Source organism: Dromiciops gliroides, chromosome X (genome assembly GCF_019393635.1).
Source record: "Dromiciops gliroides isolate mDroGli1 chromosome X, mDroGli1.pri, whole genome shotgun sequence".
NCBI classification, from domain to species: domain Eukaryota; kingdom Metazoa; phylum Chordata; class Mammalia; order Microbiotheria; family Microbiotheriidae; genus Dromiciops; species Dromiciops gliroides.
The window spans coordinates 80,777,252-80,921,430 of NC_057867.1; the positions used below are offsets into that span (position 1 = coordinate 80,777,252).

The 144,179-nt window shown below is 39.0% G+C and overlaps 1 protein-coding gene and 1 long non-coding RNA gene across 2 annotated transcripts; both read right to left on the reverse strand.

Annotated features, from left to right (window-relative positions):
* Nucleotides 1-5,590: 5,590 nt before the first annotated feature.
* Nucleotides 5,591-16,159, reverse strand: LOC122733563. The gene is made up of 3 exons (XR_006353898.1): nt 15,986-16,159; nt 12,703-12,802; nt 5,591-8,916 (listed from the first exon to the last, which is right to left on the reverse strand). It is a non-coding gene; the product is annotated as an uncharacterized LOC122733563 (long non-coding RNA).
* A 4,593-nt stretch (nt 16,160-20,752) lies between these two features.
* On the reverse strand, nt 20,753-118,496 carry LOC122734101 (transcriptional regulator ATRX-like). Its single transcript, XM_043974792.1, has 21 exons — nt 118,319-118,496; nt 116,798-116,888; nt 110,426-110,539; nt 107,801-107,910; nt 105,916-105,983; nt 98,045-99,810; nt 96,487-96,642; nt 93,385-93,472; nt 82,523-82,628; nt 73,015-73,132; nt 67,472-67,590; nt 64,123-64,211; nt 63,182-63,336; nt 56,161-56,305; nt 54,693-54,799; nt 48,700-48,808; nt 39,612-39,789; nt 35,696-35,890; nt 30,940-31,086; nt 28,657-28,752; nt 20,753-23,464 (listed from the first exon to the last, which is right to left on the reverse strand). Exons 1-21 carry the CDS (start codon nt 118,469-118,471, stop codon nt 23,453-23,455), a joined length of 4,122 nt encoding a protein of 1,373 aa, XP_043830727.1. The 5' UTR covers nt 118,472-118,496; the 3' UTR covers nt 20,753-23,452.
* Between the last annotated feature and the right edge of the window lie 25,683 nt (nt 118,497-144,179).

Below are 144,179 nucleotides of genomic sequence, written 5' to 3' on the forward strand. Positions count from 1 at the left end.
AGGTCCCTTCCAACTCTATATCTCTGATCCTACGTGTGATTTGGGGCGAGTCCCTATACCTCGCTGGTCTTTATTTTCCTCTGTAGCAGGAGGAGATTGGACTAGGTGCACTCTGAGGGTGCTTTGAGCTGGAGACATCAGTCTATGATCCTGTGGACCCATTTGGTGGCTTAAGGTAAGGACTGGGTGAAGAGGGCATGGAGGCAGCAGATAGAGAGCACATGGAAGAGACTTGAGGCTTTGGACAAGAATAGTGGGATATGGAGTCAGAGGGTCCGGACTGGAGTCCCAGCTCTACTGCTGCTACAAAGACCACATCTAGTCTCTCTCAGTGGCTGTTCTTTGTGTACTCCAGGGTGAGCTTTTCTTTGACACTCTGCTTGGGCTTCCCTGATTTGGCACTGGTCAAGGCTTGGCCCAAACTGGCTAGTTATTTAAGAACACTCCTTCAAAGCTAAGGGCAGCCATTTTCTGGTACATGTTTCCTCCAGGTTTTGTCCTGGTCAGTGGGTTACGTGAACACGTTGCCTGGTGCATAGCCTCTGGACTTAGCTGCTTGCCCATTTCCCTGGACTCACCTGCTTAGTGAGGCTCTGAATTGGCTGCCTCTCCTTCACACAAGTAGAAGAGCTTGGTCATTGGTCTCCCAGCATCTCAGGGCAGGGGACACCTGGGAGACTGTCTTTGGGCTGACCCTCAACCTTCTGCCATGTATTGCCTGTATTTACTGAGGAGGCTGAGTCACCTAAGGTCTCCATGTTCTGGGCAAGTCTCTAAGAGTACAAATTGCAGGCAGAGTAGGAATCAGTGGAGAGATTTTTCTATTCTGGGAGTCCCCCACACTTGTCACATGTCCCGTCCCTATCCCTGCAGCTGTCTGATCAGGATGCCTTCTTCTCAGCCTCCAGGGGCTCCTGGCTCCATGCATGGGCCCCCTCAGGGTGCCCTGTGGCCCCCTATGGGTGCCCTGGGTGAGGCTCTTTGTGGATAGTGCAGCATGCTGGAGCCTTCGTGGGATCCCAGCCCATTGCCTCAACACTCCTTCATTCAGGGGTGGGGGGAAGGAAGTTGCCCAGGAGCAATTGCCCTCAGTTTCCTACAGCCCAGGTGTGCTCAGGGTCAGACATGCCTGGGTGCCCACATGTCCCTCCCAGCCCCTGGTCTGATTTTGTCTCCTCATGCCTGGATGAAGGAGGCTGAGTCCAGCCTCTTCCCCAGATCACCCCTTTCCTCCACTGCTCTGGGGGTTGTCAGGAATCCAAATCCCATTCAGGGGATGGTGGCCTTGGCTTTAGCTGTATGGCAAGAAAGGAAATCTGACCTCCAGTTCACCCCATTAGGGCACCTGGCCTCCCATTCACCCCATTACAAAAGGGGAGGTTATGTGCACAGGGGCATCCTCCAGGCACACTGTTTTGTCCTTAGTCCATCCTTGACAGCTTTGGGGATTTATTTATCAATACTGTCCCAGGGAAGCATGTGTGTACACCTGGTCTCTCATGTCTGCTTGGTTTGCCCCTCCCTATAAAAGGGGGCCCTAAGATCAGGATGGCAGGAAATCCACTTTGTCAGCCAGCCACCAAGGACTACTACCCACCCATGGGCAAGTGCCTCATCACAAACTTCTCCCTATGATTCACAATACTGGCTGGTCCGGGCTCCTTCTTCAGTATCTCCTTTTCTTGTTTTTGGTGCTGTTGTTTTTCTTTTTAGAGGTTTTTCCTTTTTGCTCTGATTCTTCTCTTATAACATGATTAATGCAGAAATATGTTTAATTTTATATATATATATATATATATATATATATATATATATATATATATATATATATATATATATATATATATATATATATATATATATATATATATATAAAACCTATATCAGATTACCTGCTGTCTAGGGGAGGGGTGGAGGGAGGGGAGGGAAGGAGAAAAATTAAAAATTGGAAATCTTATAAAAACAAATGTTGAAAACTATCTCTACATGTAACTGGAAAATAATTAAACACTTTTATTTTTTCAAAAAAAAACTATTACAAAAACAAGCACAACTGCCTAGTATGTATCAGACAGTGTGACAACTGATGGGAGTATAAGGAAAGGTCAAAAAACCAAAACCATTCCTGCCTTCGGGGAGCTCTCAATCTAAATAAGGGAGATAACATGTCTGTTAATGACTACAAATAAGACACATAAGAGAGTAATTTGGAGATGGCTTTTTGGGGGGAGGAGGTACTAGCTATGGGGAGCCAGGAAATTAGAGTGGAGGATATTTTAAGCCTGTAGACTGGAAATTTCTTACCCAAGGTCCCACAAGTAGAGATGGCAGTCTGTGCATGGGGGGACATAGGTATATTTGCCAATAATTATGGCTAACATTCATAAAGCACTTGAATAAGGCTTATTTCTTAAAGTAGTAAACATTTTTATTTATTGTTTGGGGTTCAAATTTTTATCCCTCCTTCCCTCCCTCCACTCCCCCCTGCCTGAGGTGGTAAGCAATCAGCTATAGGTTACATATGTACAATAATGGAAAACATTACCACATTAGTAATTTCATATATGAATAAAAAATGAAAGAAAGTGAAAAATAGCATGCTTCAGTCTGTGTTCCATCAATATCAGTTCTTTCTCTGGAGGAGGATAGTATGTTTCATCAATAACCCTTTGGGATTTTCTTGGATCATTGTATTGTTGAGAATAGTTAAGTCTTTCATCGTTCTTCATCAAACAATATTGGCGTCTCTGTGTACAATGTTCTCTTGGTTCTGCTCACTTCACCATACGTCAGTTTATGTCTGTCTTTCTGGGTTTTTCTGAAATCATCCTGCTTGTCATTTCATAGGTCACAATAATATCCCATCACCATGATATACCACAGCTTGTTTAGCCATTCCCCAATTGATGGGCGTTCCTTTGATTTCCAATTGAATAAGGCTAGTTGAGTTCTTTATATAACCTCATTTAAATCGAACAGCAGAGGAGGAGGTAACAACAATATTATCCCCATTTTACAGATGAGAAAACAAAGGCTCAGGTCTGTGAAGGGAATCCTCATGTCCAGAAAGGCTGAGCCAGGGCACACCCACCACCCAAGTTCTAGTAAGTACTCCGCACTACAGAGAGAATAAAGGGGGAAACAGTGGAAAGAACTGGATTTAGAATCACGGGACCTGACTTTGAAACTTGCCTGCTAGTTTTACCACCTGTGATCTTGGGGAAGTCCCTTGCCCTCTCTGTGCCTTGGTTTCCTCATCTGTAAAATGGGTCAATCTTGAAATTAATGAAAAGCCAATCCATAAGACAAAATTAAGATCTTTAATCAGGGCCAAGGAGTTACACCTGATGGTACCCCATGGCAAGTGCTAGGAGTACCCAAAGAGTGGGATTGGGAACACAGTTTATATAGAATACTATGACAGAGTAACTGAAGAGTTTACCTTTAGGAGGGGAGAGTTTGAGATTTACAAAATAACAAGAAGCCAGAATGGTAATTCTGGGTCAGCAACAGGCAATTCACTGGCTTGGGAATAGAGAACAGGGCAGGATCGATCAGTTCTCAGTCAAATGTGGTTGTCATTTCATCCTCTTGGCCAAGAGGAAGTCTGGAATTCTGCTGATGACTGAAAAGATGTGACAAGGGTCCAATGTTTCACGGGAACAGTTATCCTGCTAAAGATTTGATTCATAAACGGGGTTGGTTTTTTTACATATTTATCAATATTGAAAAATAATTAGCTAATGGGAACAGATAATAGGGAAAGAGTAACAAGTAGGGTACATTCAGTAGCTGGTACAGGGACATAGGTTGCAAAAGTTCTAAATTAATATAAGCTGGAACATGGTACATAGGATTGTCAGGCCACACCCCATGTCTTGGGAAAGGGGTCTACCCCTGCTCTTGTCTGCTCCTTTTTCCAGGTTAGATGGAGTTTGGTATCACTGGTAGTGGACTTGACTGTCCGTTGGGGGATTGGAGCCTTCTTCAGATGTCATAGGTGTATGCAGCTGTCAATTCCCTTCAGTGCTGCAGCAGGGGGTTGGTCAGCAGGACTCGGTAGGGCCTTTCCTTTGGGTTCCAACTGCAAGGCAGACTGATTCAAGATTGAGGCCCTAGAAAATGACTGAGAAACAAGATAGTTAAGGCCTCAAAAACTTCTGAGTGAATCCCAGCAGTACGACAGAAGGGAAACCTTGGTGGTGAGGGAGTCACTGTGGGGGAGCGGGGGGGAAGGAGGGGCATAAGATGCCCACTGAGGATTTCAGAAGGTAAAAGAATATTTACCAAAAGTGGTCACCCTACCTTTCAGAAGAACTAGGACTTTTGGCCATGGCAGACCCCAATCATCCATACATTTGCTAACTGATTCTAAATTCCATTGATAAGTTCTACCAGACTAGAAGACTAGGGGTCTGATGCAGGGGCTTGCTTGCATGAAAAAGCCTCACCCACCAGGGAAGACATGCAGACCATGACAAATACAAACATTAACTAGAGGAGGGGAGAAACGAAATAGAATCATTCTGCCAAACCATAAAGGGAGAATTTCTGTGGTGGAAATCTTAGGGGCTTGTTAACATAATATTTGGGACGGATTTCATATTGTAGATAAATGTCAAATGCAGTTGGTCTCATTTTACCCCACCAATATTTTCAGCCCAGACTAAGCAGCCTGTCAGGGGTCCAGTGCCTTATAGAGTACAGGTATTCCATCACAAGTAGACACAGAGAGAGTCAGGGAGGACTGGGCATCCATTTGGCCCATGCTAGAACCAATGGTTTTTCTACTTTTTGCACCCTTCTCATCTTACCATGTCTTGGGATGGGACAAGACATGGCCTCTTAGACAACAGTAGGCTCTGCTGGGGTGAATGTTAATTTGAGAGCAGGCACAGCAGATGTAAAGGAAGACAGATCTATAGGGATTGGGGGCTTCTGAGCAGTTTACTTAGCATGCAGGTCAGCAAGGACATTACCCAGGCATAGAGAGAGTGTTCATGGGAGGGTCCTGGAACTTTAATAACAGCCACTGTTGCTGGCAACAAGAGAGATCTTTAATGGGAGTGCCAGTGGAAGTCAGGAACCCTCAACATTTTCACAACATCCTGAAATCATGTGCCACCCCAAAAGCATACCTGCTATCCGTGTAAATGTCCACTCATTTCCCTTTCGGTAATTCACAAGATGGTATCAGAGCTTCAAGTTCAGCTTGCTGAGCTGAAGAGGCCTTCTCAGTGGTGGTGAAAACATCCAGAAGTTAATTTACCAGAATCATTTGGAGGCAAGAAACATCAGTGTACCAGGAATAATATGACCTAAGAGCCACCATTTCATTAACACCATTGACCAGACTGAGGAATAGCCATAGAATAGGCAGTGAAGAAAAAAAAAACTCATTCTTGCAGATAACATGATGATATGCTTACTGAAAACCTAGAGAATCCACTAAAAAAGTTGCTGAAATAATTAAGAAATTCAGCAAAGTTGCAGATGTAAAATAAACTCAGATAAATCATCAGCATTGCTCTACACTCCCAACAAAGTCCAGCAGGAAGAGACAGAAAGAGAAATTCCATTTGAAATAACCACAGACAATAGAAAATACTTGGGAGGCTACCTGCTAAGACAAAACTTAGGAATTATATGAACACAACTACAAAACATTTTTCATAGAAATAAAGTTAAATATAAACAAGTAGAAAAATATTAACTGCTCCTGGGGAAGCCAGGCCAGCATAATACAATGACAATTCTACACAAATTGATTTATTAATTAAATATTATTAAATTATTATTCAGTGCCAGACCAATTAAATTTAAAAAGAAGCTTTAAAGCGCTCAGAAAAAAAACTAAAAACATTCATCTGGAAGAACAAAAGGTGAAGAATAGCAAGGGAATCAATGAGAAAAAAAGTGAAGGAAGGTGACTTACCACTACCAGATCTCTCACCAAAAACGTTGGTACTGGTGAAGAAAGAGTGTGGAGGATGAGTGGAATAGATGAGGAACACAATAGATAGCACTAAATGATCACTCTGATCTTGTCTTTGACCAACCAAAACAGTCAAGATATGGGGACAAGAAATCAGTATCTGCCAATTGTTGGTAAAACTGGAAAACCGCTTGGGAGAAATTAGGCACAGATACACATCTGACTGTATAGTGAAATTAGTTCTAAATCGGTACCTGATTTAATCATAAAGGGTGATGAATTAGGGAAGCATGGAATGATTTACCTGTCACATGTTATGGTGACTATATGGACCACCTTTTTATCCAAAAGGATGTTATGAAACTCTGGATTAATAAGATCAAAATGCCCTCCATCTGAACTCCAACTTGAACCTAGCTAGCTAGCAGATAAGTTCCCATCTACTGGCTTCTTTCCCCAGGATAGTAAGTCCCTATCTTGTAAAAACATCTGGGCATCCTTGTTCTTACCAAACACTTTTTGGAATCATATAATCTTATCATAGGGTTTTCTTTTTTTTGTGGGGTAGTGAGGGTTAAGTGACACAGTTAGTAAGTATCAAGTGTCTGAGGCTGGATTTGAACTCAGGTCCTCCTGAATCCAGAACTGGTGCTTTACCCACTGCACCACCTAGCTGCCCTATCATAGGATTTTCTTTAAGTCAAACTATCAAATTGTTAAACTGATTTCTATTTTATACATTCTTCTTATAGTTTTGCTTTTAAGTTGAATCGTTTCATACTGATGAAACTGATACCACCTCGTTTATATATACCTGCCCCAAAAAAGGCATCTTCAAACTCCTTCTTCGGAAGAAGTCTCCACATGATTCATGCTGATTGTTTTTCAGACAAATAAACTATTACTTTGTTTATCTTGTATGTGTCTAATCAGGTTTTTTTTCATAGGAGGCCAGATACTAAAAAAGCAAAAACAAACTGATGACGCAGATTTTTGGAAAAGGGAAGAATTTGTGACCAAACAAGAGATAGAGAAGAATGAGATGCAAACTGAAGAATTGCTTACATCAAGTTTAAAAGGTTTTGCACAAAAAACACAAGGCAGAGAAAATTAGAAATAAAGCAGAAAGGTGGGGAAAATTATATAGTGCATAATACATTCTTACATAACGTGAATTGGTTCCCTGAGGTAAAGAAGGAAGTAAGGGTTGGATCCAGGAAGGGGATCCTGTGGCCATGAAGGGAGGGGGCTGGCATATGGTTTAAGGACACATGAGGGACAGAGAAAAAAAGATCTGGAGAAATCCAGAAACCCATGAGTGCCAGGACCAGTCACTTGGGGGCCTGGATATAACTGACAGGAAGAACAGATAAGTGGGGCCAGAGATGGATACAGAGAGGTGAAGGTGGGCGCCTGTGGAGGTCAGCAATAGGCATGCAGTAACTGAGCACAGCTGGATGGAAGAGAGACCCTTGGGGCTGGACATGCTGGTGGGTGGAGCTGGGCAAGTCTCTCTCAGCACTGGAGGTCTCAAGCCAAGTCCTGATCCAACGGTGGTGGTGGTGGTGGTGGTCTCTCTGCTTCTCTCTTCTGCTTTTCTTGGAGACACTCTCTCTCTCACTTCTTTTCTCTCTCTGGCTTTTTATCCTTTCCCTCCATCAATGTTTTGCTTCTGAACTCTGCCATTTTTATCTGCCCCCCGAGTTCTGACTCCCCTTTCTCTTACCCCTTTACTCTCCCCTACTTCCCTAGCTGGTAAGAGAGACTTGTATTGCCAATTGAGTATGTATATGTATTTTTCCTTTCTGAAACACTTTACATGTGACTGAGGTTCAAATGTTGCCCAACCCACCCTCCATTTTTCCTTCCATTGTAAAAGTTCTTCCTGGGGCATCTCTTTTACTTAAGACAATTCTCCCCCCCACCCCCAATCTTTCACTCTCTTTCCCCTTCTCCCACTGCATCCCTCTTTCTCACCTATCCATTTTGATCATCTCAACCTAATCAACTCCCTCCCAGACCCTTCTGCTCTGTAGAGCCATTCTAACTTCCTAATAATAATGAAATTCTGAAAAATGCATAAATTATTTTCCCTTATAGAAGGCTACACAAGTTAACCTTCTTGAGTCCATCATGATTTCTATTTCATGTTTACCTTTTTTGGGTCCTCTTGAGTCTTGTGTGTGATTTTCTATTCAGCTCGGGTCTTTTCATCAGGAATGTTTGAAAGTCTTCGATTTCATTAAAGATTGCGTCTTGTCTTGAAGGACTATACTCCATTGGGAGTAAGCCTGTGGTCGCCGATTTGTTTTCAGAGACAGTGTCTCCAGCCCCCGGATGTGTTGTCTACAAAATGTTTTAATACTAGATGTGTGTCAGCAGAAAGCAATTTTATAGTTACCGGCATGTTCTCAGAGACAGTGTCTCCAGCCCCAAAAGTCTTGTCTAGTGTATGTTTTACGATTAGATAGATGTATTTCCCCTGAAAGTAATTTTGTAGTAACTGTTAAGTTCTCAGAGACAGTGTCTCCTGTCACAAGTATTTTTTCCTCAGTGTTCAGAGACTAGATGTACTTCCCCAGAAAGCAAGCCTATAGTAAGTGGAATGTTCTCAGAGACAGTGTCTTCAACCCCAAATGTCTTGTCTAGTGAATGTTTTAAGATTAGATGTGATTCCCCTGAAAGTAATTTTGTAGTAACTGTTAAGTTCTCAGAGACAGTGTCTCCTGCAACAAGGATCTTTTCCTCTGAGTGCTTGGACACTCGATGCATTTCCCCAGAAAGTAATTGTGTAGTAACAGCCATGTTTTCAGAAACAGTGTTTTCAGGCACAAGTATCTTTTCCTCTGAGTGTTCGGAGACTAGATGTGCTTCCCCAGAAAGCAAGCCTGTAGTAAGTGGAATGTTCTCAGAGATGGTATCTTCATCCACAAGTATTTTTCTTCTGAATGTTATAGTTGTCCTGACTTTGGTTTTCTTTTCTAAAAAAAATATGATATGTCATAAGGGACGGCTCTCAGGGAGGGGGAGAGGGAGAGGTAGGTATGGAATACTGTGTTTTAAGAAAAAGAGAAAACATTGATAATTTTTTTAAACCAAGTCAAATCTCAAGGATATTAATGGAGGCAGGGGGGAAGAGGATAAAACAGGGTTTTGAATACATGGAGAGACCACCACCATCGCTGGATCCAGGGATAGGCTTGGGACCTCCAGTACAGGGAGAAGAGATCTTTGCTGTGCTCTGGCCACCTGCTGGAGTGCCCAGCCCCTGTGTGCCAGTCTTCTGTCCATCCATGCTCAGTTATCTTATGCTTGTCACCAGGCCCCACATGTCACCTGTTCTCTCCTGTCTGGGGCTGTATCCAGGCCCAAAGTGTCTATAACTCATCCTTTGTGTTCTTTTTTTGGTTCCAGCCAGGACCCCATGTGAATGGCACCGGCCCCGCATCTTCCTCTTGTTCTCACTTCTCTGTCCCTAGCCCCTTGGTGTCCTTGAATCTTGTGCTGATCCCCTCCTTCCATGGGCATATGAATACCTTCCAGCTTCCAACTAATAAAGAAAATTATGGGCTGGTTTTATAAAGAATAAAAACTACTGGTGAATTTCATTGAAAAAAGAACAAAATGAATTTATGCGTTTCAGAAATGAAAAGGTTGAATTCATCGCCAATGAAGACACAATTTAAGTAATTATTAGGAGCTATTTTGCCCAATTATATCCCAATGAATCTGACCACTTAAGTAAAATAGATTACTATTTCCAATAATATAAATTTCTTTGATTAACAGCAGGGGAAATAGAGTGCTTAAATCATGCTATTTTAGAAAAAGAAATTGAACAAGCTATAAATGAGCTCCCTAAGACAAAGTCCCCAGGAACAGATGGATTCAGAAATGAATTCTATGAAACAGTGAAAGAACAATTTCTTTTCCAATACTATAGAAAATTTATGGAAAAAGAGGCAAAGAAAGAATCCTACCAAATTCCTTTTATGCCACAAATATGGTACTGATACATAAACCAAAAAGAAAAAAGAAAATTCGAGAACCAATTTCCCTAATAAATATTGATGCAAATTTTTGAAGTAAAATCTTAGCATGGGAATTACAGCAATATATGTCAAAGATCATACATAAACTATGAGCAGGTAGGATTTATACCAGGGAATGCAGGGCTGCTTCGGAGTAAGAAAACCATCAGCAAAACTGACCATATCAGTAATAACAACCAAAAATATGATTTCATCAGTAGATGAAGAAAAACCTTTTTACCAAATGCAACTCCCATTCCTACAGAAAGCTTAGTAATCAATAGAACCTTTAAAAATAGGATAAGCATTATCTATCTAAAAGAGCAAGAATGATTTATAAGAAATTGATATATCCTTTACTATCTATCATGTTTTTATTTTTAAATATTTTATATATAATGAAAATGATCTATAATGTAACCATCTATAATTATCAATATTGGAGATAAACTTGAAGCCTTCCGAATAAGACCAAAGGTGGGGCACTGATGTCCTTTATCACCACTATTATTCAATGACATATTAGAAATGCTTGCCAGAGCAATAAGTCAAGAAAAGGAAATGAAGGAAATTAGAGTAGGCAATGAGGAATATGATGGTATACTTACAGCATCCTAAAGAATTAATTCAAAACCTAATTGAGGGGAAGTGCTAGGTGGCCCTGGATCAGGAGGACCCGAGTTCAAATCCAGCCTCAGACACCTGACACTTACTAGCTGTGTGACCCTGGGGAACTCACTTAACCCTTGCTGCCCCACCCTACCCCCTAAACAAAACCTAACCAGCAGGTGGCATCATTCCAATCATTACATAGAGCAGTAGATCTCTGGAAAAGATGAGCTACACAATTCATTGTAGTGAATGACCACAGCAATCTAGTATATGATAAACTCAATGATTCAAGCTTTGGGGACAAAATCTCATTGTTTTACTAAAAATGCTAGGAAAATGGAAAAACAGGATGGCAGAAATTAGGTACAGACCAACATCTCATATTGTACACAAAAATAAGCTCAAAATGGGTTCTTGATTTAGACATGAAAGCTGATACCATAAGTAAATTAAGAGAGCAAGGAGGGGATGATTGACTACAATGTCAAAATGTATGGTACCTACTCTGCTGGGCTATTGCGAAGAAAATTCATTGTCAAGTTTAAGGAACTATATAAAAGTTATGATAAACAGGATGCTATCAGAAAAACCTGGAAAGACCCACATGAACTGAAGCAGAGAAAAATGTACTGTATATAAAATAACAGCATTAGTGTAAGATGATATGCTGGGAAGCATGTGGTTATTTTCAGCAAGGCAATGATTCAACATAACTCTGAAGAACTTATGAAAATTTCAATCCATCTACAGAGAAAGAACTGATAGTATCTGAAAACAGATGGCAACACATTTTTTGACAATTCCTTAATCTGAAGTTTTGTTTTTATCTGTTTTCTCTCACAACCTAGCTAATGTAGAGTTGTTTCCCATGACTACTCATGTATAATTTATTTTGAATTGCTTGAGTTCTTGGGGTGGGGGTGGGAAGGAAGGGAGGAAGAGAAGTTGGAACACAAAGTTTAAAAAAAAATTGATGTCAAAATTTGCTTTTACATGTAATTTGGAAAATATAATTCTAAAAAGAAAAAAAGAGCATGGAGGGGCAGCTAGGTGGCACAGTGGATAAAGCATCAGTCCTGGATTCAGGATTCAAATTTGGCCTGAAACACTTGACAGGTACTAGATGTTTGATCCTGGGCAAGTCACTCAACTCTCATTGCCCTGAGGGAAAAAAGAATCATTTACCTGTCAGATCTATGGAGAAAGATAAAATTTAGGACCAAACAAGATACAGAAAGCATTACAAAATATAAAATGGATCATTCTGACTATATAATATTTAAAAGTTTTTGTAAAAAAAACCAATGCAACCTAAATTAGAAGGAAAGCAGAAAACTGGAGAAGGGGGCAATTTAAAAGTATCTCTGATAAATTCCTCATTTCTTAGAAAGCACTGAGTCAAATTTAAAAGAATATGAGTCATGCTCTAATTGATAACTGGTCAAAGGATAAGAAAAGGCAGTTTTCAAACAAAGAAATCAAGGCTGTATGCATATGGAAAAATGTCTAAACTAATATTGATTAGAGAAATGCATAGCAAAACAATTCTAAGATGCCCCCTCAAACCTATCACATTGATGACATGTGTGACAGGGACAAGAACACATGCTGCAGAGGGTGGGAAAAACTGAGATGTTAATGCACCATTGGTGGAATTATAAATTAATCTAAGCATTGTTGAGGAAATTTTGAAAATATAGCCAAAGGGCCCTAAAACAGTGCTTAGCCTTTGAGACGACAATGTATGTGAAACCATGAGGAAAAAAATGCTCCAAATCAGCAATAATACATGAAATACAAAAGAGCCCTGAAATTTTACCTGCAACTCTATGAAATGACAAAAAGGACAAAGAAAGTAGATGTGCATTCACTGGGGAATGGCTAAACAAAGCAGGGGAGCATCATGGAATATCACTACTACAGTCGGAGAAATGATGTATGTGATAAAGACAAAGAAACACAGAAAGAGCTTTGAGAACGGATGGTGAGAGAAGTAAGCAGAGGCGAGAAAAGAGTAGACATGGTGAGCACAACAACTGAAAGGAAAGAGGGACGCACCAAAAATTAGAAGTACGTGGAACAAAATGTTAAAGATTAATTAGGAATCAAAACAAGATATGACACCATCAACTTAGCCCTTCCTGGAGGGAAGACGTCCGCAGCTGGTACAGTGCTCATGTTTTCCAAATGTATCCATTACTCAGGCCGACTTTTTTCTTCTTCCCTACAACAAAAGAAATACTCTTTGTCACACTGGGGTGGCTCTGAGAGGAAGGGAGATACATGGGATACCTCAGTGATGCAAGAAAACATCAAAAACATTTTTAAATAGGTCAAAAAATCTCAAGGATAGAAATGGAAGGAGGAGGGGGCAGCTGGGTGGCTCAGTGGATAAAGCACCGGCCCTGGATTCAGGAATACTTGAGTTCAAATCCAGCCTCAGACACTTGACACTTACTAGCTGTGTGACCCTGGGCAAGTCACTTAACCCCAATTGCCCCGCAAAAAAAAAAAAAAAAAAAAAGGGCAGCTGGATGGCGCAGTGGATAGAGCACGGGCCCTGGAGTCAGGAGTACCTGAGTTCAAATCCAGCCTCAGACACTTAACATTTACTAGCTGTGTGACTCTGAGCAAGTCACGTAACCCCAATTGCCTCACTAAAAAAAAAAAAAAAAAAGAAAGAAAAAAAAAAGAAATGGAAGGAGGAAAGAAAGGGGTCTGGGTTGATGTTAATCAGCAGCAGCTCTCAAATCATACCACAAGTCAGTGATTAAGAAACCAACTGCTACTTCTTTAAGATGAGGAATGCTGTAAACAGAAGCAAACACTGTCTTGACTAAATCCAAAGAAAGCAGTTGGGGGACAGAGAGAACAGGGGAGGACCCACTATGTGATAAAAAACAGAAAGGATAAATCAAAAGCAGTTTGGGAGATATCTGAGACGAGATCAACACCTCACACCACATATCAAATTCAACTACAGAGAGATACAGGAATTTGATCTAAAGGTGGAATCATGAGCCAATTGGAGGAGGAAATAGCTTTCCCCCACCTGTGGACAGGGAAGAGGTCGGGACAGGGGGGAATCACAGAAGATGGACAATTCTGCTTCTAAAAATCTGAGATGTTCTGACAGAAATAAATCGAATGCAGTGAAATTAGAGGGGTAAGAGTTAAGTGAGGAAAACCATCTTTTTGCTTATGCAAGCTGTAAGGAACAGATTTAAATTTCAAACACCAAGGAGCCATTCTCCAAGAGGTCAAAGGATACAAACAAGAAGCTTTCAAAGGAAGAAATCCAAGCTATCAATAAACATATGACCAAATGCTCCAAACCCCTCCTCATTAGAGACCCGCAAATCAAAACAACTCTGCTCTTTCAGGCTGTAAATCCTAGAGATCCGCAGGTTCACAGACAGTCCCCTCTTTCTGCCCGATAATAATGTACAGGGAAATGTTCCCTTCACCAAGTGCTGGTTGAAACCAGAACAAAACTAAATATAACATTAAGTTCCACGTGGTCAAACAGAAGAGATGATGGGGAGAAGGGGAGGGAAAGAGTTCATCAACTGTGTCCTCTCTTCCCAAGTCCAAGGTCAAGCAGGTGCAGGCCTGGAGGGAGAGAGGAAGGAAGAGAGAAAGCCAGCCTTCACTGCAGATGGGGAGGGAGTGTCCCCAAAGGCTTTACCCAGCTGGCCTCCACCCCACCCCATTAGCCTCCAAGCCCTGAGCCCTCAAGGCAAAGGACTAAGAAGGGAGGCGGCCCAAGGCAAACTGGAAGTCTGGGCAACCCTGGAGAAGCAAGCATACACAGGTAGAAATAGATGTATATACACACACATACATATTTACACCCCCCACCTACACACACACACACACACACACACACACACACACACAAGATCCCAATGACACAGGCAGCACAAGCATAACAATGGTATCAATACTCCCCCAACACTCCACCCACATGCCCCAATGCACTGAGACAAGGTTACAGTGCCAGGAAAGTTCTAGAAAAGTTGGGAGGCAGGGTTATCTAAGAGAAGATTAAGGAGGGGAAAGGTAGGGGGGAAAAGAGGAGGGCTAGTGGCAGGAGACGATGGGGAAGGATGGCAGGGACAGCAGAAAGGGCAGGGGCAGCAGGAGGGGCAGGGCCAAGGCCAGTAGAACAAAGAGAGAAAGATCTTACCGCCCATACCCCAAATCATGCACATGCAGGATCCTTGGGAATTGGGGGCTGGTAAAGAGGGGAGGAGAAGACAGTGAAGGGCAGAGAGACCTCCAGGGGCCCAAGGCCCCCCGCCCAGGCTCCAGAGAACAGGGGACCCAAACCACCTCTTTGTCCAAAGACACAAAGGACTGATAGGCAGAGAGGATCAGGAGACAGTGACATCACAGGAGGGGCGGGGTAGTGGTGGTGCTGGCCAATGGGAGACAGCAGAGCCTGGACCACTGAGGGAGCAGGGCTGGCCTCCTCCCTGAGCAGAGGGACAAAGGATGTCTGAAGGACATAGGGAGGGGAGGAAGTTCTATGACATCATTCCAGAGGAATGGAGAGTACCAACCCCCCTTCTGCCCTTTCTTTGTTCTGAGAAATCTTTGTCTCAGCTTTTACCTTTTGCCAAACCAATATTCAAGAACTGACACAACAACTTAGTTATCATGAGATTTCAAGAGATAAAAACCATCACATCTTCACCGAAGACAATGGAATGCTCTATCAGTAAGACCCCTAATCTAGTCATAGACACACATGCATGCAACAGAGGAAGCCATGATGATGGAGAGAATGGGGAGGGGAAGAGGTACAGCACTATCTCCTCTCTTCCTAAATCCAAGGTCAAGCAGGTGCAGGACATGAGGGGGAAGGAAGGAAGGAAGGAAGGAAGGAAGGAAGGAAGGAAGGAAGGAAGGAAGGAAGGAAGGAAGGAAGGAAGGAAGGAAATAGGAAGAAAAGAAGCCATTCTACACTTGAAGAGGGGAGGGTGCATCCCCAAAGGCTTTACCCAGCTGGCCAACACCCCACCCCATTACCTCCCAAGGACTGAGTCCTCAAGACAAAGACCTGGGCAGGAAGGTAGCCCTAGGCAAACAGGAAGTCTGGACAACCCTGGAGAAGCAGGCACACACAGGTACACACATGTATAGATACACACATACACCCCCGACCTAAACATACAAGATCCCACTTACACACCTAGGACAAGCATAAACAATGGTATCAATACTCCTGCAACACACCATCCACATCCCCCAGGGCACAGAGACAAGGTGATGGGGGCAGGAAGGTTCTGGAGAACTTTGGAGGGGAGGGCATCTAAGAGAAGAATAAGGAGGGGACAGGTAGGGGAAATAAGAAGAGAGGAAGGGGCAGTAGGGCAGGGGCAGAAGGAGAGGGAGAGCTTACCTCACACAACCATGATCAAGCACATGCAGCACCCTTGGGCACTGGTCAGGGAGGCGGGTTGGAGGTAAAGGAGGGCTGGGGAGCACAGGACAAAGCACAGGCAGACCTGCAGCCTTCCAGGGCCCCATGCCCAGCCTCCATGGAACTGGGGACCCAAACCTCCTTCTCCTCCTCCAAAGACACAAAGGACTGATGCTGGGGGAGGACCAGAATAAATGCGGTGGTGCTGCCTGACCTCAGCCAATGGGAGACAGGAGAGGCGGGACCACTGAGCGAGCAGGGATGATCTCATCCTAGAGCAGAGGGAGGAAGGATGCAGGAGGGAGGGAGCTCCGGGAGGGGGCTCTGTGACATCCTTCCAGAGGAGTGCGGAGCCCACCCTTCTGCCCTTTCTTTGTTCTGAGAAAGCCTGATCCCAGCTTTTACCAAATGAGTTTTGAAGACTTGACACAACAGCTTAGTTAACATGAGATATCAACAGATAAAAAACCATCACTTCAGCACCAAAGATAGTGGATAGCTCTTCCAGGTATCCTCTCTGTAAACCCCCTAATCTAGTCCTAGTCATACATGCATGCCTCAGAGGAAGCCCAAGGGCACATGGCAGCACAACCACCCTGTGACTCTTCAAACACATGATGGATGCCACAGGCTGATGCACACAGACCCACACTGGTCATCTGCCACCCCCACCAAGCTGTGTGAGTCCAAAGTAAACATGCTGTTGTTAAATTCAGTGACTTGAGAGTGCTCCACCTCATGCCAACAGTGATTTTGAACTGAGCATAATTGGCCATTGGGATGAGAGTCAAAGGCCTCATGACTCACACTGAGGGTGAAGGAAGCACCAAGCCCAGAATTCCCTGGTTGGTGTTGACTGCCACAGTAATAAGACCAAAAGTTAGGTCAGCCCATTCAGCAGCCAGAGACAGAGTTCTTAGCCTCCAGGGACTGCAATGAGCACCTCAGGTCATCTAATGGTACTGGTGGCTCTGCATGTGAAGGGATCTCTCTCGATGGGAATGGGGATGGATGGGCTACAGCCAAGGCCAAACCCTATGGTCTCATACCCAGAGGCTCAACTACCTGCTGAGACTGGAGCCCTGAGATGGGAGAAGAGAAGACATAGTGTAGAGATTGGGGAATTCCTGCCCACTTGGGCTCCTCGTGCCAGGCAGAGCTCCCACCCAATGGAAGTGGTCCTCAAGCTGTCCTCATCAGCCAGAATGGTAATCTCCCATTACAGGGAATATGTTTGCCTCAATAAGCATCTGCAGCTACATCTCCCAGGTACTCCCAGGACATGTGCCCAACCTCCCAGAAGTCATGGCAGTAACAGATCAATGCCACCCTGGGAAGGCCAGGGAACTCTTGGGCCCTGTTCTTGGGAGTTGAGTCTCCAGGACAAATTGCCTGATAAGAAAAGGCTGTTTCTAAAAATAGTTCTGGCTGATCTTCTCCAGTCCTTCCTTTTTCTGTTTCCAGTTCAGAGATGTCTTGGTCTCAGTCTTTCTTCCATCAGAGGGTTTTATACATTTTGCAAAAACATCTCAGGTGCTCCTCTAAAGCCAGGCTTGCATTCCTCTGGGATAGTTAAGTCAACTCACTCCCCAAAATGGCTTGGTGGACCAAGGGATGGAATTATTGGGACCTTCCTTCTTTGTAACAGAACGAAGGAGGGGAAGCTGACACTATATTACCATGGTAGGGATGCATTTGCTTGGAAGAAATGGTGGGTAAAGTGATCTTCCCAACACAGGTCTTGCCATGTCACTCCCCTATTCAAGAAACTCCTCATGGCTCAAATATGAGCTCCTTTGTTTGGCAGTCAAAGCCCACCATAAACCTTGCCCTAGATTTGTGCTCTTTCTACACCCTATCCTCTCCCCACAGGTAGTCTGTGACCCAGTGAAACTGACCTCCTTGCTGGTCTTTGCACAAGACTCTTCATTTCCCAGCTCTGGCCCTTTTCAGGGGCTGTCCCCTTTCCCTCCTCATCTCCACATCCTGGTTTCCCTGACTTCTTTCAAGTCAAAGTTATCATCCCAGCTTTTGTGAGAAGCCTTTCCCGAGCCCTCCCAAGTTCTGGGGCCTTCATCCTCTTGCTTATTTCCAAATCATCCTGTATAGAGCTTGTTTATACTTTCCTGTTTGCATATTGTCTCCCCTATGAGTCTGTGAGGTCCTTAAGGAAAGGGACTGTCTTTTAGTTTTCTTTGTGTCTTAAGTGCTTAGCAAAACATCTTGCACTTAGCGGGAACTTAAAAATCTTTATGGACTGAATCCCTGACCGCTAGATCATAAGTTCCTGCATTAGGTTGTAAGCTCCCCCATTAGATTGTAAGCTCCCCCATTAGAATGGAAGCTCTCCCATTAGACAATTCTCCTCTAGTTGACAGTAAGCCCTGGGGCAGCTAGGTGGTGCAGTGGTTAGAGCACTGGCCCTGGATTCAGGAGGACCTGAGTTCAAATCCGGCCTCAGACACTTGACACTTACTATCTGTGTGACCCTGAGCAAGTCACTTTACCCCCATTGCCCTGCAAAAAAAAAACCAAAACAACCAAAAAAAGTTATTACTTTTCCCTTCCTTGACTATAAACACAGTTCTATGTTCCTTCAGTTGCTTTAGGTTATTCTTTTTCACATGGACCTATACCCAGTGGCTCTCTTCTCACCCTAATCACCTCCTCCTGTTAGCCCTTTCTCTTAGAGGATCAGGGCATTGCTGGTAGAATGCCTTATGACCTACCATAGCCTTTATAGCTAATAAAGCTGAGAAGGCCATAGGTGCCCAGGAGAGAGATCTTGCCTTCCTGGCACTGGTGGTTTTAGCCTACACGCTACCCTAGGTTTCCTGCTAGTTAGTGTAAGAGGCATCTGGGCCATGGCCAATCCTTCATGTTGCTTTGGGGTGACTCTCTGTGGGGAAGTGGCCACATCCACAGAGAAGATTAGGGAGCAGCTCACTTGGTTCTCCAAGTTCAAGCAGAAAGAACCAAGGCAAAGGTAGGGGGAATAACAGGAGGGTAGGAGCAGGAGCACAGAGACAACAGGAGGAGAGGGAGAGCTTACCTCACACAGCCCCCATCACGTACAGCAGAATCCTATGCAATTGGAGGAGTATAGGAGATGAGGGGAGGGGAAGACAGTGAAGGGCAGACAGACCTCCCAAGGCCCCCTGCCCAGGCTCCCAAGGAACAGGGGACCCAAATCACCTCCTCCAAAGACAGGAAGGACTGATGGGGTGGAGGACCAGGAGAGAGAGTGACATCACAGTAGGTATCAATGGTATCAATGTTCCTACAACACACCACCCACATCCCCCAGGGCACTGAGACAAGGTTATAGGGGCTGGAAGGTTCTGGAGGACTTTGGAGGGGAGGGCATCTAAGAGAAGACTAAGGAGGGGACAGGTAGGGGAAATAAAATGAGGAGTGGTAGGGGCAAGAGAGGAGGCAGGAGGAGGGCAGGGGCAGTGGGAGAGGGAGAGCTTACCAGGATAACATATAAGAATATCTGCCGCTTCAATGAAGAGTTTCTGGCATAGCCAATAATAGAATAACCAAAGACAGTTCCAAAACCAGCACCAGAATCACCCACTCCTACTGAGCCAGTACATGCACCAATAAATCTGGCAGCAGTGAGTCTGCTCATAGTACTGTTCTGGAACTCCCTGGTGCTAGCTGAAAAGCTCTGTTCTGTGCCCTATCAGATACTGTGTTGCCTTCTCCAGTCCTCTCTGGTCAAGATAACATTGGGCAGACTGGGTATAGCACAGACCAGAGCAGGGGCACAGGCAAACTTGGCACAGGTGAACATCTTAAAAAGCAGTGGCAAGGGTCAGCTAGGTGGCTCAGTGGATAGAGCACTGGCCCTGGAGTCAGGAGTACCTGAGTTCAAATGCGACCTCAGACACTTAACACTTAATAGCTGTGTAACCCTGGGCAAGTCACTTAACCCCAATTGCCTCACTGAAAAAAAAAAGAAAAAAAAAAGCAGTGGCAAGGGAAGAAGGGATCCAGTGGTGGGAGGGGAAGGTGTGGCTCACTGCAGCATTCTCTCCTGTCTTTCTTGGGCAGCTGTTGCAGAGGTCAAATGGAGTGGGGGAAAAACATTAGTTTTGACTTCCTTGGAGCCAAAAGGAAATAGGATTGGGAAGTGAAAGTTGCAAAGCTGGATTAGTTTTTATGAGAGAAAATATTCCATAAAAATTAAAATTGCCAAAAGATGAGTTCCTTTGTGAGATAGTTTCTCATTGGGAGTTTGCAAGTGGTGGGAGAATAATTGTCAAGAATATTATTGAGGGAGCAGCTAGGTGGTACAGTGCATAAAGCACTGGCCCTGGATTCAGGAGGACCTGAGTTCAAATCTGGTCTCAGGCACTTGACACTAGCTATGTGACCCTGGGCAAGTCACTTAACTCTCTTTGCCCCCCCTCCCCAAAAGAATATTATTGAAGGAAACTGCTATTTAGTCAGGGCTTGTTTGTGATGACCCTTTCAACTCTGATCTTCAGTTAGTGGCTAAAACAGATTTAAAAATAAACTTTAATGTGTAAAAGAGTTCTGAAAAAGTAAACGTGGGAATTGGTATCATTATCTTCCAGAAGAACAAACTAAGAGGAAAAAAAGTTTCAATTATTTTGTCAGAGGATAAAATGTAGCCTTTAGCTAACCCAAAGGACTAGTACCAGTATTGGGAGTATTTGACATGACATATGGATTGGTTTAGGTCACCAAAATTTTAAGTAATAAAAACACTATATATTTTAGTCACTTTTTATTTAATCATGTTTAAAGATTAACAACTACAACAATTAAACAACATTTTTGCAAGACAAAAGTGAATATATTGCTATATTTGAATGTTTAACTCCCCCCTCCACACACACAAATTCTAGTCTTTATGTATAGTTGAAACAACTAAAGAGAGGTAAAGGGATTTCAAAAGCACTTAAAATACTTCCTAGGGAAATAAAAAGCCATCTAACAGAAACAAAGCTTAATTTTTCATAGCTATGAGTTTTTGTAGGACAGAATGAAATGATTACTAGATAATTGGATGAAAACACATAAAACAACAAAATATTAAATTAAAATAATTTATGTTTTACAAATCAACAAATCATAAAGTATGGAGAACCTAGCAAGCAAAATTGTTTTAACCAATAATCAGTACTTTAAGGGCACCAAAACCAGATTACATAGAAAACACATAAAAAATGATAGCTCAAACAAATAGAATAGGTATTACTACAAGTTTTCAGTCAAGCTTGAAGTTTTATTCAAAGCATGTTTCCTAACATTTTGGGAAGGGTAAAGTGAATATGCAAAGTTTTCAATTCTTACTTCATTTGCTCATATTTCCAATTAAATTTCTCATGTGTTATACTTCTTATATCCATAATACAAAGGCATTTTAGATACTCCCACCATCAATAATGCATAACATCTATGTGATGTACCCTGAATATCTATAACAGATTTCACCACTTACTTCCAAGTTATCTTGAAATGCTGACATCTGATAGGTTGAAAGAGGTCTATAGAAGGTTTGGTGTGCTCTCTGATAATACCCTTGAAAGAATCAGGATTGGGGCAGCTAGGTGGCACAGTGGATAGAGCACAGGGCCCGGATTGAGGAGGACCTGAGTTCAAATTCGGCTTCAGATACTTGACACTTACTAGCTATGTGACCTTGGGCAAGTCACTTAACCCTCATTGCCCAACAACAAACAAACAAACAAACAAACAAATAAATAAATAAATAAATAAGAATCAGGAAATATCCTCAAACATCCTGACTCCCATGAATAACTATCATTACTTTAAAAAAAATACCTATCAACCTAAACCTTAAAAAAGCTAAAACTGTGAAAACTCATTTCAATAGGACCTTCTAATTGTTCCAAATTTATTTTCTTTTCTGTTGAGTCTATTTATATATACTAATAATCTTAAGTTCATTAACCAAAAAAAGCAAAAAGAAAATTAAAAAATTTAAGAGGTCTTTATGAAAAATATTCCAAAGAACAAATTTTAGTACTAATATTCTAAATTAAATATTTTGGAGGGGAGTAGTAGAAGATGAGAAATAGTAACCAACCAACGAACTAACCAACCAACCAAAAAACCTTGTTTAAAATACTTTATCATCAACTTTCAAATCCTACAACACAGGATCAGAAATTTCAACCTTTGAGACCAGAGTGCAATCCCCCCCATTTTAGAGATAAGAAAGGTTAGGTTTTTTGCCAGCATCACCCAGATTATTTGACTTCCATTTTCCAATATACAATCCTTCCTTCGTAAAACTGCAAACTAATCCATATCTGCTCAAACTTTTCTGTTTTCTGTAAGGGCCAAATTTAACATGGGGAGAGTTAATTGGGCGGCTTGCCATAATATTGGGGCTCAGAAAATAATGAGAGATCTCTGTGTCCAATCTTCTCTTAGGCTTTTCAAGATTACATCTTTTCAGTCTGACCATAATGAAGCAAAGATATATACAAATAAACCCCAAATCACAATGAATTCCTCAGACTACCAAACAGTCCATGACCTGTATTTTACTCTGAATCCCAAATGTGCTCTGCATATATATGGTCCTGATTCCTTGAATACCCTAAGAGTTGTATTTGGTACGGTGCCAGCAATAAGATTTAAAATATAAGGAATAAAAGAATAAATTAACATAGAGGAAACTATTAAAATCTAAGTTAAATGTGTTTATGAAAGAAAACTGCAAAATATCTCAAGAAGATTACTCATTCCTAAATTTCTCATCTATGTATGTAACATAGCAAAGCACAAAGCTATAATTTGGGGTAAATCAGTATGAGATTATTTCTTTCTTTTTAATTTCAAGAAATATTAGAAAACAAAATTATCTCCTAACAAAGGACCAACTCTGACACCTTATATTAGAATGTGACAAACAGAAATAGAGAAGCATAATTTTTTACTAATTTGATTATTTTCAGGTTGATTTTATAGCAGATATAAACAAGTAATGAAATTTTAGAGAAAAATTATATGAATCCTATGTTGTTATTCTTGAATAAGTTTTCAATGAAAGTATTTTGAAATCTCTTCTGGATTTAGTGTATATAATAAAAATGTGGTCAATATTAATCAAATCTCAAAATAAAATTAATTAAGGAAAATCTAATAAGGAAGGAAGTATTCATATATCTGATTTCTCTTAAGCTAGTGATTCTTAAAACAAATGGTCCATTTTCCAATGCATTCAATATTTTAGGGCAAAATCATACTCATTTCCTTTGGGAAGGTCTTGGATTCTTGCTTCTTATGAATGGTGGTTTCACAACACTAGCGCCTGGCTGATATCAATATCCTGGCAAGTGGAGGGATTTTTGACTAGATATGGAGGCTCTGGCGTCACAAGGTGGTGATGAAGCTTCTTGTTGATTTAACATTTCTTGAATCAATTATTGCTGAGGCCTTCTATTCATGTGTCTGCGAAGAGAAAATTCAAGTTACTGACTCTGTAGATAAAAACAAGACTTCAGATTAAGGAGTTGTCAAAAAAATGTATTTCAGTCTGTTTTCAGATACCATCAGTTCTTTCTCTGTAAGTGTACTGCAATTTTCCTAAGTCCTTCAGCAGATCATCTTACACAGTACATTTCTCTCTGCCTCAGTTCATGTGGGTCTTTCCAGGTTTTTCTGATAGTATCCTGTTCATCATAACTTTTATACAGTACCTTAAACTTGACAAAGAATTTTCTTCATAATAGCCCAGCTGAATAGGTACCATTGCCATTGTAGTCAATCGGCATAACTATTTCCCTTCATCCTATTCCCTTGCAATGATATTTACTCTATTGTCTATCTTATTTTGCCCTATTCCTCCTCAAAAGTGTTTTGCTACTGACTGCCCCCTCCCCTGCTCTACCCTCCTTTCATTCATCCTTCCCTCCTTATCCTCTTCCCCTCCTACTTTCCTGTAGGGCTAAATAGATTACCCCTCCCAATTGGGTGTGTATGTTATTCCCGCCTTGAGCCCACTCTGATGAGGTTAAGGTCTTTGAGCTAATTCTGTGTTCTTAAATTTTTCTTCCTCCCTCCCTCCTCAACTCTCCCTATGAAATAAAGCAATATATGTCATACATGTGCTGTTATGCAGAACATCTTCGCCTTCCTCTAAAGTGTTTTGCTTTTTACAGCTCCCTCCCCCAAACTTCCCTTCCCTCCTTCCCCTCTTCTCCCACCCCCCATCTCCTTCCCCACCCACTTTCCCACAGGGTAAAAATATATTACTATACCCACTTGAGTATGTTATTCCCTCTTTGAGCCAATTCTGATGATAGTAAGGTTCACTCACTGCCCTATTCCTTCCCCCTCTTCCCCTCCCCTCCCCTCCATAAGCTTTTTACTTGTTTCCTTCATGCGATCTACCTCTCCCCAGCCCATCTCTCCCCTTCCCCCTCCCCCAGTCTATTCCTCCTACCCTTCAACTCTATTTTAAAGATGTCATCATGGGTTAGCTAGGTGGCACAGTAGACAAAGCACCAGCCCTGGACTCCATCAGGAGACCCTGAGCCCAAATCTGGCCCCAGACATAAGACACCCCACCCTGTTTGCCTCACAAAGAACAAGAATAAACAAAAAATAAATGCTTTACAGATATCGTCCCTTCATATTCAGTTCAGACCTGTGTCCTCTGTATATTCCTTACTGAGAAAGTTCTTATGAGTTGGAAGTATTATCTTCTCATGTAAGAATGTAAACAGTTTAACCTTTTAAATGTCCTTCGTGATTTCTTTTTCCTGTTTACCTTTTTATGCTTCTCCAGGGTCTTGTATTCAAAAGTCAAATTTTCTATTCAGTTCAGGCCTTTTCATCACAAATGCCTGAAAGTCCTCTTTTTCATTGAAATCCCATTTTTTTCTTCTGAAAGATTACACACTCAGTTTTGCTGGGTACGTGATTTTTGGCTGTAGTCCCAGTTCCTTTCCCCTCTGGAATATCATATTCCATTCCCTCTGGTCCTTTAATGTAGATGCTCCTAGATCTTGTTTTATCCTTACTGGAGCTCCACAGTATTTGAATTCCTTTTTTCTAGCTGCTTGCAATATTTTCTTCTTGACCTGGGAGGTCTGGAATTTGGCTATAATATTCCTGGATGTTTTCCTTTTGGGATCTCTTTCAGGAGGTGATCGGTGGATTCTTTCGATTTCTATTTTACTTTCTGCTTCAAGAATATTAGGGCAATTTTCCTTTACAATTTCTTGGAAGATGATGTCTAGGCTCTTATTTTGGTCATGGATTTCAGGTAGTCCAAAGATTTTCAAATTATCTCTCCTGGATTTATTTTCCAGGTCAGCTGTTTTTCCAAGAAGATATTTCACATTGCCCTAAATTTTTTCATTCAATTGTTCAATCCTAATTCTCGGGCAATTATTATCTTCAGGCAGCTTTTTTATCTCCTTTTCCATTTGACTTTTCAAGCTGTTGACTTTTTTTTCATGACTTTTCTATATCGCTCTCATTTCTCTTTCCATTCTTTCCTCGCTCTTTCAAAATCTTCCTTCTATGTCTCCTACTTTCTCTTCAAAGTCCCTTTTGAGAGCTTCCATGGCCTGAGACCAGTTCATATTTTTCTTGGAAGCTTTAGATGTAGGGGCCCTGAGATTATTATCCTCTTCTGAGGGTGCACCTTGATCTTCCTTGTGGCTGAAGAAACTTTCTATAGTTCTCAACTTTCTTTGCTTACTCATCTTGCCATCTTTTACTTGACTTTCAACTCCCCACTGGGGGGCCCTGCTTCTAGGCTACACTACTGTCCCCAGCTTCAGAGGGTCCCAGGTGTTTTGGGTTTGAGGGAGAGCAGGTTTTTCTCTCCCCTGGCCTGTTCTTTGGTCCAAAGATAACCTCAAGCCAACTTACTAAATAACCAACCTCTCTTCTGTGATTTTTCTGTGGTTCTTAGCTTTGATGAGCCTGCACCCCTCCCCCACCTGGGCCTCCCACTGCTCAGGATTTCTTCCTGGTTCCCAGCTAGGGTGGGACACCCGAATTCCTCCCTATGTCACGCTGACACCCCTGCACTTCACCCCCCCCCCCGCCAGCTGTTCAGTGCTCTCACCCAACTGCAAGTTCAGATACAGAAGATGCTGGTGCTGCAGCTGATTCAGCGGCTTGGGGGTTAAGCTCCTCTGGTGAGGAGTGCCTGGGGTTGGACTTCACCAGCAGCCCAGCATGGCCCCCTTTAATAATCTCAGCCCATATTTTTGTGGGTTTTTCTGATCCAGGGGTTCTTTTTTTTTTTTTTTGGTGAGGCAATTGGGGTTAAGTGACTTGCCCAGGGTCACACAGCTAGTAGGTGTTAAATGTCTGAGGCCAGATTTGAACTCAGGTCCTCTTGACTCCAGGCCCGGTTCTCTATCCGCAGTGCCACCTAGCTGCCTCAGGGGTTCTTTTATTGCTTTTTTTGGGATAACTGTATCAGGGGCTCTGTGGGTTTAATGTCTTTCTTCCACCATCTTGGCTCCACTCCTCCTGGATTGTCTTAAAGTTACCTATAAAAGATGGCACCACCTTGAAGCCATTGATCATCTTCAGTGATCAACATGTAAATGTGTCACTACCTTAACATACTGACAAAAAAATCCTTTTAATTCTCTGTCCTGAGTTTAGCATCATTAATTTGGGTGAAAGCCCAAATGAAGAATTTTCCTTTCAACAAAAGAGCAAGTTCAAGGTTTTAAAAAAATGCAATAGGCACTTGAAAGCCAAAAAAAAAATCTCATTAAAAGCTACTCTAGGGCAGCTAGGTAACACAGTTGATAGAGCACTGGCCCTGGAGTCAGGAGGACCTGAGTTCAAATCCGGGCTCAGACACTTAACACTTACTAGCTGTGTGACCCTGGGCAAGTCACTTAACCCCAATTGCCTCACCAAAAAAAAGGAAAGAAAAGCTACTCTAATTAAATGCATACAATCCAAGAACATAAAAAACCATTAAAATATAAGTACCCTTGTATAATCACCAGATCAAGAATCTCAACAAACCCTAGAGCCTAAGAGTACTAGAAATTATGTGCTCTACCATTTCTTAGCAACACTACAAAGGATTCTTGAATTCAATTCAATCTTTTTTTGTTCATATTTTATACAGAGGTATTAACCAAGAATAACTGCTCAAGATTACTTCTGAAAGCAAATAAAAATGGTTTGATTTTGTCTGTTTCTCAGTAGCATTAAGATCTCATGGCTTAACAAAAACTCTCCCTGCAGATGAACGAAAAGAAAACATGATGAACAATTTAAGACTCTTTTTTTTGTTATGGTACCTGAATACTAGTTAATTGTCTCTAATCCTTGTAATCAGATCACTCTTGCATTCATTCAAGAGGAACATCTTCTATTTATATCATCATCACCCTGGTTCAGGCCATCATCAGCGCTTCACTGCATTCAGTACCCTTTCTCTATTCCCTCTTCCACATACCAAATGCATATTTCTAAAGTCCAGTTCTGACAATGTTAATTCCCTACTCAAGCCTTTACTCAATAACAATTTTTATTTTGATGGAGGGCAGGGAGAAGGGGAGTGGTATCATTTATGGCCCTTTAAAATCTTGGTTAAGTCTATGTTTCTAAACTGACTCTTTAGCCCAACTGGGCCTCTTATGTTACCTATTTACAGGAGAGTACTAGAGCTAACTCAAACCAAACTCGGGAAAGCCAGTTGTAAACACTCAAACCTTAGAAATTGGCAAATACTACAAATTGGGGCTTGATTTATTGGTCTGTTGATTATCTAGACTTAAGAAATGATGAAAAAAAGTTAATAATGCAGATTAAACTTCCGAGTGTGTTGTGTGTCCCTTTTTCCCACAAGCCAGTTGTTCTCTCTCTCTCCAAAGCTTTTCCTGCTCTCCCTTAATTCTAATGCCTTCCAATAATCAAATGCTTTTGGGGGCAGCTAGGTGGCGCAGTGGATAAAGCACCGGCCCTGGATTCAGGAGGACCTGAGTTCAAATTCAACCTCAGACACTTGACACTTACTAGCTGTGTGAACCTGGGCAAGTCACTTAACCCCCATTGCCCCACCAAAAAACAAACAAACAAACAATAATCAAATGCTTTTTGTCCCTGGTTCTTTGCATGATGGCTTCTAAATGAGCCTATGAGCTCCAAGGAGCAGTCTTGTATCACTGACACTTATAAAGCACAGTACAGACCAGCTACATTGGCTCTTGTCTGGTCATTTCAGTCGTGCTGGACTCTTCAGCACACTGGATAGAGTTGGCCCAATTTTAGATACTTCATTCCAGTCTGGACTCCTGCAGCCTGCCCTCAGTTCATTTACCTTTAGTCCCTCTTTCTCTGCCTGCTCCCATCTTGTGCCTTTCCTTCAAGAGGCCTTTTGAATCCTGAACATTATTACTGAGCCAGTATTAAGAAATGATCCTAATCACTCTGTATGTATTTTCTATATATTCTCTTCCTACTTATCTGGGAATACGTCAGCTCCTTGAGGGCAGTGACTCTTTTTTCATCTGCTTTCCCAGTCCACCTAGAAAAAGGCTTAAAATTCATGTTCATTGTCTGACTGATTGAGAGACAGAGAGAGAGACTGACTGCCTCTGAACTTCAGCAATTCAGATTCAGTTTTAGCTGTTTCTTTTTTCAAAACTTACTTCCAACTGTTGACAGCCATCTGATGATGACGTTACTACCATATCAGCAGGAAAAAATAGAGGCTCAGAGGGCAAAGTGATATGCATGGTCAGGTCCTACAAAACAAGAAAAGACAAAAACATCAAATATTAGGACTTGGAACTAGAAATCTAATAGCACTTATTGACATTGATGAATTTTTGATATTTATACCTAGAAAATGATTAGCACACAAAACTACTTATATTTTCACATATGTAAATTAAGAAATATGTGACAACTACAGTTTACTAAGCACAAGGCAAATCTAAATCAATCAAAGAAAGAAAAAGAGAACCCATGTATGCAAAGCTAGTCATAGCTGTCCCTTTTGTGGTGGCAAAGAATTGGAAACTGCCCATTAATTAGGGAATGACTAAACAGATCATGATATATGAATGTGTTGTAAAAAATGATGCATGGGATAGTTTCAGAGAAACCTGGGAAGATGTTTATGAACTGATGCAGAGTGAAATGACCTGAACCAGGAGAACCATTTATACAGTAACAACAATAATGCAAAGAGAAAAAACCCCCGACAGTTTTAAGAACTCTGATCAACACAGTGACCAACCACAATTCCAAATGACTCGTGATAAAACATGCTACCCATTTCCAAAAAATAGTTTAATAGATTAAGATGGAATTTATTTTGCTTAACTACATATATTTGTGATTTGGGGAGTGGAGGCTTCTTTACTGGATAGGGAAGAGGAAATTAAGAGAGAATTCAGAGCTGAAAATAAAATAAAATAAAAATGAAAGTGATCTCTCATTCATGAAAAAAAATCACCTCTCCACACTTGGATAATGAAATGTTCATTTAAGAAAATAAGCAAACAAACAAGATAAATGAGGTTTTAAAAAGGAGGAAATAAAAATAAAAAAGGTATGAATTAGAAGAGAAGCATTTGACTCCTCTCAGAGTAAAATAATGTCACTTAGGGAAAATGGAAAGTGTACACTGAGAATTTTTTTTTTTTACACATGGTTATTCCTGAAAAGGAAGAAATAGTCACTTGTCCTCAAAGGAATGAAGATGGGCAACCATAATTGTTATGAGGTGTGGGGATCACCAAAAATAGCCAGGGGAAGAAATGAAGAGTAGTGATACTTGGCTATTTTTTTCTCAAAAATCCGGAGACAGGCATTTTTCAACTTGATAATATTAAATTGTGCATATTCTGACCTAGAAATACCACTACTAGGCTCACACACCAAAGCATTTCCAATCAATCAAAACCAGTATTTATAGTAGTAACTTTTTGTGTCAGCAAAAGCTGGGAAATAAAGTGGTATTTAGCAATTGGGAAGTGGCTGAACAATTAACAGGATTGTTATAAGGATCAAATAAGTTAATATATATAAAACACTTTGCAAACTGGAAAGCACCATATGAATGCTAGTTATTACTAGATGATGTTCACAATTATATAGATACCATAAAAATGACTAGAGAAACATGGGAAGATGTGTATGAATTGATGCAAAGAAAAAAATTTAGATAAGGATAGAAAAACACCCAATTGCTCTGAGTCATGAACAGAAGGTTAAGAAGGAGTACTTGAGAATGTTTTCTACAGTTTTATATCACAGGTTTAAGATACAAAGTTGATGTATTTATATTTAAAAATAGTGAAAAACCCAACAAAGGCTGAAAAGTATGCATTTGCCACTAGAGAGGATAGTTCTACAATAATGAAAATATTTAAGATGAGGTCACAGGAGAAAAACTACAAGAAAGATAAATAGAGCAGAACCTGTTCCTTTAATACACAGAGTTGAGAAGGTAATCAATGAATAAGTATTTATTAAGAGCTAACTGTCTGATTTTTATAATTTATCCTGGCTAACTATGCCCTTGAGGCATGGACTGTGAAGAGTCTTCTTCTGTCATCCTTCCCTGTGTTAAAGACAGCGCCAGACACAAATATAAAATGTAAGATGTACTGTAGTGGAAAAAATATTTGAGGTACAGAGACCAATTAGGACGGCATTGCAATAAGCTAGACCAGAAATGATGAGGAATGCAATGAAGATAGTAATGGTAAGATTTAATAACAGATATATAGAGTGCGGGAGAGTGACTTTGCCTACGGTTACATAGCCAGAATGGGACAGAAGTATGAACCCAAGTCTTTCTGGCTCCAAGGCCAGCTTCCCAGGGTGCCTCTCATTCTAAGGGTCTGAGTATTACAAATAGGTAAACTCTACTACAAATGCTTTGAACTGGAATATACTATAAAGGAATCAAATAACTCGACCTTTTTTTCTGCTTCAAATTTTCTCCATGCTGCTTCTCTCTCCTCCACACTCAGTTCTTCTTCTTCATGGTCCAAAAGAGAATCATGTTCATGATATCCTACAATGTATTCTTTATGTACTTGAAGCAATTCTGCAAGAATTGTGTCCTGTTTAAAGGTGATAAAGTGATCAATTAGCATGAAATCTAAGCACAAAATATGCTTTGTTGACTACATTAAACATCTCATTTTAAATTCAACTTTATTCTGAGACAGTCAGCATAAGAAAAAGAGCAACAGAAGCATGAGTAATGGCTTTGTATTCTAGCTTTGGTACTATGGGGTTTATTACCCTGAATTACTTATTCTCTCTCACTCTCAATTTCCTCATTTGAAAAATACCTTCATCCTTCTCATCTGTAAAAGAGAATAATAGCCATAATATTCAACTCCAGTGTGCATTTCAACTAACAATTCACTAGAAGTTTACTGAATATCTTATAAGTGCAAAGTACTGAGCATACAAGTTTTTTAAAAAAGAAACAGTCCATGCTCTAAAAGAGCTTACATCCAGAAAAAATGTTTATTCATTCTTTTCAGTTTTGTACCAGAGATTTCTTAATATACTTTAGCCTCATGGAATCCTCTCACAACAAAGAAAATCAACAAGACATGGGACCACATTTCCACCTTTCTACACAAAGAAGGCAACTATATCTATTCCCTATGATCAAGACTGGTCATTATAATGAATCTGAGTTTAAATGCCTTTCCATGTCATTTTCTTTAGCAAGCACTGTGTTAAGCACTAGAGGACAAGCAGGTTTTATTTGGAGACAACAGGCAAATCACAGGGTCAGTGTGAGAGATGCCACGTAAATGGAAAATGATCTCAAAGGGAAGACAGCACTAGGTGGAAGAACAGAGAAAGGCCTCCTGCAGAAGGTGGGATTTAAGTGGAGTCTATAAAGAAGCCACAAAAACTAAGACTTAGAGAGGAAGAGCAAAACATTCCAAAGAAGTGTCTATCAGCCAGTTAGCAACTGACATAATTGAGGCATGTAAATATAATGGAATAGTCTCTTCACAAAAAACAAACAGCAATTGTGATGAATATAAAGAAATATGGAAAAAATAAGAGAACACAGAATAGATAGATAGAGCATGGAATTGATAGATGGCTCTTCTTTTTCTTTTCTTTTTTTTTTTTTTTGTGAGGCAATTGGGGTTAAGTGACTTGCCCAGGGTCACACAGCTAGTAAGTGGTGTCTGAGGCCGGATTTGAACTCAGGTACTCCTGAATCCAGGGCCAGTGCTCTAACCACTGTGCAATCTAGCTGCCCCGACGGCTCTTCTTGATGGCAAGAAGACCTGGATTCAAGTTTTGCCTTTCAAAAATCCTAGTTGGGTGACCCTGGGCAAATTACTGAAATTCTAATGTGTTTGGTATTTGCTACAAACATTTTACTTTCCTTTTTTTTCTCATTTTGGGGATCTGCCCAACGGAAAGCACTATGTACTGAGGAATAAGATTTTAGATAAAGAAGAAAGAAAAAGAGAAGACCAGAAAGTGATTGAAATTTGTGCTCATTTTAACATGTTTGTTGAAGTGTTTAGAAGGGGTAGAGTTAATGTGAATCTCAGAAGATGTAACTACATCACACAAAAAAGGGTTAAATGTGCACAAATGCTTAGAGTTTGGTGGAGAAATACTGGAAGTTAAACAAGGAAAAAGGTAGAAACAGGGAAAGGGTTAGAGGATCCAAGAGAAAACAGGTGGGGAGAGTGGAGTTTAAAAATCAGGGGAGAGTGGGACAGCTAGATGGCGCAGTGGATAGAGCACTGGCCCTAGATTCAGGAGGACCCGAGTTCAAATCCAGCCTCAGACACTTAACACTTACTAGCTGTGTGACCCTGGGCAAGTCACTTAACCCCGACTGCCTCACCAAAAAAAAAGTCAGGGGAGAATAGGGAATGGGGGAAGTCATGGGCAAAAGAAAAGTCAAATTTGAAGGTTAGATTATTATAAAGGAGGAATTAAACAGAGAGACAAAAGGTATAGGAACCAGGATATCATGATCTGGTCTAAAAACAATTAGAAAAACAACAAATAAAAAAACTCATTAAATACAAAATAAACATTCTAAGAGTCATAGATACACAAATATCATTGATTTTATATTTAAAACTAGTATCAGAGTTTTATTTGGTTTTTTTTAGAAAAAAACTAACAAAAATCAGCCATTGGCTATTTTGATTTTTTAAAAGAAAAAACAAAACTGTCAATATGAGATATCAAAAAGGTCAATTCACTACAATGGAATACTATTGTGCTGTAAGAAACGATGAGCAGGAGGAGTTCAGAGAAACCTGGAGGGTCTTGCGTGGGCTGATGATGAGTGAGATGAGCAGAACCAGAAGAACACTGTACACAGTATCATCAACATTGAGTGATATTCCTCTCACCAGTGCAATGGTACAGAAGAGTTCCAGGGAACTCATGATAGAAGAGGATCTCCAAATCCAGGAAAAAAAAAAAAAGAACTGCGGAGTATAGATGCTAAATGAACCATACTATTTCTTTTGTTTTTGATGCTGTTTTTTTTTTTCTATTTTGAGGTTTTCCGTCATTGCTCTGATTTTTTTTCTCTTATAACATGACTAACGCAGAAATAGGATTAATGTTATTATGTGTGTATGTGTATATATAACCTATATCAGATTACCTGCTGTCTAGGGGAGGGGGGAGGGAGAAAAATCTGAAATTGTAAAGCTTGTATAAACAAAGGTTGAGAACTATCTTAACATGTAACAGAAAAAAATAAAATACTTTATTAATTTAACAACAAAAAAAAAGGTCAATTCACAATCAGTAAAAGAGGAAAAGGAAAATTTTCACCTATATCAAATTTCTTGCCATCTTTTTTTTTGGGGGGGGAGGGAAGGGAAGCAGAGGAATTAGAGACTAAATTGCTAACATTCTCTGAATTATGGAGAAAGCAAGGTTGTTCCAGAAATACAGCTACTTCTGGTTCACTGACTACATAAAGCCTTTGAGTGTATAGATCTCAGGAAAATGGGGCAAGTCTTGAAAGGAATAGGAATACCAGATCATCTTACTTGTCTCCCGAGGAATCTGCATGTGGACCAAGAAGCAACACTGAGAACAGAAGAGGTGACAACTTATTGTTTTAAAATTGGGAAAGGAGTATATTGACTGTAATTTAATTTAACTTATATGCTGAGTACTTCATGCAAAATGCCAGGCTGGATGAATCAAAAGCTGAAATTAAAGTTGCCAAGGAGAAATATATCAGATATGCAGATGATACCACTCTGATGGCAGAAAGTGAGGAGGAATGAAGAAGTCTATTGATGAGGATGACAAAGGAGAATGTAAAAGCTGGCTTGAAGCTTAACATCAAAAATACTAAGATCTTGGCAACTGGTCCCATCCCTTCCTGGCAAATAGAGGGAGAAGAAATGGAAGCAGTGTCAGATTGTATATTCTTGGGCTCAAAGATCATTGCAGATGGTGACTGCTCCTTGGAAGGAAAGCTATGGCACACCTGGACAGCATATTAAAACACAGAGACATCACCTTGCCAACAAAGGCCCATATAATTGCAGCTACAGTTTTCCAGTAGCAATGTACAGCTGTGTGAAGTGAACTATAAGGAAAATTGAGTGCCACAGAATTGATGCTTTCTAACTGTGCTGCTGGAGAAGACTTTGAAGAGTCCCTTGGACTGCAAAGGGATGATATCAGTCAATACTTAAGGAAATTAATTCAGGCTCTTCACTGGAAGGTCAAGAACCACAGCTGAAGCTGAAATACTTTGGCCACATAATGAGAAGATGGGACTCACTGGAAAAGACCCTGCTGTTGGAAAAATTGAAGGTGAAAGGAGAAAGGCATGGAAGAGAATGAGATGGATAGTGTCATGGAAACAATGAATATGAGCTTGGACAGACTGCTAGAGATAGTGGAAGATAGAAGAGTCTGGTGTGCTATAGTCCATGAGGTCACAAAGAATCAGACATGACTGAACAACAACAAAAATTCTATTTATTTCATTCTTAGCCATCCCCTTCTCTTTTTGCCTTCAATCTTTCCTAAGAACAGGGTCCTCCCCAAGGAGTTCTGTCTTCACATGATTTGCTCAGGGTCATACAGCTAGTGTCTAAGGTTGGATTTGAACTTAGGACTTCCAAACCCCTTTACTGTATAATGTAATACTGGGTATAATAATAATAGCTTATGTTTCTATTATATTTTACAATTTACAAACTTCTTTCTGTACATAGTGGATAGGTAACAGGTGTTAAAGCTAAGACAGAGTACAAGTCCCGCTTGTGACACATTTTGGTTGTGTGACCCTAGGTCTCAAATTTGGCCAAGCAACTCTTCTAGTGGTAAGCTACAGAGAAGGTGCTAATGGTTTCTTTATTTACAACAACCCTATAGGTTTGATGATATAAATGCTAACATGTAACATTTTGCTGATGAGGAAATTCAGACTCTATTTAAAATCCACAACTAAATGACTATGATTAAGTTTTAAAATGTCATCAAAATGGGACAGCTAAGTAGCACAGTGGATAAAGGACTGGCCCTGGATTCAGGAGGACCTGAGTTCAAATCCAGCCTCAGACACTCGACAATTACTAGCTGTGTGACTCTGGGCAAGTCATTTAACCCTCATTGCCCCACCTTAAAAAAAGTCATCAAAACTCTCTCTTCTAGACTTAATAATAATCAAACTATCACACATACCTTTGGAAGCATAGAAGTGTCCCTCTTTTCTTCCTTTTCTGAATTAGGATCATCTAGTAAGTCTGGCTCAAATGTATAAAGCTCAGTCAGTTCCTTCACAGTAAAATGGCGTTCAATTTGCTGTTGATCAAAGACTGGGAAAAAGAGTGATTGCTTTCTGACTTGATATTCATAGAGCTTATCTTCCATGGTTCCCTGGAGGAGAATTAGAACCTCTAATTACATAATGGATGCACATTTCACCACCATGAAACTTTTCTTCATAGATTTTAGTTATAACCAGTGCTCAATACCTGGATACATAAAATTCAGGTGTCATTCTTTTCAGTTACTGTGAAGATTTTTGTTTTACAATAATTTCCATACAAAGCATTCTCATATTTTTCACTTTAAGATACTCTGAAACACATAATACTACTGTTGTTCCCTTTTCAAAAGGCTTTTCTTTGGTTTGTTGCTAAAGAAAACCCAGCAACTTAAACAATAAAAATTACTATGAGTAAGAAAATCGTGGCTTCATTAAGGTAGGTAGCTAATGAGTTGAGATTTGGACAAACAAATCCAAAAAATGCATCTTATTTTGCATCCTCAGTTCAGAAACTATGACATTTCTCTATCAGGCGGTAGACAGCATACTTTATTATTGATTCTTGGAATCATGGAAGAACATACCAAAATTTAAAATCCTTAAGGCTTTTAAAGTTGTTTTCTTATTGTAAAATTTGCTACCATGGTTCTATCGACTTTATTCAGCACTGAGTTCATGCAAGTCTTCCCAGGTTTCTTACAAATATTCCCTTTCATCACATTCACATACCATAACTTTTCTAACCATTCCCTAATATACTGCATACTGGTTACAAGAACTTTCTGTGTCATTTTTTCCCTCCTTAATTTAGGGGTTAGAGATATTGAAATACAGAAACAAATGCTTGTAAATTGAATAAATAAAATCAAAGTTAATAAGAGATTACTGATTAAATATTTCACTATACTTTTTTAACAATATTTTGATGTGTTATTGATACGTGAAATGCTCAATCTGCCTAGATTAGTTGGCTACATACTTCTCTTTCCAGTTTTCTCTTCTCTTTCTTTTATATGGACAAATTGGGTTTGAGGTGACTTGGAACACAGGTAGAAGGTTGAGACATAAATGAAAATGTTTATCAGGCAGTCATAGAAATGGAATATTTTACAGGGCTTTCAGTACTAAGGGGGCAGCTAGGTGATGCAGTTGATAGAGCACCTAACTTGAAGTCAGGAAGACTCATCTTTCTAAATTCAAATCTGGCCTCAGACACTACCTGTGTGACAAGTCACTTCAACCCATTTGCCTCAGTTTTCTCATCTGTAAAAACAAGCTGGAAAAGGAAATGGAAAACTACTCCAGCATCTTTGCTTTGCCAAGAAAACTCCAAATGGAGTCACGAAGAGCCAGACATGAATGAAAATAACTAAACAAACAACAGAAGAGTAATAGTAATCATGTTATTTCTTTGAAAAAAGTGATCATCCATTGATTTTACACCTGATCCTCTCACTTGCTCCTTAGTCTTTTTTTTTTTTTTTTTGCAGGGCAATGAGGGTTAAATGACCTGCCCAGGGTCACACAGCTAGTAAGTGTCAAGTGTCTGGGGTTGCATTTGGACTCAGGTCTTCCTGAATCCAGGACCAGTGCTTTATCCCCGGTACCACCTAGCTGCCCCCTCCTTAGTCTTTTGCAATTTAGTTTCTAACTTCATTACTCAATTGAAACTGCTCCCTCCAAAATTACCAACAACATTTATCTTTTTTGTTTTGTTGTTGTTGGTTTTTTTTTGGTGGAGCAATGAGGTTAGTTAAGTGACTTGCCTAGGGTCACACAGCTAGTAAGTGTCAAGTGTCTGAGGTCAGATTTGAACTCAGGTCCTCCAGGGCCAGTGCTTTATCCACTGTGCCACCTAGCTGTCCAACCTTTATCTTTTTTAAACTATTATCTTCTCTCCCTTCCACTTCTTCCCCTACCAAAAAAAAAGAAAAGAAAAGAAAAGAAAAGAAAAGAAAAGAAAAAGAAAGGGGGCAGCTAGGTGGCGCAATGGATAAAACACTGGCTCTGGAGTTAGGAGTACCTGAGTTCAAATCCGACCTCAGACACTTGATACTTACTAGCTGTGTGACTCTGGGCAGGTCACTTAACCCCCATTGCCCTGGAAAAAAAAAAGAAAAACCAAATCCTTATAATCAACATGCAGTCAAGCAAAACAAATCCCTACTGGCCATGTTCATAAATGTAGGCTTAATTCTGCATCTCAAGTCTATCACCTCTCTTTCAGGAGATGAGTCACATGTATGACATGTACCATCAATGGTCCTTTGGCATCACAGTTTGGAATTTCATTGATCCAAGTCTTTCAAAGTTATTTATATTTATGTTGTTGCATAAATTGTTCTCCTTTTTCTGCTCCCTTCACTTTGTATCAGTTCATACAAGTCTTCCCAAGTCCCTCTGAAACTATCCCTATCATTTCTTAAACGGCAATAGGATTCTGTTATAATCACATGCCACGAATTTATCTAATTATCAAATCTTTTATTTTCTCAATCTGAATCTTTTTTTCACCTTTCTGATGCATCTGACAATGTGGACCATTTGTCCTCCAGGTCTCTTCTCTGGGTTGACATGACATTACTTTTTTTCTGGTGGTCATCCTACATATATGAATATTCCTTTTCAGTAAGAGTCCTTTGTGGACTCTTAGCATTAATTTCATGCCACTTAACTACAAGTATTCTTAAGGTTTGGATCTAAGAACTTGTAATTTTTCCCTCCCTACTCCTCCTCTTGGTAATCACTTTTGTTACCATCATTTCTATGCTGATGACTTCCAGAGTTTCAAACTAAATGTCCTGTAGAAATCCTATGCTAAACATATACAAAACTGAACTCACCGTCTTTCCCCTTAAACCATCTGTTCTTCACTTCTCTATTATTGGGTTTTGTTTTTTTTTGGTGGGGCAATGGGGGTTAAGTGACTTGCCCAAGGTCACACAGCTAGTAAGTGTCAAGTGTCTGAGGCCAGATTTGAACTCAGGTCCTCCTGAATCCAGGGCCGGTGCTTTATCCACTTCGCCACCTAGCCGCCCCCTCTATTATTGTTAAGGATGCTACGCTACCATCTTCCAACCTCCCAAGTTTGGGACTTCAGCATTATGCTTAATCTTCCTGCCCCTACATACACAAATCTTGCCAGAGACTTGTTATGAAATCTCTCACATTTAACTCTTTCTTTCTAGGCACACAAATAACCCCTTAATTTAGGCCTTCACTCCCTCTTTTCTGGATGACTGCAATGGTCTTCTAATTGGTCTCCCTGGATTGCATCCTATTCCATTATTCCACTTACTTCTTTTTTTTTTTTAATTTTTTTTTTGATGGGGCAATGGGGGTTAAGTGACTTGCCCAGGGTCACACAGCTAGTAAGTGTCAAGTGTCTGAGGCTGGATTTGAACTCAGGAACTCCTGAATCCAGGGCCAGTGCTTTATCCACTGAGCCACCTAGCTGCCCACCACTTACTTCTATCAAAGTGATTTTCCACTTTCTTTTTCAAACATTTGCACATACATATAATGAGTGTCTGAATTTCAAAAGGTTGGAGAATCCACCAGAGATCCAGCAACTGGAGGCCATGTCAGAGCCTTAGCTGCGAGAAGATACCATACATATCATATGTACACATATACATGTGATATTGATTAGGGAAGGGGAATTACAGTGACCAATTTTTTTGTGAGATGGCCTTGTATACTTAAGGAAAATATTAAAGTCGACTGTATGCAAAAAATGGAATGTCCCTTTACTTACCAGTAATTATTCACCAACTTTAACTTTTTGCTTGTATTTTCAAATTTTTTATATGAGAGATTGAAACCTACCTGAGCTAAAAACCTGTATACATAGACAGGTTTATTTTGACCAAAGCAATAAACCCTGGATATACTTTGAATAGCATAGGACGGATTCCAAGAGCCATCAAAGATGATGATTCGATTAGCAGCTACCAGTTTTATTCCAAGAGACTCTGTTTTGGTAGAAATAATAAATAGTCGGCCCCTAGAAATTTAAAAAGAAAAAGAAAAAAGTAATTAGTCTCATAAAAGATCATTCTTATAAAATTGATAAATATGTCATGAAAAATTGCCTTTATGGGTTAGAAAATATGTAAGTTAATTTCCCATATAAAAGAAAGAGAAGAGAAAACTGGAAAGAGAAGCATGTAGCCAATTAATCTAGGCAGATTGAGCGTTTCAGGTATCAAAAACACATCAAAATATTGTTAAAAAGTATAGTGGGGGGCAGCTAGATGGCGCAGTGGATAGAGCACCGGCCCTGGATTCAGGAGTGCCTGGGTTTGGATCCGGCCTCAGACACTTAGCACTTACTGGCTGTGTGACCTTGGGCAAGTCACTTAACCCCAATTGCCTCAAAAAAAAAAAAAAAGAAAAAAAAGTATAGTGAAAGATTTAATCAGTAATCTCTTATTAACTTTTATTTTATTTATTCAATTTACAAGCATTTGCTTTCTTTTTTTCATTATCTCCAATCCCTAAATTAAGGAGGGAACAAATGAAAGAAAAACAAAAGTTCTTGTAACCAATATGCAGACAAACAAATCCAAAAAAATGCATATCTCATTTTGCATCTTCAGTCCAGAGACTACGACATTTCTCTATCAGGAGGAAGACAGCATACTTTATTATTGGTCCTTGGAATCATGGAAAAACATGCCAAAATTTAAAGTCCTTAAGGCTTTTAAAGTTGTTTTTCTTATTGTAAAAATTGCTACCACAGTTCTATCAACTTTATTCAGCACTGAGTTCATGCAAGTCTTCCCAGGTTTCTTACAAACATTCCCTTTCATCACATTCACATACCATAACTTTTCCAACCATTCCCTAATATACTGACACCCTCTTGGTTTCCAGTTCTCTGTCACTACAAGTATTTTTAGACCCAGAGATCCTTTCCGTTTCTTTCATCAGCATAGTGGTAGCTTTGCTGAATCAGAGGGTTTGTACAATTTTGTCACTTTTTCCATGACATGCTCTATTCTGTCTTTTAGCTACTAATTTCTTATTGATTTCAAGAATGGCTAGATTGATGACAGCTCTAGCAGCAGTGCTATAATGTTCCTGTTTCTGCACAGTACTTTCAATGTCTGTCATTTCCCTTTTTTATTATTTGTAAATCCAATGGCTATAGGGTAGACGTTCACAACTGCTTTATTTTGCATTTCTTTAACTGTTACTGAAGTAGGATGTTGATAACCTGGAGTTATTCCCTTGAGAACTGCATGTTTATATTCTCTGACCATTTAGCTACTGCACTAAGACTTTTTTAAAAAATAAATGTTAATCAGTTATTAGCTACATTGGCTTTGAACAAAACCTTTTTAATTTTATGTACTCAAAATTGGTAGTGTTATCTTTGGTAATCCTCTCTATCCCCTGTTTAGTCATGAATTCTTCCCTCATCAATAGATCTGAAAGGTTTTTTTTTCCTTATTCCTCTAATATATCATAAAGTGTTTCATATTTATACTACATGTCCATTTGCAATTTATCTTGGTATATGAGGTATTGATAATATATTAATTTCTGCCAAACTTCTATGCAGTTTTTCTAGCAGTTTTTGTTGAATAGTAAGGCCCTTCCCCAGTAGTGAGGGTTCACTGCTTCTACATTTGATGTATCTAATCTGTTCTACCCATTTGCCACTGTGGAAGTTAAGGGTCACAGTGGATAGGGTGCTCTAGTTAAGACCCAGGAAACAGAGTTCAAACCCTGCTTCCTACACTTATTAGCTGTGTGACCCTGGACAAATCTCTTAATCTGTCTGTTTACTCATCTGTAATATGGTTATAATAAAAATCAAATTAGATTACAACTGAAAAAGCACTTTGCAAACTTATAGAGAAGCACGTTACACACATGTGAGCTTTTATTATTACTATCATTTTCTACTATCAGCCTCTCATTTTTTTAACTACCACCAAATATGTTTGAGGAATACTGACTAGTTTAAGATCTGTTGCTGCCAGGTCCCCTTCCTTCCCATTCTTTTTTTTCTTTCATTAATTCCACTGAGATTCCTGACCTTTTGTTTTTTATCTCCAGATGAATTTCATTATTTCTTTCTAGCTCTACAAAATAGCTCTTTGATAATTTAATCAATATGACAACAAATAGGTACATAAAATAGGCATTAGTAATTTTTATCATTTGAGCAATTAATATTTTTCTAATTACTTCGGTTTGTCTTTATTTCTATAATGAATGTTTTATACTTGGGTCATATAGAACTTGCATATGTTTGTAGGAATACTACCAAGTATTTTGTACCATCTGTAGTTATTCTGAATGGAATTTATCTTTCAACGACATCCTATTGAGTTCTCATGTTAATAGATATAAATACTAATAATATGTGAATTTATTTTATGCTCTGCTACTTTGTTGAAACTACTGTTTAAATGAATTGACTGGGTTTCACTAAATAAACCATAATATCACGTGCAAAAAGCATTTTTCCCCCCAATTTCTTTCTCTTCTCTTATTCCGACAATTAGCATTCCTTGCATTATATCTAATAGGAGGGGTGTGGTGACAATGCACATCCTTGTTTCCCTTAATCTTATTGGAAGGGCTGCGATTTTATTCTCACTACAGATCTTAGCATGTTAATGAAAGGTCCGTTTATTCCTATGATTTGGGGATTTGTTTTTAAACAAGGAAGACTCAAAGACAGTATTGATGGGATGATGTTAGTATAGATGACTAATAATAATATACAATGGAGAAAAGGAGAATTACCTAATTTTTTCTTTTAAAATCTGTTTTCTCCCTGGAGGGTATTACGTGAGCTGATGATGAGTGAGATGAGCAGAACCAGAAGAACATTGTACACAGTATCATCAACATTGAGTGTTGACCTACTGTGATGGACTATATTCTTCTCACCAATGCAATGGTACAGAAGAGTTCCAGGGAACTCATGATAGAAGAGGATCTCCAAATCCAAGAAAAAAAAAGAAAGAAAGAACTGTGGAGTATAGATTCTGATTGAACCATATTATTTCTTTTGTTTTGGGTGCTGTTGTTTTTTTTTTCTCTATTTTGAGGTTTTGCATCACTGCTCTGATTCTTTCTCTTGTAACAAGATTAATGCAGAAATAGGATTAATGTTATTATGTGTATATATATATATATGTGTGTGTATATATATATCTATATGTATACATATAGAGATATATAGATATAACCTATATCAGATTACCTGCTGTCTAGGGGAGGGGGGAGGGAGAGGTGGGAGGGAGAAAAATCTGAAATTGTAAAGCATGTATAAACAAAAGTTGAGAACTATCTTTACATGTAATGGAAAAAATAAAATAGCTCATTAAAATCTGTTTTCTCTGCCAAGGAAAATGTCTTTGAAATGGAAAGCAGATTGCAATCCATGAAAATGAGGCGATAAGAGGACAAGTAGTTACCTTTACTAAGTACCAGTTGTTATGACTAAGGTGTCAGATTTGTTTATTAATTTTTGAACAATAGTGGTTAAGTAAAACACGCATGCCTTTTGACTCAGAGATCCCACTACTAGGTGTGTACCCTAAGGGCAAAGATAGAAGGAAGGCTCTACAAAAACCAAAATATGTATCATGGCACTTTCTGTAGTAGAAAGCACAGTCTGTTCTGCTATAATGCTTGTTATGAATAAGCAAAATTGTTCCAATGTGACTGATAGAGTAGGAAAGGAATTCAGCATGAATTTTGTGTTTACTCATGAGCAATTTTCATCATGAGAAAGAGAGAACTGCACCATTTTAAGAGCTGCAACCTTTCTGAAGATTACTTCCAAAAGGAAGTTTCACGTATTTTTCAAGGGAAAGTACTATATTTACTGTATGTCTTCTGATGCAGTAAGAGCTGTGTGTTAAGAATGGCTAATTCAACTATTGTGCTGTAAGAAACAATGAGCAGGAGGAGTTCAGAGAAACCTGGAGGGTCTTGCGTGGGCTGATGATGAGTGAGATGAGCAGAACCAGAAGAACAATGTACACAGTATCATCAACATTGAGTGTTGACCTACTGTGATGGACTATATTCTTCTCACCAATGCAACAGTACAGAAGAGTTCCAGGGAACTCATGATAGAAGAGGATCTCCAAATCCAAGAAAAAAAAAAAAGAACTGTGGAGTATAGATGCTGAATGAACCATACTATTTCTTTTGTTTTGGGTGCTGTTGTTTTTTCTATTTTGAGGTCTTTCATCATTGCTCTGATTTTTCTCTTATAACATGACTAATGCAGAAATAGGATTACCTGCTGTCTAGGGGAGGGGGAAGGGAGGGGAGGGAGGGAGAAAAATCTGAAATTGGAAAGCTTGTATAAACAAAAGTTGAGAACTATCTTTACATGTAACGGAAAATAAATTAATTAATTAAAAAAAAAAAGAATGGCTAATTCATTCCTACACTTTCCCTCACCTTTCACCATGGTCCAGGTCTGAACTGTGGCCCACTGAGGCTCTGCTCTATCATTCATCAGGACTCTCAAATTTTCCAGGCTGGATCCTATAGGAACCCAGCTCAAACCCAGGAGCAACCTTGGCCACACAAACTGCCAATATTTATTGAAGTATTCATGTATTATTTAACCATTTAACATGTATAAAACTGTTTTTAACATGTATAAAACTGTATAGTACTGTTTTTACAAACTTCATATCTTTTTTTTTAATGTCATTAATGAAATTTTTGAGAGGTGTGCTCCTAACCCAATTTTCCCCATAGGCACTAGTTTTTATTTGTACAAATTAGAATTCTTGTTAAAAACTCCCTTATTTTCCAGAGGAACTGTATGAAAACCTGACCTAACATATGAAAAATCCTGAGGCCAATAAAAATCACATACCAAGTAGACCAAGAGACATTTAGGAATTTATGGTCCTTCTAGGGATTGTCCTTATCTGCAGAGACTTCCCTCCCTCAGCCTTTTGTGGGGTTTTTTTTGTTTTTTTTTTTTTTAGTGAGGCAATTGGGGTTAAGTGACTTGCCCAAGGTCACACAGCTAGTAAGTGTTAAGTGTTTGAGGCCAGATTTGAACTCAGGTACTCCTGACTCCAGGGCTGGTGCTCTATCCACTGCGCCACCTAGCTGCCCCCTCCCTCAGCCTTTTGACAGTTAATGGAGACACTCTTATGTGCAAAGATTCCCAAAGACTTCTTGCTTCACATTCTCTATCCCATTGCTTGAGCTCAAAGAGGAAGCTATCAGTCTGATTTGTACTGTGCAAGTGGAATTAAGAGCATCCTTCCGCAAACCAAGAAGCAGAGAGTTAATCAATCTGGATCTAACTGATATATCAATAAACTTCATTGTCCAGGGACTGCAGAATTCCCCCCAACCATTAATGTGGCTTAAAGGCTTAATTACTTAATTACTCTTCTTCCCCAAGTCTGAGCTGAATTTGTCTTCGGAAGTTCCCATGTACTACATGCCAGTTTTACTGAGAAGAATAAATGGGTGCTTATCTTGACAAGTGTGCTTCACTCTGTATCTGTTTTTGTGGGGGACAGCTGTCTGTTTTGGACATATCATACAAATTTACACAGGAGGTGATATTTAATGATGTATATGCCATATTACAGGAGAACTGACTAACTAGAAATAAAATATATGTGTTCATTCATGAGGGAATTGGCTAAATTAACTGTGTCACATTATTGTAAAAGGATATTAATCATAATAAGAAATGGTGAATATAATGAATATGGAAAAATCTGGGAAGACCTACATGAAATCATACCAGGTGAATAAGATAGAGCCAGAAAAACAATATAAACAAAGATTGACAGCAATGAAAATGGAAAGAGTGAAAAAACAGAACATAAAACTAAGTAACTATAATCTCTAAGTTGGCTCAGAAGAATTTGAAAACACATATCTCTTCACCTCCTTTGCAGAAGCAGAGGAAGATGAGTGTAGAAAAAAGAAATATACTGTCAGATTTGTTTGGTGTATTGATTAGTTTTATTAATTGATATTTCCTCACCTTTAAAAAAATCCTTTTGTTGCTATAAAAACAAAAACTAACAATATAAAAGTAGGGAAAGGAAGAAGTATTCCAACACTGCATAAAGTACAGTTTTATTATGTTGTTAATTCAAAATAAACTCCTCTGCCTAGCACTAAAAACCCATCAAAACCTGGCCCCAACCTATGTTTTCAGTCTTTATATTATTCCCTTCAATCAGAATTGGCTTTCTTGTTCTTTATATTCCAATGGCTCCCTCTGCCTTAACATGGACTGGACCCTCATGTTTTCAAGGTACTCTGTTCTACCTCTTAAAATCCTTTGTTGTTTTGTTGTTCAGTTGTTTTCAGTTGCGTCCAACTCTCTGTGACCCCATATGGAGTTTTCTTGGCAAAGATACTGGACTGGTTTGCCATTTCCTTTGCCAGCTCATTTTAAGATGAGGAAACTGAGGCAAATAGGGTGAAATGACATGTCCACGGTCACACAGCTAATAAGTGTCTGAAGTCAAATTTGAATTCAGGTCCTCCTGACACCAGACATGGTGCTCTATCTACTATACCTGCTGACTGCCCTGAAAATCCTTAGCATACTTCAAATGATCAAACTGGAAAGAGGAGGTCTCTAGGAAAGTATGCTGTGAATCATGGGTTACTCCTTTTTAAAGCTCATTACTATCTATTTCCCTCTCTCAGCCTTGCTGAGTCCCAATCCAAAGTGAAAGTTGTTGCTGTTGAGTTATTCAATCCTGTCTGACTCTTTGTGACCCCATGGACCGAAGCACGCTGGGCTTCCATTCCCCTACCATCTCTAGAAGTCTGTCCAAGTTCATGTTCATTGTTTTCATGACACTATCTATCTCATCCTCTGCTGTCCTCTTTTTCTTTTGCCCTCAATCTTTTCCAACATCAAGGTCTTTTATAATGAGTCCCATCTTCTCATTATGTGGTCAAAGTATTTCGGCTTCAGTATTCAATCTTCTAATGCATGGCTTGAATTAATGTCTTTAAGTATCAACTGATTTCACCTCCTTGCTGTCCAAGGGACTCTCAAAAGTCTTTTCCAGGGAGCAGCTAGGTGGCGCAGTGGATAAAGCACTGGTTCTGGATTCAGGAGGACCTGAGTTCAAATCCGGTCTCAGACACCTGACACTTGCTAGCTGTGTGACCCTGGGCAAGTCACTTAACCCTCATGGCCCAGCCAAAAAAACCCAAAAAACCAAACCAAAAAACAATAACAAAAAAGTCTTCTCCAGCACAATTCTAAAACATCGATTGTGTGGCTCTGAGCTTTCCTCATAATCCAACTTGCCCAATGATACACTGATACTGGAAAAACCAGAGCTGAGGGTATATGGGCGTTTGGTGGCAAGTTGATGCCTCTGCTTTTTTAGTCTGGGGTCCAGACTTGCCATAACTTTCCTTCCAAGGAACAAGAGTCTTTTCATTTCATGGCTGTAATCACCAGTTGGAAGTGATCTTTGGGCCCTTTGTGTATTTCCACTTCTTTTAATTGTCCTAATGAAAAATGTTATCATTTTCCAAATAGAAAGCTGACAAACTCAGAAGGTATAATTGAAACATTTCTTTTTGACATGGCTATTCTGGGATTTTGTTTTGCCTGACTATTCACATTTGGAACAAGTTTTGTTCATGCCTTCTCTAATGGATAAATGAAGGGAAGATGGGAGAATAAGAATTTGGAACTGAAAATAAAACCCAATTTCAAAAATAATTTCAACAATGGTGGAAATGAAAATTTTACTTTAAAAAAATAAACTGAGGGGGAAAATCAACCAATCAGAGATAACATATGCATATGTATACACACACAGACCTATAAAGAAGTATACTTATATGTGTACATATATACATAGATACATACACAGTATATGGTGGTTTTTTTTTTTGGTGGGGCAATGGGGGTTAAGTGACTTGCCCAGGGTCATACAGCTAGTTAAGTGTCAAGTGTCTGAGGCCGGATTTGAACTCAGGTACTCCTGAATCCAGGGCCGGTGTTTATCCACTGCGCCACCTAGCCTCCCCCCACAGTATATGTTTTAAAGATGGAGTAACTTACTAAAATATGTAAAAGACCTAAATGTTCAAATGAGGAGCCATAATAAAATGTAAAATAGGAAACAACAATATGCTCCTTTTTTTTTTTTTTAAAGTGAGGCAATTGAGGTTAAGTGACTTGCCCAGGGTCACACAGCTAGTAAGTGTTAAGTGTCTGAGGCCGGATTTGAACTCAGGTACTCCTGACTCCAGGGCCGGTGCTCTATCCACTGTGCTACCTAGCTGCCCCAACAATATGCTTTTTTTTTTTTTTTTTTTGCAGGCAATGGGGGTTAAGTGACTTGCCCAGGGTCACACAGCAAGTAAGTGTCAAGTGTCTAAGGCCGGATTTGAACTCAGGTACTCCTGAATCCAGGGCCGGTGCTTTAACCACTGTGCCATCTAGCTGCCCCAACAATATGCTTTTAAGTACAAAATTTGCTATCTGAAACTTAAGAAGTGTGATGCATTACTGATATATCAAAAAAGTCAGAGAGATTTGCAATTTACTATGTGAAATGATTGGGAGTTGAGAATAGTATTGTGAGAAAATAATAAAATCAGGTGACCAGAGAATTAGAAAATAGAATTTGAAGAGAAAATGCTGGATTACAGGGATCTGCAAGTGAAATCAACAAAAAACGAAAAGAGGCAAAATAAAAGGAATGAGGAATGGTTTGCTATCTGGACGAACTATCTGTGTTCTAACTAACTAACTGAAAAATTTTTAAGAACTATGCATTGGATGCCAGATGTAGCAAAGACACCTTGAAGATAACAAAGAAAGAAAGTAGCCCATAGCCCATTGAAGGCACTGGCAATGATCTGCAACATAGATGAGAGAGGAAAAAATTTTAAAACTACTCACCTCAGATTAGTTTTATCATTAAACTCTCTGGCCCATTTCTTTCTTGACTTTACAGTTGTAGAACCATCCAAACGATAATAATCAATGTTTCGAAACCACTTTCCTTCACCTACATATAAAACAATAAAAATGGAACTATTACATTGGAATATGGCACATTCACATATCAGAATATTTAGTTTATTAATAAACATATCTTACACACAGAGAAAATCAAGCTTCATGAAATATTAATCCTCCTTAAAAATCAGTTTTCCAATTTGAAAGTTACTCAAATGAATGCTACATAGCAAAAATGCCTAGAAATAGATGTGTGAAATAAATAAAACTTGGAATAAATATGCTCAATTGAATACTTAATTGATGGTCATTTGACTGCTAACCAAATACAATGACAGTAATATGAAGACTTCATAAGATGTCATTTGATTATTTAATAGTTAAAACTATTCAAAATTGCTTTCTTATTCATATATTTGAATAATCTCTTGAAAGTTACACAAAATTCAATAAACTCAATCTGATAGCTATTTTAAAATGTTTCCTTTGTGAGGATAACATATTAGGACGTAGAATAACAAAAAGGAAACATAGGAGATTACCTTCCAAGATGAGGTTAAGGCAACTCTAATTCCAATGGGCAGTAAGAATTTTTGTGTTATTTTTGGAGACTGACTCCTTTTGAATTCTGTCTGTCCCACTCTGGGAGGTATGTTTTTAACCATACCTAGCTAACTTTTCCTGTATTTTTTTTTTTTGGAGGGGGGGTGGTTCTTCCATTTACATGCATGGAATATTCTTTTTCTGTTACTGATCACTCCAATTTCTCTTCACTAAACACTCTGAACTTTTGTGGTTCTACCACAGTTTGTGAATAGAGTATTACATTAGTGGAGAACAAACCAACCATAATGAGCCAAGACAGAACGAATCAAATTTAATTCTTAAGACAGGGTGACTCAAAAATAAGCTTAAGACTCCTAAGATAATTGTACTAGGTACTTTTCCAATCGATGCCATTTCCAAAGTCATGTAGTTTCCTCTCCTCCGCAGGTCCTATATTCCCTGGAAAGTGAATCTTAAAATATTTCTTACCTCCATATCTTAGTTCTGCTTCTATCTTTTTCCTCAGATACACTATTCTCCTAACTTTTACTATCTCCTACTCAAAACTAAATAGAAGAATGTTAGTACTGAAATCCCTGCAAAATACTACATATCTATAAGTTAGAATTTTTACTTTGTATTTGGTATTGTTAATATGAATATATGGATCACCTGGATTTGATGGAAGTGCATTCTTATCCAAAAGTATTTTTTTATGAAACCCTGGATTAATAGGAACCAAAATGTCCTAGATGGACTAGATGCCCAAGGGATATAAAGTTTAAGTGGTTGGCACAAGATTGAAAATTCAGGAAGTATCAAAGGAAAGGTTTGAATTTGTCTATATTCCAGCCTAGTGAAATATAATATTTCTTCCATGAGGTTAGAACAAACCACCACCAGTGATTGTGGTACAGAGAGGTAAGAGTCCTGAACTTGGAATTTGGTTATGAATCCTGACTTCCACTTGCTATCTTTATGACCTTGGGCAATTCCCTCATCTCTACTGGCCTTGGTTTCTTCACCTGAAAATGAGGAAATTGGACTAGATGATTTCTTCTTTGTGGTCTTATGAATTGCTTCTTCAAAGGAAGCCTCACCAAGTTTAAAGAAGCAAACAAATAAACAAAGCCTGATCTTGAGGGCAGGCTTGGCTTGGGGGTGAAGAAGGAAAGGGCTATTTGAAGGGTGAGGGGACAACAATATAAGGAGGACAGGTATTATGTAAAAACTGGCACAATACAAATATACTTATTATTAAACAAAGATTTCCTAGCAAAGCTAATTTTAGTTGTTTAATAATTTTTAATAGATCAGGATTATCATGCATAGGACCCTAGGGAGATAGATGTAGAGTTATAGGGATACTTAGAGAATGAATATATGGACCACCTGGATTTGATGGAGGTCCCTTATTATCCAAAAGTAGTTTTTATGAAACCCTGGGATAATAGGCACAAAGTGTCCTTCAACTGAACTCCAAACTGAACCCAGATAGCTAGCAGATAAAAGACCCTACCTAGTGACTTCTTTTCCCTCAGGATAGTAAGTCCCTGTCTTATGGTGACATCTGGGTGTCCTCATACTTGCCAAACCCTTTTTCTGGAATTTGTAATCTTATCCTGATGCTTCGGTATTTCCTGCAGACTTGTTACAACTGAAATTGTTAAACTGCCTTAGCTTCTGTATCATACTACTGAAACTGATAACACTCTGTAACCCATGGACAAAAAACCCCCAAATACCTTATATACCCTCATATGGGGGGAGTCCCCAAGCTCCCTTATGAGGAGGGGAGTCTACACATAATCATGGTTCTTTCTTCTTGGGACAAAATAAATTATTATGTTTTTCCTATCCATTCTCTGATCTGGGTTCTGTGATCTGAAAGGAGAGGTAGAAATAGCCTTCTCTGATCTGGGTGAACAAATTGTAGGAGATATTATTGATGTCTGTGACCTGTTTATTATCTTGTAGGAGAATGGGTATGAAAACTATATTTAATATTCAACAGTATTTAGAGTGTTTTGATTTGTTTCTTTTCTAATTGTTTTTTTAAGACCCGATCCTGGTATTTTCTTTCTATACCTTTTGTCTCTCTGTTTAATTCCTCCTTTATAATAAACTAACCTTCAAATTTGACTTTTCTTTTGTCCATGACCTCGCCCATTTCCTATTCTCTCCTGACTTTTAAATTCCACTTTTGGGGCAGCTAGATGGCGCAGTGGATAGAGCACTGGCCCTGGAGTCAGGAGGACCTGAGTTCAAATCTGACCTCAGACACTTAACACTTACTAGCTATGTGACCCTGGGCAAGTCACTTAACCCCAATTGCCTCACCAAAAAATAAAAATAAATAAATAAATAAATAAATAAGATGATAAATTCCACTTTCCCCACATGTTTTCTGTTGGATCCTCTAACCCTCTCCCTGTTTCTACCTTTTTCCTTGTTTAACTTAAAAGTATTTCTCCACTAAACTCTTAATGTTTGTGCACATTTAACCCTTTTTTGTGTGATGCAGATACATCTTCTGAGATTCCCATAAACTCTACCCCTCCTAACACTTAATCAAACATGTTGAAATGAGCGCAAATTTCAATCACTTTCTGGCTTTTCTTTTTCTTTCTTGTTTATCCAAAATCTTATTCCTCAGTCTCTAATCCCTTCCCATTGGGCTGATCCCCAAAATGAGAAAAAAAGGAAAGCAAAAGGTTTGTAATAAATACCAGATTTCCAAATAAGCCATGTGCAAAATCATACTTCTTATTCTAAATCTGGAACCTATCACTTTTTCTGCTAGAAGTTGGGGAGAATATTTCATCTCTAGTTCTTGTGGAATCCTGGTTAGTCAAGATTCAACAATAATCAGAGTTCTTAAATTTTCAAAGTCATTTGTTTTTACAACATTGTTATAAATTGTGATCTCAAATAAATCTGAATTCTTCAGATACAAAATTTCTTACTGCACTAGAATATCACATTACATTTCACTTTTTTTCCTCTTAGCCATTCAATGGCTACCCACTTTGTTTCCAGTTCTTTAAAACCACAAAGAACAAAACCTATAACCATTCTGGCATATATTGGATCTTCTTATCACTTTGGTAAACGAAATGAGAATGGATAGGAGAGATGGGAATCCTGACGCTATGAAATCAGTTAGAAAGGTATTACAAGAGTCCAAGCATGAAGTAAGGAAAACCTAGACTAAGGTCATGACTTTGATAAGACACAACACCCATTACTGTTAAAAATAGAAAAAAGTAGGGGGCAGCTAGGTGGCACAGTGGATGAAGCGCCGGCCCTGGATTCAGGAGTACCCGGGTTCAAATCCGGCCTCAGACACTTACTGGCTGTGTGACCCTGGGCAAGTCACTTAACCCCCATTGCCCTGCCAAAGTTAAAAAAAAAAAAGTAGAAGAATAAAATGATTTTTCTTTAGTATGACAAGTCGTATCTTTCAGAAAACCAAGAGTCAGCATTAACTATTATGAGGATAAACCAGAAGTCTTTCCAATAAGATCTAGGATAAAAAAAGAAAAAGAAAAGAAAAAAGAAATTGAGGGAATAAATAAAAGCAAAGAGGAAACAAAATTACTCCCTTTTTTAATGGCGTAACGATTTAGAGAATCAACTAAAAAAATGAATGAAACAATTAACTTCTTTCTAAAGTTTCAGGATATAAAATAGATATATACAAAATTCATGAATTTTTCATGAATTAATGAAATAGATATACAAAATTCTGCTTAATAGCAACAAAATACAACAGAAATAAAAAGAGAAATTCAATTTTAACTAAAGAAAATATAAAATACTTAGGAGTCTACCTGTTAAAAACCAACACGGAAACTAAATGAATAATATGTAAAACATTACGAGCAGGGGCAGCTAGGTAACACAGTGGATAGAGCACTGGCCCTGGATTCGGGAGGACCTGAGTTCAAATCCGGAAACAAAACTAAGAGTCACAGAATTTTGATCATATGAAATTTAAAAGTTTTCACACAAAAAAAAACCACAACTAAGTAAATGGAGGGAAAAATATCACTGCAAATTTTTCTCATAATGGTCTCATTCATACAAAGAAATAAGTCCAATTTTTTTTTCTATTTTTTGTTTGTTTTTTTAAGTGCCATTTTCAAAGGAAGAAATCCAAACCATCAATAGGGAAATAAAGAAATACTCTAAATCATTAGTAAGAAAAATGTAAATTAAAATAAATCTAAGGTTCCATCTCATACCTATCAGTTTGGCAAGAAAAGCAGAATGACAAATGCTGGAAAGGATGTGAGAAAACATTTATATTAATAAACTCTTGTTGGAGCTGTGTGAGAAGATTCTTTGTCCTAATAATCTAGCTGATATCCACAGGAGATAAAATAAGGAATGGAAGGACCCATATAGGGGCAGCTAGGTGGTGCAGTGGATAAAGCACTGGCCTTGGAGTCAGGAGGACCTGAGTTCAAATCCGACCTCAGACACTTGACACTTACTAGCTGTGTGACCCTGGGCAAGTCACTTAACCCTCACTGCCCTGAAAAAAAAAACAAACAAAAAAACTCCACACACTAAAATTAGAAAGAAAGGACCCACATGTACAAAAGTAGAAAAGAATTTGAAACAAAAATGCAATCAATTGTGAGAGAAAGGGAAGGGCAGCTGAACAAGTTATGGTCCATAAATAGGATAGAACAGCATTGTGCTATAGGAAATAAAAGGATGATTTCAGAGGAACCTGGGAATACCTGTATGAATAGATACAAAGTAAATTGAGCAGAACTAGGAGAATTTAGAACATAATTATATTGTAAAGAGAACCAACTTTAAAGGTTTTAAGAACTATGATCACTACAATATACAAAAAAAAGACTCCAGAAGATTAATCCTGAAACATATTAACTCCCTCCAATAAAAAAGGTGATAAATTCAAAGTGCAGATTGAGTCTTATTATTATCGATTAAGGCCAATGTGGTCTTAGTGGGCCTTCCATTGTACCATGCTGTATTAGGACATGTGGCTTCTTGAAATAACTTCCTCCCCTACAAAACCTGATTGGCCCCAGCTTCTTTGACATAGCTTCCTCATCTGAGAGCATGTATAGTTCGTGCCTTTCAGAATAGACCACATGAGTCTCTTGATCATCTTCTCAGTGTCTCATTTTGTCTCGGTATCATGGCATTAGAGCCATACCTTTAATACAGGATACTTCATCTACGTCAATAAGATCAGAGATAGAGCTGTACATAATGAAAATGTGGATGTCCTGTGAGATTGTTTTCATCTTGTAGCAAATTTCCATTTCATTTATGTATCCTAAGATGCGGCCATAATTGATATCAAGACATTTTTTCAAAAATTCAGTATTAAAGGGTTGACTTACCTTTATAAATCTGAGAATTGTTTTCATCACCTGACAATTCCTTATTCCCCAATTCAAGGAAGTATTCAATCAAGTCCAAAGATATGAGAGCTTGGCTAAACACCAGCCTAGCAAGAAAAAACAAGGTGCCTCTTATTGAAATTGCTTTAAAAAATTCCTCGTCATGATGCTTATTCTCCTTTTATATGCTAACACATTTTGCTAGTGCATACATACCTAAGCCAGAATTCTATAAAAATAGAAAAAAACAAATGAACAAGAGACTTCATCAAAAGGATTTTTTGAGGAATTGACCTTATCAATACCAACTCAGGACAAGATGAGTAATCAACTGGAAAAAGCTTGGACAAATTTCAATTAGAAAAAGAATTTAGGGGCAGCTAGGTGGTGCAGTAGATAGAGCACCAGCCCTGGAGTCAGGAGGACCCGAGTTCAAATCCGGCTTCAGACACTTAACACTTACTAGCTGTGTGACCCTGGGCAAGTCACTTAACCCCCATTGCCTCACCAAAAAGAAAAATAATCTAATAAAGCAAATGTAACCCACTATAAAATTGCATTTTATATTTCAGCTTAATGAAAACTAGAGACATTCAATTCCAAATACTGAGTATTGAATAATAACAGCAACATAGTAGAAAGAATGCCAGACCTGGAGTTAGAAGACCAGAGTTTGAAGCCCAACTTTGCCACTTATTGTTTTAATTTATTATTGTCTTTTCCCAGATTAAATCTATGATAATATTTACCTAATGTTGATTCCTAATGGATGCCTAATAAATAATTTCATTGATTTGGTAGGAAGTGGTATATTGCTGATTAATATTAAATTGAGTTCTATATTTTTCTCCCTAGGATTCACTCTCCCTGCTTTTTATTTAATGAAATCATCTTTGTTGATGTCACTGTGTTGATTAAGTGCCATGGAGAATAAAAATATATGTGAAACATGGTTCTTATAAGTGATGAGCCCTGGTTCTTTAATTTTGGGGGGGTGGGGCAGGGCAATGGGGGTTAAGTGACTTGCCCAGGGTCACACAGCTAGTAAGTGTCAAGTGTCTGAGGCTGGATTTGAACTCAGGTACTCCTGAATCCAGGGCCAGTACTTTATCCACTGTGCCACCTAGCTGCCCCCTCTTTAAATATTTTTTTAAGGAGACTAAATTATAACTAAAACTTTTAAAATTTACTTCCTAAAGAAAAGCAAAAAAAAGTACATTTTAAAATATTTTCTGGCCATTGCGTAAGACTTTACCAGCAATAGTTACCTACAAATGAGTATTAATTCCTGAGATGTATCTGAAGCAGCAAACAAGAATTAACCCTTACCAAAATGACCATTCTTTAGAAGAGAGAAACATAAAAAACTCAATGTAAACTTAAAACATGCTATTAGAAGAAGAAACAATTTAATCATACTGGGATGAACACAAATCCATTTTTCTAAGAAATGTATTCCATTACTCACACTTTATCCCCAAGTTCCTCTGACATTTTAAGGATTTCCAAGAGAAGTACCATTTTTCCAGAATGTTCCAACACTTTAGCATCAGAATCTGTAATAAAATCTTTGTACCAGTCTGCAGAAAGGCTGCCTGGATATGTTGCTCTTTCTAAGATTCAAGACAAGAAAACAAAAAGACATTTGAAAGTTTAGAAAACACCTGTGACATTCTTAGCATTCTGCAAACTAAAAGCATATTTGGAACTTAAAAAATTCTTAATATTAGAATATTCGCTATAATTTTAATTTCAATAAAGTTTGTATATTTGTTGTCCAATCATTCAAGTGTGTCTGACTCTTTGCAACCCAGTGGATAACAGTGTCCACGGGGTTTTCTTGGCAAGGATATGGGAATGAGTTGCCATTTCCTTTTCCAGTGGTTTAAAGCATCCAGAGATTCCTTGCCCAGGGTCACACAGCAAGTAAGTGTCTAAGGCTGAATTTGAACTCAGGTCTTCCTGACTCTATCTATTTCTAAATCAGGATGATAAACCACAAGATTTTTTCAGCTTGATATTTTTTTATATCTTGAGAATGAGGTAATAAAATGTAAGCACTTATTCATTTATCCATCCCAAAATTTAATGAGAATATATTGTTTACAAAGCCTACCCAGTAAGAAAAATATGAAAAAGACAGTATCGGGAGCAGTTAGGTGGCACAGTGGATAGAGCACTGGCCCAGGAGTACCTGAGTTCAAATCCGGCCTCAGACACTTAACACTTACTAGCTATGTGACCCTGGGCAAGTCATTTAACCCCAATTGCCTCACTAAAAAACAAAACAAAACAAAACAAAAAGACAGTATCAGTTTGGAAAAATTAAAAATGACCACAGTTTGTAAATAATAATTATTGCTGTGGTTGTTACTGGACATATGTATCTTAGGACCAAATAAGAATGCTTTAATAATTGTGTTTTGATATGCTTATATCAAGTAACTTAGGTTTTTTTTAATTTGATTTTTCTTTACATTGAGCTGTTTTTTTTAAAGAGACATAGGAAAAAATATCTGTCCAAAAATAGAAAGCAGATTCAGCATGAAGTTAAAAGGTCCTTTTCTTCATGAAACTCTTCCCTTGATTCAATGTCTATACTATACCTGTTCCTTTTCTCTTCTGTATGTTATCTATATTCTTAAACTCTATTGAAAGCTTGTAGTTGGAGTCGAAATATGCTTGCAAAATTTCCTGAGAAGTATTAATAGTAATTATAGTGTTAAAAGAAATTTTAAAGGTATAAATTGTGGTCTTGGAGCTCAGTTAAAAAAATCCTCCCTCTCCATGAAGTAAAGAGAGTAAAGTTCACTTGCTAGGACCTCAAGTCATGCAAGCTTTGTAGCAGAGCCTATTACCCTAGACTGCAAACTGCTGCTTATCCTTTGTTTCTGAAGAAGACCCATGACATCACACTGTAATGGATGATGGCTTGACTCATGCATCAATTATATTTAAGTGACTCGGGTTTGGCAAGACCAAAGTCCAAATGATCAATGATGACGTTGGCATCTTCCATGTTTGCTGACCAAGGTCTAAGCACTCCACAGCACCTGCTTCACCTGCCTTCATAGTTCCCTCTTCTTGGATATAATACTTGGGGATTTTTTTGTATATGGAATGGATCACATTGCTCATGAAACGCCATTGTAAATCTCAAGATCTGGGATTCATTTTCTTTTTTTTAAAGGCCTATTAACCTAGCACATGAGGGAACTGCTGTAGATATAATTTAGTTAGATTTTAACAAAGCTTCTGATGATGTATCACTTGTACTGAGCTTGTCTTGGATGCCTACATCTGTGGAAAAATTGGACAGCTATGGATTAGATCAAAGCTTCTTAAACTGTGGGTCCCAACCCCATATAGGGTCGCATAACTGAATGTGGGGGGGTTGCAAAAAATTTGGTAACAGTAAAAGGTTATGCATATAATTGTATATCTATAACCCATATCTTATTGCTTACCACCTCAGGGAGGGCAGAGGGGGGGAAGGAGGGGTAAAAATTAGAACTCAAAACTATAAATAAAAATGTTTATTACTTTACAAAATAAAGTAATGACTATATACATATATATATATATACATATATATATATGGTTATGTATACCTCTTTTATATACCAATACCTGGGGTTGCATAAAAATTTCTCAAGCAAAATGGGGTTGAGTGGAAAAAGTTTGAGAAGCCCTGGATTAGATAATAATATAAAATAAAATGCCTGTACAGAAAGAATTGTTAATGGCTTAATGTCAATGTGGAAGGCTGTAGTCGCATGCTACCTTTAATTAGAGGAAACTGAATAGTGACGTATATAAAGTCTTACATTTGGGATGAAAAACAACAACTTCACAATTATAGGATGCTGGTTGTTATTCAGCTGTTTTTCAGTTGTGTCCAATTTTTCCTGACCCCATTTGGGGTTTTCTGGGCAGAAATACTGGAGTGATTTGTTATTTCCTTCTACAGCTTATTTGACAGATGAGGAAACTGAGGCAAAGAGGGTACAGTGACTTGCACAAGGTCACACAACTAGGAAGTGTCTGAGGCCAGATTTAAACCTCAGGCTCAGCACTCTGTCCACCATGCCATCTAGTAGATGTTGTGAAAAAGATCTGTAAGTTTTAGTGAACTGCATGTAATGGGGCGGCTAAAAAATTAATAAAATCTCAAGCTATTGATGATGAGTGAGATGAGCAGAACCAGAAGAACATTGTACACAGTATCATCAACATTGAGTGTTGGGGCAGCTAGATGGCGCAGTGGTAAAGCACTGGCCCTGGATTCGGGAGTACCTGAGTTCAAATCCGGCCTCAGACACTTGACACTTACTAGCTGTGTGACCCTGGGCAAGTCACTTGGCCCCCATTGCCTCACTAAAAAAAAAAAAAACATTGAGTGTTGACCTACTGTGATGGACTAGATTCTTCTCACCAATGCAATGGTACAGAAGAGTTCCAGGGAACTCATAATAGAAGAGGATCTCCAAATCCAAGAAAAAAAAAAGAACTGTGGAGTATAGATGCTGATTGAACCTGCTATTTCTTTTGTTTTGGGTGCTGTTGTTTTTTTTCTATTTTGAGGTTTTGCATCACTGCTCTGATTTTTTCTCTTATAACAGGATTAATGCAGAAATAGGATTAATGTTATTATGTGTATGTATATGTGTGTATAGATATATATGTATATAGATACATAGATATAACCTATATCAGATTACCTGCTGTCTAGGGGAGGGGGGAGGGAGGGAGAAAAATCTGAAATTGGAAAGCTTGTATAAACAAAAGTTGAGAACTAGCTTTACATGTAACGGAAAAAATAAAATACCTTATATGTAAAAAAAAAATCTCGAGCTATATTAAGAAATACATAGCTATCAAGACTAAGGAGACTCCACTCAGACAGACCACATCCAGGGTACTACTTTTTATAAAGGATTATGACAAGTGTTTGCTTCAGTTTCCTCATCTGTAAAATGAGATAGAGAAAAAAATGGCAAACTACTCGAGTATCTTTGTCAAGAAAGCCCTAAAATGGGTTCTCATTGAAAAACGAAAAAAAAAAAAACACGAAGAGAAAGTCCACCAAGATGATGATACCTGCTAGTTAGGCTTTCTTATGATCTCCATTTTACAGCTGAAAAAATCAAGGCAGACAAGAGGTGGAAGAAAGTACCACCTGATTGGCTAATATCACAAAAGGAAAATAATAAATGTTGGAGAATCTGTGGAAAACTGGGAACACTAATGCATTGTTGGTAGAGCTGTGAACTGATCCAACCATTCTGGAGAGCAGTTTGGAACTATGCCCAAAGGGTTATAAAGCTGTGCATACCCTTTGACCCAGCAATACCACTTTTAGGTCTTTTTCCCAAAGAGATCATAAAAAAGGGAAAAGAAACCACATGTACAGAAATATTTACAGCTGTTCTTTTTGTGGTGGCAAGGAATTGGAAATTGAGGGGCTACCCATCAATTGATGAATGGCTGAACAAGTTGTGGTATATGAATGTAATGGAATACTATTGTGGTGTAAGAAGCGAGGAGCAGGTGGATTTCAGAGAAACCTGGAAGGACTTGCATGAACTGATGATGAGTGAGATGAGCAGAATCAGGAGAACACTGTACACAGCATGAACAACATTGTGTGTTGATCAAATGTGATAGACTTGATTCTTCTCAGCAATACAATGGTCCAAGATAGTTCCAAAGGACTCATGATGGAAAATGCTCTCCAAATCCAGAAAAAAGAGAAACTGTTTAATCTGGATGCAGATCAAACCATACTGTTTCTATTCCGTTTGTTGTTGTTTTTGTTTGTTTTTCTTTTTGCTCTGATTCTTCTCGTATAACATGTCTAATGCAGAAATATGTTTATTGTGATTGTACACATATAACCTATATCACATTACTTGCTGTCTTGGGGAGGGGGGAGGGAGGGAGAAAAATTTGAAATGAGAAATATTATGAAAACAAATGTTGAAAACTATCTCTAAATGTAACTGGAAAATAATAAAATATTTATATGGAAAAAAAGAAAAGGTTCTCTATCCTGTGGATCTCATCAATTTGGTTATTTCCTCTAGTTGTTCAGATGGCAGTCCACTAATGCCTTTTCATCATCTGTGACTCACATCCACCCAAACAGATCACATGCCTTCCTCTAGTTATCCTGACATTGAATAGATACAACGTAATACCTACATGTTCCTTCTAACTTTGTTACCCGAAGTCCACTTTTACATATAGTCCATAGTTCTAAAGGTATGACCCACTTCAATGTTTTTAAGAAAACTGGACTCCATTTAGCAAGAGTATACTAATGTTGAAAAAATAAGTATGTGACCCTTGGAAAAGACTGTTGTCATTACACTGCATAATTTCCAAAAGGCAAATCTTGCCACTATTCTTTCTTACTCTTTAAATTTATGCCCAATTTATTGTCCATCCAGTATCTGTCCAATATATAAGTGCTGATGGATATACTCCATGGGATGCCTGTCCAGTCGTATAGTTTAAATCTGAATAACAGATATTGTTCATCTACTAGATTTTTCCTGTGAATAGTTAAGTCAAACTCTTGAGTAAACACGGATCTCATTTAGGTGGCTGTGAAATGTTTTAGGGCTTGATTTAATGAACTCAATGCTACTTCCAAAAAGGTGCATCTGAAGGCTCTTATAAGGAAATCCCTCTTCCATTTGGACTCTCTGTTGGCTATCTTCCAGGACAGTGGCAAACACTGGAGAAATAGTCATCTGTTTTCTATATTGATTTGATATGAAAGACTCACCACAGAAACTTATTTTTCTTGTCACATCTATCAATAAGTCTTGTATTATAGTAATATATACAAGAGAGATTCTTTGTTAGATCTGTCTTCAAAACTGCAAAATACTTGACTGAAGCAAAAGTTCTTTACCCCCAATAAACCATGACTATATCTTCTATTCTTCTTTTATTCATGTAACAAAAAATAAAAGATCTATATGAATATATTTGCAAAACTCTGCCTACTTCCTTCTCATGCCATTACCAAGTATAGCTTCAGTGTATGTAGATTACTCTCATAAAGGTTTTGTTGAGATGAGAAAAAAAGTAGGCCAGCAGCTGTTGATATATTCTTGGTGACCTTTTTCAGTAATAATAAAATCTATAATTATTTAGTCAAGCATGTGGTACTTTTCCGTCTTGAAGATAATGGGAAAATCAATCCCTTAGTGTCTTTAAAGTGTCAGTGTAGCATTGAATATATCAGAAATTCTTCCCATCATATGTTCTCTTTTGTACAATTTCCATTGTCTTTTCTAGCATATATGAATTGTGATGGAGGTCTGTTAAAGAAATCTCATAGACATTGTTATTTGTGTTCATTTGTTCTATGTTCTCCAATTTTATTGTTGTATGCCTTTGTGATGATCCACTTTTTTTCCTTTTTAAAAAATTTTTAATTTTCTCAATTACATGTAAAGATATGTTTTGAGTTCCAAATTTTTCTCCCACCCTCCCTTCCCTCCCTGTCCCGAGGCCAGTAAGCAATTTGATACGGGTAATACCTTACTATCATGTTAAACCTATTTCTATATTAATAAGAACAAAAGAAAACAAAACGCAAGAATGAATAAACAAGAACAAGAACAAAAAAGCAACAAAAAACTGAAAATAATATTCTTAAGTTTGTATTAAGACTCCATAGTTCTTTTTCTAAGTGTGGAGAGCATTTTCCACTCTAAGTCTTTTGGCATTGTCTTGGATCATTGCATTGCTGAGAAGAGTTAAGTCTATCACAGTTGATCATCACACAATGTTGCTGATACTGAGTACAATGTTCTCTTGCTTCTGCTCACTTCATTCAGCACCAATTCATGTAAGTCTTTCCAGATTTTTGTGAAATCCATGTGATAATCCACTTTAGTTTGTTCATTTGTTCTTTTCCACTTAACTTCCTATAAATATTCGTTTGTTTACCTAAGAGGTTTTTTGTTTTAGAAAATAAAATCGAGGAAAAACTACATTCTATACTAATGTACATTCTATGTAATACACAACAGAAATGCAGTTTTGTTACCTCAAAGAATGTGGAATAATTTAACAAGGTCTAAGCAGAAAGGTATTCTAATCTTTTCAAAATTAACAGGTTAAATAATTTCATTAATTTATATTGAGTAAATAAATACTACTAAGAGTATTAAAATATTGACATTTAAAAAATCTTTACTGAAATCTTTGACACAACTTACATAGAAAATAAGAATTCTTTTAAATTAAAGGTCAGTTTTTACCATACCCAAATCGAAATGATCTGAACTATGGATTTAGTATGTTCTGAAACAATGAGACCTTACTGTAAAACTGCAATGTGACTTTAAAATTTGTCAGCAATAAACCTACTTCTTCACATACCAAGAAACGGACCCAAGCCTAAATAAAGAGCTGACATCATACTATAAATACTTTTTGATCCCTAGGTAAATCTACATTAGACTCACTTTCTTCCTGTCTTAGGGTAACTGATGAATTGCTGGCCAGCTTATACTCATTTCCTTTACCACCCCTTCTGTATCTTGAGTGCCGTACTTCAATTACTTTGACATCATCACTTCCACTTGAACTAATATTTTTCTTCCCTTTGAACTTTTTCTTCCTAGAATAGATTATTGAGGTAAAAAAATGTTAAATCTGTAGTATAAGGGCTAATTGTAACTATTAAGTGACCCCAAATAATTTCTCAAGTAAAATAAAAATAATTTTTTAAAATTTCTCTATTTCCTTCCAGGTTTAAATGTTAGATTTTTCCAATGATCCTATCAGAAAAAAAAAGTTTGGTTATTTAAAGGTATATTATCACAAATAAGTAGTGCAGCACCTTTAAGAAAATAAGTTTAAAATAAACATCTAAATTTTAAAATTTAATTTACATTAATTTAAAATTTAAAAGATGTATTTTTTCTGATAAAATAATGGTATGCTTTTATTCAGAGAATATCTATTTCAGGAAAATGTGAAATTTTAACTTTATATACTGTAATAGTGCATTAAACTTTTAAATACTGTTAAATCATTATTATTATTTTTCTAGAAGTACTCTGATTTCCTTTAATTGTTAATTTCTAAAACTCCAAGAAAATGAGGAGCCTAGAAAACTAAAAAACCCCACATGCATGATCATGGGTATATGTACATATATGTATAAACTATACATAATACATGCTAATTTATAAACTATAATAGTGTGTGTATACATACACACGGCCAGACAGATAGATAGATGGACCCTCCCTCATTAATAATGTGAGAGTAAAATTTAACATGATGAGCTATCACATAAAAATGACAGCTATTTTCTTCTTTCATTTCATTACTATTTAAAAGGAATTTTGGAATTAAAAATAATACATAGCATTTTTACACAAAGAAAGATTCCACTTACTTAGGAAAATCATCTGAACTTAAACTCCCTGAGGTTTCATCAGAATCTGCTGGAATGAATTCTTCCATGCTGCAGTCATCAAAATATCCCTGTAAGGAAAAATAAAAAAAAACCCAAACCTTTAAATGTTTGCTAAACATTACTATTTATAGAAAATTTCTAAAAAGTGTTTTTGTTTATTTCTCTTACATAGTATAAGGGCTCTAAAGTGCTTAATGCCTTTTAAGTGTCAGTTACGTAACTCTCCACTCCCATCTACTTAAGGGATGGCAGAGCACTGGGTATGGAATTAGGAAATACTCAGTCTACACCATACCTTCAACACTTAGGATCTTGGAATAAGAGCTAAAAAGATCCTTAGACATCATGTAGTCCAACCTCATTTAACAGATGAGCACAAAGAGGGTCAGGCAGATAAAATGACTTTTGAAAAAATGACACAAGTGTTATGGGGCAATACCAAGATCTGAACAGACCACGATACCATAATACCATGCTTCTTCTGATGTGTGATTCTGTGCAATTAACTTAATGTCCACAAACTTTAGTTTTCTCATCTGTAAGATGGCACCAATGTCATAGAGCTAGTGTAAGTTTAAAATGGTGTTTATATATATATATATATATATATATATGTACGTGTGTGTGTGTGTATGTGGTAATGCAAACTATAAGTGGTCATATAAACAGTCCTATTAAATACTAAACACAAAATTACATTGCGTTAATTATACTTCTTTATGCTTCCTGAAAATTAGAAGATATTATTTGCTGTTTTTATAATCTCTATAAAGAGGGGCAGCTAGGTGGCACAGTGGATAAAGCACCGGCCCTGGATTCAGGAGAACCTGAGTTCAAATCCAGGCTCAGACACTTTACTAGGTGTGTGACCTTGGGCAAGTTTCTTAACCCCAGTTGCTTCACCAAAAAAACCCAAAACAACCACATAATCTCTATAAAGAGGGAATTCATATATTTGATTTTTTTTACCCCATCCCTGGAAATAATCACAAAACTAGTACCATAAAATGCAATCACAAGATAATGAAATTTTAATGTGTCACCAAGTAAACTAGTTGAGCCACCTGCTCTGGTTCCAATGTGGGGCATTTAGAGAATTCCAGAGTTTTAAAGTCACTTGGGCAACATGTGTTCTTCCCTACATGTGCCTCATGACCAGTATAACCTAGATTTGAGCATACTCTTTAACCATCAGGGTGTGTAAATGTGGCCCCAGAGTTACAGAGGATATTTGTTTTAGCTACTATTATACACCATCTTAGGAAATGCCTTTGCTATATAACTAACTAGGTTTTTGGTGAACTGTTAATTAATGAGAAGCACTATCTGGAAACCCAACTCTAAAATATAAGTGCAAGCTGAGGAAGTAGAAAGTAGAAGGAAGTAGAAATCATGAGATAAAAAGAAAAACAACAATATTCCAAAATATTTAGAGAAACTTGGGAGCACTAAATGAATTATGAGTGAGACAAGAACAATTTATAGAAAGCTAAGAACATGGAAAGATAAACAACTTTGGAAGATCAATGTAATGGCCAACTCTAACTCCACAACACTTAGGATGAACTATGCTGGCCCCCTCTTCAAATAATGATGAATTACAGTGAAGAAATAGCATTTGTGAATGTGGATTTGTTTTGTTTATGCTTATTAGTTTTGTTTGTTTTTTTAATCAGAGAGTAAGGGGTTTGGGGAAAATCACTGAAAGCAATGCAAAATAAAAGGGAATAAGGAGCCTCAGAAAACAAAAGATTTAGTGGCAAGCTGCACATAATAGTGTTTTCTAGAAGTACCCTTTATAAATGGCCTACTTCTTCAGCTTGCACTTACATTCCAGAGCCGGGTCTCCAAATAGTGCTTCTTATTAACATCTAGCCATAGTGGAATTTGGAGACTGGCAGTATTAAAAACCCCAGGAACCCTTGCAAAGTGATCTTGAAACCCTGGAGTAACAACAGAGCAGCAACAAAAATCATAATAGTTGTGGTCATAAGTAAAGTCAGTGGCCCTCTGGGATTTAGTGATTGGGACAACAGAAAATTGGCCCCCACAAAATCAGAAATAATGACATATAGATGTCTACATAAGAACTTATTTTATTTCTCCTCAGCAAGGTGGATATGCATGCATGAGGGAATCTGGAGAGACCCAGAATTAACTCCGAGAAGGGAATATTTAAATGGCAGAGTCACAGTTTTAGGGCTACAGTTAAGATTTATGGCCTTGGTTTTTTCTGGTAAAAGAGATGTCTGCACAATCAGGAATCTGACACTGGTGCTGAGAATGACAAACACTTGGGTTTCTCAATCTGACAGTTCAAGCCTAGAGCATAAACAGTAAGACAAAGACAGGTAGAGTGTCTGTAGATAAGCTGATAGGAGCCTGAACTGGTCACCACAATAGATCGTTGGTATGTCCTCATACAGTCCTCTGGTTACCTGGATAACTGGGGGGCTCAGGTAATTTAGGGTACCCTTATTTTTCTACAGTGCTTTAACGAATGTTTGTTGATTAGTTGAATCATATTCTCACCATAAATAAAATGAGAACACAAAAGGAGAAAAAAATCAAAGAGGTGGAGTAGTTGCTTTTAGCATGAATTCAGTCATCTAAAACATTTTTCCCCTTAGGAAAGTGATCATTTTAGAGTGTCCATGATACAATTTGACAGAGAGATGATATTAATTTTCATTTTGGGGAGAGAGAGAGAGAAACAACCATTTATGGAATGTCTTAGTGCATTTTCTTTTAAAAAGTTTGTAATTCTGAACCTAACAAATGGTAACATATACCTCTTTAGCACCTTTTTTGGGATAAGAAGACTGCTTGGAGACATGATGGATTTGAGACATTTCGAGGTTATCTAGTATGGAATGTCCAACAGGCAACTGGTGATACTGAAGAGACTAAAGTGGGACATAGGTAACTGAGAATCATGGGCCAGAATGGATGAGGTTTAAGAAAAGACCATTACATTTGGCAATTAAGAGACTGTTAGTAACTTTAGAAAAATAAGTTTTGGCTGAATGATGAGGAGTTTAGAAAAGAGAGTGAGAAGAGATGTTGGAAACACAGCTTTCTCAAGGAAGTCTGCTACAAAAGGGAAGGGAGATGTGACAATAACTAGCAGAAATGGATGGACCAGGTGAGGGTCCTTTGAGAATGGAGAAACATAGGCTAGACATGTATATAGGGAATAGGAAGTAAGCCAGAAGGCAGGGCAAGAATGAAGAGCATTAAGATAGATGGTGAAATATGCTGGAGAAAATGAGATGAAATGAGATCAGAGTCTACAAAATGGATACTTACATATCAATATCTAGTTTACCTTTTTTTCTTTGCCAATATAGTCCAGCTTTAAGCACCATGGATGAGTCCAAATTCTGCTTAACATTTCAAGGTCCTGGAAGAGTTTTCTTCTTTCCCCTTCGCTAGTACTTCCTGTGCCTGATAATAAAAGGCATTTACATTAAATCAAAAGTTCATTTTCAAATGTTTTTCCTAGAGAAAGTCATCAATAGCACTGTCTAGAGTTGCCTCTATAAACTGTTGACAAAAAAATCTTGTTACCTGTGTGCAAAATTTATTAGAATTCCCTTCTTTTCCAGAGGAAACTGTATGAAACCCTGGCCTAACACAACAAAGGTCCTTTGTGGTCACAGTTATCTACCTGGCTGGATATGCAAATAGTGAGAAATTCCTGAGGATGATAAAAGCACAAACCAAAAAGGGTTCTACTGAGACATTTAAGGAGTTATGGCCTTCCTAGAGACATCCTTATCTCCCTGTGTCACTTCCCCAACACCCAGGGTTAGGATTTGAACTGTCAGGCTGATTTGCATTGTGCAAATGGAATTAAGAGCATCTTCTTGCAAACCAAGAAGGAGGGAGTTCATCAATCCTGACCTTAATAACATATCAATAAATCTTAACTATCCAGGGACATCCCTCCCTGCTTTTCAACTGTTTAAATATTTGCCTCCCCAGATTTAGACTGGACAATTCTCTCTCTTAGAATAGCTCCCATGCATGTATGTACAGATTGTGCTAAGAAGAATGAATAATAAAATGGGTGCTTGCATTACTGAGCTGTCCTTCACTCTGTTTCTGACATTCTGCATTCTGGTTCATGAAGGACATAGTCTTTTGACTTCTCCTTGCTCTGGTTCATGGGGAACTTGGGGTTCCTCACTCTGGTTCATAAGCCGTGGGGGACACCTCACTCTGGTACCATGAGATACAGTGGGTTACAGTGGGAATAGTTCTCTTTTTAACACTTGTTACTCTATACTCATTAGAAAAATATATTAAGAATCCCAGTTGCCCATGGAGGAAAAGACAATAAAAGGATACAAAAGCAGGACTATGTCTAGATCAAGCTGAGTACCTGGGAAGTCTAATTGTGGGATGACAGCAAACTACTAAAATGTTTTGATTTGGGATCTATCTATCTATCTATTTATTTTGCAGGGCAATGAGGGTTAGGTGACTTGCCTAGGGTCACACAGCTACTAAGTGTCAAGTGTCTAAGGCCAGATTTGAACTCAGGTCTTCCTGAATCCAGGGCCGGTGCTTTATCCACTGCGCCACCTAGCTGCCCCCTACAATTCTTTTCTTTATGATTACATAACTTATTTAGTATCACCCTTTCTAACATTTTCTACCCTTTTTGCTACTTTTCACAATTACTGATTTAGGTACAACTTCCTCTCCAATATTACTTTCTCTCATACTTTGATCCTTTTTGAATAAAACTTAAAACCCACAGTACTATAGCTTTGCCATCTATCATCACTAACATCATCACGACTGGTATTTAGCTAATGTCTGCTATGTTCCACACACTGTTGCTGAGCGCTTTACAAATATCTCATTTGATCCTCCCAACACCTCCTAACAACTTCCGGTTATTACCCACGTTTTTAACTGGGTCAGGCTAAGTGACTTGTCCAGGGTCACATAGGCAGTAACTATCTGATACTGGATTTGAAGTTAGGTCTTCCTGCCTTTAGGCTCAGTGTTCTACCCACTGTGCCAAACAGTAGGTGGTTCATAAAACAACAATCAAATCTAATTGGTTGGGGCAGCTAGGTGGCACAGTGGATGAAGCACTAGCCCTGGATTCAGGAGGACCTGAGTTCAAATCTAGCCTCAGACACTTGACACTTACTAGCTGTGTGACCCTGGGCAAGTCACTTAACCCTCATTGCCCTGCAAAAAAAAATCTAATTGGTTAACATGATTAGAAGTGGGCTATATTATATTAAAATGAAGGTTTGAATATCTCTTAGAAAGGGTATATACCACATCACCCATAGCTTTAGGCTATCAGTTCAAAGGATGTATATACCCCTTTCAATAGGGAGGGATACCAAAAGTGACCCCTGGACAGAGAATTTATCTCTACTCAGTCCACCCCGGCTTTCGATTATCTAGAACACAATGGGCTTTCACAGTTTGTAATGGGGATAAGCCAGAAGCTTTCCCAGTAAGATCAAATGTGAAACAAAGATGCCTACTGTTATCAATATTATTTAATATTGTACTGGAAATCCTAGCAAGATCAATAAGAGAAGAGCAAGATATAGAAGGAATAAGAATAAAGAATGATGATATGATGATATAATTGGGAAATCCTAAAGACTCAAATAAAAAGTTAATTGAAATAATTAATAATTTCAGTCAAGGAGCAGGATATAAAATAAATCCACACAAATCATCAGCATTCCTATATGTCACCAACAGGATCCTGCAGGAAGAGATAGCTACTAAACATCCCATTTAAAATAACTCTAGACAGCATAAAATACCTAGGAATCCACTACTAAAAAAACCCAGGATCTATATGAACAAAAGCATAAATATTTGTATACAAATAAAATCAGATTTAACTAAAAGGAGAAATAGAAATTGTTCATGGGCAGATAGGGCCAATATAATAAAAACGACAATTTTATAAAAATTAATATCCAATGTCATCCCAACTAAATTACCAAAAATTTATTTTACTGACCTAGAAAAAGATGATAAAATTTGTTTGGAAGAACAAAAGGTCAAGAATATCAAAGGAACTAATGAGAAAAATGTAAAGGTAGGAGGTTTAGCAGTACCAGATCTAAAACTATATTATAAGGCAATAATTATGAAAACTATCTGGTATTGGCTAAGAAATAGAAAGGTAGATCAATGGAACAGAGCAGATATACAATCTAGAACAGCAAACGAATATGGACGAATATAGTAACCTAGGGTTTGACAAGTGTAAAGACTTAAGTTTTGGGGATAAGAATTCATTATTGGGAGATATTACAAGAAAATTTGAAGAACATGGGACATATAAACTATTAGACATATGTATAGGTGAATGATTTATGAACAAATGAGATAAAGAACATTGTGAGATGGGAAATGGATAATTTTGCTTACATTAAATTTTAAAAGTTTTTGTACAAATAAAACAACTATAGCCAAGAGCAGAAGGACAGTGGAAAATTGGGGTAAATTTTATATAGAGTTCTTTGGATAAAAGTCTCATAGCAAATATATAAAGAACTTTGTCAAATCTATTAGAACGTTAAGTCATTCACCAATTGATAAGTGGTCAAAGGATATGAACAGGTAGTTTTCCAATTAAGAAATCAAAACAATTTATAGTTATAGAAAAAATGATCTAAACCACAATTGATTAGAAAAAATGCAAATTAAAACCACTTTGAGATATTATTTTACATTTATCAGATTGGCTAAATTGAAAGAAGGGGAAAGTGACAAATGTTGGAGGGGATGTAGAAAAATTTGGACCTTGGTAATTCATTGTTGGTGGACCTGTGAGCTGATCCAACCATTTTTGTTTTGTTTGTATTTTATTTTTTTTTCCAATTACATGTAAAGATAGTTTTCAACATTCATTTTTGCAAGATTTTGAGTTCCAACTTTTTCTCCCTCCCTCCCTTCCCTCCCCCCTCCCGAAGCCAGCAAGCAATATGACAGAAGTTATATATTACAATCATGTTAAATATATTTCCACATTAGTTATGTTGTGAGAAAATAATAAAAAAAACAAGAAAGAAGAAACAACGATAACAAAAAAACAACAAAAGTGAAAATAGTATGCTTCAATATGCATTCAGAGTCCACGGTTCTTTTTCTGGATGTGAAATGAACCAACTATTTTGAAGAGCGATTGGGAATTATATCCAAAGAGTTATTAAACTGCCTATACCCTTTGACCCAGCAATACCACTCAGTCTATTTCCCATTATGCTTAGGGAAAAGAGGAAAAGAACATATATGTCCTAAAATACTTATAGTAGTTCTCTTTGTGATAACAAAGAACTGGAAATCACAGGTATGCCCATCAGTTGACAAATGGCTGAACAAATTCTGGTGTATGTTCATGAAAGAATATTATAGTGCTATAAGAAATGATGAGCTCAATGATTTTAGAAAAGCATGGAGAGACCACCATGAAATAATGAAGAGTGAAATGAGGAGAACCAAGAAAACATTGTATAAAGTAATGGCAGCAATGTTTTAAGAACAACTTTGAGCAACCAAGTCATTTTGACTATTATAAATATCCACATTAACCGCAAAGATCCTATGAAGTAAGATGTCATTCACATCCAGAAAAAAGAATTGATTTGTGTCTAATGGTAGCCATCTTGAAGTTTGGGGGCAGGGAGAAGGGGGGGGGGAGGAAATTGCATGATAACATTTGAAAGGAATAGCAAGTTGTCCATGATGGATCTGCAATTCCATGTGCAATCCTCTGTTTTTCTTTCCCACTTTTGTTATGGAAATGCTTGTTTTATTTCTTAAGTAAGGAGTAAAATAAATATTTTTTTTTAAAAAAGGAAACACTCAAAGGCTTAAGTGAACTGATGATGAGTGAAGTAAACAGAACCAAGAAAACACTGTACACAGTAACGCCAACACTGTGTGATAATCAGCTGTGAAAGACTTTGTTTTGGGGCAGCTAGATGGAGCAGTGGATAGAGCACCGGCCCTGGAGTCAGGAGTACCTGAGTTCAAATCCGGCCTCAGACACTTAACACTTACTAGCTGTGTGACCCTGGGCAAGTCACTTAACCCCAATTGCCTCACTATAAAAAAAAGAAAGATTTTGTTTTTCTCAGCAATACAATGATCCAAGACACTTCTAAAGGATTCATGATGGGAAATGCTGTCTGTATCCAGAAAAAAGAACTGTGGAATCTGAATGCTGATTGAACCATACTGTTTTTATTTATTCTTGTTTTTTTTCTTTCTTGAGGGTTTTCCCTTTTATTCTGATTCTTCTTTCACAACATGACTAATGTGGAAACAAGTTTAATGTGATTGTACATATATAATCTATATCAGATTGCCTGCTGTCTTGGGGAGGGGGTAGGGAAGGAAGAGAGGGAGAAAAATTTGAAACTCAAAATCTTACAAAAATGAATGTTGAAAACTATCTCTATATGTAACTAGAAGAAATAAAATAAAATACTATTAAGGGTGTGGGGGGGAGGAAATACTCTGCCTAACAAGTGTTTCCTAGTTTATCTTTCTTTCCAAAAGTTTCATACAAAACTCTTATCAAATCCCTTATAATACATTTCTTAAAAGTTGTACTTATATTTTGCAGCTTATTATTGCTAGAAGATACAGTCATTTCAGAATGGTTTGTGACTATAAAAAAAGGTCACATTTTTGTTGCTGGGAGAGTGCTTCATTCTGAACTGGCAGTAGTCTTAAAACAACTTATGATGAAGGTGTGAGATAAGACCAAATTTTCAGAATAACAATTTTATATGAGGAACAAATAAACCCTTAAAAATTAACATGAAAGAATAATCATTCAAAATAATCAAAATTGGTTTTCTATACCTGTTATGTGATCCAAATAGCACTGGTAAAGCTTGCACTGAAGAGAAGTCATTCGAACTGCTAATACATACTCATATTTTGGTGGTAAAACCTTTGTTAATGCTGTGCAATCTTTCTTCTGTAAAATAATCAAATGAAAATAAGTTATTTCCTTATAATAGTCATTCTGCTATATTCCAAACTGTCAAATAGCCTAACTCTCAAACTTAAAATCTCTTAAATATAATCAGTCATTGGTTTTCCCATATTCCTTTTTAAGAAATATGCTCGGGGCAGCTAGGTAGCACAGTGGATAGAGCACCGGCCCTGGAGTCAGGAGTACCTGAGTTCAAATCCGGCCTCAGACACTTATACTTACTAGCTGTGTAACCCTGGGCAAGTCACTTAACCCCAATTGCCTCACTAAAAAAAAAAAAAAGAAAAAAAAAGAAATATGCTCATACTTTCTACGCTACTGAAAAAAAAAAACCTGACATTTCAATGGAAAATCATTCTCTTTTCACTATTCAACAAATGGTCCCTTCTGACCTCATTTTCACCATACATATTTTAAAATTTTCTATTACCTTGTTTTTTACATACTATACTATCTGTACTCAAAATTTCTCACGAAGCCATACCAAATTCTGGTTCCCCGAACGGTTCTCTGTCTTCAATTTTCTTATCTATAAAATTGAGAGATTTTGGACTGGGTGGCCTTTAGTAACCATCACTGTGGTACCTACAACATTGCTAGGCTCCTTTTCCACAGGGGTTGTTTTCCACAGGGAGTCTACATGGCTTTGTCTTTTTAGAAAACTGTAAGATGGTCAGTTTGTCAGATGGTCCACAAACATTTATTATGAGTCCACTATGTGGAGGGCACTGTGCTAGGTCTACAAAGAGGCAAAAAACAGTTCCTGCCCTTAAGGAGTTCTCAATCTAATGGAGAAGATAATAAGTAAACAAAATTATACAAACCGAAAATGTACAAGATAAACAGGAAGTTATTCAAAGGGGAAAAGCCCTAGAATTAAGAAGGGTCAGGAAAGGTTTTCTGTAGCAGCACCAGGCATAGAACAAACCGCTAACATTTATATAGTGCTTACTACGTGATAGACCTAAAGCACTCTATATTATCTCATTTGATCCTCACAACCCTGTGAGCAGACTTTACTATTGAAGAAACCAGGGCAAAAAGAGATTAAGTAACTTTCTAAGGGTCACTCACCTAGTAAGAGTCTAATTCTCTATTTGAATTCAGGTTCAAGGGGTGCTAAGTTCCTTAATGATCTATACTGAGATGCTAGAAAAACTTAAAAATCTATTACTCTGACCCTCAAAAGATTCAGAGAGTGAAATAACCAAGAAAACCCCAAGGACTCAGGGACAAAAGGTGAGACTAAGTAGGGTCAACCACCCCAATCAAAAGTACAGAAGGCATAAGCTGCCAATGGTACAAAGCTAATATAGGAACCAAGAGATATGGGGAAATCAAAGAAAGCTTTTATCAGCTGAAATGCTTAGGTATATGTAAGTGCAAATGTATTTGCATAAAAACCATAGATGCCCCCCAAACAAATAAGCAAATTTTTCATAATGACTGCAAAAAATATTCAATGGAAAATACGGATTTCCAATAGGGACTACCTAGAATGAATACCTAGAGGAAATGGTTGGTCGGTTGTCCTTCCTTCTCAGAGAACCAAAATGACACTATGTTAGAGTGAAGGTAACTGTGTCCAACTACGGCTGATCAGGCCAATATGAGGTCAAAATGCTCTACCACAGGCCAGGCACAAATAGTCCATGTGAACATTTGGTGTGGATTCTCTAAATTTGCTTGTATCCCATTTCTTTTGAGCTACTTCAATCGTGCTTTCCTGATGAGGGCATGCCAGGCTAGGCAGTCCTGTGTCAGTGTCTCCCATGTTATGCAATCAATTCCAAAGTTCTTCAGAGAGACCTTGAGAGTGTCCTTCTGTCACTTTTTTTTTTTAGTGAGGCAATTGGGGTTAAGTGACTTGCCCAGGGCCACACAGCTAGTAAGTGTTAAGTGTCTAAAGCCAGATTTGAACTCAGGTACTCCTGACTCCAGGGCCGGTGCTCTATCCACTGCGCCATCTAGTTGCCCCCTCTATCACTTCTTATGACCATCACGTGAGCACCTTCTTTGCACGAATTCTCTGTAAAGTAGTCTTTTAGGCAAGCATAAGTTTGGCATTCAAACAACTTGGCCAGCCCATTGGAGTTGCATTCTCTGCAGGAGAGTTTGATAAAGGGCTTCAGTGTCTGGTACCTTATCCTGCCAGGTGACCTTCTGAATCTTCCTAAGACAATTCAAATGGAAGCGATTCAGTTTCCTGGCATAGCACTGGTAGACTGTCCAGGTTTCACAAGCATACAACAATGAGGTCATCACAGTGGCTCTGGAGACGTTCCATTTGGTAGGCAGCCTTCCAAACACTAAGCTAGCTCTAGCAATGTGTACATCAACATTATCATCTATGTGGACATCCCTGGAAAGTATACTGCCAAAGGAAGTGAACATATCCACAGTATTCCAAACCTCTATTTGCTGTAACTGATGGTTCCAAGTATGGATAGTATGTTGCTGGATAGTGGAGAACCCGTGTTTTCTTGGTGTTATTAGGCCAAAATTATCATAAGCAGCAGAGAATTGATCCATACTTTGTTCCATCTCTGCTTCAGGGACTATACAGAGAACACAATCACCTGTAAGCAAAAAATCACGCACCAACTCTCCCTCCACTTTAGTCTTAACTTGTAACCTTTTCAAGTTAAATAATTTATCATCAGTGAAATAGCTGACCTTCATGCTGTGTTCAGCCTCAGTGAAGGCATTTGACGACACCGCTGAAAACATCATGCGAAAAAGCATGGGAGCAAGCATACAGCCCTGCTTCACTCCACTAGTGACTGGGAAAGTGAAAGAACATCATCCATCATCTAGAATCCAGGCAAGCTTGCCATACGGTACCATTGAACTTCTCCAGGCAACCAAGCTGTGACATAATTTTCCACAAGTCCTATGCTTAATAGTATCAAAGGCCAATGTTGTGTACAGACTTCTGTTCTGTTCCTGGCATTTCTCCTGGAGTTGTGGGACAGCAAATATCATACCGACAATTCCACAGCCTTTTCTGAAGCCACATTGGCTCTCAGGTAGATGACCATCTTCCAGGTGAAGAATCAGCCTATTAAGGAGGAATCTTACCAGCAATGACTAAGAGGGAGATCACCCCTCCACCATGATTGTCACAAGAGAATCTATTTCCTTTACCTTTATTGAGGTGGACAATGGATGCATCCTTGACTTCTTAGGGAGAACCTCCTTTTGCTATATAACCCAGAAAATTTCAGTCAGCTTTTGTATGAGCAATAGACCTCTCACCTTATAAATCTCAGCTGGAATAGCATCAGCACCAGGTGGTTTGCCACAGGAGAGGAGTCTAATGGCATTCAAAACCTCTTCTTCAGTTGGAAATATGGCTAGAGAGGGATTGACTTCAACCTGAGAAAAATGGTCAATGACTTCAGCACTGACTGATGACAATCTGTTGAAAACACTATGAAAGTGTTCAGCCCCTCTCTCCAGGATCATGTCCTTATCATTAATCAACGTGGCTCCATCAGCACTGAGTACTTGAGATGCATCATAGATCTTTGGCCCAAAAATAGCCTTCAGTAAATCATAGCCCTTTGGATTGTTACTATCAGCATAAAAGTGAACCTCATATGTCTTCCTCCCTAGCAAAAATTTTGCATATCTCTAAGCTTTGCTTATACTTTAATTTTTATTTTTTTTAGTGTTTTTTTTAAGCAACAAACATCTATTTTATTTTTTGCAGTTACATGTAAGGGTAGTTTTCAATATTCATTTTCATAAGATTTAGAGTTCCAAATTTTTCTCCCTCCCTCCATCCCTTTTCTTCCCCCCTTTCCTCCCCCCCTCCACAAGATTGCAACTAGGTTATATACGTACAATCCACAAATGTTCTTTTTATCAGTTCTTTCTATGGGGGTGCATAGTAAGCTTCCTCATTAGTTCCTTGAGATCATCTTGAATCATTGCATTGCTGAGAGTAGTTAAGTCATTCACAATTGCTCACTGAACAATACTGCTGTCACTATGCACAATGTCCTCCCAGCTCTGCTCACTTCCCTATACATTGATGTTCATTAGTCTTTCCAGGTTTGTCATTTCCTGTAGCACAAGACCATTCCACTACAATGATATAGCACAGCTTTTTCCATCATTCCTCAATTGATGGACATTCCCTTGATTCTCAATTCTTAGCCTCCATCAAGAGTTGCTATAAATATTTTTGTACAATTTTCCCCCTTTTCTTTTTCATAATTACTATTGTTAACCGATTCCCTTCCATCCTATTCCCTTCTTCATGATATTTATTCTATTATCCATCTTCTTTCATCCTATCACTCTTCAAAGGGGATAAAGGGATTTGCTTCTGTCTGTCCCCTCCCCCACTCTGCCCTTCCTTCTTTTGCCCCTCTCTCTTTATCCCCTTCCCCTCCTATTTTCCTGCAGGGTTAGAGAGATTACTCCACCCAATTCAGTGTGTACATTATTCCCTCCTTGAGCCAATTCTTTTTTTTTAATTAATAAAGTATTTTATTTTTTTTCCATTACATGTAAAGATAGTTCTCAACTTTTGTTTATACAAGCTTTACAATTTCAGATTTTTCTCCCTCCCTCCCCTCAACAGCAGGTAATCTGATATAGGTTATATATATATATATATACACATAATAACGTTAAACATACTTCTGCGTTAGTTATGCTATAAGAGAAAAAATCAGAGCAATGATGAAAAACCTCAAAATAGAAAAAAATAACAGCATCAAATACAAAAGAAATAGTATGGTTCAATCAGCATCTATACTCCACAGTTCTTTTTTTTTCTTGGATTTGAAGATCCTCTTCCATCACAAGTTCCCTGGAACTCTTCTGTGCCATTGCATTGGTGAGAAGAATCTAGTCCATCACAGTAGATCAACACTCAATGTTGATGATACTATGTACAATGTTCTTCTAGTTCTGCTCATCTCACTCATCATCAGCTCACGTAAGACCCTCCAGGTTTCTCTGAACTCCTCCTGCTCATCGTTTCTTACAGCACAATAGTATTCCATTGTATTCCTATACCACAACTTGTCCAGCCATTCCCCAATTGATGGGTACCCCCTCAACTTCCAATTCCTTGCCACCATGTAAAGAGCAGCTATAAATATTTTTGTACATGTGGGTCCCTTTCCCCTTTCCATGAACCTTGAGCCAATTCTAATGAGATTGAGGTCTTTGAGCCAATTCTGATGAGTGTCAGGCTCATTTACTGCCCAGATTAAATACATTATTCCACCCAGTTGGGTGTGTGTGTGTTAGTGCCTCCTTGAGACAGCTCTGATGAGTTTAAGGCCTTTGAGCTTTTTCTGATGAGTGTAAAATTCATTTACTGCCCTGCTCCTCTCCCATCTCTTCCCCCACTCCATAAGCCTTTTCCTGTTTCTTTCATGTAGGATTTCACCTCTGCCCTTCCCCCTACCCCAGTGAATTCCCTTCACCCCTCAATTTAACCCTAAAGATGTCATCACCTAGGTAGGTGACACAGTGGTCAAAGCATCACCCCTAGACCCAGGGGGATCCCAGCCAAAACCCATCCTCAGACACAAGACAGTCGCCCACTGTACGACCCCAGGTATGTCCCCCAGCTCCGATTTTTTATGGTTCTCTAGGGTCTTATATTTGAAAGTCCAATTTGCCATTCAGTTCAGGTCTTTTCACCACAAATATCTGAAAGTCTTCTTTTTCATTAAAGTTCCATTTTTTCTGCTGAAAGATTATACTGAGTTTTGCTGGGTAGGTGATTCTTGGTTATAATCCCATTTTCTTTGCCCCCTGGAATATCATATTCCATGCCCTTCGGTTCTTTAATGTAGAAGCTGCTAGATCTTGTGCTATCCTGACTGGGGCTCCACAGTACTTGAAATCTTTCTTTTTGGCAGCTTGCAATATTTTCTCCTTGACCTGAGAGCTCTGGAATTTGGCTATAATATTCCTAGGAGTTTTACTTTTGGGATCTCTTTCTGGAGGTGATCGGTGGATTCTTTCAATTTCTATTTTAGCTTCTTCTTCTAGCATTTCAGGGCAATTTTCCCTGAGAATATCTCAGAAGATGGTGTCTAAGCTCTTTCCTTGATCATGGTTTTCAGGCAGACCAATAATTTTCAAATTATCTCTCCTGGACCTATTTTCCAGGTCAGCAGTTTTTCCCAGAAGGTATTTCACATTGCCCTCTATTTTTTTTATTCATTTGGATTTGCTTTATTGTGTCTTGGTTTCTCATAAAGTCACTGGCTTCCATTTGTTCAATCCTAATTCTTAGGCAATTATTTTCATCAGAGAGCTTTTGTACCTTCTTTTCCATTTGACTTTTCAAGCTGCTGACTTTCTTCTCATGTCTTTCCTGCATCACCCTCATTTCTCTTTCAAGTTTTTCCTCTACCTCTCTAACTTTATCTTCAAAGTCCTTTTTGAGCACCTCCATGGCCTGAGACCAATTCCTATTTTTCTTGGAAGCTTTAGATATAGGGGCCCTGATGTTGACATCTTCCTCTGAGGGTGCCCCTTGGTCTTCCCTGTCACTGAAGAAACTTTCTATGGTCCTCTCCTTTCTCTGTCTTCTCATCTTGCCTTTCTTTTACTTGACTTCTAGCTCCTTAAAGTGGGGCACTGTTTCCAGGCCGCAGTATCCCAAGCTTAAGAAGTCCCAGGTGGTATGATTTAAGAAGGATCAGGTTATTCACTTGCCTGGCCTGTTCCCTGGTCTGTAGATGACCCCAAACCAACTTGCTAATCTTCCAGTTTTGTGTGTTGTGGTTGTTAGCTCCGACGAGCCTGTGCCCCTCCCCAACCTGGGCCCCTGCTACTCGAGCCTACCTCCTGGTTCTCAGCCGGGGTGAAAAACCCAAGTTCTGCCTCAGCATCAGCATAGACCCCTGTAGTCTCTCCCCTGCCCGGGGCTCAGCCCTCTCACCAGAATGTGAGCTTAGTTCCAGATGACCCTGGTGTTTCAGCTGATTCAGAGGCTCTGAGGGTCTGCTTCTCTGGTGAGGCCTTCCTGGGACTGGATCTGTGTCAGGGCGACTGTGGGGTTGGGCCTGACTCCTGTATCAGCACAGCAGCTCCCTCCTTCTGACCTTCCAAGCCGTTCTTGGTTAGAAGATGATTTCAGCACATTCTTCTGTGAGTTTTGCTATATACTTTATTTTTGATGGACTTAAATGCTGCCTTCTTTCTTAGAAGCAGATGAACTATCCTGCTGGTAATCCCTGTGAAGTTTTCATTTTTCATTTAGCAGCTTCTAAATTTACCATCATTTTTGTCAAAGCAGTCTTGAGTTTTGTGAGTGTTCTGACCTAGATGAGTACACCGAATCTCTGAAAGCTACCTGCTCCTTTTCTGTTCCACTGCTGCCAACTGTGTGTGTGTTGGCTCAACTTTCCCTCCAAGTTTGCAAGGAACTGTTCCCACTCAGAGAAGTATTCTAATCTGTGCCATTAAGTCCTCTGGTAGTAATCTTGCTTTGGGGCCACTGCTTTTGTTGAAGGGAATATTTAGCTTGGAAAGGGTAAGTCTATGATAAGTTCAACACTCTATGGCACACTTTACCTTCCTCATTCTCACATACTGTCTTTTCTTGCAATGACAGTCTATTAAATGTCAATGTTTGCTGCAAAGGTGCAACCACAAAGTTTTATTGCATTCAGGTAAATGGAATACAGGGTTGGTGATGAGGTCATGAGATGCACGAATCTTCAGTAGTAAGTGACTACTGCTTTTCCTATTTCAAACACCATTTCTCTCAAGGATTCTCTGCCAATGTCTGGTAGTCTGTGGCTACTTTTGTATTAAATTCACCCAGAATTATAAGCTTGTCCTCTTTGGGGACATTGATGATGAGGGTCTCCAGGATTTCATAACATTTCTCTTTGACCTTATCAGGGCCCATCGTGGTGAGAGCATGGGCGCTTCCCTGCAAGTGGCAACCACATTGTCATGAGCCTATCATTCATGCCTTTTGGGAGGCATCCAAGCTTGCCAACTAGATCAGTTTTTATTTCAAAACCTACACCAGGCTCTCTTTTAGTAAGGCTTTTTCTCCTCCTCTCTTTTTCTTTAAGTGCTTTTTGTGGTTCTCTTCGAAACTTATAATCTTTAAGGATATTTTCTTTCTACCTTTTCCTGGTGACTTTGATTCACCATTTTCAGAATCACTCTATAATAATTTGAAGTAATCTCTAAATACAGAAAAAAACCTACAATCCAATACAAACAAAAATGAAACACTAATTCATATTAAGTGGGGATACTTCTGTGGTCCACTGGCAATATATTATAAATAAGATGCTTTCTCTTCAGCTAATCAAAACCAAAATAAGGAAATCATATACAAATACTACAGAAATATAAAAGGGCTAAGAAGAAATTACTATTAAATGCATATAGATTAAAAGCAAGATTTTAAGACTACAGAAGTTCCTTTTAATTCTTTCCCTCTAATACACAATTAATTTAAGAATAGTTGCACAAAAGTACATGGTAGTGAACAACTATATGTTATTCTGAGTGCTATGTTTTAGAAAATATTAAAAGACAAATTCGTAGCAAATTCAAACATTAATGGGCATCTAATAAACATTTACGGGCAGCTGGTTGGTGCAGTAGATAAGAGTGCTGGGCCCAGAGTCAAGAAGACTCATCTTCTTGAGTTCAAATCTAGCTTCAGACACTTACTATTACTATCTGTGTGACACTGGGAAAGTTGCCTAACCCTGTTTGCCTGAGTTATCTCATCTATAAAATGAGCTGGAGAAGGAAATGGCAAAACACACCAGTATCTTTGCCAAGAAAGCCGCAAATGGAATCATAAAGAGTCAGACACAACTGAAAAGTGACTGAACAATAAAAACTGATAAGCATTTCATAATAAAATCAATAATTCTATGTAAAATTTATAAAAACCGTCAAGATTCAACTACCTAAGCTTATACTTCAAAAGCATTTTATAATATTATGCTACAAATGAACAAATGAAGTAGAAAACAAATTTAGCATGAATCCTAGGATGGTGAAATTTCATATAATGAAGGCATTGTGAAAAGTCAAATCAACTTTAGCATGGCTTCAGGAATACATATTTAGGAATATCAAATGTTTACAGGATATATGACTAACTATAACAATTAAAGATAATCTACATTCTAGTTGAAAAGTACTGAAATATATCTAGCTGTATTATCTTATGTCATGAAAGAGAATGAATACATGCATGTATCTTAGATGATACTTATATCATCTATAGAAATTAATGTTTTTAGTTTAAACTACAAAAAATTTTTTTAAAAAGTACTTATTTTAAAATTGGTAACATACACACAATGCTACAGAAAGAATAATCTATTACTAAAGAAAAGAAATGTGTACCATATTATTTTCACTGGATGAATCCTCCTGTAATTGAATGTATTTCCTTTTCTTCTTCTGTTTATAACTTTTTTGATTATCCTCTACCTCTATGATTTTTGCTGACCTGATGGGGAATAAAGATGCCTATGAAACTGAGTATCATAATAAAATATTAAGTAATCTTAAAATGCATACCAGTAGAGAATACACACACACACACACACACACACACACACACACACACACACACTCTCTCTCTCTCTCTGTTGTTGTTCAGTCATTTTTGTAACCCAAAAATTATGAAAGGAGGTCACCATTTTCTCCTATCATATATTTAACATGGCAGAAAATGTAGTTAAGACTGGTCAGACTGATGGCTTCCATCAACTTCTGGTAATTCACATGGACACAAATCATAAAGGATTATTTCACAAATTATTATGAGGTTTGGGCAAAAAAGACACAACAACAAAAGAACTATGAACTACAGGATGCAACCTTTAATTTCCCTTACATTATTCTTTTAGCTAAAGCATTTCTAGTACTCTGTTAAATTATATTAATAATGCACGTACCTATTATCTTATTTTTTATTTGTAAATATTTTAATATTGTTTCACTTAAAAAGCATTTTTATTAAAACATCTCTCCTATTACACCCGAATTTCATTGAGGAATAAATAATTATAAAATAAAGCCCTCAAAACATGTTGCATAGTCCAGCAAAACAAACTCCCACATTACCCATACCCAAAACCGTACCTCTCTGCATTTTAAGGTTTTTAATTTTCTGGCAGGAGGTAAGTGTGATTTCATTTTTTTTGTTGTTTTCTTGTTTGTTTTTGGGTGGGGCAATGAGGGTTAGGTGACTTGCCCAGGGTCACATAGCTAATAAGTGTCTGAGGCCAGATTTGAACTCAGGTTCTCCTGAATCCAGGGCCGGTGGTTTATCTACTGTGCCACCTAGCTGCCCTCATTTTTCTTTTGTTAATATGAATGTATAGGGGCAGCTAGGTGGCGCAGTGGATAAAGCACTGGCCTTGGATTCAGGAGGACCTGAGTTCAAATCCGGACTCAGACACTTGACAGTTACTAGCTGTGTGACCCTGGGCAAATGACTTAACCTTCATTGCCCCTCCAAAAAAAAAAATATGAATGTATGGATCACTTGGATTTGATAGAGCTTCCTTATTATCCAAATGGATTTTATGAGACCCTGGAAAAGCCCCTTTTGACTACACTTCAACTAATAAGTCCCCATTCACTATCTTCTTTCCCCAATAGAGTAAACAGATCTTACTGTTCTCCTTAGCAAATATGTAGCCATCCTTTTCCTTGGTAAACCCTACCTGTGTCTTTAAGCTACCTGTTACAGTATTTGCTTTAGGCTGATTGGTATCATGCTAATGAAATTACTCTGTAACCAGTGAACAAAGAAACCTTAAAAACTCTTAGAAAGAGGGAGTCTTTGAGCTTCCTTAGGAGGGGGTCTCCAGCATGATCATGTTATATTTCTTCTTGGGACTAAATAAATTGGTATTATGTTTTTCTTGTCTGTCTCTGATCTGGTTCATCCCGTAGGAGACATGTCTCTGATCGGTTTATTATTTTTATAGGAGACAGGCAGATAAAAATTATATTTAATTTTCAACACCTTCTTTTAAACTTAGCCCTTGGGGCAGCTAGGTGGTGCAGTGGATAGAGCACCGGCCCTGGATTCAGGAGGACCTGAGTTCAAATCCGACCTCAGACACTTGACACTTACTAGCTGTGTGACCCTGGGCAAGTCACTTAACCCCCATTGCCCTGCAAACAGACAAAAATAAATAAATAAATAAATAATAAACTTAGCCCTTAATGAATGCTAAAATATTTGAAAGCTTCCCCCCCACAATGTTATCAATATTATCTTTTCACTTAACTCTGCATGGGTTTGAGGTCTTCCTAGTTTCCTCTGAAACCGTTCATTTCTTATGATATAATAAAACTGGAACAATTAACTCTATCGTCCCATGTATTCTCATTTATGATTTGCTGAAATAGATCTCTGAAAAAATAGGCTTTGATAAAGCTCATTAGAATTCAAATAGAGCTACTTGAGCAAGCCTTAAACCCAAATCATTCTGGCTCTGACTGACTGGCCAAAAATAGGTCCCAACCCAAGCCTCACTTGGTAATTTTTGGGGGTTTGATGGCTCAAAGTGAATGTAAATAGCAATTGTTTCTGTTCTGGTCAGAAAGCCTGAAGGTCTTCCCCTCCTAGTTTGATTTTTTTTTGAGTAGGCAAACTAGGCCATCTTTTCCCTCATTTCTTACCTAACTTTAAATCACTTAATGGGTGTTGCCTCAGACAAACCGAGACCTGGGAAAAAACCTTAGCTTAAAAAGGGAAAGGTCTCCCACTGCGTCTGGGGTCATCTCCAGTCATCCTGACCTATGTCTTGACAATGGACTCAGATGACTCTACATGATGACTTTGTACTTAAATCCTGTTCACTTGCAAGTCAAGACATCACCCTCCTCTTTGAGAATGAAAAACAAACAAAAACACAACTCTTTCAGCCAATTTCCAATAAAAGGACACCCATTAGTTTCCAATTTGTTGGCAACCACACAAAAACGTACTATAAAGATTTTCTGTACATATAGGTAATTTCCCTCTTTCATCATCAAACAACTGGGTCAAATGGTATGTACTTTCAAGACTTTGCTATTGTGTTTTAGGTGCCTTTTCCCCCCATCTCTGATCCATCCTTTCCCCTTTGGTGAATTCCTCCTGGGACCTCCATCTTAAGTAAGGGCTCTGAAGAGCCACATTTCACTATCCAAATTTTACCATCATGCCCTTCAAAGTCCTTCATAAGAATGTAAGGTCCTGGAGGGTGAGGACTACATTTATTTTTGTTCTTACTTTAAATTCCAATACTATGCTTAATAAATGCTTTTTTACTGGATTTGTACACATGGGCATCGTTCTAAATTGCTTTCCAGAATGGCTTGGACTAATGCACGTTTCTATCAAAATTGAATCAATTACAATTATTATAATTAATATAAAAACAATAGATTTTAAATGTGCAAAGTATAAATATTACCTCATTGTCACAACAATCCTAGAAGATAGATTCTGCAGTAGTATTATTCTCATTTGAGAAATGAGGAAATTAGGGCTGAGAAGGATTGTGACTTACCCAGTGTCACAAGACTAGTAAGTGCCTAAGGCTAGACTAGGTCTTTCTGACCAAGTATAACACCAGAGTGTTGTTCACTACAGTAGTTTCCTACAAAATCTAGGTACGCACTGAGAAGAGAAATTTTTTGCAGCAATTTTCCCCTCGTTACCAGAAACATTAGATTGCTACATCAGATATGACTGTACAGAAACTTAAATTTTATATAAATACAATTGTGCATTTTATCCTGTAAAATCCTCTTTATTATTTCTTCTCTTACCCATAGATTTGGAAGGTGATTTCTTCCTTTTCCCTCCAACCTAGTATCGATTTACAATTATATTGCTATAAGGTCATTAATCTAAACCTGATTTTTGCAAGACTGCTGACTGTCCAGTTTTCCCTGATGTTTTTGTCAAACACAAACTATAATCTCTGAATTTATCAAACATAATAAATACTTCTGCCTTGTCTAAGGTCAAGACTGCTACCTATGCACTTCTGGATTCAGCAAAAGCAAAACAAATTTTAATCAAGCTCCTTATTTTAACTCTGTGGTAGTCTTTATCTTTCATATGTGTTTCTTATAAGCAATATTCTTTTGGAGTCTGCTTTCTAAGGCACTGTGCTACCCTCTTCCATTATAGTGATAGTTCACTCTATTTGTATTCACAGATATGACTGTTAATTGTACATCCCTTTCCATCTTACTATCTTATATTTTTTTCTTCTCTTTACCTCATATACCTCATTGAAAAAAACAAAATGCTACAGATGAAGATTACCTAACAACCTGTTTTTGCCCCTAATTCTTCTCCTTGACAGTTTTTAATCTTTCTTTTCTTTAAGTCTTCCCTTTATGTTCCACTCTTTTTTTCTTTCTTTTTTTTGGTAGGGCAATGAGGGTTAAGTGACTTGCCCAGGGTCGCACAGCTAGTAAGTGTCAAGTGTCTGAGGCTGGATTTGAACTCAGGTCCTCCTGAATCCAGGGCCGGTGCTTTATCCACTGTGCCACCTAGCTGCCCCCATGTTCCACTTTCAAATACTGAAGTGTTGCTTATGTGTATTTCCTCACCTATCCTGCCCTCCCACTTAAATACTATTTTCTTTTCCCTGGCCATACCCATTGTCTAGTTGAGTTTAATGTATTTCAACACACACACCCTTTATACATGTGCATGAGTATGTTCAACCTTGATTTGTCCATCTCGAGGTCGCTCATTCTCTATTTCATGTAATAATAATCTTTATTAGGGGCAGAGCCAGGATGGCAGAGGAAAGGCAGTGACTACTCTGAACCCTCACCAAAACTCCTCCAAATACCTTCGAATAATGCCATAAAACAATTCCTAGAGTAGCAGAACCCACAAAAAGCCAAGGAAAATACCTTCCTAGCCAAAGACAATTTAGAAGGTCATCAGGAAGGATCTCTTGTACCAGGGTGAGAGGGGAGTGCAGTCCAGCACAGACTGCACCAATGCAGACTCTGCCCCAGCAAACCAGAAGCAGACCTTTGTAGCCAATTAATCAGCAGCAGCAGCTATTATGTTACTATGGTAACAATGAAGATCAAAACAAACCCTCAAAAGTTATCAAAGCTCCTACATCCAAAGCCTTCAAGAAAAATAGGAATTGGTCTCAGGCCATGGAAGGGCTCAAAAAGGACTTTGAAAATAAAGTAATAGAGATAGAGGAAAAATGTGAAGAGAAAAGAGAATGATGCAAGAAAATCATGAAAAAAGTAACAGCTTGGTAAAGGAGAAACAAAAATACTGAAGAAAATAACACCTTAAAAAACAGACTAGGTCAAATGATAAAAGAGTGATGCTGAGTGAAATGGGCAGAACCAAGAGAACATTGTACACGGTATCAATAATATTGTGTGATGATCAACTGTGATAGACTTACATCTTCTCAGCAATATAATGATCCAAGACAATGCCAAAAGACTCATGATAGAAAATGCTCTCCACACCCAGAAAAAAATCTGAATGCAGATTGAAGGATACTATTTTCACTTTTGTTGGACTTTGCTGTTGTTGTTTCTTCTTTTCTTCTTTCTTTCTTCTTTCCTGTATTTTTTTCCTTTTGTTCTGATTCTTCTCTCATAACATGACTAATGTGGAAATATGTTTAACATAACTGTAATGTATAACCTCTATCAGATTGTTTGCTGGCTTTAGGCGGGAAGGGAAGGTGGGAGAAAAACTTGGAACTCAAAATCTTACAAAAATGAATGTTGAGGGGCACCAGTGGAAAAATAAATAAAGCAATGGCCCTGGATTCAGGAGGACCTGAGTTCAAATCCAACCTCAGACACTTGATACTTACTAGCTGTGTGACCCTGGGCAAGTCACTTAACCCCAATTGCCTTAACAAAAAAAAATGAATATAGAAAACTATATTTACATGCAATTGGAAAAAATAAAATACTATTTTAAAAAAATCAAATCTATCTTCCCCTGCAGGAATAGTAGGGGGGATGACAGAAGGGAGGGAAGATTGGGAGAGGGTGCAGTCAGAAGCAAAACACTTTTGAGGAGGAAGAGGGCAAAAGGAAAGAGAAGAGAATAAAGAGTGTGGGAAGGGAATAGGATGGAGGGAAATACAGTTAGCAATAGTAACTGTGAAAAAAAATTTTGGAGCAAGTTTCTCTGATAAAGGCCTCATTTCTCAAACATACAGAGAAAGGAGTCAAATTTATTAAAATAAGAGCCATTCCCTAATTAATAATCAAAGGATATGAACAGTTTTCAGATGAAATAATCGAAGCTATTTATAGCCATATGGAAAAAAAATGTTCTAACTCAATATTGATTGGAAAGATGCAAGTCAAAATAATTCTGGGGTAGTACCTCATACCTACTCGATTGGATAATAGAAGAGCACAGTAAATGACAAATACTGTAGGAGATATGGGGAAAATGAGACATTAATGGACCGTTGATAGCCTTGTAAACTGATTCAACCATTCTACAGAGCAATTTGGTACTATGCCCAAAGGGCTATAAAACCATGCATATTCTTTGACCTACCAATAGCACTACTAGGTCTATATTGGAAAAGACAAAAAACAAAAACAAAAACAAAAAAGGAAAAGGAAAAGGACCTATATGTACAAAAAATATTTATAGCAGGGGCAGCTAGGTGGTGCAATGGATAAAGTAGCAGTCCTAGATTCAGACAGACCTGAGTTCCAATCCAGATTCAGACACTTGACACTGACTAGCTGTGTGACCCTAGGCAAGTCACACTGAAAAAAAAAATATACACACACACACACACACACACACACACACACATTTATAGCAGCTCTTTTCTGGTGGCAAAGAATTGGAAATTGAAGGGATACCCAATAATTAGGGAATGGCTAAACATCTGTAGTATATGATTATGATGGAATCCTATTCTGCTATAAGAAATGATGAGCAAGATGCTCTCAGAAAAACATGGAAAGACTGACATGTGCTAATACAAAGTGAAATGTACTGTGTACAAACAGCAATATTGTAAGATGATCAGGTGTGAATGACTTAACTATTCTCAACAATAAAATTATTTAACATAACTCTGAAGGATTTATGATGGAAAATGCTCTGTCCCCAGAGAAAGAAGTGATGGTGTCTGAATACAGATTGAAGCCTATTTTTTTTACTTTATTTTTCTTCAGTTTTTTGTCTGTTTTCTTTCATGACTAATATGGAAATGTTTTGCAAGACTACACATTTTTAACTTATATTGAATTGCTTGCCTTCTCAAAGCAGGGGTTGTGGGGAGAGAGAGAATTTGGAACATAAAAGTTTTAAAAATGGATGTTAAAAATTATTTTTACATGTAATTGGGGGAAAATAAAATGCTAAATAAAAAAGTGAGGGAAAAATAATCTTTATCTCACGTATACCTATGATGTGAGATGAGCTCCCTCCTTTTTCCTTACCAATACAATCCCTTATGCCATATAAGTTATGCTCTTCTCTCCCTTACACTGGCAGCTAGAAAAAACTTGCATAATCCCAAACATAGGTCCTTTGTACAAGAACTCTTTCATTTTGCCAACTTGTAAAATGTTTTGGTTTAAACCCTGAATTTTGGCCATGATGTTATCCAGAGTTTAAATTCTGCTGTTTCTTTGAAGAAGTAATTAGTAGATTCTCCTTCTAGTCTGACTTTGCCCTAAGGTTTTAAGAGATATGGGTAGTTCTAATTTATTTCTTGAAATATAGATCCAAAGTTATTGGGTATTTGGGAGTTGGGGCGGTTGGCAATTTTAAATAGTCTGATGACCCTTAAATTATCTCTCCTTAATCACCTTTCCAGGTAATATGCTTTTTACATTTTCTTCTGTTTTTTTCCCCCTATCTTTTCAGTTTGTTTTAACATTTCTGTTACCTCATTGAGTCATTCTGGTTTGTTGTAGTCTAATTTTCACAGAGATGAGTACTTGGATAATGTTTACAACTTTGTTATATATTATTTTACCTGCTATTCTTACTTCCATAGCTATTAAATTTTGTATCTATTATTTCATTTCTTCCAGGTACTATCATAATCCTTGTGGAAAGGGCACTGCTTTCTCTAAGGACTGATTTGGACTTGTGAAATTACTCTTTTCTTCTGGGTCTGCCCTTTGGGCTTCTGTCAGCTGAAAGTATTTCACAACGTTTACTCATGTTACTCATATATGCAGATTCAGTTTCTAGATCAAAATTTATGTTTGGGATAAACTATACACATCGTCCATGAAGGTGTGGGTAGCCCATTTAGTCCTAAATGTGGGGCCTAAGACGAGGCACAACCTTCTACAAGAATTGTCTGGCTTTATCTTGAACTGTGCTTCAGGTTACCTGACTGTTGAGTGACATACAAGATACTGGGACATTTTCTGAGGCCTGAGTCCTACTATTATGGAAGCATTCCAAGGGTACTACTCCACTTCTGTCTACACCCAGAATACCAGGACTATCCTCTTCCTATGGGACTCCCTCTTGCTTCACTAATATGCCTTCTATTTAGACTGTTTTGTGTTCAATATGCAGTAAGACATAGGATAGATGCTTTTATAGTTGATTCTCTTTGGTTTTGTTATAGTTCTTCCTTCTAGTCCATATCATTTTATGGAGAACCATTGCTTTGTTAGCATATAGACTTCTTCCAAAAGGTTTTCCAATTGATTTTGTTTGTTTGTTTGTTTTTTAGTGAGGCAATGGGGGTTAAGTGACTTGCCCAGGGTCACACAGCTAGTAAGTGCCAAGTGTCTGAGGTCGGATTTGAACTCAGGTACTCCTGACTCCAGGGCCGGTGCTCCATCCACTGCGCCACCTAGCTGCCCTCCAATTGCTTAAACTGCATATTTAGCTTGTTAATAGTTTCTTATTTATTTTGTTAATTATTTCTCAGGCATATAATTTTTCCTCCAAATCCTGTATTAGCAAAATTGTGGTACACTGTCTTGCCAACATTACATTTTTTCACTGTGGCTAAAATAATAGAAACCAATGAAGTTTTATTTTATGGTTTTATAATACTTCTATCAAGCTCCATAATATGAGAAATATTAAAACAAAGCCAAAGGTTGGAAAACTTTTAAAACATAAAAGGTATCAGGGCAGCTAGGTAGTACAGTGGATAAAGCACCGGCCCTGGATTCAGGAGGACCTGAGTTCAAATCCGACCTCAGACACTTGGCACTTACTAGCTGTGTGACCCTGGGCAAATCACTTAACCCTCACTGCCTTGCAAAAAAAAAGAAGGAAGGAAGGAAGGAAGGAAGGAGGGAGGGAGGGAGGGAAGGAAGGAAGAGAAAGAAAGAAAGAAAGGAAGAAAGAAAGAAAGAAGGAAAGAAGGAAAAAAGATTGAAAGGGTATCTTTCTCACAGGAAAAACCTGCCCTCAAAAACAAATCAAGGGGAAAAAAATTTAAGAATCCTTCAATTCTCTGAATTCTATGACCAAAAAAGTCTGGGTTTCACATTTCAAGAAATTTTTTTTTTTTTTTTGCGGGGCAATGGGGGTTAAGTGACTTGCCCAGGGTCACACAGCTAGTAAGTGTCAAGTGTCTGAGGCCGGATTTGAACTCAGGTACTCCTGAATCCAGGGCCGGTGCTTTATCCACTGTGCCACCTAGCCGCCTCCCATTTCAAGAAATATTAAAAGGAAATTGCCCAGATCAGGCAATAGCTTTCATTTCATCATCTGAAAAATGCCTATTCATATCCTTTGACCATTTCTCAAGTGGGAAATGACATATTCATATAAATTTGATTCAGTTTTCTATATATTTGAGAAATGAGACCTTTATCAGAAACACTGGCTATAAAAATGTCCCAGCTTTCTGCTTTCTTTCAAATCTTGGTTGCATTTGGTTTTATTCGTGCAAATCGTTTTAATTTAATGTAATCAAAATTATGCATCTTGTATTTCATAATATTCTATCTCTTCTTCAGTCATAAATTCTTCCCTTCTCAGACCTGTCAGGTAAACTATTCTTTCCTCTCTTAATCTGCCTATGGTTTCACCCTTTATACCTAAATCATGTACCCATTTTGACCTTATTTTGGTATACAATGTTATGTCTAGTTTTTGCCTTTTTATTTTCCAGTTTTCCCAGCAGTTTTTTAATCAAATAGTGAGTTCTTATCCCAGAAGCTAGAGTCTGGATTTATCACACAATAGATTACTATATTCATTTACTTCTGTGTCTTGTGTACCTAACCTGTTCCACTGATCCACCAGTCTATTTCTTAGCCAGTACCAAATAGTTTTGATAATTGCCTCTTTATAGCTTTATATCTGGTATGGCTACGCAACCTTCCTTTGAATTTTTCCCCCATTAATTCCCTTGATATTCTTGACCTTTTGTCCTTTCAGATGATTTTTATTATTTTTTTCTAGCTCTATGAAATAATTTTTGGGTAGTGTGATTGGTATGGCACTGAATAAGTAAATTAAATTAGGTAGAATTGTCATTGTTATTATATTAGCTCAGTGTATCTATAAACAATTGATATTATTATGTTTTGTAATTGTGTTCATATAGTTCCTAGGTTTGTCTTCAGAGGTACTTCCTTTCCCTCTACTGTAATAGGTCTTTTGTACCTCTTCATGTGATATAATTTATCCCATTCTGCCTCCTTTTTCCTTTTCTCCCAGTACAACTCTTTTTTCACCCCTTTTTTCATATTATCACATCAAAGACAACTTATACCCACACCTTCTTTCTATATATACTCCTTTCTGCCCTAAGAGAGATACAGTTCTCAAGAGTTACAAGTATCATCTTCCCGTGTAGGGATGTGAACAGTTTCACATTATTGAATAATATGTTTTGTTTTTCATTTACCTTTTCAGTAGCTCAAAAATCATTACACTGAATAATACCTATTTCTCTATTTTTTAAAACTATACCAAAAAAGGCAACTATACAGCAATCACCAGAACTTAGAAGAATTTTTTTGGTACCAAAGTGTATGTACCATCCCGAGAACTAAATTCTAGAGACACAATTGCTCATTAGGTTCCATTTTATCAGACTATTTTCAAAATTTGCAATTTCTAAATTACAAAACATGACCTCTTGAGTAGACAATTATGCAGAAATGGCAATTAAGCCCATATCAAAAATCCATGTGAATATAATAAATTTTAATAATTTCTTTAAACATAACTTTTCAAAAATACAGGAAAAGGAACCTAAAAAGCATTAAACTACCTTGGCTGTTGATCATCTTCAGATTCAGTGATGTCTTCAGTAACCTCATGTCCTTGAAAGTCAGAATGAATTGAATCGCCAGGGCTCACTTGATAGTGAATTTTTAAGAAAAGATTAAAAAAAATTAGCTCAACTGCTCTGCCATTTTTCTTTCTATTGCAAAAAATTATATAAAATTTACTTAATACTTTAATGATTATTTAGTAGATGGACATCTGACCATATCAGGTCTAATCATTGCACTCTACTATTCAGTAAATCCTAGTGACTTCCTATTGCCTCTTAAATATAAACTTTTATCCCTAGCTTTTAAATCCCCATTCAACCCTGGCCCAACCTATCTTTCCAACTTATGTCAAATATTAATTCAGTCTTTCACACTCTGTGAAACAGTCAAACTGACTGTCTCTTTGTTCCTCACATATCATACTCAAGGTCCCATCTTTGTGACTTTGCAATGGTTCTATCCTTCCTCTTGCAATATACTTTTCCACCTCTGCTTTGAAGCATACATCTTCCCGTAAGATCAAATGACATTCTTCCAGATTATATTCCAAATGCTAGTACTCTTCCTCTCAGAGTTCACTACATTGTTACAAAACATATATGTATTTCTATATATGCATGTGTATACACACATATTTTTGTGAATTTCCTTGTTTTCTCCCCTATTAGAATATAGAATATGGAATTATACTTCCCAACTTTTTATGCTTGACTCTTCTGAACATAGTCTGCAATTCATGTACATGAGCCTACAAACATTTCCCAAATATTCTACTCCAAATAGTTTGTTATCAATTAAGAATATAAAGTTCTGTGATGATTAAAAATGAGACACAGTTTCTAGGTAATTTAATAATTTTATTAATAAGGCCAGCAGTTTATTTGTTTTGGTTTTTGGGTTGTTTTTTTTTACAGGGCAATGGGGGTTAAGTGACTTGCCCAGGGTCACACAGCTAGCAAGTGTCAAGTGTCTGAAGCCGGATTTGAACTCAGGTCCTCCTGAATCCAGGGCCAGTGCTTAATCCACTGCACCAACTAGCCGCCCCCAAGGCCAGCAGTTTATTAACATAAGGTCTATTCCTGTTTCTTCGCTGAGACAGGAACGGAAGGCCCCTTCCTCATGGTCAGGTCTAGGTTCATATACCCTTCCCACTGTTGGAAGTCTATCACACAGAAATCAAATCTAATGGGTTAACATGATTGGAGGTATGTTATATTAAAAATAAAATTATTAAAGAATGAGAAAATGAAATTATGGGAATAAACAGAGGCAAAAGGAAATAAAACAATCATTTTTGAAAATGGGTCTACATAGAAAACCCTAAAGATTGAACTAAAAATTAATTAAAATAACTAACAACTTCAACAAAATAGCAAGATATACAAAAAGTCCACACAAATTATCATGTTTTTCTATGTTTTGAGTGTGAAAATCCAGAATATTATTATTGTCCTAATGTCTAATAATTGATTTTTTATACCAGGATGGATTTGAATTAGAAAAGAAAAATAATACTAAATGAATGTTTTTTGGAAAAACCTCATATAATTCTGGGAAGATTGTGAAATAGGTCATAAAATTCCAGGCTCTCCAAATTTCCTCCCCAAAAAGAAAAAATTTCTTCTCAAAGTGAACAACAAAAGTCTAATGCTGAATGAACCATACTATTTCTTTTGTTTTTGGTGCTGTTGTTTTTTTTCTGTTTTGAGGTTTTTCATCATTGCTCTGATTTTTTTCTCTTATAACAGGACTAATGCAGAAATAGGATTAATGTTATTATGTGTATATATATATATGTGTGTGTGTGTGTATAGATATATCTATATGTATATGTATACGTATATAGATATATAGATATAACCTATATCAGATTACCTGCTGTCTAGGGGAGGGGGGAGGGAGAAAAATCTGAAATTGTAAAGCTTGCATAAACAAAAGTTGAGAACTATCTTCACATGTAACGGAAAAAATAAAATACCTTATGTGTTTAAAAAAATTTATTTCTTTTTATATATGTGTGTGTTTATGAATATATATTTATGTATGTGTATATCTGTGTATATCTGTGTACATGTATGTGTGTGTATATATCTCTGGAATCATTTGCACACACATATATATATATATATAGAGAGAGAGAGAGAGAGAGAAATATCTGTCTCTCACACTTAGATATTTCTATATGTATGTGCAAATGACTTCCAGTTCTATACACAAGAGCTCTAGATCTCCAGTGAGATCTGATATTTCATTTCCAACTGTCTAGGGAACATTTCAAATGGGATGTTTCACAGACTTCTCTTATTCAACACATTCAAAACAAAGCTATTTTTCCCCCGAAACTAATCCTTCTTCCTAACTTTCTTGATAGAAGTTAAAGCCACCACTTTCCTCCCAGTGACCCACATACACAATCTCACAGAGTTAAGTCTAGCTATTCACAGCTCCCTAAATCCACACATCCAATCAGATGACAAGTCTTGTCAATTCTACTTCCACAACATCTTTGGCATCTATTCCTCCCTCCCCAGTAATACAACTTTAATTCTTATTCAAAAACCTCCTTATTTCTCACCCGGATTAGTTTTATCTCTAATAAGGGCCCTTCCTTGATGCCCTCAAGTGTTAATAACTCTCCTTATCCCAAAGTTACTAATAATAAAAGAAAGGGGAAGATTAACACAGGAAGCTTTTTAAAAACACTTTTAAGATTTACAAAGCACTTAATAACTGTTATCTCATTTTATCCTCATAACAATCCTAGGAAGTAAATGGTATCCTGACTACAGTTCTTAATCAAGTGCACCATCTACTGCGATCTCTCTAGGTGTCAATATCCATCCATCCATCATCTCATCTCCAAATTGTTGTTATATTTATTCAGTACACACACACACACACACACACACACACACACACACACGTCTGTCTATCTCTCCCTGACGTACTATAAGCTTCTTCATTGCAGAGACTGATTCATTTTAATTTTATTTCTGCACAGTCCCTGATATATAGCAGTCACTTAATAAACATTTGTTGGTTGATTTTGCATCCCTCCTTTGTACCATTTTTAAATGATTGAATTTTATTTTTACCTTTCCTCTTGTTACTGTGTTTGCTTTCATTTGTTTCTTCTACAGATTCTCCATCACTTGTATCTCTATCGTATGTAAACAACCTGCATCTGTATTTAAGTTTCTTAGTTTCCTCAGAGTCTGAATCAAATTCCAAACGGCTTTTTCCAAAAATCTCTAAAAAAGAAAAAAAATGAAATTTATGTGGAGGCACAAATGGGTAGTGATCTTCACCCCTGGCCTGGAAGGAATTCCCAAATGAATCAGATCACATATTCATTTGAGTATTGCATACTCAAGATCTATTCAAACTTTACTTCACACCTAGCTATACATCCTTTTTTAACTGGATACATTGAAAACATTTATAATACTGTGCTTGTTGAGTTGAAGGGCCACATACAAAGCTGTTTCATCTTTTTCATGTTGTCAAACAACTAAATTATATCATTAGGCATATTTAGCTGCTATAATGGTTTTCAACAATTTCATAAACACCACCTGTTTGAAAAAATATTGATTTTCCATTTGTCAGAAGCACCCTGAGCTAATCAAGCTAAGAAATGAACAGATATGCGTGCATCTCTTTCTGATGCTTCTCACCCTCACTTCTTGTATTTGTTTCATCTTTCCTTTCAGTACTGTTTTTAACATCATCTGATTCTTCCCTTTCGGCTAAGGAAAAACTGGCTTTGATTTCTTCTAAGAATATCTTCTTAGGGGAACAGCTAGGTGGCGCAGTGGATAAAGCACCAGCCTTGGATTCAGGAGGACCTGAGTTCAAATCTGGCTTCAGCCACTTGACACTTACTAGCTGTGTGACCCTGGGTAAGTCACTTAATCCTCATTGCCCCGCAAAAAAAAAAACAACATATATATATATATATGTTTTATCCTTTTTAACAAAATATCTAACTACATGTGCTGAATTTAGTTTATGAAAGCTTTAAGTTAAAACATGACTTAAAGAGAAAATAAATACTTTGCTTTAAAGAAGTGGGGATAATGCTCGTTTGGTGGTGGTGGTTGTTTTTTTCTTTAAGACAAATAAAAATGTGACAAAAATCAAGTACTATTTTATATTCTTGAAAGGCTCTTCTATACACAATATTTAATTTTAGCAACTTAGCAGTAGAATTTTATATGAAATTTACTTTTTGTATTCCAACTTAATTTTAGAAAGAAATGTTATTCATGCTACAAATCTAAAATTATGTCTATACACATATTTGCATACATATATATGTATTTGTATATACACATAAATATAGATGAAAAATTGGGTGGATGGATGGAAACCCCTTTCTGATGGCTAGTCACTGATTTCCAATTGATTACTACCAATTAAATATGATGGAATCATCTTAAACTTCAACATGTACAGAAATCTGAAACCACCAACATCTGTATCAAATTAGCTATTAGGATTTCTTTGTTAAGATTTTGCAATTCCATTTCTCATTCTCTTACTTCACTAACACACTAAGATACATTAACCTTATGTTAATACTATAGTTTAAAATTATCATCATAAAAAAGAATTAAACATGTCTCTAAGAATTTAAAGTTGTTTACATACCTGATGACTGAAAATATCCAGTATTTGCTGCATCAGCATTTTCCCTGACAGTTATGGCAGACTCATCATTGTCAGATGAAGAAGAGAACAAATACTTTACAAACTGCTGTTTCTTGGCATTTTTTGCAATGGAAAACTTAGAGGTTTTTTTAGCATCAGTACCTGAATCAGAAGTGGAATCTTCTCTTTTTGGTTTTGCTTTATCCTGTTTAAACATGTGACTCTTTGGCCTATATATAACTTTCCTTCTAATACGGCTGAAGCTGAAATCAGTATCAGACTCTGAAGAACTCTTATTCACTTTGGCTGACTCCTTGCACATAACTGATCTTTCATCTGAATCTGAACTATGAATCATTATAGTGTATTCTTTGGAAATCAACTGGACGTTTTCTTCAGCATGAGGCAAAAAACTTTGGCTATCTTTTTTTTTCCACTGCCCTGATGATTTTGCTATACACTTTTCATCACTTTCTTCTTCTGAACTGGATGTAACAAACTCCTTTTCTATTTGTTCAATAAAAGGTATTGTTTTTATCTGTCGTGATCTTTGGAGGTCAGTTTCTTCCCCAAATAACATAGTGTCATTATCAGTAATGGTAATCTTTTCCTTGATGACTTCAATATTTCCTGTGATACTGGCCTCCTGGTGATATTCCTCTTCTGTCTTCTCTTGATTTACAGTATCTTTTGATGAGGAATCCGATATGGAAATAGGAGAAAGAGCAACACATAATTTCCTTGTTATTCTGGTTAATGTCTCTAACTCAGATTCTCTTTTGCCAACTTTTGAAGATTCATCTGTTTTTAAAGGGCAATTGTCTGTATTTGATTCAGTACATTCAGCATCCTTGGTACTGACACAAGTTTCTAGATTCTCAAAATTATCTTCAGATCCTGAAGAATGAATAGATACAACTTCTATATCTACAGATTTAGAAGTACAGGCAGGTTCATACTGTAGTTCTTCATTTGTATTACACTTCCTTGTTTCACGATTTATTGCTCTTCGAACCATTTCTGTATCAGTTTTGTCATGTGAAAACTTTGTCTTCATAGCCACTTTATTTTTTACTTTGGATTTTACATTTACATTTTTAAGTTTAGCATCTTTTTTAACATTCTCATTTTTTCTTTTTCTAATATTTTCTTCCTTGTTTCTAACAACCAAGTTACTTATCTCCTTGCCCATTAATTTTTCTAATGCCTTATGAGCCTTACTTATGCCAACAATCACAGATCTAATAGCTTTCAACTGACTTAACTTCATACCTGAGGCAACTGTTGGATTACTGATTGTTTGTTCCAAAAATTCTGTAACACTAGCATTCATCTTTGTAGTGTTCTCAACAAGTTTTTTTGTCTTTTTAATCAAGTCATCTGGAATCTTTAATGATGAAAAAGAATATGTTATAGAGTCTGAGTAAGAATCAACTGAGCGAAGTTTCTTTTCAGCATTACTTCTACCTTTAATGGAGGAGTGGAATTTCTGTGAACAGTTATATGTCTTACCACTCTCTTCACTTGCAAACTGTAGCATCGTTTTATTCTGTTGCATCAAGCATGAGAACTTCTCAAACACACTGTCACAAACGGTAATCAAATCTAACAAAGGCTCAGGGTGGCAAATATAGCAATTCCACTGGTTGTTTTCATCCATTATTTTTGATATCTCCTTTTGCCCTAGATTGCGCCAAATGCATTTGTTGCAAAAAGCCTTATAGCAAGAGTCACAACAAATTAAGCTTCCACCTTTTGCACACCATCTGAAATGTAAAAAAAAAAAAAAGTGTTAAAGCATCATTCTTTTTTAATGTATTTAGAATTTTAATTTTCCCCAATTACATGTAAAAACAATTTTTAATGTCCATTTTTAAAACTCTGTGCTCCAAATTCTCTTCCTTCCCACCCCTGAACAAGATAAGCTATTCAATATAAGTTAGACATGTGTAGTCATGCAAAACATTTCCATATTAGTCAGGTTGTGAAAGAAAACAGACAAAAAATACCTCAAGAAAAATAAACTAAAAGAAAATTATAAAGCATCATTCCTAGTCAAACTACTATTTAAAGACATAAAAAATAAAAGTGAATCAGGAATAAAAACCTACTAATTAAAGAAAAACTAAAGATAATATACTTGAACATTTAAAATTATACTCATGGGGCAGCTAGATGGCGCAGTGGATAAGCACCGGCCCTGGATTCAGGAGTACCTGAGTTCAAATCCGGCCTCAGACACTTACTAGCTGTGTGACCCTGGGCAAGTCACTTAACCCCAATTGCCTCACCAAAAAACAAAAACAAACAAAATAAAATTATACTCATACGGGCAGCTAGGTGGCGCAGTGGATAGACCACTGGCCCTGGAGTCAGGAGTACCTGAGTTCAAATCCGGCCTCAGACATTTAATACTTACTAGCTGTGTGACTCTGGGCAAGTCACTTAACCCCAACTGCCTCACTAAAAAAAAAAAAAATATTATACTCGTACTTGGGGCTAAGATGGCAGAGTAAAGGCACGAACTCACCCTACTTCTTCCAAAGTCCCATCCAAATAACTTTAAATAATGCCTCAAAATAAAATCTATAGTGGAAAAACCAACAAATGGAAAGGATGAAATAGTATTCCAGTCCAAGGCAGAGAGTCATGGGCCTCCCATATAAGACCTTGGAGTAACTAAATCAGCAGAAGCACCAGCTGCTTCCAGAGCTCTCAGGCCACAGATGGTAAGGGGGGTAGACAAGTGGACAGAAGGAAATTAAAGGGAACCCTTAGCTGGCACTAGGCACAGGCCTCTGTTGCACTGACCATACAGGAATCCATGTAACAGTCCCAAGGTGAGAATGAGCACTAGCACACCAGAATTCCTGGTGGCAGGGGAGTTCACAGCCCCAGATCAAAGTTCCAGGGTAGGAAAGAGAGCTTGTGGTCACTCACAGACAAGAGTACAGGCCAAGAAAGCAATGACCACACCTCTACTTAGATCATAATACCTTGGAAGAACTGAAAACTTATAGATGCCCCAAATCACTCTGAAAAAAATAGAACAACAACAACAAAAGAAAAACGAAGAATAGGTAAGTGTTCCCCCTTCATCCTGGAAGCAGAGCCCAACATTAACACAAAATTAAAAGTTAATAGGCTGGGGCAGCTAGATGGCGCAGTGGATAGAGCACCGGCCCTGGAGTCAGGAGTACCTGAGTTCAAATCTGGTCTCAGACACTTAATACTTAACTAGCTGTGTGACCCTGGGCAAGTCACTTAACCCCAATTGCCTCACTAAAAAAAAAAAAAAAGAAAAGAAAAGTTAATAGGCTGAAAAAATGTGCAAACAACAAAAACAGAATCTGACCATAAGAAGCTACTATGATGATAGGGAAGATCAAAATGCAAATTCAGAAGAAGACAACAAAGTCAAAACTTCTACATCAAAGCTGCAAAGAAAAATGTGAAATGGTCTCATGTCCAAAAAGAATACCTGAAAGAGCTTTAAAAAAGATTTTAAAAGTCAAGTAAGGGGCAGCTAGGTGGCACAGTGGATAAGGCACTGGCCCTGGATTCAGGAGGACCTGAGTTCAAATGCGGCCTCAGACACTTAACACTTACTAGCTGTGTGACCCTGGGCAAGTCACTTAACCCCAATTGCCTCACCAAAAAAAAGTCAAGTAAGAGAGAGAGAGGAAAAAATTGGGGAAAGAAATGAAAGTGATGCAAGAAAATCATGAAAAAAAGTTAAAAGCTTGGTGTAAAAAAAAAAATACCCATGCACACAAAATCCACAGATAAGAAAAATTCTTTAAAATTGGAAAATTCACTGAAGAAAAAAACGCCTTAAATAGTAGAATTATACAAATGGAAAAGGAAGTGCAAAAGCGCACTGAAGAAAATAATACCTTAAAAATTAGAACTGGGCAAGCAGAAGCTGGGGCAGCTAGGTGGCGCAGTGGATAAAGCACCGGCCCTGGATTCAGGAGGACCTGAATTCAAATCCGGCCTCAGACACTTGACACTTACTAGCTGTGTGACCCTGGGCAAATCACTTAACCCCAATTGCCTCACTAAAAAAAAAAAAGAAAGAGATGCACTAGGAAAAGGGGGAAGGGAGAGGTAGAATGGAGTAAATCAGCTCACATAAAAGAGGCATGAAAGCTTTTACAATGGAGGATTATATGGGAAGGAAAGGGGTGAGAGGCAATGCTCGAACCTTACTCTCGTTGGCCTTGGCTAAAAGAGAGAATAACGTACAAACTCAGTTGGGTATAGAAATCTATCTTACCCTATAGGGAAGTAGGAATAAGAAAAGGGCAGAGGGGGCTGATAGAAGACAAGGTGGAATGGAGGAGGTGGTGGTCAAAAGCAACACACTTTTTTTTTTTTTTCCAGGGCCGGTGCTTTTATCCACTGCGCCACCTAGCCGCCCCCTAAAAGCAACACACTTTTGAAGAGAGACAGGGTGGAAGGAGAAAGAGAAGGATAAAAGGGATAAAATAGGATATAGGGAAATATGCAGTAATCATAACTGTGAATGTGACTGGGATGAACTCACTCATAAAATGAAGTAGATAGCAAAACAAATTAAAAACCAGAATCCTCCAATATGTTGTTTAAAAGAAGCATTTGAAGCAGAGAAAAAAAAAAGAAGGGGCAGCACTCATGATCTCAGACAAAGCAAAAGCAGAAGTAGATCTAATGAAAAGATATAAGCAAGGAAACTACATCTTGCTAAAAGTTACCACAGACAATGAAGTAAAATCAGTACTAAACATATAAACACCAAATGGTATAGCACCTGTGAGAAAATAATTAATAATAGATTTCTTAGGGGGACCCAGGGACCCAATTTTAGTTGGGTTTCTCCCCCCACTTTAGAGGAGTCAATTTTTAGGAGGGAAGTTTTAATCCTATTCAGGGTGAACAGTAGAAATGGAGAATAGGGGGGTGGAGTCAAGATGGTGGAGGAAAGACATTAAACACACAGAGCTCCTGATACAATCACCCCAAAAACAGCAATAAAAGAACCCCTGGAGCAGAAAAACACACAAAAATACGGGCTGAAATTATTCTCCAGCTACAGATAGATGTCAGGGGGTCGTGCTGGACCACACGTAAAGTGTAACTCCGCGAATGTGCTGACAGACACACCAGACACACCGCCTGAGGAATTTACCCTGGAGCCTCTGAATTGGCTACAGCACAGGAGTCTTCTGGAGCTGAGCGTGTGGTCAGGTAAGAGGGCTGATCGGCTGGATCGGGGAGCAAGCAGAAACTGAAGGGGTACCAGCGGGACAGGGGAAGAATTTGGCTATCCCACCCCAGTGGGGAACCAGGAAGAAATCCTGAGCAGCAGGAGGCTCAGGTGGGGGAGGCGCACTCAGGTGGAGGAGCAGGCTCATGGAAGCTAAGAACCACAGAAAAAGCACAGAAAGGCTTGAGGTTATCTCTGGAGCAGAGAACAGGCCAGGTGTGAAAAGGGGGAAAAATTGTACAAAAAATATTTATAGCAACTCTTGGTGGAGTCTAAGAATTAAGAATCAAGGGAATGTCCATCAATTGAGGAATGATGGAAAAAGCTGTGCTACATGATTGTAGTGGAATGGTCTTGTGCTACAGGAAATGACAAACAGGATGATCCCCGAAAAACCTTGAAAGACTAATGAACATCAATGAAGTGAGGAGAGCTGGGAGGACATTGTGTGTAGTGACAGCAGTATTGTTCAATGAGCAATTGTGAATGACTTAACTACTCTCAGCAGTGCAATGATCCAAGATAATCCCAAGGAACTAATGAGGAAGCTTACTATGCACCCCTATAGAAAGAACTGATAAAAAGAACACTTGTGGATTATACATATATCACCTGGTTGTGATCTTGTGAAGGAGGGAGGAAAGGGAGGGAGGGAGGGAGAAAAATTTGGAACTCTAAATCTTAGGAAAATGAATGTTGAATGTTGAATGTTCCCTTACATGTAAATGGAAAATAAAATAAATGTTTGTTGCTTAAAAAAAAAAAGCACCAGCCTGGATTCAGGAGGACCCGAGTTCAAATCTGGCCTCAGACACTTGACACTTACTAGCTGTGTGACCCTGGGCAAGTCACTTAACCCTCATTGCCCCACCAAAAAACAAAAAACAAAACAAAACAAAAAAACACACACACAAAAAAAGACTCAGCTCAAGGCAGCTAAGTGGCACAGTAGAAAGAGAGCTGTCCCTAGAGTTGGAAAAGCCTAACTTCAAATCCAACTTCAGACACTCACTAGTTGTGTGATCAAGTCACTTAACTTCTTTTGGGGGCACCTGGGTGGCACAGTGGATAAAGCACTGGTCCTGGATTCAGGAGGACCTGAGTTCAAATCCAGCCTCGGACACTTGACACTTACTAGCTGTGTGACCATGGGCAAGTCACTTAACCCTCATTGCCCCACCAAAAAACAAACAAATGAAAAAGAGCAAAATTCTCAATTATGGAGCAGGCATTCGAGAGCACAGTATATGGACCAGGAAATCCTGAGTTCAAATCTAGACTCAAGACACTTACTAGCTATGCAACCCTGAGCAAGCACCTAACCTGGCTCAGTTTCCTCAACTATAAAATGGTACCTACCTCACAGGGTTGTTGTGAAGGTCAAATGACATGTATAAAAAGGACTTAGTACAGTGTTATACTAGATGCTTAATACATTTTCCCCTTTCCTTTTCCTTTCCCCACAGTAGAAAGGGTGCATAAATTTAGAGAGGAAAATTTGGAAGAAGGGAAGGCAGTGTTGAAGGTTCTGGGAGTGAACGGACAGTCGATGGCATACTGGGAATAGATTTTCTACAATGCCAGCCAAGGGCTCAGAACCACTGGGATACTCTTAAGATACTCTTAAGGGATAAGAATATAGTAACTATTAAGGAATGGGGCGAGGAAGAGTGCCAGTGGCTAGAAATCTGTTAAGGTGATTAGACTGGTCAAAGCACTTCCTTCAGGTTGTCAATAGGCAATCACAACATCATGAGGCTTATAAGAAAACCAAGTGCATTAGAAAAGAAATGAACATGCATGTGGAACCTAATGCACTCATGGTCCTTATAGAAGTTTGCTTTTTCATGACAATATAACAAAAGGAGGAGGAGAAAACAGGAAGGGCTATTGCATGGGAGGGGAAACATGCAGTAACTCCTCCTGAAGAGGGGGAGAAAGGCAATGGCAAAAGGGGAGAGAGGGAGAAAAATTTGAAACTAAAAATTTTATGAAAACAAATGTTGAAAACTAAATACTTTTATAATTTAAAAAACAACAAAAAAAATACTTTTTGAATTTAAAAACCGTTAATCATGCTCCAGTAACTTTGCCAAGAAAAGCCCCAAAGGAGCAGCTAGGTGGAGCAGTGGATAGAGCATGGGCCCTGGAGTCAGAAGGACCTGAGTTCAAATCTGTCCTCAGACACTTGACACTTACTAGCTATGTGACCCTGGGCAAGTCACTTAACCCCAATTGCCTCACAAAGAAAGAAAGAAAGAAAGAAAGAAAGAAAGAAAGAAAGAAAGAAAGAAAGAAAGAAAGAAAGAAAGAAAGAAAGAAAGAAAGAAAGAAAGAAAGAAAGGAAGAAAGGAAGAAAGGAAGAAAGAAAGAAAGCTTCAGACGTGACTGAAAAATGAGTGAACAGGTATAAACCATATCAAAGTTAACTGCCACTTTTCTTCAGCTAGAAAACATCTATAGTTAGAAATCTAAATACTTGTATGCCCTTCATTCTTAATATATGCTATAATCTGACTTTTGATGACATGAATAAGAGTCATTGATACTATCAATAAAATTTTAAGAGACCCCACCCCCAAAAGCAGAAAGCTTTATATTTTTCTGGGTATTATATTCCTACCTGCACTGCTCATCAATTCCTCTAGAATCACGGCTTATGTCACCACTGATATAATATTCATAGCAGTTCTAAAAAAGAATTAACATTAAGTTCTACATTTTAAAAATCTGTTAGTGTTAACATTTACAAAACACAGATTTTAAGATGATTCAAACCATTAAGCATACAATATTTTTAAACATAAAACTGGGGTGATGACTTTACTCATACATAGTAAATGAATGGAATATTTTGTAGAAGTAAAAATCTGGTACCAAAATAGTGACCCATCGTTAGGGAATGGCTGAACAAAATTAGTTGGTAGTAAGTAAGCACCAGCAGGAAAGAATAATTCATTTTGTTAACTGATAAACTAATTCAAAGATTTCTCAAAGGAAAAATTTGTATAAATTAATAAAAGGAAACTAAATAGTACCTAAAGAATAATACAAAACATTATTATAATACAATCCAAAAGAACAATTAAAATTAAATTCAACCCTTAGTAATAGCATGGTTGATAAGACTGTTGGAAGACCTCAGAAGAAATCCTTCCCCAAGTAACATCCATCCTCAGTTAATTTCTTAATCAGTTAATAGATATAATAATAATAATAATATCTCACAGAGTTGTATATCAAATGATATTACATATGCAAAGCACTTTGCAAACCTAAATAAAATGCTATTATTAAAATGCCTTATTATTATAACAAATAATGACCGCAGAAAATAGATAATTTGAAATGTCTTCCTCTCAACAGAAATAGGGACAATTGAGGGCAGAATACTATATATATTGTCTTACAGAGACAGTATTTTTTGTTTGTTTTGTGGGAGGGGCTAATTAAACATTTTTCCTTGTTACAAGGCAACTTAAATTCTGTGGGTTAAAAGAATATTATAGGGGGCAGCTAGATGGCGCGGTGGATAAAGCACGGCCCTGGAGTCAGAAGAACCTGGGTTCAAATCTGTCCTCAGACACTTGACATTTACTAGCTGTGTGACCCTGGGAAAGTCACTTAACCCCCACTGCCTCACCAAAAAAAAAAAAACCCAAAAGAATATTATAGCCAGAAGAAATTATGACACAAAAATAAAAAGTAGCAAAAAAAATGTTCTTTAAATTTCAAGAGAAAGAAAATGCAGGGGCAGCTAGGTGGCGCAGTGGATAGAGCACTGGCCCTGGAGTCGGGAGGACCTGAGTTCAAATCTGGCCTCAGACACTTAACACTTACAAGCTGTGTGACCTTAGGCAAGTCACTTAATCCCAACTGCCTCACTAAAAAAAAAAAAAGAAAGAAAGAAAATGCCATAAATAGGTGAATGAATTAACTATCTGAAAACAAGTTTTGACAAGACGTCCAAAATGGGTATTTTTATTCAGAGCACTTCAGGAAAATAAGTGAAACACATCAGTTAAATGAACAACTTCTTTAAAAAACAGCTCCTTGTGTCTGTTCACATGTTGGTTGGTTGTTTTCCTTCATAAACAAAGAGGACCAAAATACCATTACTATGTCAGGGTCAAGGTACGGTGTGTCCAACTGGACACCAATATCAGCTCAGAAAGCTCTACCGCAGGTCAGGCATAAATAGTTCATTTGCTTGTTCTCATGCATATAAATAAGTTAAAAAGTGAAGTTCATCCATATTAACCAATTGATTAAGCAAGTCTGACTTTTAGGCAAGTTGTACACTGATTTCACCCCACTTCTAAAAATAGAGAGCACCTTCACTTTTGAAATTTATCATTGTAGAATTCATATAAATAAAAGGTTATTTCAAAACGTAACAAGAAATCTGTCCTTTGCTCAATTATTCCAGAATACATTTGATGAGAAAACAGCAAAATAAGAAATAGTTTACAGATAATAAAATGACCATCCACTTTGTAACTACATACCTTACAAATAAGGACATTCAGTGCAGGATGTCTATATACTGAATCCTTCTGAAAGCAGTTCACCTGTTGTCCACAAGCAGTGCAGTCTAGAATCCTATGGAGCTTTTTTCCTAAAACAAATCAATCATTACCGTAATCTGTTAACAAATGAAATTTAAAATGAGATAAAACACTGGAAACCGTATTTTGATATCTCATAATCTTGTTAGCAATGTGCTATTTGCTTTCAGTAGGAATCCTAATTACAAAGATATATATATTCACATTCTTCTACTGTTGCATGCGACAACTTTCACAAACACGCAGACTAAGAAGGTTGAGAATTCGAAGCAATCACGCTATACATCTTTCCCAGTTCATGGCTGAAATGCCATCCAACTTCTGTTTAAAGTCATAGGGGAACTCAAAGTTGTTCCTATCCTCAAACCTTTTCTAACAACTTCCATCCAATTTGGGTGGGAACTCTACCATAATGGCAATCAAAACAAGATTAATCATTAATTCATCACAGTAGGAAAACAAAGCAATTCTGTGGGTGTCCCTTTTTTCCCCTGGGACAGTCTTTCAAATACATCTTTTATATGTATTTCAGATACTAGGGCAAAAAGACAAAAATTAAGTAGACTATTTCCATAAATAGATTATATTCAATTGTTTCAACTGAGAGGAAAACATGTACATATATAAGTATATTTTCTATAGAATATGGAGAGAATATTAAGTATATAGAAGTATATACTATATATGTATATTTTATTTTAATATATACTTATAAAGAAAATATGATATACACACATACATACACATATACGTATATAAATGGAGAAAGAGAGAGAGAGAGAGAGAATGAATGAACGAATGAACGAGTGGGACTATCCCAGGCATGGAGTCGGGAAGACTCTTCTTCCTGAGTTCCAATCCAGCCTGAGACACTTACTAGCTGTGTGATACTGACTGAACACAGACTGAAGCGAGCTATTTTTCATTTACTTTCTTTCATTTTTTTCTTTTGTTCAAGTCTTTTTATATAAAATGTCTAATATTATAATATTTTACATAATTGCACACGTATAACTTATATCTCATTGTTTGCTGCCTCAGGAAAGGAAGGGAGGGAAGAAGGGATAGAATTTAGAACTCAAAAATAAATTTAAAGAAAAATATTTATTAAAATTTTTTTAAAAAAGAAAACCAACTTCCCCCCACACACAAAGAAAGGGGAATTACACATAAGGAAGAATAGGAGCTAATGCAAAGGCAGAGCAAGAGAAGAGAATGGAACCTCTTTTCAAAGAGGTTTGATTTCATTATCTCTCCCTCCTCAGGGCCTGCATGGTAGATAAATGTTGTTGATTACTGAAGCCAGGAAAAGCAAACTCCACAGTACACAGCACAATTACTGACACATTAATCTAAGATAATGTTACAACAAAATCCAAATGAAGTAAAATGACCTACGAGAAAAGAAGGCAAATAACTTAGGTTTTCATCTTTAACTACTCACCTGAACCCAGAGCAAGTGTCAAAAATGGCTCAATTTCTAAAATCTATCAGAAGACCTCATTATTGTGAGACAGTCAATTACAATGAAAAGGCTAAATGTGAATTCTGGCTATATTAAGAGAAGTTCAAAAATAAAGGAGTAGCATACATATGTGTAACTACAAAGATACATGTCAACCCAACTTCTATAATGAAGTCCTCTATGATGGATGATATAACTAAGGAGAAATATTCACAAGCTACACCTCACTAAGGGGAAGATTAGGCCTAACGAGAAGACACAGAGCAATAATTATCAACTCAATAAAAATTATTTTCCTTCTCATCTGTGCTGTCAAAGTAAAATAAATTCACTGGATAAAATGTTTTCCTCCATTTACAAAAATGTTTAAACTGAGGTAGGAAGAGCCCTTTCAAGGATGTAGATTAAGGGAATTCATACTTCAGATATGGGTTGGATTCTATGAACTAAGGCCCTTTTCAGCCACGGGATATGATTAATTCTAAGATAAATGTCAGGATTTTAATACTGTCTGACCAGAGAATGATGAAAAGATAAAAAAAAAAACCTTAAGTCTTTCACTGAAACAAACTTACATATAATACAAATGCAAAGTATAGAATACTTAAAAGTAGATATCTAAAAGTCTAACCCTTTTTAGGTTGTCTAGTTTTGTACAACACAAGGACTTCGTGTTTCCTAAATAATTTTTAATTTTAAAAAACTGTTCTGGTACATTTTATTTTTATGACATATTCATTTCTAGCTACAACCCCCCAAAACATTCAGAGGGCCACCCCTTTGCACAAAGAATTAAAAAAACAAACCAGCCAATCAACCCAACATATCAATAAAGTCTGAGAGTATGGAATACTCCATGCCTATAACCCACCACCACCACCACCTCTCAACCACAGAAAGAATATGCATTTCCCCAACACTTTTTTGGCCTTCAAATGGTTATGGAAAGTGTTCAATTTCTTTTTCTGCTGTTCTTTCCATTTACATGATTGTAATCACTTTTACATTAGTTCTTATCTTACTATCATTTAAATATTCTTTATAATAAACTATTTTTTACAAAATGTACTTTGAAATTAATTTTCATCTAAATTACTTACCAACTTCTTTTTTGAGAGTTTCAGTTTTAATTGTACTTTTCTCGCTGACTTCAGGCTCTTGAAAATCATCTTTGTCTTCCTTCTGGACTGCTTCCAACTGTACAAACTCATTACCTACAATTTAACATCAATAATCATCCTGCAAACTATGTGACAACATTGTCTGAATCAATTCTGAATGTCAGAATAACACTTAAATCTTTGAAAGTCACTGGATAAGGGGCAGCTAAGTGGCGCAGTGGATAAAGCACTGGCCTTGGATTCAGGAGGACCTGAGTTCAAATCCAGCTTCAGACACTTGACACTTACTAGCTGTGTGACCCTGGGCAAGTCACTTAACCCTCATTGCCCCACCAAAAAAAAGAAAAAGAAAGTCACTAGATGAAACAAAATGGCAAGTTTGTTCCAAGGTGCTAAGGGACTTCATCACAACCTCTGAGTCCTATACTTAGCTAGAATCTGGAAGTTTCCAAAACTAAAACAAACTGTGGTGTTTGAACTAAAATTCCTTTTTTAAAAAATTTTTATTTAAATTTTTGAGTTCCAAATTCTAGCCCTCCCTCTCTGATGTAATAAGCAATCAGATATAGATTATATACAAGTAATCATGTAAAACATTTCCATATGAGTTATTTTGCATAAGATAAATTGAATGAGGGGGCAGCTAGGTGGTGGATAAAGCTCGGGCCCTGGATTCAGGAAGACCTGAGTTCAAATCCAGCCTCAGACCCTTGACACTTACTAGCTGTGTGACCCTGGGCAAGTCACTTAACCCCTCACTGCCCCCACCTGCCCCCCAACAAAAGATAATTTGAATGAAAGAAAAAAAATGAAAGAGTGAAAAATAGTATGTGTTCAATCAATATCAGTTCTTTATTTGGAGGTGGATAGTATGCTTCATCATTTGGATCACTGTATTGCTGAGAATAGTTAAGTCATTCACAGTTCTACATTAAATAATACTTCTGTGTCTGTGCACACAACATTCTCTTTTTATGCTCACTTTAATATACATCACTTTCATATGTCTTTCCAGGCCTTTCTAAAATCATCCTGCTTGTCATTTCTTATTGTACATTAATACTCCATCACAATCATACCACAGTTTGTTTAGCTTTCCCCAATTGATGGGCATTCCTTTGATTTCCCATTATTAGCCACCACAAAAGAGCTGCTATCAATATTTTTATACAAATAGGTCTTTTTCTCTTTTGGAGGATGTCTTTGGGATATAAACCTAGCAGTGGTATGTATTGCTGGATCAAAGGGTATGTACAACTTTATAGCTCTTTGGGCATAGTTCGAATTGCTCTCCAGAAGGGATGGCTCCATTCACAACTCCAACAGTGCATTGGTGTCCTAGTTTCCCCACATCCCTCCCCATATCCAATATTTTCCTTTTTTTGTTATATTTGCCACTCTGATAGGTGTGAGGTGGTACCTCAGAGTTATTAACATAAAATTCTTTTTTTTAATTTTTTTTTCCAAAATAAAATTCTTGAGAGAAGGAGAAGATTTAGCTTTTGTTTTCACTCTTCTTCACAAACCCTTACTCTGTCTGGAAGAAGACCTCAGAGTTAAAAGATTTGGAATTTTCCTTCTTCCATTAGAATTTTCGCTTTATTCTCTAAGACCAGAAGTATTGAATATCACTTCCCCTGTGGCCTAACTTCTAAACACTGGTGATAAAAATATCAAGTCCTAATCTCAAGGATCTCACGTTCTAATCAGGGGTACAATACACATAGGAGATTGGAGGTTAAGTGACTTGCCTAAAGTCACATGGTTGGGGATTTTTCTGAGGCTAGATTTGAAGTCAGGCCCCAATAATCTATCCAATGTGTCACCTAACTACCCAGGATATACAATAAACCCACATCAACATCGACATTTCTATATACTACCAACAAAACCCAGCAGGAAGACTTAGAAATAAAAATTCCATTTAAAATAACTGCCAACAATATAAAACACTTGGGAATCTACCTGCCAAGACAAACCCATAAACACAATTACAAAACACTTTTCAGATAAATAAAAACACATCTAAACAATGGGAAAAATATTAATTGCTCACAGGAGAAATATTAATTGTTCATAGGTAGGCTGAAACTACCCATGAGCAATTAATATTTTTCTTAGTTAATTGATTCATTCAGTGCTATACTAATCAAATTACCAATGAATTATTTTATAGAGCTAGAAAAAAATAAGAAACTTCATAAGGAAGAACAAAAAGTCAAGAATTTCTAGGGAATCAAGGAAAAAATGTGAAGGAAGACAGCCTAGCATTAGCAGATTTCAAACTAGCATACAAAGCAGCCATTATGAAAACAGTCTGGTACTTGCTAAGAGATAGAACTGATGCACAACACACAGGAGTGTGTAATCTAGCAGGTGATAAACCCAAAGAAACAAGCTTTGGAGGGATGATTTTATTTGACAAAAATTGTTGGGAAAAATGGAAAACAGTTTGACAGAAACCAAGCATAGACCAACATTTCAGACTGTATACCAAGATGAGGTCAAAGGGGTCAAAATTTAGACATAAAGGGTGATGCCACAAGTAAATCAGGGGAGCAAGGAAAAATGTACTTATTAGATCTGTGGATAAGAGAAGACTTTCTGACCAAGCAAAAGATGGAAAAGAACATGGGAAGTGAAATGCATAATTTTGATTGCATGGTGTTAAAAAGGTTTTGAACAAATAAAAATAAAGAATGTAGCCAAAATAATAAGGAAAATAGGAAACTGGGAAAAAATTTTCAAACAAATTTCTGATAAAGTTCCAATTTCTTAAATATATAGGGAACTAAGCCAGATTTTTAAAAATAGGAGCCACTCCATAATTGATAAATTACCAAAGAATATGAAAAGACAGTTTTCAGAAGAAATTCAAGCTATCTATAGTCATATGAAGATATGCTCTAAATCACTTGAATATAGAAATGCCAATGAAAACAACTTTAATAAAGATACTATTTCTACAGAAATATTTATAGTACCTGTTTTTGTTATGGCAAAGAATTAGAAATGGGGGGGTGCCTATCAAATGAGAAATGGCTGTACAAAGTATGGTATATGATTATGATGGAATACTAGTGTGCTACAAGAAATGATGAACAAGATGCTCTCAGAAAAACCTGGAAAGACTATTAGGAAGTCAAGAAAAGTGAACTGAGCAGAACCAGAAGAACACTGTACAAAGTAACAGAAATACTGTACAATAACCAATTGTAAAAGACTTAGCTATTCTTAACAACACTATGATCTAAGAAAAGTCCAAAGGACTCATGATGAAAAAGGAAAAATGGGGAAAAAAATGAAAAATCAATTTCCTGAGGAAAAAACTGATGGCGTGAGAAGGCAGATAGAAGCACTCTTTTTAAACATTCTTTATTTTTCTTGGGGGTTTTTTTGGCTGTGTTTTCTTTCACACTATGACTAATATGGAAATATATTTTCCATGACATATGTATAATTTATATCAAATTTCTTGCCTTGTCAATGAGGGGAGAGGGGTAGGAAGGAGAGAGAGAATTTGGAACAAGAAATTTCAAAAAAGACATGTTAAGGGGGCAGCTTGGTGGTGCAGTAGAAGAGCACCAGCCCTAGAGTCAAGAGGACCTGAGTTCAAATCTGGTCTCACACAGTTGACACACTTACTAGCTGTGTGACTCTGGGAAAGCCACTTAACCCCAATTGCCCCCCTCTCTCTCTCTCTCTCTCTCTCTCTCTCTCTCTCTCTCTCTCTCTCACTCACTCACTCACACACACACACACACACACACACAAAACCAAGTTAAAAAATTTTTTTACATATAATTGAAAAAATATTTTAAAATAGAGAAACAGATGAATGGAACAGACTGGAGAAGGGAGATTCAGAAACAATAGAACTCAATAACGCAGTGTTTGATAAAACAGAAAACATAAGTTACCTAAAGAAAAGTTTTCCACTTGATAAAAACTGCTGGGAAAAATCAAAAATAGTCTTCATTAAACAAGTAATGAGATGATTATAAAAGATAAAACTGGTGATTTGGATAACTTAAAACTGAAAAGCTTCTGCACAAATAACATTAACACACCTAGGATAAGAACTACAGTGGTTGAATAGCGAAAAAAAATCTTTATCAAATTCTTCTGATAAGGGTTTAATGTTCAAGATATGTAAACAAGTTATAGAAATACATGTATATGTATATATACATACATATACATATATATATATATAAACGGCCATTCTATTGATAAATGGTCATAGTGTATAAACAAACAATTCTCAAAAAAAAAGAACTGCAAAGTGTTCATAACCACATGAAAAAAATGTCCCGAATCATTAATAATAAGGGAAATACAAATCAAAATAACCCTGAGGTCTCACCTTACTCTCTGCCAAAAAATGGCAACAAAATGGGAGGAAGTGTGGGAAGATGGGCACAGTAATACACTGTTGAGGGAGCTGTGAGATGGCACAACCATTTAGGAAAGGCATTTGGAATTATGCAAAGAAAGTGACAAAAATGTCCATACCCTTGAAACTAAAAACTCCTTTACTGGTTTATTCCCCAAAGAAGCCACTGAGAGGAAAAACTCCCCATTTTGTCCAAAATATTTATAATAGCACTTTTTTTGTACCAGCTACGAATTGGAAACAAAGTCGATGGGGAAGGAGATAGCATTGTAAGATATGAAATGGGTATTTTTGATGACATTAAAGTAAAACATTTTTGTATAAATAAAACAAATGTAACCATGAGCAGAAGGAAAGCAGAAAATTGGGGGAAATTTTTTTTATAAACAGGCCCTCAGGTAAAGGTCTCATATCTCAAATATATAAAAAACTATCTCAAATCTCTAAGAATATGAGTCATTCCCCAATTGATAAATGGTGAAAGGATATGAACAGGCAGTTTTCCAATGAAGAAATCAAAATAATGTATAGCCGAATGAAAAAATGCTCTCAATCATTACTGATTAGAGAAATGCAAATTAAAAGAACCTTGAGACATCATTTTACACCTATCATATTGGTGAAAATGATAGAAAGGGGAAGTGACAATTATTGGAGGGGATGCAGAAAAACTGGGACCTTAATTCACTGTTGGTGGATCTCTAAGCTGATTCAACCATTTGAGAGAGATATGGAATTATGCCCAAAGAGTTATTAAATTACCTATACCCTTTGACTGAGCAATACCACTCTTAGAATTGTTTCCCAAGATGATTAAGGAAAAAGAAAAAGAAACTTACCCTGCTATAAGAAATGAGCTAAAAAAAAAAAAAGATGACTTCAATGATTTTAGAAAAGCATGGAGAGACCTCCACAGAATAATGGAGAGTGAAATAAGCAGAATCAAGAGAACATTCCATATAGTAACAGCAATACTGTTTTAAGAACAACTTTGAGTAACCAAATTATTCTGATTATTAAAATACCAAATTAACTGCAAAGATTCTATAAAGGAAGAAGCTGCTTGAATACAGACAAAGGAACACATAGATACACACATACATATGCATACATACATGTACACTGTGTAAATGTATACAGACACACATAGAGATTTATGTGTGATGGTAGCCATCTTGAAGTTGGGGGAAAAGAAATTTGTATAACTGGTAGTACGTATGAACGGAATAGCAATTTGTGCATAGTATATTGGCAATCTCAGGGCAATGCAATGGGGTTTTTTGTTTGTTTGTTTGTTTTGGGTGGGGCAATGAGGGTTAAGTGACTTGCCCAGGGTCACAGAGCTAGTAAGTGTCAAGTGTCTGAGGTTGGATTTGAACTCAGGCCCTCCTGAATCCAGGGCTGGTGATTTATCCACTGTGCCACCTAGCTGCCCCCTCTATCCCACTTTGTTATGGAAATGTTTGTTTTATTAAGTTCAGAATAAAATAAGTTAATTTATTTTTTTTTTGGTGAGGCAATTGGGGTTAAGTGACTTGCCTAGGGTCACACAGCTAGTAAGTGTTAAGTGTCTGAGGTCAAATTTGAACTCAGGTCCTCCTGACTCCAGGGCCAGTGCTCTATCCACTGTGCTACGTAGCTGCCCCCAATAAGTTAATTTTTAAAAAAAACAACCAAACAAATAAACTCAGGAATGGCTAAACCAAGAGTTGTACCTGAATGTAATGGAATATGATTGCATTCTAAGAAATGATGGGTGTGATGAATACATCTTTGTATTTCTTAATACAAAAAGATCTTTCAGAACTGATGGAAAGTGAAGGAAACAGCCTACGTGGAAACTAAAACAATTTAAATGGAAAGAACACCACACCAAAAAATTAAGTTATCTGGAACAAAATGTTAAAGCTCAAGGAAGACTCAAATGAAAATGGGAGAGGCCACCTTCAACCTACCTCTTCCTGAAGGTGAGAGGTCCCTAGATGTTCCACTTGCTGGAGGTTTTCCCAATGCAGCCATCAGTTGGGATGAATTTTCTGTTCCTCCCTAAAAGGAAAAAATCCTCTTTTTCACATGGGATGGCTCTCATGGAGGGGATAAAAGAAGGGATACATGGGATACCACAGTGATGTAAGAAACAGAAAACGTCGATAAAAATTTTTTTCAAAAGAGTTCAAGAATCTCAAAAATCATGAGGGGAGGAGGAAAGAACGGAGTTTGGGTTAGTGTTTACTAAACTATACTACAAATCTGATATGAGGAAAACAATTGGTTCTTGTTAGAAAGATAGAGGCTGACCAGCAGAAAAGATTACATATGCAGTATCCAAAATCGAACATAAAGTAACATGGCAAATCCCAAAACAAAGGGGGGGGGGGGAGTGTGGTATTCAATAAAAAACAAATGGGGTAAGTCAGCCCCACCTCTGGGTGGCAGACACACTGCGGCCCTTACTGACTGGGCTAAGGGGGCAGAGGGAACCAGTGGTGGGGGCCTCCCCACTCTTCTGAGTCTGATGTCACAGGACCCCCCCCCCCCGTCCCCTTGAACCCGACTCCCCTCGAGTGCTCCTCCCCTCCTCACACCCTCCTCCCTCAGGAGCCTTCCTCTCCTCGAGCCCTCCTCCTCCCTGGCGCCCTCCTCCTCCCTCCCCCCTCCTGTCACGCCCTCCTCCCCTCCTCATACCCTCCCTGGCGTCCTCCTCTCCCACGCACACCATCCTCCCCCTAGTACCCTCCTCCCTCACTCGCACCCTCCTCCTACTACTCATCTTCCTCCCCTCCTCATGCCCTCCCTGTCATCCTCCTCCTACATGCACCCTCCTCCTCCTACTCGGCCTCCTCCCTCCCCCCCTCCTGTCACACCCTCCTCATGCCCTCCCTGGCGCCCTCCTCCCCCTAGTACCCTCCTCCCCCACAAGCACCCTTCTTCTCCCACTCACCCTCATCCCTCCTCCCTCCAGTCGCGCCCTCCTCCCCTCCTTATGCCCTCCCTGTCGTCCTCTTCCTATGTGTACCCTCCTCCTCCCACTCGCCCTCCTCCCTCCCCCCTCCTGTCGCGCCCTCCTCCCCTTCTCATGCCCTCCCTGTCATCCTCCCCCACGCGCACCCTCCTCCTTCCACTCGCCCTCCTCCTTCCCCCACTCCTGTCACACCCTCCTCCCCTCCTCCTGCCCTCCCTGGTGCCCTCCTCCCCCACGCGCACCCTCCTCCCTCCCTCTCACGCCCTGGGGGAGGCCAACCAGCCCCTTAGAGGAGCAGGCCCTCCAGGGTCAGTCCACAGGGCCACACACACACGCACGCACACACACGCACGCACGCACACGCATACACGACCCTCCCCCCCACAGGCACACACATAAACAAAGGTCTAAGTACTAGCACGACCCGACTCGCCTCCACACACGGATCCCGGGCACCAAGAGAAGCCATGGGGGGGGGGGGAGAAGAAGAGTAAAATGGGGGAGGGGCACTTACCTCACATTCGCTGACGCTGGCACTCGCAGGGTCCTCGGGGTTCTCTTCATTGAAAGCGGGGGTGGAAAAGAGGAGTGGGGAGTACTGGAAGAGGGTGGCAGAATCGGGAGTGGCAGCCGACCCGGGGGACCTCGAGCTACCTGCACCCGACATGGGTGAGCCAGGAACTGGAACTGCTTCCTCCACAGGCAGGGAAGACTGACCCCGCCCCGCCGGGCCCCGCCCTCTTCTTCCCTCCCCACTACCTCCCCACCCCCTCCTTACCCCTACCTCCCCACCCAGGCTCTTTCCCTCTACCCCCATTTCCCCGCCCAAAGAGGCCACAGTGCATCTCTCACCCAGAGGTGGGGCTGACGGACCCCATTTGTTTCTTATCCAATAGTGTGTGCCCTCCCCCCCGTTTGGGGATGAAAAAAACCACGCCATGTTATTTTATGTTTGCCTCTGTATACTGCATACGTAATCTTTTCTGTTGGACAGCCTCTATATTTTTAACAAGAACCAATTCCTGATCCTTAAACTCGTAAAAGCCAAAACGAGAAAGAAAATTAGAGAACAATTTCCTTAATAAACATTGATGCAAAAATTTTAAATAAAGCACTAGCAAAGAGATTACAGCAATTTATCACCAGGATCATCCACTATGACCAGGTGGGATTGATACCAGGAATGCAGGGCTGGTTCAACATGAGGAAAACTATCAAGATAATCAACCACATCAATAAGAAAACTAACCCAAATCAAATGATTATCTCATTTGACAAAATACAGCTCTCGTTCCTATTAAACACAGCTAGGTGGCGCAGTAGATAGAGCACCTGCCCTGGATTCAGGAAGACCTGAGTTCAAAGCAAATCACTTAACCCTCATTGCCTCGCAAAAAGAAAAAATAAAACCAAACCAAACCAGAGAGCATAGGAATAAATGGAGCTTTCCTTAAAATGTTAAACAATATCTGTCTTAAACCATCAGCAAGCATTACATGTAATGGGGATAAGCTAAAATCAGTCCCAATAAAATCAGAGGAGAAACAAAGATGTCCATTATCACCAATATTGTTCAATATTATACTAGAAATGTTAGCTTTAGCAATAAGAGAAGAAAAAGGAACTGAAGGAATTAGAATAGGCAAGGAGGAAAGAAAACCTTTACTCTTTGCAAATGATATACTTAAAGGATCCTAAAGAATTTGAAACAATTAACAACTTCAGCAAAGTAATAAGATATAAAATAAACTCACATAAATCATCAGCATTTCCATATATGACCAAAGGCCAGCAGCAAAAGATATTTAAATAACTGTACACAATAGAAAATATTTGGGGGTCCACCTGATGTAGGAGGCAAAAAGGGGTTAACAGAAAAACCTAAGGCCCCAGCTCTAATTCAGATAGGAGCTCTAAGAGGGATTCAAACCCCAGTTAATGGATAACTTACAAGTCAGAATGCTAGGTTCTTGAACCCATAGTAATCAGTACCCATAACGGGAACATAAAGAGACAGGTCATATAACAATGATACACTGAAAGGCTATAGAAATTTGGACTAGAAATAAATTATAAATTAAGATGTTTTGAAACTAAGCATGTGAACCAGAAAGAGACATGTGCAGAAAAAGCCAAATTTGTCCCCAGATTCACCTTATGATGTGTAGACCCCCCAAAACACACCTCCACAGAAAAAGGTCCCCGCCTCGGGGGTTGGTTTAGGACCCCCAGGAACTCCAAGTTAGGATAAACCCTCCCCTGTACCTCCCTATGGTGGAGATTATTATTATTTGGGGCGGGGTGAGGCAATTGGGGTTAAGTGACTTGCTCAGGGTCACACAGCTAGTAAGTGTTATGTGTCTGAGGCCGGATTTGAACTCAGGTCCTCCTGAATCCAGGGCTGGTACTCTATCCACTGCCCACCTAGCTGCCCCTAAGGTGGAGATTATTATAATGAGAAGGACAGGACCTCCCCTGTACTTCCCTAAAGTGCAGATTATTAACATGAGACTGATAATCAATTTATCCATACTATAAATATAACTGTCTTTTCTTTCACTATTCAAGAGATACTTTTCTACTTTTCTGGTTCTCTCACTGTGATCACTCACAGTATTGCAATAAAACTTGGGAAACTGAGTTACTGAGTCTTGTAATTCTTTTGTGACGACTCACAATCAATTTGACCTTAATTCCATCCTACATCACACCTGCTGAGACAAACCCAGGAACTATATGAACAAAATTACAAAGCATTTTTCACACAAAATCAGATCTAAAAAAAATGGAAAAATATCAATCACTCATGGTAGGCCAAGCTAATATAATAAAAATGACAGTTCTACCTAAGTTAATTTACTTATTCACTTCCATACCAAGAAAACCACCCAAAAAAGTATTTCATAGAGCTAGAAAAAAAGTAATTACAAAATTCATCTGGAAGAACAAAAGGTCAAGAATATCAAGGGAGGGGGCAGCTAGGTAATGCAGTGGATAAAGCACCGGCCCTGGATTCAGTACTTGAGTTCAAATCCAGTCTCAGACACTTGACACATACTAGCTGTGTGACCGTGGGCAAGTCATTTAACCCCCATTGCCCACAAAAAAAAAGAATATCAAAGGAGTTAATAGGGAAAATATGCAAAGTGACACACCTAAGAAGTAAAGGGAGATAAAATTCTACAGCAGGAAAGTCAATTGGGCTACTGCCTGAGCTAGGAGACAGAGCTAACTCCAGAGGTCAGAACTATCATTCCAAAAGAAAAATCCCTCTGACTCTCAGGAAGTTTTCCCCACCCCACCCCACCCCACCCCACCCCAAAGGGACTTTCCATTGTCAGGTGGTCACCCCATCCATCCTCTATGAAAGCTTTGGCCTTCCTCCTGTTCTGGGAGGAAGAGGTTTCTAAGCCATCTCCTCCCCTGGAGGCTAAGTCTTCAACTTACCTCTTGGTCATTTTCTCTGGCCCCCAATAAAGGGCCATTTTAATTCTAATTGGACTGTGTGCAAGAGTGTAATTCATGACAGAGGAATACCTAAGGACCCCTACCACCATTTCCCCCCAATGACACAAAGTAAATTGTGTTTGTCAAAAAGAAAGTGGCCTAGCCAAACAAGATATAAAACTATATTATAGAGTGACAATCATCAAAACTATTTGGTACTGGCTAAGAAATAGAGAGATATATCAGTGGAGCAGGTTAGGCACAGGAGACACGATCGTAAAGGACCATAGTAATCCACTGTTTGATAAACCAAAAGACTCCAGCTTCCAGGATAATAACTAACTTTTGGACAAAAACTGCTGGGAAAACTGGAGAATAGTATGGCAGAAACTAGACATAGACTATCATCTCACACTATACCAACATAAAGTCAAAATGGGTACATGACTTAAACATAAAGGGTAATACCATAGACAAATTAGGAGAGGAAGGAATAGATTACCTGTCAGATCAATGGAGAGGGGAAGGCTTTATGACCAAAGAAGAGAGAGAACATTATGAAATGCAAAATGGATTATTTTGATTACATTAAATCAAAAAGGTTTTACACAAACAAAACCAATACAACCAAGATTAGAAGGAAAGCAGAGGGGCAGCTAGATGGCGCAGTGGTTAAGAACCAGCCCTGGATTCAGGAGTACCTGAGTTCAAATCCGGCCTCGGACACTTGACACTTACTAGCTGTGTGACCCTGGGCAAGTCACTTAACCCTCATTGCCTGCAAAAAAAAAAAAAAGAAAGAAAGAAAGCTGGAAAACAATTTTTACAGCCAGTGTTTCTGGTAAAGACTTCGTTTCTCAAATATATAAACAATCTAATAAAATTTATAAGACTACAAGTCATTCCCCAAATGAGAAACGTTCAAGGGATATGAATAGGAAATATTTAATGGTGAAATTAAAGCTATCTATAGTCATATGAAAAAATGCTCTAAATCACTATGTTTTTTCTTGTTTTTTTCCTAAATCACTATTGATTAAAGAAATGCAAAGTAAAATAACTATGAGGGGGCTTCTAGGTGGCACAGTGGATAAAGCATGGGCCATGGATTCAGGAGAACCTGAGTTCAAATCCAGCCTCAGACACTTAACACTTACTAGCTGTGTTACCCTGGGCAAGTCACTTAACCCTCATTGCCTCACAGAAAAAAAAAAAAACAAAAAACAAAAACAAAACAAAACTCTGAGATACTACCTCATACCTATCATATTGTCTAATATGACAAAAAAGGAAAAGGATAAATGTTGGAGAGGATGTGGGAAAATTGAAACCCTACTTCATTGTTGGTGGAGTTATGAACTGAGCCAACCATTCTGTAGAACAATTTGGAACTATGCCTAAAGGGCTATAAAACTGCACACCATTTGACCCAGCAGTACCACTACTAGGGCTGTATCCCAAAAAGATCATAAAAAAGGGAAAAGGACCTACATGTACAAAAATATTTATAACTGCTCTTTTTGTGGTGGTGACAAACACACTTTACTAAGAACTGAATGGTCCTTACCTATTTTCCATTCCTAGGCCAATCATATTGCGACACTAGGCCCCAACCCTATGCTGGAGTAAGAATGTCCCCATTATTCACTAGAACAGTGTTTGTGTAAACATAACCTTTCAAAAACAAAACAAAACTCAAGTCGGGGCTCCAGCTCCAATCATGTGGGAATCACCTCGGGTGCCTCAAGGCGACTCCCAGCCCAGCACTGCTGGCCTAAGGCCCAGGAGCCTGGGCTCCTCAGAGCCTTGCCTGGTGGCCCCCTACTGGGAGGTTCGGACAACAAAGCTGTAGGGCCTTGAAACCAGACTCACTCTCTGCCTTCAGGGCTCTGAGAAGAGTCCAGATATGGTCTTTTCTCTCAGTGACAACACCCTGCTGATAAATGAATCGCTGATTTTTGTGAGACTCCATTACAAAATGCAATGGTGAATGGAAGGGAGAGGAGTAGGGCGAGAGGGGGGAGTGTGTGATGTATGTGAGTCCAATTGAGGGTTAGTAAAGAGGGGAAGGGGACCCTAGTAGTGTCAGGAAGAGAAGTGCTTTCAGGGCAATGGGTAAGGAAAAGGAGGAAGAATTTAAAAGAGGATGAGGACTGCAGCTAGGTGGCGCAGTGGATAGAGTGAGTTCAAATCTGTCCTCAGACACTTGACACTTACTAGCTGTGTGACCCTGGGCAAGTCACTTAACCTTCAATGCCCCACAAAAAAAAGAGTAAGAGGGAAGGAGCAAGGTGGTTTTGGTAGTGGGGGGGGGGGAATCTATTTCACTGAGAGGGGAAAAGAATTTTTAAAACCAGAAAAAACTAAGCAAGACGAAGACATTATTCATGAAACCTTTGAAAGAAAGTAGTAATAGGTGAAGGTGAGGAGAAGAAGCCATTAGGTCCATGTGAAAAAGGATAAGCTAAAGTAACTGAATGAACCTAGTCCTGTGCCAGAGGGAAAAAATCCTAACTTAAAAACCCCAATGTTATCAATCAATAAACCAACATTTATTAACTATCCCCTATGCTCAGTCCTTGTTTTATATCCCTGTCCTCAAGGAGCTTACATTCTAATGGGGAAACTTACAATCTAATGGAGGAACTTATGATCTAGTGGTCAGGCTTCTTCTGGGAGGCAGTGTCACCAAGGAAACTGGATCTGAAATATCCCTCTATCAAAGAATTACTCAAGTACATGATCCAATTGACATGGGGCTTAGGACAGGACAGACATATCAAGGAGTTGAAGGACTATTAAAGTTTAAACTGGCCAAGTAGATATCAGGACAGACACACCTAAGAAGTCAGGAGATAAAATTTTATCCAGGAAAGTCAATTAGGCACGGCTACTGCCTGAGCTAGGAAACAGAGCTAACTCTAGAGGTCAGAACTATCATTCCAAAAGAAAAATCCCTCTGACTCTCAGGAAGTTTTCCCCATCCCACCCCAAAGGAACTTTCCATTGTCAGGTGGTCACCCCATCCATCCTCTATAAAAGCTTTGCTCTTCCTCCTGTTCTGGGAGGAAGAGGTTCTAAGCCATCTCCTCCCCTGGAGGCTAAGTCTTTGACTTCCCTCTTGGTCATTTTCTCTAGCCCCCAATAAAGGACCATTTTAATTTTAACTGGACCGTGTGCCTTTTTTACAGGGCAATGAGGGTTAAGTGGCTTGCTCAGGGTCACATAGCTAGTAAGTGTTTAAGTGTCTGAGGCTAGATTTGAACTCAGGTCCTCCTGAATACAGGGGCAGTGTTTTATCCACGGCACCACCTAGCTGCCCCTGAAAGTGCAATTCTTTTTTTTTTTTTTTTTTAGTGAGACAATTGGGGTTAAGTGACTTGCCCAGGGTCACACAGCTAGTAATTGTTAAGTGTCTGAGACCAGATTTGAACTAAGGTCCTCCTGTCTCCAGGGCCGGTGCTCTATCCACTGCGCCACCTAGCTTCCCCTCAATATTTGTTTTTATAAGACATGGTCAGAGTGTCCTCCTCAAGGCCAGATTGTTCCCTAAGTGGACCCAGGCATACTAGGCTGCCACTACAGGGGGATGATAACTGGGACTGGAAAGAAGTCAAGGAAACCAGGATGAGGAGGGAGAGCATTTCAGGGAAGGCAGAAATGAAAACAGCCAGAATTGGGAGATGGCGTGTCTTGTTCAAAGATCAGCAAGGAAGCCAGGATCACTGGATCCCAGATCACCTGGGGGAGACTGAAGGGTGTAGGAAGAATGTAAATAGAGGGGAAAGTTTATGGTGGGCTTGGAATGCTAAACAGAGGATCATATATTTGATCCTTCAGGAGTTTCTTGAATAGGGGAGTAGCATGGCAAGACCTGTGTGTTAGGAAGATCACTTTGCCAGCCCTTTCTTCCAAGCAAATATTCACCCACCATAGTAATATAGAGGCAATTTCACCTCTTCTCTTCTTTCTAAAAGAAGGAACCTCCCGATAATCCCACCCCTTGGTCCCCTAAACCATTTCTGGGAGTGAGTTGTCTAAACTCTTCTAGAGGAAAGCAAGCATGGTTTTGAGGGGGACATGAGGAATTTCTGAAAAGTGAACAAAACCCTCTGAGGGAGCAAAGGCTTGGAGACCAAGGCAATTCTGCACTGGAGACAGAATCAGGAAGGTCTGGAGACGGTCAGCCAGTACTAAACCAGTTCATTCTTATCAGGCAAGCCTTCATGGAGACTGGATTCCAAGAAACCACCGGACCAGAGAGCCCAGCCCCTTTCCAGGGTGGCATTGTTCTATTACCGACATGACTTCTGGGAAGTTGGGCACATGCCCTGGGTACTGGGAAGTGGCTACAGTTGTAGCTTATTGGGGCACACATGTGCCCTGAAATGCGAGATTGAGGACAGCTTGAGGACCACTTTCCTCCCAATCACCCCAGGCTGGACTCAGATGAACCCCACCCCCCAGCCCCAAGCTTGACCACAGGAACCCAGACCCACCCCCTCCCACCCTCCCGTAGGCTCAGTCCTCCCTGCCTGTGGAGGAAGGGGGTTGAGTTCTCTGTTTGCCTGTGTCAGGAGGGGGCAGCTGGAGGTCCTCCTGCCCCTCCCCCTTCCCTTTTCTCCCCCACACCCTCCCTCCCGTACCATCCTCCCTCCCTGCTCCCCCTCCCTCCTTTATCCTCCTCTCCTCGCCTGATAGGTCCCCAAGGATCTTGTGTGGGTGGGGGCTGTGAGGTAAGTGCTCCTCCCCATCCCCTCCTCCTACTCTTCTCCCCCCCATTATCCGTAACTGCCCCCTCTAGGCTGGTTTTGGTGCTCAGGGTGTGTGTGGGGGGGTCATAATATTTATTCCTTTGTTTATGAGTGTGCAGTGTGTGTAGGTAGGAAGATGTGTATGTATGTATGCGGGTGCATGTACACGTGCGTGTATCTGGGTGTGAAGGTGCCCCAGGGATGCTCCTACCTGGCCCTACCTGCCTCTGTCTGGAGGTGGGGTAATGGCGGAGAGGGGGGTCAGCAGGGAAAAGCCTTTAGGGACACTCCCTGGTGGAAGATCTCTTCCTCCCTTCCTTCCTCCCATCCTTGGCTTGGCTTTGAAGATGGGGGAGAGTAGATAGTCTAGGACCTCTTCCCCTCCCCTTCTCCCCTTCATCTCATTTGATCCCAGTTGATTGAATGGTTTATTTCTTTTTGTTCTGATTTCAACCAGCACATGGTGACCTGGACATTTCCATGTACCTTGTTGTGGGCCAGAAAGAGGGGACTGTCCCTGACCCTGCAGATCTCTGTGATGTACGGACTGAAAGAACAGAGTTGTTTTAATTTGCAGTTCTCTAATCATTCGGGATTTGGTGCATTTTGTCATAGGGCCATTGATACCTTGGATTTCTTCCCTGGAAAACTCCCTGTTCATATTCTTTGACCTCTTAGAGAATGGCTCTGAATCTTGGAAATTGGAATCAGTTCCCTCTAGATCTTGCACATGCACCTTTCATTAGAGAACTCTGCTGTTTTTCTTTACTTAACTGTTACACCTTTAATTTAACTGCATTAGATTTGTTTGTGCAAAAACATTTACATTTCACAGAAGCAAATTTATGCCTTTTAATTTCTGTGATCCTCTCGGTCCCTTGTTCTGTTATGATCTGTTCCCCTATCCATAGATGTGAAAAGTCATTTCTTCCTTGCTACTCCTCCTTTACTTTGCTAATAATTCCACTTTTATATCTAATTCCTGTATTAGTTTGGTTTAATTTGATATGTGTTGTGAGCTGTTGATCTACTTATCCAACATCTCCCAAATTGCTTTTCACTTACCCCATCTGTTTTGTATGAAATAGTATGTCCTGCCCTGCTCCACCAATTGCTGTTTTTGTTTTTTTAACATGATTATATTTGTTTGCTTCTGTATATTGCATATGTAATGTTTCCCATTGATCGATTTCTATTTTTAACATTGAACAATTGTTTTCATCATCACAGATTTGTAGTACAGTTTGAGATCTTCTACTTGTAAACACTAACCCAAACCCCTTTCTTTCCTCCTCCCCACTTCATTATTATATTTGAGATTCTTGAAGTCTTAAAATTTTTTTTATGTTTTCTTTCTTACATCACCCATGGTATCCTATGTATCCTTTCTTCTTCCCCTCCCTGAGATCCATGTTGTTTGACAAAAAGTATTTTTCCTTTTTAAAAAAAATTATTTATTTATTTTGTGTGTGGCAATGAGGGTAAAGTGACTTGCCCAAGGTCACACAGCTAGTATGTGTCAAGTGTCTGAGGCCAGATTTGAACTCAGGTCTTCCTGAATCCAGGACCCATGTTTTTATCCACTATACCACCTGGCTGCCCCATTTTTTTCCTTTTACAGAGGAAAAGTCATCCCAACTGATGGCTTCATTGGGAAAACAAGCGCTAAGTGTAACACCTGGGGACCTCTCACCTTCAGGAAGGGGTAGGTTGAAGGTGTCCTCTCCCATTTTCATTTGAGTTCCCCCTTGAGCTTTTTTTTTGTGAGACAATGGGGGTTAAGTGAATTGCCCAGGGTCACACAGCTAGTAAGTGTCAAGGGTCTGAGGTCAGATTTGAACTCAGGTACTCCTGACTCCAGGGCCAGTGCTTTATCCACTGCACCACCTAACTGCCCCATCCCCTTGAGCTTTAACAGTTTGTTTCAGATAGTTGCTGCCTTCTTCACACCAAGCATGTCTCCCTGTCTTTTCTTTAATCTAAGAAAAGAACACAATCTTTAATTAAAATGTGTTCAGAGTACATTGGAATTCACATTCATTAGGTAAAATTAAAAAAAAAAAACCCGTAGAAGACAGTTTAAAATAAGCAATCTGGGGCAGCTAGGTAGCACAGTGGATAGAGCACTGGCCCGGGAGTCAGAAGTACCTGAGTTCAAATCTGGCCTCAGACACCTTAATACCTCTTCTTCATTTATATTTTCCCATATTCCTAATGGGATGTTATCTGGTCTGAGGGGGACAGGTTCTCCAGGGTGAGGAGCTTAGAATCAGAAAGGAGTGTTCGAATATACGGTCCTCATACGCACATGTTAAAGGCAATGTCTGCCTACATTTTAGAGCTTTACCCCCAATTCCCACAACCTTATGCCTTGATGGGATAGTGGGTCCTGCGTGACAGATTAAAACAGAGAAGCTGGCCCCAGTATCTATTAAAAAATTAATTTCTTCCCCAGCTATCTCTAAGGTCGCCCGAGGCTCTGCCATGGAGAGTCTTGTTAGGGGCTGGCCGGTCCCCCGGGCACCCTCAGTCCCGGTCCACTGGGGACGGGACAGTTGGGCACTGGGTTTTCCTACGGCTAGACCCCTGGGGGCAGTCGCGAGACCAATGGCCTCCTCGATGGCATTTTGGACACGGAGTGGTGGGGAGATTGTTCCCTTTGGAGAGGCACTCTCCTTTCCAGTGTTCCGGCTTGCCACAGTTGAAACAATTGCCCCTACCTTGGCGGCCTTGAGAGCTGATTGCCGACCTCATGGCCGCTGTTATCAGAGAGGCTTGCTCCATCGAGTGTGCTTGATCCTTCTCTTCTTTCTCTGCCGCTATAGAAAGGTCCCTGTTATTAAAAATCTTGGGGCAGCTAGATGGGGCAGTGGATAGAGCACCGGCCCTGGAGTCAAGAGTACCTGAGTTCAAATCCGGCCTCAGACACTTAATACTTAACTAGCTGTGTGACCCTGGGCAAGTCACTTAACCCCAATTGCCTCACTAAAAAAAAAAATCTTAAAAGCAACATCAAGGAGCTTTGAGGTTGGGGTTTGAGGGCCCAATTCCAATTTCTGGAGTTTCCTCCTAATATCAGGAGCAGATTGGCCAATAAAGTGCATATTGAGGACAGTTATCCCTTCCTCCTTTTCTGGGTCTAAGTTCGTGTATTTCTTCATAGAGTCCGCTAAACAGCTCATGAAGACAGAAGGATTTTCATCAGGTCCCTGTGTCACCTCCTTCACCCTTTCATAATTGACCTGTTTCTTGACCCCTCTTTTTCATACCCTCAATGAGACAAGTAACCATGTGGTCCCTACGAGCTCTATCTTCCCTGTCGTGATAGTCCCAGCCGGGATTGCCCGAGGGTACTGCCATGGTGCCTGGGGTTCCTGCCCAGGTGCCAGCCTGTGCATATTCATCACCGGCTTGTATAGCCAGGTCTATGATTCGCTTTTTTTCATCGGGGGTACAACAGCCCCCAAGGATAACTTGCAAGTCAGACCAAGAGAGGTCAAACTGCATGGTCACAGACATAAAACCATCTAGAAGCTTTGTGGGGTTCTCTAAATAATGCCCTAATTTCTCCTTAATCTGATACATAATCACCCACTGAAAAAGGAATATGGACCCTAGTTGTAGAATCCCCCATGGGGACTTCCAGTAAGGGGAGCAGGGGGGCTGGTGGGGATACGGGAGCAGGTGGAATTGGTATGCAGATTTCCTGAGGCCTGGCCAGCCTAGAGGGCTGATTGGGACTGGGTGTGGTTGATGAAGGAATGGAGATAGCCACCTGTGGGGAATAGGGTGGAGGGAGAGGAGCAGAGGGGGTAGTCTGATCAGCGGGCAAAGGGTCACATGGAGGGAGAGGAACGGAGGCGGTGGTGGATCGGGGAGGGGTGGCCATCGTGGGTAGAGGTGGAGCAAATGGCATACCAGGTAACAGAGATGGGAGCAGCTGCGTGGGAGACAGAGGAGAGTAGGGAACAAACTGGAGGGGGGGGGAAATATGGGGAGGGGTACTGAAGCCCCTTCCAAGAGTCGGCTGAGAAGTTCGGAAGGGAGGGGTAAAGAGGAGGGGGTGGGGAGCAAGGAGTAAAGGGAAAACCGGGAGGAGAAGAGGGTGGTGTGGCCTTTCAGGCAAAGAAATCAAAGCTCTCTATAGTCATATGAGAAATGCTCTAAATCACTATTCATCAGAGAAATGCAAATTAAAACAATTCTCAGGTATCACCTCACACCTATCAGAGTGGCAAATACAACAAAAAAGGAAAATGCTGGATGTTGGAGGGGATGTGGGGAAAGTGGGATGCTAATCCACTGTTAGTAGAGTTGTGAACTGATCTAACCATTCTGGACAGCAATTTGGAATTATGCCCAAAGGGCCATAGAACTGTGCATACCCTTTGATCCAGCAATACCACTGTTAGGTTTATATCCCAAAGACATCCCAAAAAAGAGAAAAAGACTATTTGTACAAAAATATGTCTAGCAGCTCCTTTTGTGGTGGCTAAGAATTGGAAATCAAAGGAACATCCATCAATTGAGGAATGGCTAAACAAGCTGTGGTATATGATGGTGATGGAATATTATTGTGCTATAAGAAATGACAAGCAGGATGATTTCAGAAAGGCTTGGAAAAATTTGTATGAACTGATGTATAGTTAAGTGAGCAGAACCAAGAGAACATTATGCACAATGACAGTAATATTGTTCAGTGAAGAACTATGAATGACAACTATTCTCAACAATACAATGATCCAAGATGATCCCAAAGAACTAATGATGAAGCATACGATCCACCTCCAAAGAAAGAACTGAAAATGATGGAACACAGACTGAAGCAGGCTATTTTTCACTTTCTTTTTTCATTTTTTTCTCTTATTCAAACTTTCTTATAAAAATGCCTAATATGGGGGCAGCTAGGTAGTGCAATGGATAGAGCACTGGCCCTGGATTCAGGAGGACTTGAGTTCAAATCCAGCCTCAGACCCTTGACACTAACTAGTTGTGTGACCCTGGGCAAGTCACTTAACCCCAAATGCCTCACCCCAAAACAACAACAACAACAACAAAAACAAATGCCTAATATGGTGATGTTATACATAATTGCTCATGCATAATGTAGATCTGATTGCTTACCACCTCAGGGAGGAGGGATAGAATTTCAAATTCAAAACTTTAAATAGAAATGTTGATTTAAAAAATAAAGTAAATGTATTATCAGTGCTTAAAATATGCATTATCTACCTAAAAGAATAAAATCGGAGTATTAAGAATTCTGATCAGAACACCAAATTTAGACAATCCATATATGGTACAAGCAATTTCACAAGGACCTGTTAAGCCCTTTTCATTGAAGGAACCTGTTAGATAGTACCCTACTGAGTAAAGGGCTCCCTAACTACATTAGGTGCATTCTATCATCACCTTTATGTCTCATGTTCCTGAGTGCAGTCAGGGTTCCCATCGTCTTTGTCAAGGAGGAAGGTGGCTGGGTTGAGAGCTCTACATCTGGACATAGTTACATTAGGTTTGGATAGTAGAGATATCTCTAATCCTGCAAGACAGAGACTGCTGGCTGATCTCGGATGTCCTAACAACTTAAACCTGAGAACAAGATACTTTATGGCCTTCTTGAGGAAGGAGGGGAGAAAAATGGAGTCAGCTTTTGAAGACTGGAGATCCAGGAGCAAAGGAGTAAATCATCTACATACTGGAGAGGGTGGAGGCTAAAGGAAACTTAAGGTCAGCAAGCTCTGCTTTCAAAATTTGTGAAAAGTAGTAAGGGCTCTGTGAGGCAGAACAGTCCAGGTGTACTGCAGGCCTTCCCAGGTAAAAGTAAGGAAAAAGGAAAAACTGGCAATTCACACCAAAGGGCCCACCGGGAAAGGCACTATACACATTGACGGTGAAAACAGTGGAATTATGGGGAATGAGGTTCACGATAGTAGAGGGATTAGGGATCACAGATGTTCTAGGAATCACACAAATATTCACTCCTCAGGTCTTGGGCAAGCCACCACCAGCAAGTGAAGAGCTCACAAACAGGAAGGATGGGAGAATTACAAGGACTAGTGCAGGGAATTGAAAGACCAGAGGATAGGTAGTCCTTAATGAGAGGCCTAATGTCCTCAATTGCCTCTGGAGAGGTGATACTGTGAGACCCCAGGAAGAGGTCGAGAGGGATCCAACTGAATCTGGATTGGAGAGGCACCAAGAACCTTTTCAGTATCAGAAGAGTTAACTGGGACTTCTTCCAGGGTTTGAGAAGAGCATATAAAGACAGGGGCTGTCAGGTCATGGAGAAAAGTAGGGAGCTTTTCAGAAAGAGACAGGATGAGTTGGATGTCATTGTGGGGAGAGAACTCAATTATAGCTCTGTATATCTGGAGAAAGTCATGGCCTAGAAAGTGGAGAGGCCCATCTTTTTACCTTTTCATTATATCATACCTTTCAGGGAAGAAAAAGAGATACAAGATACCTCATTAAGGCTGGCTCTGATAAGTCATACTTGGTATGAAAATACAGTTTGCCCGAAAACACCACAGCATTAACATAGGACAACACTGAAAAAGTAGACGAATGCTATGCAAGTTTGCAAGTCTGGCAATGAAACAAAAGGAAAAAGGTTAAAACGGCATAAATGTGTTTTAAGAAAAACATCAGATAGTAATGAAACAAATTCTAGTTGAATATCCTATTATGAACTAAAACTTACTCAAGCATCTATCAATGAAAAGTTACTGAAGATACAAAGCCATCATAATATTTGAATGTTAGGGGTATGAAGACTTGAAATACAAGTGAAGTTTGAAAAAAAACAGTAAAAGTTTCACAAAGTTAAAACAAAGTGTTTTAAACTCCAACACCGTTATTAGTGTGTGATATTTCAATAGTATCTAATTGGTCTGACTCTTAAGAAACTGCATAGCAGAGCTATTGAGAGAAACTATCAAACAGCACCACTGCTAAATGGAACAAGTTTCTGTGGAACATTAGGGAAACCTCCAGTTTTCAGAATTTTAAAATTTGTTCTTGCTATTATTCATCTAGAAGCCAAGGGATTTTTTTCCAGGGTCACACATTCATTCTGCCCAGGGAGTATCCCAGAGGGGAAAACTGAACCCAGGTGTGCCTGACTTTGAGATCACCTCTTTGGGAGTTCACAGTAATACTGCATTTCTAAACAGTTTTGGGATTTATAAACCAAAATATCCTATAATTATCAAATATTCATGTTACAGATTGGTAAACTGAAGTAACTTTTTTTAAAGATCATGCAATTAACAAATTTCCAGATCCATGAAATTTTTACACTAAATGCAAATATCACAATAAACCCTGACTTAAAAAACCCCAAGACATCTTGTTAGAAGAAATATTTCACTTAAATAAGACTAGAATAAATTCAGTTACAACTGAAACTATTCCCAAATGATAAAATTCTCAGTTTATCTAAGGCCCATCTACTAGCATTTCAATATGATACCATTTTTATCAATAAACTCATTTTTACATGGTGATAAACACTGGTGACTGAGGCCAGATAGTTCCCCAAATTTAAATAGAACCTGATTAACCTTAATTTGGGGGTTCACAAAACCTGGATTTAAAATAATATTGGAGGCGGAGCCAAGATGGCAGAGAGGAAGCAGCAAGCTCCCTGAGCTCTCCTTCTGTTCCCTCAAAAAGAACATTAAATCAAGCCTCTGGACAGATTCTGAAACTACAGAACCTGCAAAGAGATGGAGAGACACAGTCTTCCAACCAGAGATAATTTAGAAGACTTCAGGAAAAGGTCGGTCTGACTCGGGCAAAAGGGAGACCCAGCTCAGGGCACCAGCCCAGCGCCGAGGGGGTCAAGGGGGTCGGGGCAAGTCAGCAGGAGCTGCGGGCCACAGCCGAACATCTGAGGCCCCTGGAACCTGGCTCAAAAATCTGGTGGCCAAGAAGGACAGTGGAAAAAACCAACCTGCACCGGCCGAGAGGGCCACGAACGGTCAGGTGGGATCGGGGGCGGGATCGGGCGCGGGATCGGGAGCCTGGCCAAGCGCTCAGACAGGAAGTGCAGAGGGGCGAACTGCACACACTATAAAGGCCTCAGAGTAAAAAGCCGGTCACACAGCACCTATACACCTGTACAACAAGCCCAAAACAGGGACCCTGGTGCCCCCAGAGCAGACCTCAACTTAAAAAATAAATAAATAGGGGGCGGCTAGGTGGCGCAGTGGATAAAGCACCGGCCCTGGAGTCAGGAGTACCTAAGTTCAAATCCGGCCTCAGACACTTGACACTTACTAGCTGTGTGACCCTGGGCAAGTCACTTAACCCCCATTGCCCCGCAAAAATAAATAAATAAATGAATGAATGAATAAGCAAGCAAGCAAGCTGCAATAATGAGCAAGAAGGAAAAAACAGCCCTCTCCACTGAGAGCTTCTGTATCAATAGGGAAGAAGCCAACGCAAACTCAGATGAGGACAATACCCTCAAATTGCCTACATGTGAAGCCTCACGAGTGAAGGTGAATTGGTCTCAAGAACAAAAAGCCTTCCTGCAAGAGCTCAAAAAGGATTTTAAAAATCAATTGAGAGAGATAGAAGAAAAAATGGGGAGAGAAATGAAAGCAAAACAAGAAAACTATGAAAAAAGAATCAGCAGCTTGGAAAAGGAAGCACAAAAATTGACTGGCCAAATGGAAAAAAAAGAGCATAATTTCACTGAAGAAAAAAATGCCTTAAAAAATTCATTTGGCCAAATGGAAAAAAAGGTGCATAATCTCACTGAAGAAAACAATGCCTTAAAAATTAAAATTGGTTAGTTGGAAGATAAGGAATCCATGAGACACCAGGAATCAGTCAAGCAGAATCAAAAGAATGAAAAAATAGAAGAAAATGTGAAATACCTCATTGGAAAGACAACTGATCTGGAAAACAGATCGAGGAGAGACAATTTGAGAATCATTGGTCTGCCTGAAAGCCATGACCAGAAAAAGAATCTAGAATCATATTCCAGGAAAATAGAATCAGAGGATAAAATCATCATTGAAAGAATCCACCAATCACCTCCTGAAAGAGACCCCAAAAGGAAAACTCCAAGGAATATAGTAGCCAAATTCCAGAATTATCAGGTGAAGGAGAAAATACTCCAAGCAGCCAGAAAGAAGCAATTTAAATATCATGGAGCCACAGTCAGGATTGCTCAGGACCTGGCAGCTTCAACATTAAAGGACCGCAAGACTTGGAATATGATATTCCGGAAGGCAAAGGAGCTTGGATTGCAGCCAAGAATCTATTACCCAGCAAAAATGTTCATTCTCTTTCAGGGGAAAAGATGGACATTTAATGACATTGGAGACTTTCAATCTTTCCTGATGAAAAGACCAGAACTGAATAGAAAATTTGATCTTAATATACAAGACTCAAGAGAAGTTTAAAAAGGTAAACAGAGGGGGAAAAAAAGGTTACTCAATTAGGTTAAACTGCTTATATCCCTACATGGGAAGATAATACTCATAACTCTTAAGAACTGTAAATGTATCTGGGCAGAGAGAAGGAGTTTACACAGAGGGTATAAATATAAATTGTCTTTGATATGATGATACAAAAAAAAATTAAGTGGTTAAAAAGGGAGTCTAAGGGGAGGAAAGGAAAGGGGAGGTGGAATGGGATGAATTATATCATATCAAGAGGTGAAAAAAAATCTATTACAATAGAGGGAAAGAAAGGAGGGGTGAACATTGTTTCAACCCTAATCTCATTAGAGATATATACTCATAAGAGTCAGGACCTTACTGTAACTTAGCATCTGGTTGTTTGCTACACCTAATCTCCCTGCTACATCTCTCACTTATAGCAAAGAGAATCCTAACTAAATCCCTAAACTTTAAAATGTTGCTGGCTGTTTTACTGACCCTACCAATTGGTAACCAGGGGTAGGATCAGGCAGCTCGTAATTTTTATAATTTTTTATGGGCCCTGATGGCTTATTTCTTGGGTTGGAGATTAATCCATCCCCAATAGATATTTGTGTAGTATAACCCACACAGATTCAAGCTAAGTTCCGTATGTCTGTTTCTGTCTTTTTACACAGACCAATGAGATCTCTTTCTTCACAGGACTTACTCAGGATACCTGCTCTAAATTCTAGAAATCTAAAAATCTGGTACCAGTCAGATAAAGCAGATAGACAAACACAGAACAAAGAGTGATATATTAAATTATTTTATCAAGTTTATCACCATTGTTCATCACACAATGTTGCTGTTACTGTGTACAATGTTCTCCTGGTTCTGCTCCTCTCAGTCAGCATAAGTTCATGTAAGTCCTTCCAGGTTTCTCTGGACTCCTCCTGCTCATCATTTCTTACAGAACAAGAGTATTCCCTTACATTCATATACCACAACTTGTTTAGCCTTTCCCCAATTGATGGGCATTCCCTCTATTTCTAATTCTTTGCCACCACAAAGAGAGTTACTATAAATATTTTTGTACATGTGGGTCCTTTTCCTTCTTCTATGATCTCTTTGGGATACAGACCTAGTAGTAGTACCACTGGGTCAAAGGGCATGAACAGTCCCATAGCCCTTTGAACATAGTTCCAAATTGCTCTCCAGGATGGTTGCTCTCCACCAACAATGCATTAGTGTTCCAATTTTTCCACAGCTTCTCCAACATTTATTATTTTACTTTTTTATCATATTAGCCAGTATGATAGGTGTGAGGTGGTACCGCAGAGTTGTTTTAATTTTCATTTCTCTAATCAATAGTGATTTAGAGCATTTGTACATATAGCAATAGATAGCTTTGATCTCTTCATCAGGAAACTGCCTGTTCATATCCTTTGATCATTTCTCAATTGGAGAATGAATTACATTCTTATGAACTTGATTTTGTTCCCTATATATTTTAGAAATGAGGCCTTTATCAGAAATACTGGCTGTAAAAATTGTTTCCCAGCTTTCTGCCTCCCTTCTGATTTTGGCTGCATTGCTTCTGTTTGTACAAAACCTTTTTAATTTAATGTAATCAAAGTCATCCATCTTGCATTTCATAATATTCTCTCACTTTTTTGGACATAAGTTGTTTTTCTCTCCATAGATCTGAAAGGTAAACAACTACGTTTAATATAAAAGATGAATAATGTAGTCAAGATGATTGAGTCACACACTAGTATAATGATGAAGGTTACAACATTATTCTTCTTATAACAATTACACTCTCACTCCTTATATTTTATACAGTTATTTTTAGGCTGACTATCACAGGAATTTTCCTGGAACTATGTCATTTGCTTACACATGGGTGGTAGTTTTTTTAACCTGGAATTATGATCTTACTATAAATCACACAGTTATTTCTTATCATAGTGATTATAGGTGATAACAGATCAGTAACACAGTCTAGAGCAAAGCACTCAAGGCATTGGCTATTGATCTTTCTCCCTTCAAAGACTAGATTTACCCTGAAGGAATCCATTACTAACTCCAGAAATTCAGGACTTCATTTGACTCTTTCCTCCCCACTTAACCAGGACTGAACTGTCACACAGGGTCATGGCCAATAAAAGCTTCCAAGTGTCATAGTAGGGGATGGACTGAAACCAGCATACTAAAAGTGTTCATCATAAATTGCTGCTCCCTGGTCTGCTTCTTTCCTTCCACTGTATCTGGTGTGAACTATTCAGTAAGCTGAGATATTATTTTTAGACACTAGAGGGTGAAAGAAGACTGTGGTTTTGACCTCAATGGTCAGAAGCATTTATTAACTATGTATTTTGCACCAGTCATGACAGACAGCCTTTGCAAATGTATAAATATTTTAAATGACTAGTTTAATTTGGGGGGACTAATATGACTGGAGGACTAATCTGGGGACTTTTGACTGTTTGGCTATCTGACTGCTATTAATTTAATGTGGGCCATTTATAAAGTTCCACCACGCTGCTCCACTCCCAAATTGATAAACAAAACATTAAGAAGCCTCTTAACTAAATAATCAAAGCAGAGTTTATTTATGAGATACTATTTAAAATTAAGAATACAGGCAAATAAAATGTACAACCTGACTGCATTGCGGTGCGCTCTTTCCACTGCGTCTCTTTCCCACCTGCTGTGCCTGGAACTTCTTTAATACAATAAGGGCCTTAGCCACCTCTTGCCTTAGGGCACTCAGGTCCTTTATTCTAACTCTGAGCAGTTTCACTTTGTAAATCCCCCTGCTTCTAACTTTCCTCTCCTTACTGCCACTGCTGAACCCCTGTGTTTCTCTCTCACCGACCTTCTGTCTGTCTGCTCTGTCAGTCTGCCCTTTGGCCTCTCTTTTCCCTGCTCCTAGTCCTTCTCGTCTTCTCCTGTGTCCTTGTAGCCCCGTCTCTAGTCTGCCATGCTCCAGCCTTTCTAATCTCGTTAGCTACCTCTTGACCTCTTTTCCACCTCCTGTCTCTTTGTCCCCCGCCCCAGTCTAACCCCCAGGTCTATATATATCTTTCTTTTCTCCACTCAAATCTCGGGGCTTCCTGCGCCCCCACAGCAAGCTAATCCGCCAGCCAGGGCTGCGGCTGGTGGGGGGGTGGGGTATGCTCGAGCCTCAGGTGCCTCAGCGCAGGCTACCCCAGAGCCCAGCATCTCTCAGATACCTCCGCTCAGGTTGGAGGGAGCTGGGGGCTTTTTCTCCCCAGCTGTCTGACCTGGCATCTTGTACAGCCCATGGGGATTTGGGGTTCAGCTGAAGCGAGGGGGAGGGGCACCAGCACCTCCCACACAGAAGAGACCCTGAGGGCCTAAGGCTTTCTAATCTCAGCCTAAAGGTAGGGTCCCCAAATCAAAATCAATTTCCACACAAAGATATGCAGATGAAAAAGGAGGTAGTAATTGTAAAGAAAAACAAGAAGAACAATTGGCCAGACAATAGAGTGTGAAAGGGAATCATATATCCTTGAAAATAGTCAGGAAAGAGGATGTAGCCGGGAGCTTTTCAGAGGAGGCTGTATTTAATGCAAGATGTACTGTAAGCCACATTGAGTGGATGGTAGATTGGACAGAAAGAAAAACTGACCCAGGTAATCCCAACAGTACATTACTTCAGAAGTCCAGGTGATAAGTAATAACATTATATAAGTGGAGAGAATGGGATGGATACAGGCAATATTGTAGAGTAAGTAATAGCAAAACTTGGCAAATGATTGAATTTCTTTTCAGGAGAAGGAGGATCACATGTTAGATAGACAGACAGACAGACTGGTATTGAGGACCTCAGTGAGGTTACATTCTGGTATGGGAAAAGAATACATAAAGGGGAGTTTGAAAGAGAGGAAAGGGAGTATTGTTTAGAGTTGGTGGATAGACAGTGAAGTGAAGGCTTAGTTCTTTCTAGGCAAGGAAAGGCCTAAGGTCACCTGTCAGAGTGTGACTTCAAGGTGGCAACCCTGGGTGCCTAGAAGGGTACTTATGTCCTTATCAGTAAAAAGGAAGCTCAACAGAGGAATGGGTTTCTGGGGAAACCATGCCTTCTTTTTTAAACATGTTCATTTGGGGGCAGCTCGGTGGCTCAGTGGAGAGAGCACCAGCCCTGGATTCAGGAGGACCTGAGTTCAAATTCAGCTTCAGACACTTTACACTTACTAGCTGTGTGACCCTAGGCAAATCACTTAACCCCAATTGCCTCACCAAAAAACAAAACAAACAAACAAATAAACGTGTTCATTTGGAGTTGCCTTTAGCACATCCAGTTCCAAATGCAGCCCTCCATTTCTCTCTTGCTCAATTTCTTCCCTTCAATTTATGAGGAACTAGAGTGGTGTCTCCCCCAATATAGAATTTCCCTGTTTATCAAAACTTGGGGTTTCCTCCTAACAGTGGAAAAGGAAGGCCAAGGTAGGCTATTTTCTTTGATTTATTTACTCCAAGTTTTGCACTATGCTCGATACTGGGGGTACAAAAAAGGGAAAAGTTGTCCCTTCCCTCAAGGAGCTTACAATCTAATGGGGGACCTTCCAAACTAATGCAAGGACCTATGACCTAATGTTCAGGGATTCAGTCCATAAATATTTCTTAAGTTCCTGCCAAGTTGAAGATATTTTGCTAAGCACAGAAGACAGAAAGCAAAGCAAATCCATTTTCTCAAGGCCCTCACAGGGTCATAAGGGAGACAATATAAAAACAGGTTGAAAAAACCGCTCTGCACAAGATGATTTGGTAACAAGCAAGAGAATGAAGGCCAGGGCAGCTAAGTGGCAGAGCACCGGCCCTGGATTCAGGAGTACCTGAGTTCAAATCCGGCCTCAGACACTTGACACTTACTAGCTGTGTGAACCTGGGCAGTCACCTAACCCTCATTACCCCCCCCCCAAAAAAAGAGAGAATGAAGGCCCCAGAACTTAGGAGGGCTTGGGAAAGGCTTCTCATAAAAGCTGAGATGATAACTGAGACTTTAAAGAAATCAGGAGGTGTAGATGAGGAGGGAAAGCATTGCAGGGAAATGGTACAGGCCCTGAAAAGGGCAAGAGGTGGGAAATGGAGAGTCTTGTACAAAGACCAGCAAGGAAGTCAGTTTCACTAGGTCACAGACAACCTGGGGGAAGAGGATAGGGTGTAGGAAGAATGCGGATCTAGGGGAAAGTTTATGGTGGGCTTTGACTGCCAAACAAAGGATCTTATATTTGAACCTTGATGGGTTTCTTGAATAGGGGAGTGACATGGCAAGACCTCTCTGTTGGGAAGATGACTTTACGCACCATTTCTTCCAAACAAATGCATCCCTGCCATAGTAATATAGTGTCACTTTCACCTCCTTTGTTCTGTTACAAAGAAGGAACTTCCCAATAATTCCATCCCTTGGTCTACCAAGGCATATCTGGGAGTGAATTGTCTTAACTATGCCAGAGGAAAACAAGCCCAGCATTAGAGGAGGACCTGAGATATTTTTGCAAAATGTATAAAGCCCTCTGATGGAACAAAGACTTTGAGGCCAAGGCAGCTCTGAGCTGGAAATAGAAAAAGAAGGACTGGAGAAGACCAGCCAAAACTATTTTTTTTTTGCAGGCAATGGGGGTTAAGCAACTTGGCCAGGGTCACACAGTTAGTAAGTGTCAAGTGTCTGAGGCCGAATTTGAACTCAGGTACTCCTGAATCCAGGGCCAGCGCCTTAACCACTGCGCCATCTAGCTGCCCCCAGAACTATTTTTAGAAACAGCCTTTTCTTATTAAGCAATTTGTTTTAGAGATTCGACTCCCAGGAACAACTGCACAAGACATCGCTGGCCTTTCTAAGGCTTGCATTGATCTGTTACTGACATAACTTCCGGGAGATTGGGCACATGTCCTGGAAGTACCTGGGAGATGTAGCTGCAGATGCTTATTGGGGAAAATATCTACCCTGAAATGGGAGATTGCCATTTTGGGTGATGAGGACAGCTTGAGGACTACTTCACTTCGGTAGGGCACTGACTAGCAGGAAGAGTCCAATAGGGCAGGAAATTCCCAGTCTTTACCCTATGTCTTCTCTTCTCCAATGTCAGGGCTCCACCCTCAGCAGGTAGTTGAGCCTCTGGGTAAGAGAACATAGGGTTTGATCTTAGCTGTAGCCCATCCATCCCTACTCCCATCAGGAGAGATTACTTCATGCACAGCCACCAGTACTATCAGTTGGCCTTAGGTGCTCATTGCACAGTCCCTGGAGGCTAAGAACTCTGTCTCTGGCTGCTGAATGGGCTGGCCCAACTTTTGGTCTTATTCCTCTGGCAGTCAACACCAACCAGGGAATTCTGGGCTTGGTGCTTCCTTCACCCTCAGTGTGAGTCATGAGGCCTTTGACTCTCATCCCAATGGCCAAATATACCAAATGTGAGATCCTGGCCTCATGCTAGTGCTCAGTTCAAAATCACTGTTGGGATGAAATGGAGCAGTCCCAGGTCATTGAGTCTAAGAACAGCATGTTTACTTTGGACTCACACAGCTTGGTGGGGGTGGTAGATGACCAGTGTGGGTCTGTGTGCATCAGCCTGTGGCATCCATTATGTGTTTGAAGAGTCACAGGGTGGTTGTGCTGCCATGTGTGCTTAGGCTTCCTCTGAGGCATGCATGTGTGCCTAGGACTAGATCAGGCCTTACTGAGAGGATACCTGGAAGAGCTATCCACTATCTTTGGTGCCGAAGTGATGGGTTTTATCTGTTGATATCCCATGTTAACTAAGCTGTTGTGTCAAGTCTTCAAAACTCATTTGGCAAAAGGTAAAAGCTGGGATCAGGCTTTCTCAGAACAAAGAAAGGGCAGAAGGGTGGGCTCCCCACTCCTCTGGAAGGATGTCACAGAGCCCCCTCCTGGAACTCCCTCCCTCCTGCATCCTTCCTCCCTCTGCTCAGGGATGAGATCATCCTTGCTCCCTCAGTGGTCCTGCCTCTCCTGTCTCCCATTGGCTGAGATCAGCCAGCACCACCACATTTATTCTAGTCCTCCCCCAGCATCAGTCCTTTGTGTCTTTGGAGGAGGAGAAGGAGGCTTGGGTCCCCAGTTCCATGGAGGCTGGGCATGGGGCCGCGGACAGCTGGAGGTCTGCCTGTCCCTTTTCCTCTGCTCCCCAGCCCTCCTTTACCTCCTCCCTGCCCCCCTGATCAGTTCCCAAGAGAGCTGCATGTGCTTGACTGCATATGGGTGAGGTAAGTTCTCCCTTTCCTGCTGCCCCTGCCCTCCTGCCCCTTCCTATCCTTCCCCTACCACTCCTCTTCTTGTTTCCCCTACCTGCCCCCTCCTTATTCTTCTCTTAGATGCCCCCCTTCAAAGTTCTCCAGAACCTTCCAGCCCCCCCATCACCTTGTCTCAGTGCCCTGAGGGATGTGGGTGGGGTGTTGCAGGAGTATGAATACCATTGTTTATGCTTGTACTGTGTGTGTAAGTGGGATCTTGTATGTTTAGGTGGTGGGGGGTGTGATTGTGGATATGAGTGTACCTGTGTGTGCCTGGCTTTTCTAGGGTTGCACAGACTTCCAGTTTGCCTAGGGCTACCTTTCTGCCCAGGTCTTTGTCTTGAGGACTGGGTCCTTGGAAGGAAATGGGGTGGGGTGGTGGCCAGCTGGGTAAAACCTTTGGGGACACTCCCTCTCCTCCTGTAGTAGAGGCTGGCTTCTTTTCTTCCTATTTCCTTTCTTCCTTTCTCTCTCCCTCCTGTCCTGCACCTACTTGACCTTGGACTTAGGAAGAGAGTAGATAATAATCGACTTCTTCTCCTCCCCATTCTCTCCCTCATCATGGCTTCCTCTGTTGCTTGCATGTGTGCCTATGACTAGATTAGGGAGCTTACTGAGAGGATGCTTGGTAGAGCTTTCCATTGTCTTTGGTGCTGAAGTGATGTTTTTTATCTGTTGATATCTTGTGCATAAATTCTTGAAAACTCATTTGACAAAAGGTAAAAGCTAGGATCACGCTTTTTCAGAACAAAGAAAGGGCAGAAGGCTCCCTTCCCCCCACCCCATGTCCTTCAGACATCCCTCCTCCCTCTGCTCAGGGATGAGATCATCTCTGTTCCCTCAGTGGTCCAGGCTCTCCTGTCTCCCATTGGCTAGCATCAACACTACCCTGCCCCTATGGTGATGTCACTCTCTCCTGATCCTTCACCCCTTTTAGTCCTTTGTGTCTTTGCCGGAGGAGGTGGTTTGGGTCCCCTGTTCCCTGGAGCCTGGGTAGGTGGCTTTGGGCACCTGGAGTTTTCTCCCTGCCCCTCACTGTCTTCTCCTCCATTAGTCTCCTTTACCAGCCCCCAATTCCCAGGGATCCTGCACGTGCATGATTGGGGGTGTGGGAGGTAAGATCTTTCTTTGTTCTGCTGTCCTCATCCCTGCCCCTCCTGCTGCCCCTGCCCTTTTTGTTGTCTCTGCCCTCCAGCCCCTTCCTCTCCTGCCTCTAACCTTCCCCTTTTCCCCCTAAATTTCCTCTCCTTATTTTTCTCTTAAACAACTCCACCTCCCAGCTTCTCCAGAAATTTCCTGCCCATGTCTTTGGAGTGTTGCAGGAGTATGGATACCATTGTTTATGCTTGTGCTGCCTGTGTAAGTAGGATATTTTGTGCATAAGTGGAGGGTGTAAGTGTGTATATGTGTTTATGTACACATGTCTACCTGTGTCTTCCTGGCCCTCTGGCATTGCCCAGACTTCCCATTTACCTTGTGGGCTACCTCCCTTTCCAATCCACTGTCTTGA

Bases quoted from the DNA above. Each gene is read 5' to 3' on its own strand.
- LOC122734101 (XM_043974792.1), bottom strand. From the start codon at position 118,471: ATGTCGGGTGCAGGTAGCTCGAGGTCCCCCGGGTCGGCTGCCACTCCC. The intron at 99,811-105,915 runs GTAGGAATATAA...TTTACATTTCAG, and splicing joins GGAATTGATGAGCAGTGCAG to ATGGTGTGCAAAAGGTGGAA. The intron at 64,212-67,471 runs GTAAACTAGATA...TTTTCCTTACAG, and splicing joins ATATTGGCAAAGAAAAAAAG to GGATATTTTGATGACTGCAG.